This window comes from Antechinus flavipes, chromosome 3 (genome assembly GCF_016432865.1).
Source record: "Antechinus flavipes isolate AdamAnt ecotype Samford, QLD, Australia chromosome 3, AdamAnt_v2, whole genome shotgun sequence".
Classification (NCBI taxonomy): domain Eukaryota; kingdom Metazoa; phylum Chordata; class Mammalia; order Dasyuromorphia; family Dasyuridae; genus Antechinus; species Antechinus flavipes.
Window position 1 is genome coordinate 559740907 of NC_067400.1, and position 144179 is coordinate 559885085.

At 38.8% G+C, this 144179-nt stretch overlaps 1 protein-coding gene and 1 long non-coding RNA gene across 5 annotated transcripts; one reads left to right on the top strand and one right to left on the bottom strand.

Annotated features, from left to right (window-relative positions):
- Positions 1-7635: 7635 nt before the first annotated feature.
- Positions 7636-13419, bottom strand: LOC127555386 (uncharacterized). Its single transcript, XR_007952207.1, has 3 exons — positions 13324-13419; positions 10643-10755; positions 7636-7787 (listed from the first exon to the last, which is right to left on the bottom strand). It is a non-coding gene; the product is annotated as an uncharacterized LOC127555386 (long non-coding RNA).
- A 409-nt stretch (positions 13420-13828) lies between these two features.
- On the top strand, positions 13829-79673 carry C3H1orf94 (chromosome 3 C1orf94 homolog). 4 transcript variants are annotated; one of them, XM_051987633.1, is made up of 8 exons: positions 13829-13900; positions 14298-14480; positions 40445-41169; positions 46616-46882; positions 49690-49865; positions 65881-65955; positions 70892-71088; positions 79427-79673. In XM_051987633.1, the coding sequence occupies exons 2-8, from the start codon at positions 14410-14412 to the stop codon at positions 79500-79502; spliced, it is 1587 nt and encodes a 528-aa protein (XP_051843593.1). In that variant the 5' UTR covers positions 13829-13900; positions 14298-14409; the 3' UTR covers positions 79503-79673. The 4 variants fall into 4 exon arrangements, with proteins under 4 accessions (XP_051843593.1, XP_051843591.1, XP_051843592.1 ...); XM_051987631.1 differs by lacking the exon at positions 13829-13900 and having other exon boundaries at positions 13923-14480; XM_051987632.1 differs by lacking the exons at positions 13829-13900; positions 65881-65955 and having other exon boundaries at positions 13923-14480.
- The last annotated feature ends 64506 nt before the right edge of the window (positions 79674-144179 follow it).

Below are 144179 nucleotides of genomic sequence, written 5' to 3' on the forward strand. Positions count from 1 at the left end.
TAGATCATCTGAGAAGGTCTTTTCAGTTCTTGAATTCTGTGATTCTATGACCTATTCTTTCTAATCCCTTCTGATATATGCTGTTCTGTGTCATTCTTAATGTTTTATCTTGCACTTGTGTTTTAATCCTTTTGTAAATACCGGAAAGAGCTATGGTTTCATTTGACTCTTAAATATGGGAACTTTTTCCTCCAAAGCATTTGAGGTAACCTACCCATAGCCTATTAAATAAATCCTAGAATTGTCTGAGTCACCAAGAGATTAAGTTACTTGCTCTGGGTTCCACTGATAAAGAGGATCAAAAATGGGATGAATCTAGTCTTCTGGACTCCAAGCAGAGCACCCTAACCATTATACTATATTACCTTTAATTGATAATTTGATAAAAATTCTGTCTAAAGCAAATGGGGGTAGGGCAAATCTTAGATCAATTCATATTCGTTTCTATATTGTTATCATCCATCTGATGGGGCAGCTAGATAGCACAGTGGATAGAATACCAAGCCAGAAGTGAGAAAGACCTGAGTTCAGATCCAGCCTCAGAAACTGATTAGCTGTTAATCCTGAGCAAATCACCTAATCCTGTTTACTTCAGTCCCTCATCTGGAAAATGAGCTGGAGAAGGAAATGGCAAACCACTTCAGTGCCAAGAAAACCCCCCAAAAGGTCATGAAGAGTCAGATATGACTGGAAGCAACTAAAATAACAATGATCATCTATATGATATAACGCTTAAAAAGGCATGGAAAGATCCTATCTGCATAAGCTACTTTGATGCCATGGACATTAAATAAATGTCTCAGAACAAAGTAGTTTATAGGTGACTAATGTAAATGAAGTTTGGAGTAAAAGACATGGGTTCTAGTCTCAAGTCTAACACTTACCATCTCTGAATTTCAATTTCCACCTGCCAAATGGGGATAATAATCACTGCCCTAGCTGCTTCCCTAGAGAGGGGGTGTTTCGAGGATCACAGGAGATAATGGATATAAAAGCATTTTGAAAAGTTAAACATGTCATAAAAATGCAAGGGATTATTACAGCTATCATCAGACAAGAGACATGACAGATATTCAAAGGTTTAAAAAACAAAAACAAAGCCACTCTCTCTATATTCTGCTTCCTTCCTCTATTTCCAATCCTCTCCCCCCAAAAAGTACCCAACATTGGAACTTTCAAGTACTGGAAACTATTGAAGCTCCACAGCCCCTAAAAAGTATCTGTTCAAAACAACTTCATCTCTGGGCTGATATGATACCTCTAGGAAAAGCTCTCCCTGAGAGAGATGTTTATGGTTTTATCACTTTGCTGGTTTATCATTTAAGAAAGTGTTTACAAGGGAGTCAGATCTGGGCTGCTTCAGATTCCCAGTGATCCTCATCCCCCACCTATCTCTTTGTAAGGGTTCCATCTCCCCCTCCCCTTTCTAGATTTCCTGTATCTTCAAGATGAAAAAACCGCTGAGAAAAGGAGAAAGGGAAGGCAGCAGCCAATCAAGTGGAGGTGAATAGAGGACAATTCTAGATTCCTCTCATTGGACAAGCCCGAAAAAAGAGTAAGATAAGCCTGAGTAAAGGCTACCATGTTTCACTGGTTGGCTAATCTTGACTATCATTATCCATAATTATGAAACAAGTAGTATAATAATGATATGATTAATAAGAAGATATGGTAGAATGTATAGAACAATGGATCCAAAGTCAGAGAACCTGGATTCAAATTCTAGTCCTGATATTTGTTCTCTAAGTCACTTTGGAGAGGTCATTTAACTTTCTTTGTGGGCTTCAACATCCTCATCTGTAAAAGAATTAAAATAGATGACCTTGGTAGTGTCTTCCCGACCTAAACTTATGATCCCATACGAGATTGCTCTATAATCTAGGAGACCTAGGTTCAAGTTCTGCCTAATTAGTTATTGAGACTGAGCAAAGTGGTGCCATGGAAGGAATTAGAGGTTCAAGGTGGATTCAGGTCCCACTTGACATTACTCATGTGACTTGGGGCAAGATAGTTAATCTGCATCGGTCTCCCATCTGGGCTAGACTCAATGGTTTCTGAGATTCCTTCTAACTACAAATCCGTGATCTGCTAATATGAAGTCTCTCAGGTGGCAATGGTAGAGAGAATACCTGTTTGGAGTCAGTCACCTGGGCTTGAATCTTAGCTCTGTGACTTGTCTATGTGATTTCAGGCATATTACCTCCCTCTGAGTTTATCAATAAAATCAGGAGCTACACTAGAGGCCCTCTAAAGTATTTCCCATCTCTGAAATCTGTGACATTAGGCTACTTTGTCCACCAGAGCCGAAATCGAACTTCTACAATATGTCTAAGAGTAGTCATCCAATTTCTTCCTGAGCACCAAAGGCATTCACTATTACCTGGGTGAATGCAGCCAACTGGACAGCTCTACTGATTAAAAATGCCTTTATAGAGATAAAATTTGCCCCTATGCCACTTTTAAACATGGCTCCTGGTTCTGCCTTCTGGGACCAAGCAGCACAAATCTTTTTAAAAAAATTAAGTATATTTCTAGTTCTAAATGTAACAGAAGAAAAATAAAACTATTTAAGCTTTTTAAAGAAACTTTAAAATATATCTATATATTTCTATTTCTTTAAATATTTCCAATATATTTATTTTAAAAATTAACATTCACTTTAGAAAATTGAGTTCCAAATTCTGTTTTTCCCTTCTGACCCTTTTTTATCTGTTGAAAAGGCAAACAATATATCAATTATACATGTGAAGCCATGTTGCAAAAGAAAACACACACATAAGAAATATAAAGTGAAAAAAGGTGCTTCAATCTGCATTCAGAGTTCATCAGTACTCTAAGGAGGTGGATGGCAGTTTTCTTTGGAACTGTGTTGATTAGAGGAGCTAAGTCCTCCCAATTGATCATCCATACAATATTGTTGTTACTGTACATTGTTCTCCTGGTTCTGCTCACTTCACTTCGCATGAGTTCATATAAGATTTTCCAGGTTTTTCTGAAACCATCCTGCTTGTCATTTATTATAACACAAGAGTATTCCATTTCAAATCATATACTACAACTCACTCAGTCATTCCTTAATTGATCAGCATCTTCTCAATTTTCATTCTTTGTCACCATAAAAAGAGCTGCTACATTTTCATACAAACAATTGCTTTTTCCTTTTCTCTGGTTTCTTTGGGATACTTATCTAGTAGTGGTATTCAAATAGTACAAATCAAAACCTTTCCCATATCAAGAATATTTCTTCTCCCCAAATCTTCTCTTCTCCAAATATATCCCAAGCCAAGGACATAGTGATCTCTGCTTCTGTTAACGTACTTTATAAAGCAGAGAAGTGTGATAAAAATGAGCTTTCTCTTATTGTGAGTAGAAATGGACTATATTATTAAATGACTATGTATAATTTGGGGAGATTGTAAGGTTTGGATCTGAACTGGCACTTCTCTGGTACAAGTGACTAGTTTTAGTATCCAGAAAACAAAATTAGGTGAATCATGTTAAATATTGATTGGATCCCACAGATGTCAGTCTTACCTATCCTGTAAAAGGGACAGAGCTGAGGTCCAAGGAAAGTTACCAGCAGTAGGATTGTAGAGGGAACTGCCAGGTGCATGGAAAAAAATCTGAATTGGGAAGAATGTCCCTACTCAAGACTTTTAGAAGGGCCGAGTGGAATAGCTAGGTTTGGTGATCCTCTCTGGAATTCAATGGAATAACAGATAAACTTTTCACCAAGAGTCACCAGCCTAATCTCTGGCTCAAGGAACAGGGAAGCAGACAGAGAAGTAAGGACCATTTATTGTCTATTTTATTCTGAGCACTGTGCTAATCCCTTTATAGTATCTCATTTGTCTCATAACCCTGGTAGGTGGTTATCTCTATTTTACAGTTGAAGAAACTGAGATAGGATTTAAGTGATTTGTTTAGGGTCTTATGTTAGTGTCTGGAGTGTCATTTGAACTAACATCTTCCTGACTCCAGACCCAGCGCTTTATGCATGAGTTAAGGTAAGGGGGCAAATCAATGAAGCAGTTAGATGGAGAACATCCTTACAACATTATCATTTTGGATTTTGTACCTTTCCTCTATTCCATTTTGACCTGTAATACCACATGCAACCTTGTTTTGTCTAAATAGACATTAGGAGGGGGCTTCCAAAGGCTCATAATCTTTTTCTATAAAGCTTTTTATTTTTATTTTCAAAACATATGCACACATAATTTGACAACATTGGCCCTTGCATAGCCTTGTGTTTCAGATTTTCTCCTCCTTTTCCCCACTCCCTCCCCTAGATGGCAAGCAATTCAATATATGTTAAACATGTTAAAATATGTTTATCCATGTTAAAATGTGTTATATAAAATGTTAAATTGATTAAATCAAATTAAAATTTTAAATTAAAAACTAAAAAATAAATTAATGTTAAATTAAATTTTAAAATGTTAAATCCAAGATTTAATAAACATATTTATACAATTCTCTTGCTGCACAAGAGAAATCAGATAAAAAAAATTAAGTAAATGAGTAAGAAAATAAAATGCAAGCTAACAAAAAAAAATTGTGAGAATATTATGTTGTGATCCACATTCAGTTCCTACAGTCCTCTCTCTGGATGTAGATGGCTTTCATCATTACAAGATCATTAGAACTGGCATCAATCATCTTTTTGTTGGAAAAAGTCATGTTCATCAGAATTGCTCATTGTATAATATTGATCTTATTGTACACAATGATCTCCTGGCCCTGCTCATTTCACTCAGCATCAGTTCATGTCTCTCCAAGCTTCTCTATCATCCTCCTCCTGATCATTTCTTATAGAATAATAATATTCCATAACATTCATATACCATAACTGATTCAGCCATTCTCTGACTAATGGGCATCCACTCAGTTTCCAGTTTCTAGCCACTGCGAAAAGGGCTGAAAGGCTCATAATTTTGGGGGGGATAGATAAGGGACAGAGATCTTGGACATGAATGATGATCTTGAAGATTCATCAGCTGAAGTCTTAAAGATCCGGTTTCTCACTATCCATGTACTTTTGGACAAGTTCCTTATGTTTACTGGACCTGTGTCCCCTATCTTTAGAATGACAAGTTGGACTAGGTGATATTTAGGTCCTTTCCAGGTCTAAATCTAGGTTTCTATCATTCAGGTATTTCTTCACTGAGAAATGTTATTTTACCTTGGAGGCAGGGATAGGGAAAGATATAAAAGTTGGCCTTGGTATGTTCCTGGGAATCTTCTTGATTTCTCCAGGTATGAACTTGCTACTCTAGTAACACATGTATGCTATGGCTTCATGGGAGCCTAATCTCCCATAAGACATAAACATGTACCTTATTCCATTTATGTGGTCTCTTCAAAGATCACGCCATGTGTGTTGTGTGTGCCAGGAAGCATTTGTGCATTACTTCATGGAAATGTGCTACATGTTCTTGGGAAATCTGCTCAACCATCAGTTCAGCACAAATTGATTCATTGCTCCTGCTGTACCTAAAATCTTTGTCCTTGTTTCTCCATCTCCTCCTGCTTTAGTCTGTCTTCTCTGGATCAGATCTCAAAGCTCACTCCCATCCCATTTCCCATTTCCGGGAGTTCGGGATCTATAGTGTTCTCACCAGTATTCCTAAAATTATATTCTCTCCCCCACCAAAAGAAATTAATGTACACTCCTAATTGTGCAGATTTTGTCTCTGTCATCTTGTTTCCCATATTTAGAAACTTGAAGCTATCTCATTTTCATTTATCTAATAAAGCATTTCTTGACCTGGGGTCCATGAATTTTTTTTAATATTTAAAAATTTGAAAACTAGCTTTTCAATAATGAATAATTTATGTTTTCTTCTTTTCAGCTCCCCTTCCCCACACTGGAAAAAAAAAGGGGAGGGGGAAACCTTATTGTAACACATATGCAAAGTCAAGCAAAACAAATACCTATGTTGGCCATATCAAAAAATGCATCTCATTCTGCATGTCTGTCACCTTTCTTGTCAGAGGTGTTCGCCTTCTTCATCAATGTACTTCTGGAATCACAGCTCATCATTGCATTGATCTGAGCTCTTAAGTTTCTCCTTACAATGTTATTTTTGTGATATAAATCGGAGCTTCTTAAACTATGGGTCAGACTCGATATGGAGCTGCATAACTGAATGTGGGGGTTGCAAAATTATGATCATCAGTTTTGTATACCTATTTTATATAGCTATTTACTAGGAGTTGTATGAACATTTCTCATGTGAAAAGAGATCACAGATGGAAAAAAATTTAAGAAGCTCTGGTATCATTCTCTACATTCTAATCATTTTCCTCTGTCAGTTCATACAAGTTTTCCCAATTTGCTTTGAAATAGCAAATTTCATAATTTCTGATGGATAATATTCCATTATATGCATTTACCCAATTGATAAGAACCCTCAGTTTTCAGACCTTGGAATTACAATAAGTCATACTGTTCAATATAATTTGTTTCTTTTATGATCTTATGTATTTTATTTTATGCATTTGAAAGGGGAAGGGTCCAAAAGCTTCACCATTCTGCCAAAGGAATTCATGACCCATAAAAATTAATAACACCTGCTTTTTATACAAACAGTCTAGCTTTATAATATTCCTTCAGAAACATTTATCACATCCATCCTTTCATTTCTGTTCTCAGAGTCATTGCCCTACAATTACTCATTACTATTACCTTCTTTTCACTTTCATTCTTTCCTCCAACCAACCTGCCCTTCATACAACTGCCAGAATAATATTTATGTTAGATCTCATCATGGCAGTCATTTTCCTCAAAATTCTTTCATAACTCCATTTTGCCAGTGCAATGAACTTCATTTTCCTATGTCTGGTATTTAAGGCTGTCTACAGTGTAGCTCCCTTCTTTACTTTTCCAGCCCTATTTTGTAAACTTACCCTTCCCTACATCCCACCATCCAGCTGAACTAGAGTTTCATCATCCATAAAACATTCTCCAGGCTTTCCTTTCTCTGCTCACATCATTCTATATGCTTGAAATTCATTCCTTGCCTCCCTTTCTCCCACCTCTTAAAATCATGCTCATCCTTCAGTTCAGATGCAAACTGCTTTAGGTAAACGTTTGATTCTTCCAAATTGGTAATGATCTACTCCTCCTGACTCTCACATCAAAATTTTTACATTTCTTATGTACTTACTAGGTATCATTATATCGTAATTATTTCTGTATGGATCCCACCCTTTTGCTAAATTGTAAGCTCCAAAGTTCAGAGCCTGGACCTGTCTTGAAAGGCCTATCCTCAACCGCTATTTTTCTAAGAGCACCAACAATTGTTCCAGGATTTATATCTGCTAGTTCTCTTCATACCCTAGGATTCATCCAAGTGTGGTGACTTGACCCATTGAGATTTTCTGGGTATTCAATGACCAATTCAGCAATGTCTTGGGTTTCTATTCTGTTAAAAATTCTATTTGTTCTTGTCTGAAGATATGAAAAATAGAAGCAAAGTAGAGTTAAATAAGTCCTGGAAAAAAATTGATGAATTAAAAGGGCAGTTTGTAAATATTTAGAAAAAAAGCAGTGATCACAAATATCAATAATAGTTCAATCAATAGTAGCAATCAATATTTAATAGTAATCAATAATCACTCAGACTGCCATTTCTTTTTTAAAATAATATTATTATATTGGAGTCATCAATGGAGTATTGGATATGGTGTCAAAAAAAACGAGTCCTAATCCTGCCTCTGACACTTGTTAGATGTGAAATCTTTTTGCCTCAATGATCTTCAAGCAATCCCCAAGCATGACCCTATAAAGATATTATAATCTGCATTAATAGTAGGAACTTTTATACTGAGGTCCTGCTATATTAACAATAATACAGATAGACAGACAGACAGACACACACACACACACACACCCCTTTATATTATATAAGGCATGATATCCTTGTGGATAACATATAAAGATGTGAGCTGGATGACAGTGTAAGAGAGATATTCAGAAGTGATTAACTCTGTCCAAAGAGGGAAGGATTTTAACAAGGGGAAGAAGGGAAATAAGGAAAAAGGGAGGTCATTTCAAAATATAGAACAGTGTGAATAAAGACACAGAGTCAGGAAAGCTTGACATATGTATTGTAGATGGCAAAATTCCACTTTATCTGAATGGATGTTGGACTAGATGACTTTTAAATTGCCTTCCAGCTCTAAAATTATGATTTATTATTCTTGGATACCAATCTGGAAGGCTGTATCTTGGGGAGTGTGCCCTTCTGATCCCTGAAATCAGTCACTGGTCTGGGTCTGTTCAATATGTTTATCAGTGACTTGGAGGAAAGCATTAGTAGCATGTATACTTATCAAGTCTGCAGATGACATATTATAAAGGAGAGCTGCAATATTGGATGATTGAATTATTTTCTGGAAAAATCTTGATAGGCTAGAAGAATGGACCATATCTAGTAAGATTAAATTTAACAGAGGTAAATACAAGTTTCTACACTTGGGTTTTGGGGAAAAAATACAATGTACAAGCAAAAGCAGAATAGATGCAAAAGTGATCTAGAAATTTTAATGGATTGTAAGTTCAAATGTGAATTAACAATATAATATAGCAGAAAAAGCTTATGAAATCTTCACATTAAGAAAGGAATAGTATCCAGAGGGGGGTGCTGCAATGTTCTGGTCACTTGACAACTGGAGTATTATGTCCAGTTCTGGATGTCAAATTTTAGTAAAAGGACATTGACAAGCTGGATTGTGTATAAAGAAAACTAGTCAAAGGCTTGTAGATTAGTCACATAAGAATTCTCTGAAGGGACTGGAAATACTTGGAAATAGTAGAGTTAGGGAATCTATGATAGTTTACTTCAAGTATTTGAAAAGTCGTTACATGGAAAGTGGATTGAACTTGTTTAATTCTGAGGAGCAGAAATGGTAGCAATGAGTATAAATTACAGAGAGCAGATTTCAGTTCTGTATAAGGAAGTACTTCCTAAGCAATTAGTTACAGCAGTCCAAAGATAGAATTGTCTGAAGTGCTGATGAGCTAGCTATTCCTTGTTGGGCTGGTTCCCCTGTTCCCTCACCCTGTTCTTGCACAATGGTTGCTTTCCCAGATGGCGGCCTTGGAGGGGTAAGTTGGACGCAACCTAGTGGTTTAGAATCTGATGATTTAGAAGGAGCATTGTCGGGGCTCTTGTGCCTAACTGCATCCATGAGAAAAATGACATAACATTTCTATAATCCTGTAAGATTCAGGAAATGCCTTACAAATATCTCATTTGATCCTCAATTATTCCTCTTTTACAAATGAGGAAATTGAGATAGAGATCAAGTGATTTGCCCAGGAAAACATAACTAGTTTTCTGAGTTTGAATTTGATGTAAGGTCTTTCTGACTTCAGATCCAGCACTGTATCCATTACCACCTAACTGCCTCTAGTGGGAACGGTAAGACCTGGGTTCAAGTCTCTTACACTACTGAACTGTGTGAGATGGGCCACTCCCTTATTCAGTACAACTTGATAAGCTACACATTAGAGATGATTGAACTACTTATTAAACATGTTATTTGCAAAGCATTTATGTGTGTGCTGAGTGCTGGAGGTAATCCCTGATCTCTGAGAGCTTCCATTCTATATAGAGACACAATGTATATAGAAGGTTTCAGCTGTAAGATTGAAAAGTCCCACATTCTTTACAGTGTAAGGGCAAAACAGATGGTAATGGTTATGATTGTGCAATCATTTCAGTCATGTCCAACTCTTCCTGATCCCATTTAGGGTTTTCTTGGCAAAGTTACTAGAGTGGTTTGTCATTTCCTTTTCCATCTTATTTTACAGATGAGAAAATTGAGGCAAACATGGTTAAGTGACTTGTCTAGCGTCACACAGCTAGGAAGTATATGAGAAAAGATTTGAACTCAGGAAGATAAGTATTCCTAACCTTAGGCACTACTGTGCCCCCTAGCTTCTCCATAATGACAGTCATAGCTCTTCTTTAATGTCTGATAAAATATCAATTTCTGCTGGTGAATTATTTGTTCTGTCAAGAACTTTATTTTCTGGGTCTTAGGTAGCTATGGCTGTAGCACCTGCATGGGCAATTGCTGGATGGCATCTTCACCTGGGTTTCTTCCCAAAATGATGGCTGAGGGAACTGGGCTAGAAGTTTTGTCATTCCCAGAGCACTTGGACTCAGGGTCTTGAGCTGTCTCCATCTAGACCTGAGAGGATGTGATGGTGGTGGTAGTCCAGGATCGGCACATTCTGCCTTCCATCTCTTTCAGGGTATTTTCCTGCTTTAGCTAAGCTTGTCTGTCCTATGTGGTGAAGATGACTGGTCCATAAGCATTGAAGTTATTTCCTCAGATGATGACTTTTAAGACTGAGTTGGAAAGAGGGTTAATGCCTTGGAAGGAACTGTCACTCCTAGGGCTCCTGAGCTAATTGCTTCTTGGTACCCATTGATTGGCAATTGTTGCTGCTGATAAAGTAGATCCCTTTCTTATAATGACCTACCCTCAATGATGCCTGTGGAAGTTGGGCTGGAAGCAGAATTGGAATGTACTGCTATCTTCAAAACTCTTGGGCTTAGAGACCCTAGTCCATCTCCATCAAGATCTGAGGGGAGGTGGTAGTCAAAGTGGTGGTGGAGCTGACCTGATTTTCCTGGCACATGTTGCTTCCCATATCGTCCTCAGGCTACCATACTGCTTCAGCTTGATGTGCTGCTGATCACAAGAGGCATTTTCTACACCAGGAACTTCCCACACCTATAAAATCATAAATACTAGAACAATTATAATTTTTAAAACACCCCTCCCAATATCATGAAAATCTGCCAGAGTGGAATTTGATATACAAATTGTCTATTTTTTCAGACAAGTTTGTCAGAAATACACCTATTCTAACTGGAAGAACTATTAGTTTACTATTTCTTTTGTGTCATTCCCTCCTCCCCTTCCCTTAGCTTCCTCTAGTTTCTCCTGAGAAATAACTAGACCACACAAATACAGCATCTAACGAGCACAGAGACAGTTTGTTTGCAAGTAACTTGTTTTTCCCCTCCTTCAATTTTTAATGACTCTGGCAGCAGTGTTAGGGCCAATGTTAGGAGAACCCAGGAGAGGGGGAGAGATTGATTTATATCTTGCCAAAGTGAAGGGAGGAGAGGTCCTGGCTTCCTCACTAACTTGAAATAAAACTCAGTGGGAGGATGAAGAAATCAAGATGGCCAATGGTTTATAGAGAAGCAAAGATCCATTTTGATTCTTTCCATTTTCTCCTTGCTGCTGCACTTTCTTGTCCTGAAGCATTGTCCATAATTTTTTATTGCCAATCATTTACAAGCTTTTATTATTTACCATGTGTTTAGGTAGAAATTGATGCAAAGACAAAAGTGACAAGGACTCCTGCCCTTGAGAAGCTTATAATCTCAACAGAAATGACATATTCATCTATCTATATGTTTATATATACACACATACAGAATAAATGTGTGAATAATTGAGGGAGGAGGAAAGCCCTAGCAGAGGAAGAATCTGGAAAATTTCATGTTAGAGGTAGCACTTTGACCTGAGCCTTGAAGAAAACCAGGAATTCCAAAAGTGGGGAGAACATATCAGGTATGATGGCCAGCATGGAACATCATGCTTAAGTACTACTAAATAGTCCAATATGGCTGAACTATCAAGTGCATATAAGGAAGTTAAATCTAAGAAGACTGTAAAAATGCAAAAAGGACAGTTTATGAAGAGCTTTAAATGGCATATGAGTTTACATTTGATCTTAAGGAAAATAGGGAGCCATTGGAATTTCTTGAGCAAGGGCATGACATGATAGAACCTGTGTTTTGGATAAATGGATTTGGCATCTATGAGGGAGATGGAATAGAGACTTAAGACAAAGAAAGCAGTTAGAAGATTATTGCAATAGTCCAGGGAAGAAGTCAATGAGGGCCTTCTTGGGCTAGGATAAATGATTTTATGAGTGGAAATCGACTAAGTTACAGGAGAGTTTTTGTGAACATAAAATGACAAAATTTAGCAACTGATTGGGGTAAAGGGAATGAAGTAGAGTGAAGATGGAAATTGGGTGACTAGAAGGATTCTGGGACCCTGGACAGTAATAGGGAAAGACAAGCCTGTCCTTTGAAGGCAGGTTTGAAAGCCAGACTGGCTCACTCTTCACCCTGCATGACTGTGCTACTGTCAGGACCTGCTGGGGGAATGCAAACTCATTTTAAAATAAAAATGAGCCAAACAGAATTAAGCCAATAAATCTGATGGCCTGCATCACATAAAGCGTTGCCAAGCCAAACAGGACCTTTGAGGGTTGTCGGGGCTGCTGGGCTCCTGCATCTTTAGCAGAAATAATCTAGTAGAATAGAAGGTTGGCCCAAAGGGACCGGCTGTCAGGGGCCCTCAGCTTTGTTTGTCGTGAACTGGTTGTGGTGGGAAGACCCGTGGGCCTAGGGACACTGAGTTGGGCCAGGGGCAGTTAGGGATCAGGGCGTATCAACCACCGGGATATGCCCGGGACACCAACCCATAGATTATAGGAAGTGGAAGCAGGGCAGAGGTAAAGTCCCCAAGGCTCTCCCTCACTCTGTCATCAGTCACAGAGCTTCTGATACTGGAAGAGAGGGGAAGAACCCTAGCAGCTGGGGTTGGGAAGAAGGGGCATGGCCAGACCCTGGCTGGCCAGACAAAAACGGGTATCAGCGGCCTTGTTGCCTTAGGCTCTCCCCCAGCGGTTTGGCCGCCCTAGAGTCTCTTCGGGTTCCCTTCCTCTTTGACTGCACTGTCTCCAAAGCGGCTGCCTCCAGCCCCGGGTTAGTTCTCCCGGGAGGCTCTGGCTCCGCCTCCGCCTCCCCGGTCCTGAGCAGGCAGAGGCCGCAGGGTCTAGGAGATGCGGACTTCGAAAAACTTAAGCCAGAATTCCACTGCTGACCACGGGTGGGGGAAAATGCAGGCGCTGAAGGGCGTCCGGAGGAGCGGCCGCAGCACCGCGGGAGGGGAGCGGAGTGCAGCGGTGCGGAGCGCAGGGCGTCCCTGTTCTTTCCTGCGCTCTTGTGTCCCTGAAACCCAAGCGTACCAGCGCTGAGCCCCCGGGGACCGGGCGGGAAAGGCCGGGGATTGGGGAGACAGTTAAGAACTGTCGGGTTTTCATTCGTGGCAGCCCGAGAGGAGTGTAACTGCAAGGGAGGTTTGGCGGAAGAGGCTGAGGAGAGCGCGAGATTTGTCTTCCCCTCAAAATACAGGGGGATTATGAATTGCCATAGAAAAAGCACTAGCTTGGGCGTCAGAAGACGTGGGTGCGAAAACACTACTCTTACTTACCTGTGTGCCCTAGAACTAGACATCTCCATCTGGCCCTCGTTTGCCTCATCTGTAAAAATGGAAAGGATCGACTAGAGCGTCTTTCAGATCCCTGAGCTATGGACCTTTCCTGATGCCCTTCCACTCCCAGGTCCCTTATCTCATCCCCAGGATGGGGCTTCGGAGGCTGGAGGAAGATGTGCACTGGGGTGATGGGTGGCTCGGAAGAGCGGTTGGCTCGAGAGTCAGGAAAGGCAGATGAGGATGGGGGAGGGTCTGAGACCTTTCTCCCACCCCCACCCCCTTCCTGAAGGGGTCTCGTGCCTAGACTGCCCAGTTGTGAACGCCTCTGGCCAGGAGAGGATCGGAGAGGGGAGAGGGGTGGTGTTCCATTAGTGAACTAGCGTGGGGGAGTGGGGGGAGTTGAGGGCGGGTTATCCGGGCTGCGGCTGCCTTATTTCCTTGCTGTGGCAGCCTCGGGAGGAAGGGGCCCTGCCGGCCCCTGGCTCCCCCTCTCAGCTTGTCTCCAGTTGTTATTCTGCCGGCCCAGTTGCCAGGATCCTGAGCTCCGGGGATTCCACGGTTACTAAGCTACTAGGTTTGTTGTCTTTTATTTTAAAATATTTTCTTCTGGGGGAGGGGGGAGGGGGGCAAAAGAAAAGGAAAGCAAATAAAAAAAATCTAAACAACCCCTCCCCCAGAACACACACACACACACTCATACACCCATACAAACAGACACACACACACTTCACACACAAACATTCATAGCCTTGTAAAACAATTGTCCTTGGAGGAGAGGAAAATCTGACCCCCTATACTCCTGTATCCCCAACTCGATTTCTGGTGAATGAGGGGTTGTGGATGGTCTGTCTTCGAGCCCTGGGCAGGCAAGGGCCCTTCTGCAAAGAGAGGAGGATGATGGCCAGTGGGAACGGGCTCCCTTCTCCCACGGTGGCCACCAAGCGCCCCTCACCCCTGGGCCCGTTCCCCAGGCATATCTGGATCCACCAGGACACACCTCAAGACAGCCTGGACAAGACCTGCCATGAAATATGGAAGAGGGCCCAGGGCCTTCCAGAAGCTTTCCAGCCTAGGACAGGGGCAATGATACCAACACAGCCCACTTCTGCCCCACCTGGTGCCCTCAGAGACCAGGACAGCACTTTCCAGGATGAGTGAGTGTTTTTCCCCTGCCATGATAGAAACTTGGGCTGGGGGACTCTGAGCATCAAAAAAGTCTTATTCCCTGGGAGGCAGTTGTTTGTGGAGAATATATCCCTTGGCTCCTTAACCACAGCCACTCTATGGTGGCTGACCTTGTATTCTCCCTACTTCATATCTCACATTTCCCTCTAGGTTTTCCAATACCAACAAATCAGCATATCGGGCTCCCAAGCCTCAGGGGCTGCAAGGAATAAAGCCTTGGGAACAGTTGTACCCTATGATGATTGGGACACCTTCTGGGACTATCCCGGGATGAAGGGGCAATTTTTCTCCCTTGCCTGCTGATATCATTTCTCCACTCAAAACCTTGAATATGAGAGGCAAGAAAGTTGCATTAATTAGAGCTAGAATGATCTGCCAGCCCCAGAGATCTATCTGCCTCCAGGGTTCCCAGGATTCTCCTCAGAGATAGTTTTGAGATGGGGATTTCTTGGGAGATGTTTTTCAGAGATACTCACTTTCCTTTTCATTACATAAACTGATGATCTTGGTGTGGAGCCACATCTGGAATCCCCCAGCTTGGGAAGCAGCTGTCCCATTCAGCCGCTACAGAAACCTCTCCAAAAGCACACATCAAAATATTTACTGGGAAAGCCCTGACATAGTCAAAGACCATAATAGAAAATTAACACATTCTAGAAGATGGTTGTAAATATGCCTATTTCCTGCTGGGAAACCCTGTATCTGGGAGTGTCGAGTGTCTATACTGGGGCAAAGGTAGGGGGTAGGGGGAAGCAGGGGAACAAGAGCTGGGGAATAGGGAGGAGAGACAGGAGAGGAAGTGAAAGGCAATGATTCATTCCCTTATTTAGTCCTTCCTAAGTTTCCTATCTTCAAAGGGTGTTGCAAACTTGAATTAATTACTCCTCACAGCATCCCTGCCAGGCAGATAGTGCTGTCCCCATTTTACAGATGGATTAAGTGTTAATAATTAAGTGCTAATTAGAGGCTAAGTGATAATTAAGTGTTGTAGGCCCCAGTGTATGGTTCTGCACAGTGGAGAATAGCATTGGGGAGTTGGTAGAATCTTTGCTTGCTAATCTAAGCAGCACCCAGGCAATGGCCAGCTGTTAGCAGCTGTTTATAGGCTGTTGCAAAGCTTACCTTTGGATCCCAGAGAATAGAAAGTCCTAAGCACATCAGTGCTTGAAGATGCAAACAGCTCGGCTGCTTCCTTTCCCATCTCTCCTGTTCTGCAGTCTTTGTCAGAGAAAAAGGAAGTTAAAGGCACTTTGTTCTGTCTGCTTCAGCTGCATTAAGAGAAACAAATATCCCAAGCTTGGTACAGCTGAATAGTACAGAGCTGCAGGCAAATCTGCCTGAATACTGAGCTGATCCTTGGCAGAATATCCGGGTCCTTCATTTTACAGAGATAGAAACAGAGAGGGCAGGTGATTTGCCTAAGACCACACAAGTGTGCAGCATAGCCTAAATCCAAACTCTAGCTCTCTCACATCAGGGCTTTTTTTTTCTTCCATTGAACTACATTGCTTCTGGATAACTAAGTCTTCCCACTTCAAATTAGGCAGTTGTAACAAGCAGTAATGAATCTGCAGACAATTCTTCAAATCTAAGTTTGACTTATCCACTTGGTGGATTGGTCATGAGTAGTTTTTTTTTTTTCATTTAATTGTCCTTTAAAAAAAAGCTTTTTATTTTCAAAATATATGCAAAGATAGTTTTCAACATTTATCCTTGCAAAACCTTGTGTTCCAAATTTCTTCCCTCCCTTCCCCTGCCCCCTCCCTTAGACAGCAAATTATCCTATATGTGTTAAATATGTGCAATTCTTCTATACATATTTTCATAATTATCATACTGCACAAAAAAAAATCATACCAAAAAGGAAAAAAATAAGAAAGAAAACAAAAAACAAGTGAACAACATAAAAAGTGAAAATATTATGTTGTAATCCACATTCACTTCCTATAGTTCTCTTTCTGGATGCAGATGGCTCTCTCCATCACAAGTCTATTGGAACTGGCCTGAATCACCTCACTGTTGAAAAGAGATACATCCATCAGAATTGAGGATTGCATAATCTTTTTATTACTGTGCACAATGTTCTTTTGGTTCTACTCACTTCACTTAGCATCAGTTCATATAAGTCTCTCCAGGCCTTTCTGAAATCATGCTGCTGGTCATTTCTTATAGAACAATAATATTCCATAACATTCATATACCATAACTTATTCAGCCATTCTCCAACCAATGGGTTTCCACTTAGTTTCCAGTTCTTTGCCACTACAAAAGGGCTGCTATAAGTATTTTTGCACATATGGCTCCTTTTCCCTTTTTTATGATCTCTTTGGGATACAGCCCTTGTAATGACACTGCTGGATCAAAGAGTATGCGCATTTTGGATATAATTTCATTTTACTCACCAGAATAGTTGGATCAGTTCACAACTTTATGGGTAATTTTAACATGGGATTTGGTTTCCCCAAATATCCTTGGCTTCTTTTAGGCCTTTCTACTCTCCTATCCTCCTCTTTGTATGTGAACCCTGAAACTAGGCTGGAGTGCAAATGTATGAGTTTCAGGAGATCTGACATTTCACTTTGGTTTGAGTGGATTTACCGTGGAGCAAACTGATTTAACTCTTTGTTTCCCCTTCTTTAAACTGAGTGATGAACAGTGGTCCTGTTTATCTTCTGGATTGTGGTGAGAATGATAAGAGATGATAGATTTTAGAAATGTTAAATAAAAATTTTTATAAAGTACAAGTATACTTTTAATTGCCCAGATATGTCTGATATAATGTCATTATAACTGTTCAAGTAACAATCAAGTATATCACTATATATATTTAGGAATCTACTTATGAAGTAGAAGCACCATCTTTTGAAGCTTATTTGAAACTATGACAAATCAGCCAATTGCTCAAGTTATCTGGCCTCTAAATGGGAGCTGAATTGTTTCTGTTTATGAATCCCAGCTATGGAAACATGTTGGCTTGTGTGAATGAGCCTTGGATCTGGGTGTCTCACCCCTGTCCATGAAGTTCAATCAGGAAACTTATCTGGCCCCAAAACATATAACATTCATTCATTCATCTAAACACCTATCCATTCATTTATTCTATAAAAAATTTATTCCCTAGCTCCAGGTACAGAAGCTAATGAGTTCCTTAGTTTTGAGGAATCCTACTCTGGAAGCTACATAGCTTATATATGAGCCATATATGTGGAAGATGCCTGGCCTATATAATCATATTGAGCCTGGGAATTTCACTCATTCATTTATTTATTCATTCTTTCTTTCGACAAATGTTATCTAACTCCAGATGTAGGAGCAGATAAAGCTGAATATATGTCTGGAAAACATCTAGCCTGTAAGCATGAGTCTCATTCATTCATTTACTCATTCTTCAGGTGTAGGAGCAGGTCTGGCGGTTGTGTATGAGTCCTAATCTGTGATCTATTTAATTTTTGGTTGTGATCATCGGTTGAAGATTTTTGACATGTATACAAGTTTCATTCATGCATGCATTCATATACATTCAGTGATACGTATTATCCAGCTGCAAATCTAGATAATCAATTGATATGTTTCAATAAATTCCAGTCTTTAAGCTATCCCAGCTGTGTGCATGATCTATGATCTGAGAGTAAGTTGTGTGACCTATGTGCATGACATTCATTCAATCATTCAATCAATGAACATCCAACTTCCAAGTCAAGCAACTGATCAGGTGCTTCTTCAAGGAAATGCCTTCTGGGAGCTGTCCAGCCTTTAAGCATTATCCCAGGTCAGGGAATTGTTGGACTATGTGTATAAGCCCAGGCTTGGGTACTCTCTGCTCTGTGAGCATAAGTCTCATTCATTTCCTCATTCATTTGTTCAACATACATGTGTTATTCAACTCGTTATCAGGACAATTCTTAAGCTATGTCTGAGAGTTTTCTAATCTTTATAAATGACTCTCTCACTCTCTGAGCTATTGACATATTAGAGCAAAATGGAATTTAGTAAGAGGAGGTATGGTGTATTTTTTTTTAAATGATGGGAACTGACAGTATTAAGGAGCCAACTGAGTATAGTATTAAGCAACTGAGCTCAGAATTAAGCAGTGTCCAGTCAGGGGATGTTAATCCTATCACAGTGTTCCATAGTTAGGTCACACTTGGAGTAACATGTTCAAGCCTGGGTAAGAAATTTTAAGGACACTGATAAACTGGAGAATTCCACTAATGGGTAACCATTTAGTGAGGAGAGTAGAGGCTATGAGATTCAAGCATCAATTTGAGTACCACCATCACTTGAAGGATTAAAGATTAGAGATGACCTTCTTGTACTTGAAGAGCTGACATATGAAAAAGGGACTCAACATATCCTGCTTGGTTCCAGAGAAAAGAAGTAGGAATGATGAGTAAAAGTGGCAAAGGGGCAAATTTAGGTTTTGATGTAACGATGAGCACTGCCCAAGAGTGGGGCTGCCTCAAGAGGCAGCAGGTCAGATGTTCAGGGTGGCTCATTTTCAAACAAAGACTGGATGATTCCTCTTCAGGGATGTTGTATAGGAGATTCTAGGTCAGCTATGCTTATGGCAACTGAGGTCCTTTTTCTGAGATTCCATGATTCAATTCAGCAAACATTTAAGGGCTTTCTATGAACAAGACTCCCTCCAATCAGGAAATTCTTTCACATCTATCAAAATTCCTTCTACTACCAAGGATGTATTTTCTGTGGTCCCCAGCCCTGTGTTTGTCTGTTGCTAAGCATACAGAAACAAAACAAAACTTCTACAATTAGGAAAGTGTTTTGTAGACTTTAATAACATCATAGAAATGTTACTCTGGTGACTTTTACACTAATTCCTCTGGCAATGCCCAACGGGATTCTGGGAACCTGTGTTGAGGAGTCCTAGTTTTGTAAGAAGTCTCAAAATGGAGCATCAGGACATCTGTGTTTGTATCCAGGCTCTGAATGTGGTCTAACTGTGTGATCCCAGGGAAGGTATTTCACCTTTTTCCTGTAGTTTCCTCACTTACAAAATCAAGATAATAATGGAGATAATGCTTGCAGTGCCTAAGACACGGAGTTCTTACAAGAATCAAAGGAGATGATGTATGAGAAGGGCAAGCACTAAGAAAATGAAGGCTATTTATTCAATAAGCTAATCAGATCATGTGCTTCAATGAACCCCAGTCTATTGGGCCAATTATTACATGAGCTATCTGGTCCTGGGAGCTTTCCAGCCTGCACGCATGAATCTCAGCTCTGGAAGCTGCCCCCATTGTCTGAGTGAACTGTGGCTTCTGTCTAAGTAAATCCTGGGAGCTATTCCAAATATGGGTGTGTATATGTGATGAACTCTGATCACTCCCCAACTTTGGGAGCCCTGAGATCTCTGTAGATGAAACTGCTGCTCCCTGGGATATCACGAGGAACATGGGTTGACCTTGATATTCCTCAGTTTCAATGACAGCTTTACCATCTCCCACTGAGGGACAGGCTTTGTCTTGGTGTCACACCTGGGAATATTTCTCTTAGGCAGGGCGTCTAGATCAATAAGTTCATTGATCTTGCTCATGTGACCAGGATTGGCCAGGCTGTTATTATGGCTCTGCCTTAGTACATTTTGTGCTCTAGCTTAAAAAAATCAAGTTCTATCCTGCCTAACTTTGTTAATTGGCTCTGTGAAAACACATTAGGTGAAATGCCATCATAGGGGGCAGCTGATTCCCATCGAAACCATTTTGCAAATGGGCCATCAGTCCAAGAGCATTACTGTAGGGTTTCTTCGCTTTACAGGAAGACATGTTATGTTAAAAATCTCATTGTGAAATGATATTGGCAGGGCACTCTGATGAGGGAGCATACCAGTAGTCTGAAATGGGTGATTCTGATTTGAATGACTGCATTTCATAGCTCTTGCTTGTGAGGTAATCTCTTTCCTTTTTCCACCATTAGTATAGGTCCTCAGTAGCAGTTAGCCCCCCATCAGCCATGGTGGGTGCTATATATTCATTGCTCCTGGGAGCTGCCAGGTCTCAGCTGTACCCATCCCCCAGTCACAATTCCCCCATCTTGTCACTGTGGCAACTGCTTGCTTTATCCTTAATCAGCACCACTAACCCTTCAGCCTCTGGGAGCTTTATCATTATCCAAACCTAAGCATGGGTCTTTCTACTTTATTTACATCAGTATTTGTTATCCTCTGTCAAAACCTAATTAGAAAGGTAAATTGGAAGTTCTGCAACCTTTCCAAAAGGTATTTCATATTTTAAAATTACAACATAAATGATCTTTCAGTTAGATATGGATTATTAAGATGTTTGCATTCTACCAATTACCACCAATGTTGTAAATACAAGAAAATTCCCTGGAATGTTGGGACCCAGGAATGGTGCTTGGAGAAATGTAACATAGAGGACTTCGGACTCTGTAAAAGCAAGAAATGTATACTCACCTGAAGCCTAGAAAATGTTAGAGATTGATGACTTAAGAGACAGAGATCAATTCTCTCATTTTACCATGGGGACACTGAGTTCTTAAAGTCATTGCGTAGGACCTATTTTTGTTATTGCTAATCATTAGATTTGATTCAGTTAAATTCTTTGTGGCCTCATCAGTTTTACTTAACAATACTATGCCTTTCCCCTCATCTGGCCCAAAGTTGCTACCTTCATAATAATCTCATCTCCAAACATTTTCCTCCAACTCACTGGAATTTAAAGACCTTGAATCTTTTCCTTCCAAATGTCCTCTTGAGAGTATCTTTGCATCTCAAGACAACATATGGATTTGTGGTAAAAAGACTTTTATGTGAGTCTGGACAAGTATTTCCTGGGTCAAAATCTTGAGCAACTGATTTTTCTTGCTTGTGTCTGAACTGCCTCATCTACAAAATGTGGATAAGTAGATAACCACTGGAATCTCCTCAGAATCAAAATCTACTATCTAGAAGCAAAATATAACCTATTACTCAAAAAGGTCTGCTGATATACTCTTCAATCTTTCTATAAATAACACTGAATGAAGTCTTATTAGCCCAGGAAGTCTAGATGAAAGATTCTAAATGTTAGTTGAATGAATGGATGAATAAATGAAGCATGGAATCTGAAAATTGAAAGAGATCATAGAAGCAATGTCTGGTACAAGTCCTTATTCCAATGCTAAGAGCTGCTTTGTGGCTTCCTTAATGTGGTCATCCATACCCTTCTTTAACGTTTCTAGTGATTCTGATGATCAGCTCACCATCTGAAACATCTAGCCCACTGCAAAGAGTTCTGACTATTAGAAATCAATTTCCCTTCTCTTTCTACCCCAAATCCTGATTTGTCTACTTTATACTGAGAACATGAAGATCTTTTTCCAGTCACATAGGAAAAGTGATTTCCCCGGCCATCAATGTTTCCCATCCTTGTTAGAGCTGGGTTGAGATTTAGTTAATGAAGAAGTCACTGAGCAGGAAGGAGCAAGAGTCAAGATCAAGACTGTGACCTCAGCCAGAAGGGGAAGCCTAGGGAAAAGAAAATAGGAAACCAGTAGTTACTCCAAATATCGCCGTCTTTCCTTAAACCCTCTCACTCAGCTGATGATTCTTCTCTCCATTTACTTAGCAAACATTGACTAGTTACTGTGTGCAGATCAGAGTTCTTGGTTCTGAGAGAGTTTTAAAGTGTAGATAAGATGTGGGCCCTGCCTTCATGAAGCCTACAGTAAAATGTGGTTATATATGTATGTGGAAGGAGGAGATTGCCAACAGAGATAACTACACTATACCACAATACAGGAAAAGTTTCAGAGAGATACCAACAAAACCCTAGATGAGGTATAAGAGAGATGATGAAAAGCTTCCTAGTGGAGGTGCCATTCAAATTGAGTTTCAAAGGGTGAGTAGCAATTCAACAAGTAAAGAGGAAGCAAGAAGAATTCCAGGCATAAAGAATATAGATTTTTTTAAAAGATCGAGAGAGGAGGGTGGGACATGGAGGAGTTAGGTGGCCATGGAGTGGATTTGGCTAGAGCATTTGGAGATGTATGATAGGGAATAGTGCTGAACAGATGGAAAAGGACAGAGTATGGAGGGGTTTGAAAGTCAGCAAAGGAGTTTTCACTTATTAGTAAGTAGGATAACACTAAAAAGAAGAATCACATCAGATCAGGAGACAATCAGATCTGTGTGTGAGGAAGTTTATTCTAGAAATGGTATGATGGATAAATTAGAGAGGGAGAAAGCAGAGGTAGAAATACCCAATATAGAAATAAAGTGGTAGACACAGGGACCTTGTCTAAGGTTTAAAGTCAAAAGCTTGAGGGGTTAGTCCTGACAACTACTTCCCAGGGTCAGGATCTGGGATCAGATAATAGTTTTTCTTGTTAGGTATGAGCTGCCTCATCTGCAAAATATGGGATAAGTAGATGACCTCTGAGATCCCCTCAAGATCTCAAGTTATTCTTGTTCTGGAAGCAAAAAAAAAAAATGCACAAAGAATCTTTTCAAGAGAGGAGTCAATTAATTTGAAATTTGGAAATTTCAAATTTGAAGAATCAATGAATCAAAAAAATTATTTTTTAAGCTCTCAGTATATTCCAGGTACTGTTAGCTACTGGAGATGTAAATAAAGAAGTGAGACAGTGATTACCCCAGTGAGCTTGTTCTCTGCTAGTGGAATACAACATGTTTACAAAATATGAAACACATACAAAGGGATTTTGAGGGGTGGGACAATAACAACTGAGAAAGTCAGGAAAGGTCTCAAAGGAATAGACTTGAAATAAAGTGAGAATCAATCAGGCAGGGAGTACGTGGGTGGTAGAATGTCCTAAATCAGGGAAATGGGAAATAAAGAGGCTTTCATGGGACCAGTATGGAAACCAGTTTCTAATCTGACTGGGTCTAAGGAGTGTATTATACAATCAACCCAGAAAGATTTGAACTGTCATTTAGACTAGAGGGGTTTATACTTGATCCTAAAGGCAATAGGGAGCCACTGCGGCTTCTTCAGCAGAGAGCTGGTATTATCAGACTGGTACTTTAAGAATAGTCCTTTAGCAGCTGCCTGAAGGATGAACTGGAGAGGGAATATTATGGATATAGGGAGACTAATTTGGGAGCTATTGTAATAAAACAGAGGAGATGTCTGAGGTTCTGAATGATGGAGACTGTGAAGAGGAAGAATAGACAAGATGTTTGCCACTGATTGATTATGTAAGGAGAGAAAGTGAAGAGGTGCAGGTGACTCAGATTTACAATTGGTTGAGTGGAAGGATGGTGATATAGTCAACAGAATTAGGAAGTTAAGAGAAGTGGGTTAAGGGGAAAGATGAATTTTGTTTTGGATATATTGAATTATGTCCAAAAGGCAACTGAAGGTGTTAGATTCAGGAGAAAGAGATGAAATTGGGATGTGTAAATTTGGAAGTTGTCTGCATAGAGATCAAATCCAGAGGTGATTAGCTTACAACTGTTGAGATCAATAAGGGAGAGATTGTAGAATGAGAAAGGTTGAATGGACCCTTGGCTGGAATGCCAGGCCCCACACACAAGAAGCAGGATGTCATAAGTCCATCAGGGAAGGCTGAAATAGATTAGCCAGACATGTAGGGAAAGAATCCCAACAAAATAATTTCACAAAATCCTTGGAAAGTTAAATGATATGGGATAAGAAAGAAGGAAGGGTTCTTGTCAAGCTTATCAAGAGATAAAAGTGCTTCCACCAAGAGGAATAGTAAGGTTAGAAGGAGAAGTAGAACAACAGGAATGCTGTGATGCAGACCATGTTCTGTTGTGGGCACCATGTTTTAGAAAAGATGGGAAGTATTGGATAGAAGTGGAGAACCAGAGTGATTAGCTTTAAGTCTAAGTACAGGAGGGTTACCTGAACACATGGGAAATGCTCATCTTGAAGGAGGGACCCTGAGGAAAGAATTGATATTTCTCTTCCAAGTATTCCAAAGACTTTCCTTGCAATAATGTGACACTGAATCATTTTAAGGCTCTGTTCTCAGTGAGAGATTGGTTTATGCCATCTTACTTGGTTAATTAGGAATGGAAAAGCAGGTTTGTATATCACTCACTTGAATTCTTCTCCCAAACTTCAAATCTAAATGTAGAATCTAAGCACCTGAGACAAGCATCTGTCTTCCTCTCCTCCCAATCCAGCTTCTTCTTATTGACTATTTCTCTCTCTCTCTCTCTCTCTCTCTCTCTCTCTCTCTCTCTCTCTCTCTCTCTCTCTCTCTCTCTCTCTCTCTCTCTCTCTCTCTCTCTCTCTCTGTTTCTCTCTTTTTGTTTGTCTATATATCTTTCTCTCTATCTCTCTATGTGTGACTATTTGTGTATCTGTCTCTGGTTCTCTCTCTCTCTTCTCTCTCTCTCTTCTCTCTCTGTATATATTTCTCTCTGTCTCTCTCTGTGTCTATTTGTGTCTCTGTCTCTGTTTCTTTCTCTTCCATTTTTCTTCTCTCCCTCTCTCATCTTTCAATCCCTAATATCTTTCTAGTGCTCCAGTTCTGCATTTTCAGTTGTTTACTCAACATCTCTTCCTGGATGCTCCAAAGATAGAGAACTCAAAATCTAAGCTTTATTATCTTCTCCTAAATTTGACCTTTCTTTCTGTTTTTTTTCTATTAATGCTACAATCAGGCTTAAAGCTGCAGTAATTTCTGGCTGAACCATGAGCCCCACACCCCATCCACTCAGTTGCCTTCATATATTTGGTTAGTCCACAGTCATTTATTAAATGTCTACTATGTGCCAGAAATTGTATACAAAAAGATAAAAGAAATGGTCCTCATTCTCAGGGAGCTCACAGTTTAATGGGGAGAGACAACACACAAACAACTAGATACAAACAAGATATGTGCAGGATAAATTGGGAATAATCTCAAAGGGAAGACACTAAGATTAAAGAGGAATGGAAAAGGCTTCTTGCAGAATGAAGGCACTTAGCTGAGATTTAAAGGAAACTAAGAGGTAGAAATGAGAACTAGGGGACAGGTCAGTCAAAATATTTAGAATCAGGAGCTTGTTATGTTTTAAGGAACAGCAAGGAGGGCCAGTTCCTTAGATCACAGAGCATATGGGAGTAAAGCATAGAAAGGGAGGATTTATGGAGGGCTTTAATAGCCAGAGGATTTTCTATTTGATCCTGGAGGCAGTAAGGATCCACAGTCTTTATCATTTTAAAAAGTGACACTATCAAATATGTGCTTTAGGAATATTAACTTGAAAGCAGAATGCATTGGGATAGGGAGAGACTTGTGCCAGAAAGACCAATCAGCACCTATTGGAATAGTCCTCTGTAGTGATGAAGGCCTGAACCAGGATGGTACCAGGGTCAGAAAGGAGAAGGGGGCATATGTGAGAGATTTTGTGAAGGTTAAAATCAACAGACCTTGGCAATTGATTTCATATGAGAGGTGAGAAAGATTAACAAGTTGAGGAGGATGCCTAGCTTTCAACCTGAGGGTGCCCTCAACAGCAATAGGGAATTTAGGAATAGAAGAGGGTTCAGGGGAAAGAATAAGTTTTGCCTTGGGCACATAGAGTTTGATATGTCCTTTTTGATATGTGCAATTAGAAATGAGAGACTGGAAGCTGGGGCTGGACAAATAGATCCTAAAATAATCTTCAAAGAAATTTTTGAATTGATGGCAGCTAATGAGATAACTGAGTAAAACAGTGTTGAGGGAGAAGAGGATCTGGGACAGACAGTACTGGGAGATATTCATGTTTAATAGACATACAAAACCTTGATGAAGATCCACAATAGAAATTGAGAAATAGATAGGAAGAGAACCAGGAGAGAGAATTGTTTAAAGACCCAGAAAGAAGAGAATACCAAAGTGATGAAGGTGATGAACAGTATCAAAGTCTTCAGAGTGGTCAAGAAGGTGAAATATTAGTGGGGAACTATTAGAATTTAAATTTGATAACTTGAGAAAGCCCAGTTTCAATTGAATGATATAACTACAGAGAGTTGAATGAAGAGAATGGAAAAAAAAAAGGAAGCCAAAGCACCAATTGATCTTCTCAAGTAGTTTAGCCAAAAGTTGGAGGAGATATTTAAATAGATACATAATTGGTATGAACAAATCAATGAAAGTTGTTGAGGCTGGGAGAAGCCTAGACATATTTCTAGGTAGTAGGGAAACCGACTATAGACAGAGAAAGGCTGAAGATTAGTGAGGGGATAGGCTGATAGAGGGGATAACTTTCTGGAGAATATATCTCACACCCATCCTTTTTTTTCACTCCTAACATATGGTAAAGATGGAGAAGGTATTGGTTTCAAATTCTGGTTAAACTATTTACTACTTAAATAACCTGGGTAAATTTCTCAGCTGCTCTGGACCAACTTCTGAGAAATGAGAAGTTTATATCACTCGATCTCTAGGGTCTCTTCCAGCTCCGAATTTAAAAAACCCGTACATCATATGGGTTCTCATTATCCTCTACTTTATCTGTTTTGATAGTATCCTAACTGATTTCCCTCCATTCTCTCCCCATCACCTATCTATCCCTAACCCATCCCTACCCTATTAATTCTCCTAAAAAGTGTCAAGAATGTTATTCCCCTCTTCAAAGCACTTTAGTGTTTCCCCATTGACTACTAAAGAAAGCTCAGACTCCTTATCCTGTCATTCAAAGTCCTCTTAAATTTGACCCCAATGCATTTTTCCCAGCTTTATCACATACTATTCCCTTAACTATCCTCCACATTCTACCCAAATTGGGCTACTCAGCATCCTCCCTCCCAGATTTTTGCTCCAGTTTTTTGTTGTTTCATTTGACTGAACTATCTTCCTCAGGGTCAGCCTGTTAAAATCATGCTCCACTCATATGTCACCCTTTCTGAGAAGTTTTCCATAATTCTTTAGCCAAGAATGTTGTTTCATTCTTGATTTTGTCTGTCTCTCCCTCCTACTCCTTATATATAAAGACACTCACTACCAGAACTCTGGGGAGTGCTGCATCCAGGAGGCGATGTCATGTTTACTATCCTGAGAATAATAAAATTCCATTCCAGGCTGGGATACTTCAAACTCCTTAGTCCCTTAGGGATCATAGGTCCACGCTATATTCAGGTATTTCTTCCTAATTTCCTCCTTTCCTAACAAAACAAGGAAAAACTTTTACTATCTTGGTTAAATTCAAATCCATCACTGTCTACTCTCTTTTCAATTTACCAGCCTGAAGTCCTATTTCAATTTTAAGCAATAAGAATTATTATATTATAATTATAATTATAAGAATCATTCTCAAATTTTGGTCTCAAGTCTAAAGAATATTACTAGTAAATATCTGAGGCCAGATTTGAATTCAGGAGATGAGTCTTCCTGACTCCAGGCCTGGCATTCTATCAATTTTAACCCCTAATTGTCTCATTAAGGACCTCAAAGAACTTTTATTTATTTGAGTTATGGCAATATTTACTGTATTGGAGATTAAAACATTTTTCCATTATTATGAAAATGGTTTTGACCTTGATGACTGCCTGAAAGGGTCTCCGATATCCCCAGGATCCCATTTTGAGAACTGCTGATTTACAGGAAGATGTAACTTGTGAGTAATGCAAAAAGTGGGAGAGATCTTAGGAAGGCACATAATCTCATTGCTACAGGGTTGGCCAGCTTTAAGCTTGCTGATTGAATCTATTTTCCACAGTCTGAGGTTGAAGGTCAGAGAGTCACTACCTTCAGGCAGGAGAACAACAGCCCTTCCTGATTTATGATTTCTCCCATCAAATACCTGTCTAGGAAAAAATAAACCTTCTTTCCAGAATCCTCTGGGCTGAGCTGGCTCAGCCAGTACTCAGCCTCCTGAGTAAAACTGTTTAACTACTTGCTTAGTCCAACTAATTCCTCAGCCCAAATGTGAGCCCTTTTCAACTGCTTGCACATAGCAACTTTCATCTCAACCCAGCTTAACCATTTAGCCTGTTTCCTCAATATAACTCTAGCCAGTCCAAATGTTTGCCCAGCCAACTATCTACTGAGCCTGTTTTCTCAGCCTACTCGTGTGCTAGTTCATCTGCTTGCTCAGTCTATCATCGCCTCCTTAGCCCATCTACCTTCACAGATTGCCTCTTCATCCCAACCATCTCCCCCAGTCTGCTACCTCTTCTTTAGCTTAGTGGTTTAAAATTTCATGTGATTCTATTCATAGCCAAATAGAAAGTCTGACTTCTGGTGACCTTGCCTAAAGTGGGTATATTTTCACTTTAATATTTATTGGCTCTCTTCTTCTCTCAAAGGACTTCTTCACCATTGGGTAGACCCATTGCAACTTCTGTATGTCTCCTCTCCCATATCATTTTCCACATATTGCTTACAACCATAGTTGCTCATCTGACAGACAAAATAATCTGCTCCCTACCACCTACCCAGAAAACATGAAGACACTATTTCTTTTCCTGTGACATGGTGCTTATCCCTGGAACGATGTATATATGTGTCCTTCACACATTACAGAATTGCGGATTCTCAGAGCCAGGGGCCCCTGAAGTTGTGTCACCCATTTCACTCCTAAGCTGGAAACTTTCCTGTGAATCTGAGGTTCCAGCACAATTCCCCAAAGGTACTAACTTATCAGGTGTTAGTTGAATGAATGAATTGGCCAGCACCCTATAAACAACAGGATAGGCTCAAAAGTAAGATCAACTAGGACCTAATACAAAAAAAAATCACAATATCCTTGTTTGTCCTTTGTTCTTGAAGAGGTCCGTGGCATCTGGGCGGCGACACCATGACACACAGGTGAATTAGATTTAAGTGAGGGAGGGCTGTGCAAGGTTATCTGCCTCACTTTCCTTTCAGAGCCACCTGGGTCCAGTGACCAGATAGAGATTAGGATGACTGGAGATGGCCCTGGATGAAATGGGAGATCTTGGGCTTTTTAAGCTAAAATCTTCAACCCATTCAGTGATTAAGACTAGAAGGAAATTGAGGTAAATAAATCTCCTCTTTCACCTAGGCCAAAAAATCTAAACAAATAGAATCCCAGAGCCAGCAGACTCCTCAGAGCTTCATCATCTCCTTTCATCACCACCATCTGATATAAAATTCCCTCTGCAACATTCCCAAGAAAAATCATGGACATAACCACAAAATAACAGAACCTCAGGGCCCATCTAGCCCAATTCATACTTGTACATAAGTATAAGCCTTTGAAATACAAGGAATACAAGGGGAATTCACTACCTTCTACAGCAACCCATACTATTCTTGAAACAGCTCTAATGATCAACGATTGCTTGTTTGTTTTTCTGTACATGAAGTATAAATCTAGCTCTTAGCACTTCTCTCCCCTCCTTGTTTAGTTCCATCCTGTGGTAAGACCAAGGAAGGTTAATGTTCTATATTCTGTATTCTATAGCATTCAGACCATGAGCCACCTGGGGGAAGGAGGCTCAGGAACCTGTGGCTGTAGAAGAAAACGCAAAACACTTGTCACCATCTGTTTTTGATGGTCCCTATTCATGGACTCATGTATGGCTACTGAGGAGCCAGTCCCAAGGAACTGGTCCAGATTCATTGGGCTGTACACAAGCAGAGAAGAGAAGGGAACATCAGGCCCTGCAGTCTGGAAGCAGGAATCACCAATTAGATCAGAAGATACAACATGAGGTCACTTTAAATCGGATAGATAAATTCATATATTATTTTGCTCAGATATGGATTCATATTTTCTTTTCCCTAACAAGTAGTGAGTGATATGAGTAAAGTTTTAGTTGCTTAGTAGCAGGTGTTATATCAACTCTGGGGGTGACATGGAGCTGGAAACAGAATGTATCCTCAATGCTGTGAGTTTGAAGGACCAGAGCTCATTTATGCAGGAAACAACTTTTCCTTCAAATAATCAGTCAATAAGCATTTATAGACACCTACCAAGCACTCAGCCCTGGGTTTGACACTATGGGGACACCAGTGTTCAAGACCTTCCCATTTTCAGTGCTTATCTCTAAAGTTCTTTTTGGTGCTGGCATCCCATGATTCTACCATTCTAAAACTTGATCTTTGCCTAAAAGGAACAGGAGCCTGGTTTGAGGATACAAGACTTAAACATGCATGAAGTAGCAGGAAAATGGTTATATAATAAGCAAATTCTGATGTCCAAGAAGGGATCAGATGTGAGCCAGATCAGTCAGAAAAGTCCATCCTGTATTAGGAACCTTCATAGGCAGTCCCTAATACTTTATATTTTATGTTCTTCTGGAAGCTCCCCATTCAGTGATCTGTTCAAGAGATTATGCACAGTCTTCCACCATACAAATGGTTGAATGGAACTGGGATTGTGGTGGACCTTCAAGGAAGTTTCAATTAGATTGCATGGTCACTAAGGAGCCACCATGGGTCTTAATTAAGAGAGTGGTATGATGATGTCCATAGAGTCAGATCTCAAAGAATAAGTAGGATTTGGAGAAGCTAGTAGAGAAGGAAATGTCAGGGAAATGGCCAAAACAAAGACACAGAGGTAAGAAGAGGTCTGTTTTGTTTGCAAAATAATGTTTTGCCTCCAGGAAATGAGTAAAATATATTTGTAGCACTGAGCTGCAATGGATCTGATCAGAGTATAGTATAAGTGGGAGAGTCATTCATTCATATTTATATCTGTTGTCATGACTTACAGATTTACTGAATTCCCATATTGATGATTCCATCTTATATTTTTGTCCAAATTGAGATTGGAGTCAGGAAACTTGGGTCAGGAAACCTAGACACTCACTTAAAATCTGTAAGTGTATTGGCAAATCACTTAACCTCTGAATTACTTCATTTGCAAAATGAAAATAATAATATGACCTGCCTCACAAGATTTTTGTGAGGATCAAATAAGATAATAAATGTAAAGTGCTTTGCACACCTAAAAGCACTATATAAATATGAATGAATATTATTTCATTTGTTTTTCTTTCCCATCTGGCATTGGAGACTTGGTGGCATTCAGTATACTCAGAGGTGATCCATCAATTCTTTTACTTCTTTGATTTCCCACTAGCCCACATATGCAGCCTCTAATACAGGTGACAATATTTTTATGTCCTTCTGGAAGCTCCCCATCCAGTGGTCTGTTCAAGAGGTTATGCACAGTCTTCCTCCCACTGTGCAAATGGTTGATTGGAGCTGGATTGTGGTTGGCCTTGAGGGAAGTTTAAATTATATTGTATGGTCATTAGGGAGTCACCATGTGTTCTCGAGTAAGAGAGTAGTATGAGGAAATAGAATACTTTAGGAAAATCAGTTTGTCAATGGTGTGTGAGATGTATGAGATGATGGTAAGGGAGAAAAATAAGGATAATAACTGACAGTAACATAACACTTTACAAAGAATCGTTCTTCTATTTCTTCCCCATAACCACCTGGTAAGGTAGTTAATATACATTTTATTATAGGGAAATTGTCATTCACAGAGGTCAGTTGATCCTTACGGTCAGACAGCTCAAGGGTGTTGGATCTGGAGCTTGAATCCAGCTGGTCTTCTCCCGGAGCTCTTCAACTAGTGTGTCCTGTAATTAAGAGGCCATTGTGATCATTTTGATGTAAAATCAGAAGAGCCCATGATCAGCTAAATGGGGCTAAACATCCTATATGACACTGCAAAGGAAAAGGTGACAGAGCTCAGTGACAAATGAAGTGTATGGGGATAGAGGAGAAGGGGGAATTAAGGAAGACCCTTCCTTGTCTTAGCTTTAGAGATACCAGGTAAAACTGCTGTTGAGTGTTTGCTGTTTGAGTTCCTTTGAAGAAGATGAAGCCAGTCCCAGCATGAATCCTAGCCACCCTTTCCCAAACTTATTCCCCACCGCAGTCCAGGAAGCACCATTGGAGGATCAGCTATTGAGCATGTAGCCCATGTGAACATGTCCCTTGTTTGAAAGATGCTAATCTCAATAACACATACCCAATACTCTTTTACGATGATGATGTTCAGTATTTCCAGTGCTTCAAGAAGGGAGCTCAACCAGGATTTATGGCCCACTTTTGGCAGCTCTTTTTTCATGAACATTATGGGGTTTAAGTGTCTCCATCCTAGGTTCCTGGGAGCTCATAGAGTAGTGCACTAGTGGTTTGATTTAATCCCCTTTTTAATATCTTTGTTACAATGTTCTTTCCAATTCAACTCCCCAGTCACATTAAAAAAATACTTCTTCCTCTGGGTAAGCCTTTTCTTATTAAACAGATTCAAATGAAAAGTTTTAAAGATAATTTGAACAAAAAGAATCACTTTGACTCCCAGCTGAAGCTCCATTTATTGCTGTACTTATTTCATACCATTTTTTTCATCTCTTTCCTTAACTCAGGGCATTCCTGACTGGTTGCCTCTTCCAGCCTCTGGGCCATATTTGGGCCCCTGGGTCTTTCTTGCTTCTACTATGCATTTCCCTTGCCCAGTATTTCCTCTCTACCCTCTCTGGACCATGGCATAAAGCCACAGAGGGGAATAGAGCTGAGAATCATTGAATTTAAAGTCTGATGGCTGGAGAACAAATTCTGTCTTATTCTCTGTGACAATTTGGGAAAGTCATTTACCAAATTTCTCTGATCCTCAATTCTTTCATATGGAAAATGAGAGGTTGGACTAAATTACTTCTCAGGTCCCTAGAGTCTATTGTCTTAGTGGGTTCATCTATTTTAAAGCGACCTTTTCCACTGTGGCATTCTATGAAAGGTCTGCCCCCTCCCTTCTAGAAGAAAGATTTGGGAGAAGTTATGCTTTTTCTCATCACAGTGATATCACTTCCTTCCTTTAGAAGACAATTTATCTTCATGAAGTGAGTCATCAGAAACTGAGCAATAGGTTAACATAAAGACCAGTTCCAGATGGGATTTTCTCCCTGCTGCCATCAGAAATAACCATCTTGGAGCCCTCTCCTGAGCTAAGAGTGCCAAATGACTTGTTTAGAACTCTGCCTGAAAAGATTTTCCTGAACATCACCCACACTAACCAGAGAGCAACAAGATCAGTCACTCCTCTCTCCATAATCATGTCCATCCTTTGAATTATTGCCACACCAAGAGTACTTGCTTAAAATTCCCTTGCCAAGAATAAAGCTCAAAGGCTCATAGACTTTACCTTAAAAAGGGATTATTGATATCGTTTGCTGTACTTTTTCTTTTTTCCATTTTACAGTTAAAAAACTGAGGCCTAGAATGCAAAATATGTTTAATACTGAACTGATCATAACTTTCTTTCACATGAACCAGTTTTTTTCAAGGGTCCTGTTTCCTTCAGAAAAACTCAGCATTCAAATCCAGAGTCACAGAGCTACAAACTCAAACATATGGGAAAGCAACTGTGAGATCCTTCTAACCGGTCACTGACATCTTTGCTTTATACCCAGGTCTAAATGTGCCTAGATTTTAGAAAAGTATCTAATAGAACCTCTCCTGCTATTATTTAGAAACTAGAGATAGATAAAAGTTACATCATAATACAAGTAGATAGATTTGGAAATGGACAAAAGGCTGTATCCAAAGACTAGCCACTGATAGTTTAATATTAATTTGAGAGGCAGTTTCTATTTGAGAACCTAGGCAATTTCTGCTTGGTCCTGTATGGTTTTATGCTTATCCTTGACTTGAATAAAGGTATGGGGTGCCCTGCTTATCCAAATGGCAGATGACACAAAACTGGGGCCAACAGCTCATTCACTAGGTGGTAGAATCAGGATTCTAAATAATCTCAACAGACTGGAACATTAGACTCAATATAATAGGATAAAATTGAATAGGAATAAATATACATTTTTGTACAGGATTAAAAAATCAACTTCATCAATATAATATGGTAGATGTGTAGTTAGACTAAAATCTATGATCTAAAACAGAATCTGGTAAGTCTTAGTAGAATACAAGTGTCACATGATACATAGTGTGATTTGACTAAGAAAGCTGACTCAAATTTAAGTTGTATTGAGAAGTATAATGACCAGGGTTAGGGATGTAGTGGTACTACTGTGCTCACCATGTTCAGACTACATCTTGAATCTGGAATAATGACTTTAATTCTGAGTGACACATGTTAATGAGGAAGAACATCGCTAAAATGAACTATCTAGAAGAAGGTAACCATTTTGGAGAAGGACCTGGAGATGGATCATGATGTATATGTTACAGACTGAAGGAACAGAATGTTCAGCATGGAGAAGAAAAGACTTGGGAGGAGATAATAATTGTCTTTGACTATTTGAAGAACTATCATTTTGAAGGATACTAGAATTTACTTTTTTGACTTCAGAGATTGAGACTAGAAGCAATGAGACTAGAAGAATTCTTTGCAAAAGTTGCAAAGAATAAAATCTCAATAAAATCTAATTGTATAATTAAAATCTCCTCTAAGTGGAATGCACTTTCCTTTGAAGGTAGTGAGTCCCCCTGACTGGAAGTCTCAATGTAGGGATTGAGTGATCTCTTATTGGGTGTGATATAGAGGTCATTCTTGTTCAGCTAAGGATTGGAAGTTTCTTCCAATCCTAAGATTCTGTCACATGGAAAAAAAAAAAATATATATATATATATATATATATATACAAGGATTGTGTGAAATTTCTGTGAAATGCAAACAGCTTTTGTGAAATCAAAATATCGCTCACAGTCCAATGCAAAGGACACTGGCGTCAGAAGATTTGAGTCCTATCTACATCATTTATCTTTTTTATGATTATTGTCAAGTGACTTCTTTTCTCAGGGTCTCAGTTTCCTCTTCTGTAAAAGAAAGAAGATAACCTAGAATGTTTTTTAAAAGACCCTTCCAAGCCTAAATATTTTGTGCCCATTTCTAGCTCATAAGACTCAATAGTTCATCCTTGTTTGTGTTCCGGCTTCTCCCCTTTCTCCTCCTCCATTTTCATCGCTGTATTCATCACCACTACCACCATAATTATCACCAGCATCATCACTATTCCTTCTATTACTACTACTACCACGATCATCATCATTTCTACCTTATATTCAAACAGAAAAATGAAAACCCCTTTGACCTCACAGTACAACTGCAGTCTCAGTGGAACTGTGAGACTTAGCCATGGAAATAGGAGAATATTAACAATATATTTGCAGCAGACTTGAAATGCCTCTGCTGGATAGAAATATTTATTTTGATGTCCTCTTCTAACACTAACTATTTTCTGTCTGCTTTTTTTTTTCGCTTTGGCTTCAGATGGATAGCAGTTTTCATCTTTCTTCTATGTTATACAGTACATTGAACTGCTGTTTGGGAAATGAACAGCATACTATCTTAGTCATTATTCTGGAGGGGGATGCCAACTAGTCAATATCTTTTATTTTTACATTGTCCTTTATGTCATGGATCCAGGAATAATGCACAATGTCTGAGCAAATAGCTGACACTGGACAGCTATCCTTTCTGGAAATGGGTGAAGCTACTGAGGAGACAAAAAGGAGACTCAAGGAAGCCACCTCACTAATTCTGATTCACTCTTGTTCTCGCAGACAGGGAGTTTGGTTTAGCTTCTTTGAATGATTCATTATTTCTCTCTTTGACAGCCTTTGAATTTTTGCTAACTCAAAAAAAAAATCATGGATAATGGAAAAGGTTGCAGAAGACTTGGAATAGGCAAGGTGGTTATGATTTAGAACAAGCAGAGGAAGGGTGGATTCTGGAAAGAATGGACAAATAATCTTGATACTCAACTCCAAAAAAATTCTAGAATGGATTCCTAAATAGGAGGATTATGAATATTTATAAAAGAATCGACTCAGTGGGCCATAGCAAAATAACTTCATTCTTTTCATTTGGGGGGGAAGTACTAGTAAAACAGGGAAATTACATAGAATTCAATTTTATCTAAGCATTGCTTATATACTTGTAAACAACAGAGAAGCAAAATGGGTTTATTGATAATATGATTACATGGATTATTGAATGATTATACTTGGAAATAGTGGATAAATGTATCCTTTTCAACCATAAGAGAAGTCTCTATTAGTGAGATTTGTGGAGCTGGCATAAGGATCATAGGAGCATAGAATTAGAGTTAGAAGATACCCTAGATAGCATTTGGTTCAATCCTTTCATTTTAAAGGTGAAGCAACCAAAGTCTAGGAAGGTCATTCAACTTTTAAAAGGTCAGAGTCAGGACTTGAACCTTAAAGCTCCTTCCAAGACTCTCTTCAATATTTTCTTGTTTAGTATTACTGTTCATGTTCAATATGTGTATATGTGTATATACATATTCATGAGTCTTAAACATAGAAGTTAAACAAATCAACAGCAACAAAACCCAACCATACAAACTCAGGAGATATGGCTTGAAATGGATAGTTCATATTTTTGAAGGTTGAATCAAGCTCCTAAATGATTTGGATTGACTGAAAAATAGGTAAAAACTAACAAGATGCAATTGAATAGAAGTAAATGTAAATCTCTGGATTTAGGTGGAAAACCATCAGTTGTGCAAATAAAAACTAGGGGAAACATGGCTTTATAGATAATCATGTGAAAAACTACTTGGAGCAGAGGAAGGAAATAGTGATTATAAGCCCAACATAAACCAAAGAGATGGTGTAGCTGCTAAAACAAAAACAAAAGTAAGACCCTAATGTGATCTTAGACTATGTTAATAGAAGATTCCAGTTCAGATCAAACTGTTTGGGAGAGGTGGAGAGGGAGCATTCCTACCTCAAATCATATCCAAAATACTCTCTGGAAACTATCCCTGGTAAGTGTGGAAGATTGTACAGGTGTCAGCTGGTGAAGGTGACACAGACAGCAGTTTAGTAAGGATGGACTATAGGCCATGAAATTCTGGATGTGAAAATTAGGCTACTTACTATGTCCTGAATCCCCCTGAAAGCATACATCTTTGCTTTGCCTTTTTGTCTCTGGTTTCTGATCAGCTACACTGACCCAGTGTCCATCCCACCCCCATGCCCTGTGTTCCACTGTAATAACTTCTTGCCTAGATTCCTGATTCTAGTTATTGCTCTTCCATTTTAAATTTCTCAAACCAGATCTATGGCTTTATTCTTCTCAGGCCCTTCCAGTTCTGGACAGACATCCTGACATGATATTGTTCTAAATAAAGATCACCTTTCTACCTGATTGGCCAGTGTCCTGCAAACCCTCTCATGATTGCATGCTCACATCTCTTATTTTACTGGTCTGCAACATAGTATATTCATTTGGATATCACATATTGCAAAGGACAATGATAAACTATAATTCCTCCTAATGAAAACAGTCAGGATAGTGAGGGTACTCAAAACCATCTTATATGAGTAAAGAACTGGGAATATTTGCCTCGAAGGGAAAAAAAGATGGGGGTAGGGGAGACAATAGCTGTCTCCAAGCATTTGAAGGCTGTCATGTGGAAGAAAGACCAGCCTTTTTCAGTGCAGATGCAGAAGGGCAGAACTAGGACGAATTGGTGGTAGTTATAGGAAGGCAGATTCCAAGTCTATAGGAGAATGAATTGCCTTAAAATTAATTAGAGATGTCCCAAAATAGGATGACTTGCCTCAGGAGGTAGTGAGTTCCTCACGAAGTCTAAAAATGGAGCCTCTTAAGAGTGCTGCTTTAGAGAGTATAGCTATCCCTTCCACATCAGGACTTGCCCCACCACTTAATTTAAAAAATTAAATGGGAATTTTGGGAGCCTTTTGCAAAAGCCACAAATGATGAGGGCAGGCCAGCAGATGACACAGAAAAGTTTAGAAACTCACAAATGCATAAAATATATGTATAGTATTGTATAATATCAACAAATATTATGTTTATATACTATAATCATGAAGGTAGGGCCAAAAAATTTCTAGATTGTGGAGACACTGTACCCTTAATCCCTACAACGTGGAAGGGATAACTATATATTCTTTAAAGAAATGTGCTAAACTACTTTTGAGCCTACAAGATTCTGTGGCCTTCTCTTTAACAGCCAAAACAGTCCTAGTTCTCAAAAAGATTTAACTATATAGTGGTAGAAACTTGGGCAAACCAATATTTTGAGGAATCCAGAACAAGGTTCCCTCTCCTTGAAAGAAGCACTTAATAAATATTTGTTGAACAGAATTGAATTGAGTGAACTGATTCAAGTTCAATTCCAAACTCCATACAGATTTCATGGAGTGCTTGACAGGCTCTTTCCTAGGACAGTCCCTGAGATCCTCCTGGTAATGAAGAGAAAATAGAAGGCAGATGGAAATATTTGAATTTTCAATGTCCATCAGCTCTATGACCATGATTTCAAGCCCTAGATTATCATGTTAAACAGTATCTTTCCACAGCTTCCTTCTCAGGGACATCAGATCTTTGATTTAGAGTTGGAATAGATCTCAAAAATCATCTAGTCTTAAAAATTTTACATGTAAGTAAGCTAAGACCCAAGGAGGTTACCCAAGGTTACTTCAATGATATGTATCAGAGGTTTATTGTTTAAGCTTGCATCCAGCACTGAGTCTTTCAAGTGCCTCTTATGTCTTTGTGCACTATGTTTTTTTGTTTGTTTTTGGAAGCAATTGGGATTAAGTGACTTGCCTAGTCACACAGTCAGCAAGTGTCTAAGGTCAAATTTGTATTCAGGTGTTCCCTATTCCAGAGTCAATGCTCTACCCACTGAACCAACTCATTTCCCCTTCATAATTGCTTTTTATTATTATTATTATTATCCCTAAGAACCTACTTCACAGTAGGATTCTGCTCTAATATTACAGACTGGACAGTGACATCCCCCAGAGACAGGATAGTGAATTCATTGCTACCACTGAAAGGGATGATGTTCAGCACTTGAGTTCAGAACCTGCCTCTCACTATCTCTTTGAGAAGGAAGAGAGACTAGCTTGACCAATAGTAGAAGGAAGAATCTGCTGATCCCAGACTTCCTATGAAAGCAGCTACTAGAGACCTTCTTTGTACCTATTCAAACCCAACCCCGAAACACTGGGAGCTGGAAACCTTAAGCGAAGCACCATCCTTTCTGATGGAAGAGTGATTTGTCGATTTTACTGGCACAGTGAGCCCCTGGTAGCCAGCTCCTCCTACAAAGCAGAGAACAATCTCTTGGCAACCTAGTTTATGCCGGTAGCATGAGAGGTAAAGTGAGTTGCCCAGTCTCTCTCAGCCAGTATGCGTCAGCACAGGAGGTGAATCCAGATCTTTTCGACATACTCTTCCTTTCTTTAAATCTTTTTCCAATGCAAAGAATCCATTGTAAAGCAACTAGATGATCAGCAATGTACCTTGTGGGTTGAACGCCCATCAAATAATGGGATGAATGTCTATGTGTGTACATGCATGCTTGAGTGGAGTACTTTGGAGGGTTGTACCCTCATGTCCATCTTAGCTAAGCTGAGTGAGTTATAGATTTGGAATGGAAAGAGATCTCAGAGGGAAGGAAGTTCAATTCTCATTCTAGATATGAAGAAACCCTGAGAAGTCAAATGACCTACCCATTATAACATAGTAGTAAGTGATAAAGCTGTCTGACCTCAGTAAGTGTTTTGTCTTCTTGGACCCTCAGTTTCCTCCTCAAAATTCATTTAGTAAAACCCACTACCCATTTCACAGAATTCTAATCACCAGGAAATCACTTTTTATTCTGAAAAAATATGTTATTATTATTATTATTCTCTTATGTAATTCTCACGGGGAAGTGGGTGGGATATAATAGCTCCATTTTATAGTGGGAAACAAAAGCTTAGATGAAGGGAAGTGACTTCTCTAAGGTGATAAGAAATTAGGGGCAGAGGCAGGACTGGGGTCCCAGCTTCCTGCTCCCCATCCAGCTCAGGCTCAGGTGTATTCAGAGTCTCACAGGTAAGCTTATGTGGGATGGGAATTCTCTTAACACTCTCCTCTCAAGGACAAAATGGATTTTGGATGGTTTGTTTGGTTGTTTGTGTTTGCTTCCAAATCGCTCATTTCCCAGCCAGCATTGGAATCTCTCCATAGCTGCCTCTGGACGAATGGCCCATAAACTCATCTTTCTCTATCCCCACACAGAGCTTTGGAGCAGAGTTGCAGCAAGGATGAGATCTCCCTCCTGGTGGAGCAGGAGTACTTGAACCTCACGAAAGAAAACTTGAGCCTGGCCAGAGACAGCCCTGGGGAGCTGGACACAGCAGGTGACACCCCTGAGCTGAGCAGGCCGGCCACTCCGCCTTTCCCTCCGCATGCCCTGGCCCAGGCTGGCAGCCTCCCCTCAGCCCTCGCCTTTGGGGGGGACCAATTGCTGGGCCAAAAAAAGGCTGTGGGGCAGGCCATCCAGCCCATGCTCAGTGGGCCGGGGGACAAGGAGCTGCCTGGCCGCTCTGACTGTGACTCAGTCAAGTCCACAGTCACAGGGATCCTGCGCTCCGCCAAGGGCAAAGGCACCAAGGGTGGGGAGGAGGGCATTGCCAGTCTTGCAGCCTCCAATTCAGAAATCAGCAAGCTCCTGGCCCAGTTCCCCCTGAAGCACATTGAGTCATCCAAGGCCCCCGACAACAAAATGGTGCTGGAGGAGACTAGGGTGATCAAGGACTTCCTTCAGAATAGCATGTTCAGTGGCCCGGGCCCCAAAGAGCCATCAGGGCCTGCACCCCTGCTTCCTCTGCCACCGCCACCACTGCCAGCACTGCCAGAGAAGGCCTCCGAGCTCCCTGGGCAGAAGAGACAGCTCCCAGTGTTTGCCAAGATCTGCTCCAAACCGGAGGCCGACCCCTCAGTGGAGGGGCTCCTTGCAATGGGTGAGAGATGATAGATGAGTAGAAAGATGCTTGGGTGGGGAAGGGTTTGGAAGGGTATCCTAGGGGAGGATGGTGGACTGAGGCAGTGAGTGACTAACTTTTTGGTTCTAGTAGATCCACAGGTATCTCAAAAAATTGTCTAGTCAACAAGTAATTTTTTTTCATTTAATAACATTCTATTTTTTCAAATTACATGTAAAGATAGCTTTGAACATTCATTTTTGCAAGATTTTGAGTTCCAAATTTTTCTTCATCTTTTTCCTCCCTTTCTCTAAGACAGCAAGCAATCTGATAGAGGTTATACATATACAATCATTTTAAACACATTTCCATATTAGTCAGCAACAAGCATTTATTAAGTACTTATTTATGAGTTGGGCACTAAGCTAAACATTGAAGATACAGAAGCAAAATATAGCACAGAGTGGGAGAATACTGGATTTGAAGTCAGGGTTCTGAGAGTTCAAATCCAGCTCTGACATTTACCTGTGTAATCTTGCACAATACTAATAATCATTATGTAGGTAATAATTTATGTGTCAATTTAAGATCCACGGAGTACTTTTTTGAATTAACTCATTTTATTCTCACACCAACTTTTCATTTTATAGATGAAGAAACTGAGAGTGAGAAACAATGGGAGACTTAGTGTCACGCAATTAAGCGATCATTCTGGGGCAGGATTAGACTTCAGGTGTTCCTTACTCCCAGTCCAACTTCACACACACATTGTCACCTGAATGTCTCTAGCACAAGTGACAGACTCTTTCGATCTCAGATTCTTCATTTATAAAATGGGAGAGTTGGATTAGATGGCCTCTGAGTCCTATGCAACTTTAAATCTGCGATCCTATGATCTAATGAATCTGCCATAGGAAGATTTGGGAAAAGTGTCATTATCAACCAAAAGCTGATGGAAAGGAAAAATTTAAGTTTTGCCTTTGGAGTCTTCAGATCTTCTCCATTAGGGTTGGGATCGACATGGTCTGGTCTCAAGACAGGAGATGGATGAGATGATTTCTTTGGATCCTATCCAGTCTATTGAGATACAAGAATGTTCTCAGTATTGCTGCCAGGGACCTTTGACAATAGAAACATTCATGTAAAATGCAGGTCCATCCATGTCTTTCTCCTGCTCTAGAAGTTCCTGTGGCTCCCTATTTCCTCCAGTTAAAGACACTCTTCTTTGTCATTTAAAGCTCTTCATAGTCTGGCTCCAACATTTCCTTCCAGGTAGTAGTATATACACTTGGTCGGTTGGTTGTTATCCTTTGTGCTCAGAGAGGAACGAAATTACATCATTATGTTAGGGTCAAGGTACATTATGTCTGATTGTGACCAATAAACCAGTATGAGCTCAGAAGACTCTCCTAAGGGTAGAGCACCCCATGCTCCCATCAAACAAGCATACCAGGTACATGTCCTGTACCTGGCATTCCACCTCCTGCTCTTGTGTGTTTTCACACTTTGTCCTTCCTCCTCACTTTGATTCTTGGGGTCCTAGATCATTTGAAGGTTCATTTCAAGTTCCCCTTTACTGTAAGTAACCTTCATGGTTCCCCAAATTGTTAGTGTCCCCTCCAAAAATTAATTATTGATTTACTTGTGTGTACATATCACTTTCCCAAATAGAATGTAAACCCCTTGAAGGTAGAAACCGTATTCCTTATATTCTTTGCATCCCCAGGGCTTACAAGACTACCTGGAACATGGAAAAAAATTAAGTGAATGTTTGTTAAATGTTTACCCAAATCTAATCCAATATAGCACTTGGTTATGGCAGTCTTTTGTAAGCTTCATATTTCTGGGTAGTTTTTCCTTTATTTTTCTGCCATCCCTAGGAACCGGAGAAAATAAAGATAGTAGAAGCAAATTGTCTAGCCCATTCAATAGAAAGGCCTAAAGTCTTTCAATGTCCTATTTTGAGGAAACATTTTGAAGGAGAGTTGTCTGCTTTGTGAAAAAGAAGTAAATCCTAGTCTTCCAAGATTTTGGTTCAAATCAGAAGGGTTTACTGACATTTCAACTGAGGGGCTCTTTGCTAGGATTAGGTGACTCTGGAAGTTGAGGGAAACCAACACCAGAAGATGGTACTTCTGAGATCCAAGTGGGGAGGAAGATATGCTGCTCATTTCTAGGGAGAAGACCCACCCTCATATTTTCCACTGATCAGCATCCTGATAGCTTTCTTTTAAAGCAAGTGGCTCTCCTAAAATCTCCTCCTCATTATTGTGACATTAGGACAGCCTTAGACAACTACCTTTACATTAAATGTCCCAGGGAAATCCCCTACCTCTTACCCCATTTTTCTGCTTTCTCTGGCATCTAGAGATTCATCTGCTCTATGCTTGGCCCTGGGTTGGGATGTGAGAGAGGAAGAAGAGAAGGAGAAGGAAAGGAGGAAGAAAAGGGAAAATGAGGGAGGGAAGGAAGAAAGGAGGGGAAAAAAAAGAAAGGAGGGAGGGAGGAAGAGAGAAAAAGGGAGGGGAGAGAGACAGAGAGACACAGAGACAGAGACAGAAAGGAGATACAGAGAAAGTGTGTGTGTGTGTGTGTGTGTGTGTGTGTGTGCGTGTGCACGCACGTGCTGCAGTCCCAAAGCAAATTTCATCTTCATATTGAAGCTATATCAGCTATCATTAGAAAAAGTCTTCTGCCTAGGATTTAGAAATGGAACAAATTTTAGAGACCAATTACTCCAATATCTTTTTTTTTTTTGGCAAGGTAATTAGAGTTAAGTGACTTGCCAAGGTCACACAATTGGGAAGTCTAAAGTGTTTGAATTCAGATCCTTCTGACTCCAGGGTCAGTACTCTATACACTGCCCATCCAGTTCCCCCTCCAATGTCTTTTAGATGGAAAACTGAGATTCAGAATAGGGAAAAACACTTGAGTAAGCTCAAGCATCAAGACTCCTGCTTCCTTGCATATTGCACCATACTATCTCTTGAATATATATTTTAAGAGATTAAAATAGATTACTAGATACAGAAATATAAGTTACTTGAACTGGAAGAGACAGAAGAGATCACCTAGTTCAACTCTTTCATTTTGCAGATGAAGAATTCAGGCTCAGAAAGAAAGCATTTGACTGTGGTTCCAGAGCAAATCAGTGGAAGACTTAAATCCAAGTCCCCTGGTCCCTAGCCGGACCACAAGGCTGTGTCTCATATGTGGCATTTCAAATTTTAAAAAAATTCCTTTTGCTTGACCTAAGATTATGGATTAACATAGAAGAGGGGAAGAGGCACTGGATTTGGAGTTAGGACAAATTTGGGATCAAATCATAGCTGTGTTATTGTGTGACTAGGGATGAGTAACTTTTTAGGAGGAGGCAAACTAGGTTAGTAATAATATCTGCGATATCTAACTCAGAAGAATGTTGTATCAGATAAAGAAGTGTGTGTGAAGTGCTTTGCAAAACATAAAAAGCTTTAAATATCAATTAGTATTATTCTTCACTTTTCTTTGTCATCTCTGAGGATAATGAATGTCTCTGTACTGTACTTCTGTGGGTTCAGATCTATTCTTTTCTAACATCAAAAGGAGAAATTTTCCAAAGGTAGTCTGTATTTCAGGTTCACAGGATTAACTAGAGTTTAGAGACTAGGGTGGGGACATATCAGAAACCTGGGTCCTAATTATCCTAAAGCCCAGCAAAGGGTTTGGTGCATAATGGAATCTTCATTCATTCATTTATTCATTCATTCATCATGGGTTTACTACACGTAAGGCACTATGGGAGGGACCAGGGAGATACAAAGATTGAATAAGACCCAGTTTCTGCCTTCAAGAAGCTTAACAGATCAATAAAGGAAGAAAAGACATCTACAAAGATGACTTAAATGGAAATTTTTAAATGATGATCTTCTAATAATTGAATTATCCAGTGGATTCCTAATTCCAATGATGTGGGATTTTCTCCAAAGACAGATTCATGCCTGTTTATCCTATGTTTCTCTCAGCCATGTCCTCTCATAAATTCTCCATAGGAGGGATAGAATGTACTTTTGCTTAATTAATGTTAGCTGGATGATTGAATGACTCCATTCTAGTCAGGAAGGTTCTTCTGGGATTGACCTGTTCTGTCTGAGAATGGAGTACCAAGAGGGGAGTTTGGGATCCTGGCTGGGGATGAGATGGGCAAGGCATTTTCTTTTTTTTTTTTTTTTTTTGCTGAGGCAATTGGGGTTAAATGACTTGCCGGGAATCACACAACTAAGAAGTGTTAAGTGTCTGAGTCCGGATTTGAACTCAGGTCCTCCTGACTTCAGGGCGGGTGCTCTATCCACAACAAGGCATTTTCTAGAGTAGCCTCAGCCCAAGTCAGGCTGTCCTTCTCATCCTCCCTCTGCATGTCAGCCTCTCCCACCTCCCTCAGTGTGTAGGAAAAGAGATGCTGCTATTATTAGTGGGCATTGTTACTGCAGCTCATTGGCTCCGGGCAAAACTCAGCAAACGCAGAATCATTTGGAAGAGACTCTAGGGACATGTTTAGCTAAAAATGTCTTTCCCCCCTCAAAACTAAGTTGTAATCGGAACAGTTTTGTCCTGAGTTGGGGCAGAGCTGAGACGTCTCATCCTTTGCACTAACCCATTTCCTCCTGTCCCTCTTCACTGTCCAGTGTGCTTCATTGGAGCCAAGGGATTCCATCAGTCCCAACAATTGTGTGACCATGAACAAGTCAGTTAACTATTCTGAGAGAAGAGGATGGGGTAGGGCTGTTAAGGGGCAATTTACTCTCCAGGAACATAATCTACCAATCAATCTAACAATCAGTCACTGGTGCAGTCAATTAGTGGTATTAGAGGACGGACAGATCAATATGAGCTGAGTTAGGGAAGGCTATAGAGAAAAGTTGAGTATCAAGCTGAGTCAGAAGAAATCAGGAGCTTAAAGAAGTCAAAGAAGGTCTTGTAGAACCCCTAGGATAGATGAAGTAAGAAAAGATAGTTGAGTAGAATTAATAACTAGGTCATGACAAATAGGTACTTGTCCCAGGGCCCAGACACTGGTAGCATTTGTGGAAAAGTGGATTCTTTGAAGGCCTTTTGTGCTTCTCTTAGTCACTAGGATGGCCTGTCCACTAGCAGCCTCAGTGTTCAGAGATCTTTTGTCCCCTACTGGTTCTCTTCAACCAATAAATGACTGAATGAAAAAGTATTTATTAAGTGCTTACTATATATACAAAGCATGGAGTTAAGCCCTGAGGATACAAATAGAAAAGTAAAACACTCCCAGCTTTGAATGAGCTGATATTCTAATGGAGGAAGCTATATATATATGCAGATGATAAGGCTGGAGGATCAGAGGTCAGTATGTATGTGTGTGGGGGAAGGGGGGGGGGGTGTTGTGGATCTTGTTGAAAAGTCATCCTCCCATAGAGTAGGGAGGAAGTTCTCCCAGGCTCCAGCTGGTCCTGACTCAACTTCCCTTTCCCCACAGAGAGGACTCCAAGCTCTAAGGAACTGGTCAAGGCCCCCCGAGATGCCCTGGTTCCCAGCCAGTGGCCCCAGAGCCGGAAGGACATGTGTAGTGAGGAGGGCCCTGGCAGCGGCAAGGCCAGCAGCATGTTTGTGTCCCTGCCCTCCAAAAAGCCTTCGTGGCCCACGGAAAAGAACCTGCTTTATGAGTTCCTCGGGGCAGCAAAGAATCCCGATGGACAGCTGAGATTACGAAGCAAAACAGAAGTGGATGGGCTAGAGCTGAAGTGTAAGCTGTGAGGAAGGGGAGGGTCAAGAGAACACTAGAGGGAAGGGCTTCATTGAGCATCCTTGTGGGAAAGAACTCAAGCAACTGCTTCTAGGCAGGAAATCCCAAGAGACACTCCTAGAGGTATGAGTCTTGGGACAGAAATACCATTGCAATCTAGGCTTCTTAAATAGAATAATTATGTGACTCTGGGCAAGCCACTTTACCTCTGTGAGACCCACTTTTTGACTCTGTAAATCAGGCAGCCTGATGTAGTGAAGAGAACATTGACTTAGAAATCACAAAAATCTATGCAATGATTTTATATAATTTTTATGTAATTTCAATTTTTAGGATGTAGATGTTTTATTTCAGTGTGTAGATTTTTTTCTCTCCAAAGAGATTTCATTTTCAAGTTCTATAAACTAAAATCATACCAGTATGGTGCTGTGATTCTGTCTGAAAAGATATTTAAGATAGTAACAGAAGGTTTCCCTTTACTTTAAAGTAATGGATGCTGGCATTCAAGGCCCTTCCAAACCTCTCTGCAACCATCTTTTCCATCTTTATCTCCTCCTACTCCTCTGACTCCAGGCTCACACCAAACAGAATAATTTTCTAGTCTTTATTCTCATTTTATCCTTTCCTATTTCTGTGCCATTGTTTGTATTGTCTCACCATGTCTAGAATTCGCAACCTCTCCTTAAATGTACTGGTTGTTGAAATTGCTGTCTACCTTTAGGGCCAAGTCACATCATCTTTTTGGAAGACATTCTTGATTTTTTTACTCGTAAAACAAAACAGAACAAAGCCAGTCTCCTCCCTCTTCTCAATTATTTCCCATAACATAGTGCTCTACACCTTTATAATTCTTTTTATAGCTTTCTTCTATGTGCAAATGCCTCTTCTCCCATTAGATTGTAAACTACTTGAGGTCAGGCCCTTTTTCTTTATATTTCCACTGCCAAGCACATAGCCTTGAATACAATACTCTTGCTAAATTTTATTTATTGAACTGTTGGATCTGTGGTTTGGAATTTTCTAATCTTAGCACTGTTAGTCAGAATCTGGCTCCAGTATTACTAATATTTTAAATCTCTCTGACAAGTGGCCACTCCTTTCAACAAACCAGTTATTATTCTCAACAAAGAAGCTAGTCGACCCTCCAATTAGTCCAATTAATATTGAGGTTCAGATAAATAATACTGTAAAAATTTCACTGAATCAGGCTAATTTGGGGCAAGTCTAGGCTATATTCTAGAATATTTTAGGAAAAAATGCTTAGATACTTCTCAGCACAAACAACACAGTTCTCTGACCCCTTCCAGCTCTAACATTCTATGAAGAGAGGAATTGCCAAAAGAACAAATCTCCTACCTTCCTATAGAAGTTAAAACCATTCATAGGATCACAGTACAAACATTTAGAGCAGAACCTTAGGGATCATCTAGTCCAACCTCTTTGTTACAGATGAGAAAACTGAGACCCAGAGAGGCTAAGCAACTTTATGGAATCAAAGAATCTCAGTGTACAAAGGGACCTTCCTTCTACAACATACCCAGAAAATGGCTCACCAGCCTTTGTTTGGAAGCCTCTACTAAGGCACACTCTGCCAAGGCAACCATTCATTTTGTGGCCAGTGCCTCTTGATGAGAAGTTCTGACTTACAATAAAACCTTTTTCTGTCTTTCTTCACCTTCTAACAATGCTGCTCCTCTTGTCTTCTGAGTGCAGGTAGAATTAGTCTAATTTCTCAAGCTCAGGACAACCCTTCAAACACTTGCAGACTATGGCCACTTGAAGTCTTTTCTTTTCCAGGTCCTAGTTCCAAACAATCTCCTTAAAACATGCTTTTGAGGGAAGAAAGGAAATATTATATATTTAGTGTCTAGTATGTGAAGGGCATTGTGCTAACCTGCACTTAATAAATATTATTTTATCAACAATTACAGGAGGTAGGTATCATTATCCTCATTTCATGGTTTAGGAAACTGAGGCTAGGTTAAGTGACTTGTGCAGGGTCATTCAATATCTGTAGCTGGATTTGAACTAACATAGTGCCTGACACATAGCAAACCTTTAGCCAAATGTTTATTGATTGATGTCTACTGCATCACCTAGCTGTCTAGGTCTTTCAGAATCTTTTTCTCCTTCCTTTGGATACCCTATAGCTTATCAATGTCCATCCTCAAATGTGGCAAGCAGAACTGAACATCACACTGCCGATGTGATTTTATAAAAGCAAAGTACAATAAAACAAGTACCCATCTTTGTCCTGAACATGAGTCTCTCTAAAGGTAGCCTGAGAAGATACAGTTTTTCAGTTGCCATTATCCTTGCACTGAGTTTGTTGTCTACTTTCCCATGGCTATACAGCTACAAAGTAGCAGGACAGGGTTTCAAATTCAAATCTTGAAGTTAACTCTAATTCATGCATCTTTATTCTCAGGAACAAATAGAAGTCCTTAGAGGTATGTTTTAATGGATAGATGAAAATGGCAACTATATTCAATAAAAATATTAAAACAAGTGCTTCTTGATTATTTAAAGCAGTTTGATGAACTTGCTTAGCTGATTTTGTTGTTGCTGCTGTTTGTTTTTGAGAAAAGGAAGAGATGGTTTGTTTCTTGCTTGGTTTTGTCAGCCGGAGGCAAACTCTTGTCTAAGCCAGGTCAGAATTCTCCCACGCCGATGCTGTTGGTATATTCACCTGGATTGCTGAGGAGTGCTCCTCTGAGAGCTGTAACTTCTGTGCTGAGTGTTGAGCTGGAGGGTGGTGGGATTCCTAGCCCCCTTTCTGAGCGAAGCCCTTGCCCTCTGTCCTACAGTCAATGCACCAATGACGATTGCGGACAAGAACAATCTTAAGTACACCGGAAATGTGTTCACCCCACGCTTCGCCACAGCCTTGACCTCGACGGCACTGAACCAGCCTCTCTGGCTCAACCTGAATTATCCTCCACCTCCTGTGTTCACAAACCACTCCACCTTCCCACAATACCAGGTAACTGTGACTTGCCCCCTGGGCCCTGGGCCACAGAGTCACGCATAGATTGGGCCCTAGATGGGCAAGGTGGCCTTAGATGGCCACGCCTCTCCAAGGTCCTATGGGAAAAGGGTATAGATCTCCTGGGTCTCTAACTTGATATTCCTGCACCTAGGCTATTGCCTGCATGGCACACAGGGAGCCAAGGAGGCCAAGAGCTCAACAAATCAGGTCCCTAAGTAGGTCGTTGTGCTACCGATGAATGCTCTGGTTGGCCCTTCTACCTAGATGTAATAAAGTGTTTCGCTGTCTGGTTTCCAGTTCACACTGTGATGTCTAGACACGGCAGGGCTCCCTTGAGTAGGTCTAGTGCCTCCAAACAGGCTCTTTTCTAGTTTCAGGGCAGAGTACCAGGAGGCCTGGCTGAAACATCCATTGAAAGCTCATTCCAACATCCTCCTGGTTTTCCAGGTCATGCCAACTACTTGAGGAAAGACACCCATACTTGGTTGGTAACAAGGTTGTTATTGATTGGGAGTATCAGAGAAGGGTCCCTGCAAGGGCTGACCTTAAACTTGATTTTTAACCTCTGTAGGGATTTTACAGGACATTCAAGAGGTACAGAAGGAATAGCTATCAACCAAAGGTGTAAAAGGGTGTGGATGACAGACTCCTTGCAAGGGGAAAGCAAAATTCTCCTGATAAATGTGCTTCTTGGAAACCGAAACAAATCAGATAATGCATATTTAACAAAGCCCCTTGTATTGCCACTGTACTCAATTTGTGGAAGGATGGGACTCAGTCTGTGCAAATTGCAACATGACTCAAAATTCACTCAAGAAATCTACTTTTTAAAGGAATTCTATAGTGAATTTTTCTGTAAAAACTGAATAGTGCTGTTGTAATGTGAATGCATATCTTTACTTTGTCTAGTTTATCATTTCTGAATTGGGAAGATCAGGGTTTCTGAATACAAGGTTCACCCATCTTTAGAAACATCTGTTCTCTCTCCTGGCTTTTTCTCAGTTGTTCCTAGTGCAACTAATGAAACTCCTTTGTACCTGTATTCAGAGATCTTGGTTAGTTGGGCTCACTCATTTTCTATATAGTCATTCAATTCATACTAGAAAAGCCACCCACTAACTGTCTTCTGTATTGGCTGTAAGGAGCTAGAAGTAGCAGGGATTACTTCCTTTGCTTCTTCCATGTTTGATGTGGATATTGCCATTTTGATTCAATTCAGCTCAACAAGCATTTGTTCAATATATGTTATCCAAGGAGCATGGTAGAAGGAGCTGAAGAAAATAGAAATTTTAGATCAGGCCCTGCCTTCTTGGATCTTACAGTTTGGGAAGGGATAAGGCACATACACACAAAAAAAAAGCATAACACACAATACCATAGGCTTCACAATACTATAGTTAAGTGCATAAAATAATAAAAAACAAAGTGCTTCTTGAGTCTGAAGGGGGGGAAATTGTTATTGACTGAGAGGATCAAGGAAGGGTCCCTGGAAGACATGACATTTAAACTTGATTTTAAATGATTGGTAGGAATTTAACAGGCAATTCAAGGGGAGGAAAGTTATTCTACCTCTAGGGCATGATATGAGCAAAAGCACAAAGAAGAGAATGTGTAGGGCTTCTGTGGAATTTGGGAAGCCAAATTGGGGCAGAAGGGGTGGGGAATGTAAGATGAAATAAATTGGAAAGGTAGGTAGTGTCAATAGGGGAGAGCCTTGAAATTCAGCCAAAGAATTTAGTTTTTCTTTCACTTGGGAAGCTGTAGAAAGACTTTAAAGAGAGGCTTGAAATAATCAAATCTATTCAATTCAGCTTGAAAGATATTTATTAAGCAGTTACTGTGCACAATGCACTGTGCCAAGTACAGGAGACGAAGAAATAAAATACTAAAATTGTCCCTGCCCTCATTGACCTTAAAAAAGTAATTGGAGGCAGGGGCAGGAAGGAGTTTATTAAATATATGCAAACAAGCGAGATAAGATTGATAAGGGTAAAGAAGGGAACATGAGTGAAGACCAAGAGAGGTTTTGAGTTACATACATGGAAAGATGGCAGTATGGACAACAGATGATTCCAGTCTTCCCAAACATCTGCTGGGGTCGGGGGGCGGGGGGAGCAGGGAGAGGAGGAGATAAGGTGGGATGAGTGGGATGAAGTTTTAGATTTTTTAAATTGGTCCCTTTGGGGAGTGTGAAAGAGAATCAATCAGAGAGAGAAAGCAATTTTCATTTGATAGGAGGGAAATCTTGCTAAAAGTTAGAATTACTCAAAAGTAAGGTGAACTGTCCTGAAATTCCCTTGCTCTAGAAGTTTTCAAGAAGCGAGTGAATAACCACTTTTGGGGGAATACTATTGAGGAGATTCCTGTTCCAGGTAGAGGTTAGACCAAGTGACCTCAAAGGACTCTTCCAACTCAGAGGTTTTTGAATCAGAGCAAAAATAGTGTTACCATGTGGAAATGAAACTTGATTTTAAATTCAATAGCATGAATTTATAATGGGTACAGTCAGCAATTTTATGACTTCCTTCAGCAGTGCTTGGCAGTCTGGGACTAAGAGTAGAGAAGGTTGATGGTTAGGATGACCCCAGGTTAAGATAATGAGAACCATGATTTCAAAGGTTTGAACCCTGGAAAAATGTGGAACTGACAGAAATGGTGAAGTCAGAAGGAAGAACAGATTTTGGGAGAAAGATAATACATTCATTTGAGACCAAGATCTTAAGTTTGTTTTGTGACATAATTGAGTTTGAAGGGTCAATAGGATGTCCATGTAATGATGTCTTATAGACAGTGGGAGATACGGGTTTAGAGCTCAGAAGACATCAACTGGAGATAGTCATTTACATAAAGGTAATAGAGGAAATTATTTAAATGAATGAGATTATTGTCCAGGGTGAGTGTGAAGAGAGGGAAGAGGGCAAAAGCAGAATTTTGGGGAACTTCTAACTGTTGGGAAGAAGAGGAAAAGGCAGCAGATGAGACAAAGAGTCAACAAGCATTTATTAAGTGCCTGAGTTGTGCCAGGTATTTGCTAGGAGTTAGAAGTACAAAGACAAATAAAACTGTTCCTGATGCCAAGGAGCTTAGAAGCAAGAGAAAAAGCAATATCCTGATGGTAGCATGTTCTGGATATTGGAGAAAAGTAAATTCAAGGACACATATGAATGGGAACTATCAAAAAGGAGGGCACAAGAGGGGAAAGAATAGCCACAGGAGGCATGCAATTGAAATAAGTCCTAATCAGTCAATTTTTTTAAACCACCTATTTTTATCCAAGTCAAGTTGTTGTTCAAATACAATTTCATTGCGACAGTGTTCATAGGTCTATGTGAAGCAAGGGCTTCTCTTCCTTAGTGCTACAATTCTCTCCTCTATTGTTCAATTATTTGAGTAGTTTGTCTCCCTTGGGTCTTTGTCTTGGGAACAATGTGTTATCTCTGTGGTTCTTGTGAGAATAAAGGTCCGTGATAGGTGTCCTAATTGTCTGTTTCAAAGGAACTAACAGAGCTAGCCTAAACTAGTCAAATTAATAAGGAGCATCTATATACCTTTAATGAGAATGGTTTCCAACTTAGATTTATTCACTTCTTATCTCAGAATGTTACTCTGAATGTCCGACATCTTTAATTTTGATTAACACTGTGCTTTTAAAAGAAATAAATACCTTCACAGTGCCTCTCTGAGCTCCAAATTCTTCTGGACCTGACAATCATCCAGTCCCATGCTGAAAATTCCAAGTACCAAGGTGAAAGAAAAAGAGGTTGAGAAAGGGAGAGAAGCAAAGATGAAAGGGTGTCAAATTAAACTAAGACTATGCAAAAACTGGTGAATTTATGAAGCCCTTTAGTCAAAGAAATATGACATTTAAGTTTTGAATATCAACTTAGATTGGCTTTGGAGGGATCCAGCTTTGTCTTACTCTTCTGAAAATTAAAACCAACTTCATATAGTGAGTATGTAGGGAATGTTCCAGTGTAATTCAATAATTTTATTTTGTTTTGTGTTTCTTAGGGTTTTTTAAATCTTTTGGATTCACATAATCATGTGCTTAGGTTCTTTTTTTTAAAAGTGGAATTTTTACACCAGTAAAGCAACCTGCCATTTTAAAAGGTCTGCTGCTCTTTCGCTTGTTTACTGATACAGAGTACAAAGTATATTCTGGAAACAAGGATTGGATAACTGTAGGCAGAGCAACTCTACTTTCAAATATTACTCATAAGCTATTGAATATATTTACCACTCAGAACCTTAAAGTGACCACTGCTTAAAATAACTTCCCAGGTTATGTTGAAGAGTTTCAAGTCAGTTATCTTACCAACTAGAGTTCCTATGAAAATAAACTATGCTGATTTCTTGAAGGAAACAAAAAAGAAGACCCTGAATTAGGAGATTTTTATGCTTTTAACAATTGACAAAATCATTATACCATGAGATTTCCTCACTTTCCTTTCTTCCTTAAGACTAAAATACATAATCAAATTATGGGATTATTAGAACTCACATCTCATTAGTATCAACAGATGATCCCTAAACTCAAAGTCCTTTTATCAATCATTCTCCAAAGATTTAAAATTTAATAAACAGAATCAACCTCTCAGCAAGAGCATGGTTGTTTATAATGCAAAGGTATTATGCCTTTGGTCTCAATACTACAATTCTAGGGATTTCCTAAATGACAGAGGATCATAGATTTAGAACTGTATGGAAATTTAGAGATCCAAACCTCTTATTTAACAGGTAAAGAGGTTTGTCAGTGTAGAGGAGGGAAGATGTTGGGGAACTCTAAGAAAAGTATACTTGAAGCAAAGATACTTACAGCAGGGTGTTAACTCAGTGTGATTGATGAGATGATGGTTCTCTAGTTCACATATAATCACACTTAGTATGGTGATGTAATGGTTCTCTAGTTCACACATACTTAGTGTGCTGTAATGATAATCATACTGAGGTAAGTAAGGGCCGAGAGGACTGGAAATAGAGACATTCCATCTTTGACCAGCCTCCTGGTGGCTTTCTTGCCTCCTTCACTTCTCCAATAAGATCAAGGCTGGTCCTGAGATCCGCCGGAGAGCTAGCTGGGACATTACATGTCAGGGTTAAAGAATTTGCTCAAGGTCACGCATATAGTAAGTGAAAGAAGTAGGATTTGAACCCACATCCTCTACACTCTAAAGCCAATACTGTTTTTGCTCTATTCCATTGCCTGTTATCATACTGCCACAGGTTACACAAGCATCTTGAATATAGAAATCATAGTGAAGACTTTCAGTAGAACCCTTTTTGAACTTAATTTTAAAATGCTATTGGCTATAAATAAAGACATAGCTAATATGAATGAATAACTACATGTCATGGAAATGAAAAGTGTATTTTCTAATTTAACACTGTCCATAACATGTTGGCAACTGAACTCTTGCAAATATTGCTAACAGAACACAGAAAAGACACACTCTGTAATACCTGCAAATCAATTCAGATATAGCAACCCTTTTTCAGGCTGCAAAACATTACAAAGACACTCTGTTTGCAAATTCAAGAATGCACATTCTGTAAGAGATGGGGTCACCTTGAGAAAGTAGCACATTCACAATCCATCAGAAGAAAGCCCAGGAACTGTCATCGCAGCTCCTATCACCCATCTTGATTATTCACATGAGAGTAAAGCTCTGTAGTTTTCAGGATCATTTTCAGAGGCTCCATTGTCTCAAGATGCTGCACTATTTGCCATAGTATTTAAAATGACTTGGAGTACAAGATAGAAATTGACTCCTATTGTAGTGTGTTGCATTAATAATTGATATAGATACCGTCTGCATTTTTTGTTATTTGACCTGTTACTCAGGTTCTAGAAACTACTCGTGCATTCAGGATGACAAGGTCACCAACTGGAGGCTGCTGCATTGTGAATGAGCCAGGATGGATTCTTCATTAAGAAGTTTCCAATTCTTCACCCCAAAGAGAAGCAGAAAAGTCTTATGGAAAGGAACTTGTGTTTATTATCAGAAGCTAGCGTCCAAATGTATACACCTCACTAGATCAGCTGATCATTGCATGGGTCTGGATTACAAAGTGCAAAAAGTAACTACACAAGAGAGGATTGTGATATTTACTGAAATATACATAGATAGGAGCAGGTAGAAATCAAATATGTTCTATGACCAATTCTCATTAGCCCTGAAAGAGCAGTTCAATTTAACATAACCATCCCTGAACCCTGGCTTCTGGATTTTGGGGCATGTGACAAGCTTCACTGATAGCAATCATCATGGTCATTGACAGCTGACTGTCACAATACTTAGTCCAAAGCCTTCAGGGACAAGAAGACTTATATGTCTCAGGAGCTATGTGAAAAAGTATTAACATAGTTAGACTTTTCCATTGAAGCTCATTCCCAGAGAGTGGAGGTGTACATTGAAGCTTGTGATCCTGTTAGCAACTCTTTCACTGTTTCCAAGTAGAAACCTCCCTAACTTGGCCTTGGAGATGGCATTAGCAAAAAAGGGGGAGAGATTAGTGAGATGAAAAAAGGAAGCTAAAGCTAAGAATAGGTGATTCAGAGCCTCATAGATTTAAAGCTAGAAAGCACCTCAAAGGTGAGGCAACCCTTCTTATGGTTGCTCAGGATTAGAAAGATTCAGTGTCTTGCCTCAAATCATGGAAATAGTAAGTAGTGAAGCCAGGTTTCAAACTGAGGTATCTTAGCTCCAAACACCATGTTCTTTGCATTTTACCCCAATGTCTTTCCTATGGAATCAGAAACATAAGCTGAAAAATAAAATTTAAGTCATATCCTATATCTGTCTTGTGGAAGGAATGTAGAGTATAGGCTTTTGGCTTTTCTAGTTGGATCAGAGGCCAATAATGTAGCTTGTGCTCCCCCACATCTGAGACAATCATTATCAATATTTTCTTTTTTACTAGTTTTCTGTGGAATTAGACTTTTACATATCATTCTACCTGGATCCAGCTAGCCCATAGATTCATCTAAAAACTGAGAATCTGCCCTTTCACCTGAGGGTAAAAATTGAAAATGATATTGAGCATTTAATTCAATTTATTTCAGTTCAACTCAATTTCACAATCCTTTATTGGGCATCTTTATTAGGTATATTCCAAAGAAGACATCCTCAAGCCAAGGCAAGTCAACACATATTAAGTGTTTATAGGAGCTGTGTACAAATACACCATGCTATAAGTAGAAATACCAACAGAAAGAGACAGTCTATGTCCTCAGGAAACTTAAATTCTAATGGCAGAAGACAACACGCAAAAGGAAACTGAAAAGGGTGGAGGTTTGTTAGAGAATATCTAAAAGATCAAGAGTGCAGTCTAAAGTAGATGTCATGGCTGGTGTGAAAGATCTTAAAACTTAAAAGTTCAGGGAGAAATCAGTCAATCAGAGCAAGAGGTCACTGGGTAAAAAATACTTCCAGCATGAAAAGTCCAGTGATTCAGTGAACTTCTAGAATATAGATTTCTGTGGCATGCATGATAGACAAAGTCCAGAGAGTTAGGAGTATAGCCTGGAGACAAATGAATAGCAGCCACACATCCATGAACTACATTGATTGTGTGGGTGCCTAAACCTGGAAGCCTTGGGTAGATGACAAATGCATTGTAAACAAGGCTCTTCAGCAGTTCCCATGTTCAGTGCCTGCCATAAGCCAATTTCTTGCTGTTTTTGATGGAGGGGAAGATGCTAACAAAATGTGACCTGGCCCAAGCTTATCAAAAGCTGATTGATGGTGGCACTGCTGCAGACTACTAGGCAGGCACTAGTCACTGAGCGGCATTTCTGCTCTAAGTTAAATGCCTCCAGTGTGGAATTTCCACTGTCTGAAGATTTCTCAAGGCGTCTTCGAAACCTCACTTTCTAGGATCCCAAATGTGAGACTGGATTTTAATCATTTGATCATGGGAGCAACAGTGGATGATTTTTGTAGAAAGTCTCCAAGAAAGCCTATGCTGTTTCAATAAGTCAGTAAATGAAGGCAGTTAGTACAGGATACAATTAGAATGCCCAGTATCAGTTTTGTGAGCAACACACCAATGCTACTAGTCTTTATACCACTCTAGATAAGGGAGGGTATGATCTACATTGTATCCAATCCAAACCTTCCCAGGGTATCCTTTCTCCATGAGATTACTCAACTTTGCCTTTAAGATGGAGCCATTATAAAGATACTTCTTCCCTGACCAGAACAAAAAGGTTCCTGTGGCATGTAGTGCTTTTCAGAATGCCAGTTATTGACTTCTGAGTCTGGTTAGGTGTATCAAAATGAATAGGAGCTCTTGCTTCTTACCATATCTCTTGTGTGGGAGCCATGCCCAACCCCCAAGTCGCCAGAAGATTTCAAGGACCCTAGAGGCTTAGTACTCTTAAGTGTTCTGATAAACCCAAGAAGATGTAAAAGTCAAAAGTTTCAGAGCCATAAGCATACCTAAACAATTTGTACTGGCCATGGGCCTCTGAAAATCTCTTGTCAGCAACTTGGTGCATACTTTGGGGTCAGGATGACCTGAATTCAAATTCTGTCTCAGATATTTATTAGCTATGTGACCCTGGGCAAATCAATCAGTCCTTCTCAACTTCAGTTTCCTCATCTGTAAAATGGGAATAATAGCACCTATTTCCCAGTGAGATCATGAGGATCCATTGAGTTAATATAAACAAAGCACTTGACAAACCTAAAAATACTATGTAAATGCTATCTATTATTATTATACTCTTAATTATGCCAGTACATATATATGGCGATACAGCTTTTAAATGACTACTAGAAGCATGTACACAAGCCTAGTTGTTTGGTATCTAATGATATCTTGAGCTGTCTACCATGTCAAATCCTAAAGTTTGCTGTTCCAACTCCAATGAAAGTTTTGACATTAGAAGATCTCTATGACTTATTTTACCAGATAAATAAAAGGAGAATTACCATAATTAATATCTATTTAACAGGTTACAGAGAGAGTGGTCATCTATTGATGGCAGGGCTTTAAGCCATTCACAAGTTGGCCACAAGAATTGTGTTTCTTTAGAGGATGTATCTATGGCATCATTTGCTATATTACTTTGTGACTTCAAAAAACTGTCCTCTGGACCATACTAACCATTCTGAAATGTTTTGAATGAAATCTGGCTTGCAATGAAAGCTTGAAATCTTGCAGCAAAACAATAATTTTATAGTCATATCTTATTGCCTAGAATGATTTTTGATAGTGAAAATATTATAAGGAGATTATATGTCAAATAAATTCACATAACCCACAGAATGCTACCTGTCTCACTTTGAAAAGTGACTAGAAAGCCTTAGTCAAAGCTTTGATTGATTTTTCATATTGATTTTATTGATTTTTCAGCCTCATTCCAAAAGAAGAAATTGTTGATTGTGGTAGGCTCCTTCCCAAAATGGCTGACAATGCTCCTATTTCTACCTGAAACTTATTTCTGAGAATAGGTTTCCTATAAACCTTAGTTAAATTTGAGAAATTCATGGGCAGCAATTTTATCCAAGTTCTCTTTGTTTGCCTGATAACCCCCAACTAGATTGTTAAAGGATGCTACAAATTACTTAGAATTTTCTAAAAGAGATTTTGGCAGAGCATTAACCACCAAGACTTGCCAGGTTTCTTGTCACTAAATGTATCATTCCATGATCAAGAATAGGTATTGGTTTTGTTAAATTACTGATTGGATGATATTTCGAGATTTATCTTGACCATCAAGACTTAATTGGATCTTGCCAGATAAACATAGTCATAGTTGTAGCCATAAACAATAAAATCAAGTACCTACTATTTGCCACACACTGTGTTTAGTGCCAGGGATATAAGTGCAAATAAAAAGAAAAATAGCTGCCATTTCCCTAGAGAAGCTTACAATCTAATGGAGAAAGACAATATAAAATAGAAAACTGAAAATCATGGGAGAGGGAGTGTGGGGAGGTAAAATAAAGTACCTGAAATGAAGAACTCCAAAGAAGTCCAAAAGTAATGTATCCATTGGAAAATATGAAGAAGACTATTGGGATAGTCTTGGAGGTTTTGAAATTCTTGGCTCTGCCTTTAGTTAGAGGATCTTATAGACACTATTCCATGCATAGACACTCTTCATTTATTTTAATGGGAGGTCTAAGCATTATGGACCTGGGCCAACATTCCTGTCACTATAATTGAGATCATGGGGCTTGAGTCATAGGAAATCCAGAAAGCAGATGGACTGATGTGGTGTCCCCATCTTGATCAATTGCAAAAACATTCTTCCCAGAGTGAATGGACCACAAGAGGTTATAAGTGTCCCCTCTGAAAGACGAACATCAGGCTTTCAGCTACATTTCCTGGGGGTTCTCCAAAGCCATAAATGAAGGTAGAATTAAGTCTTCTCTGTTGACTTCAACCAGTGAAGTGGATGCATCTCACATTTGTTTCCACTGCTCTTAACCTCTGCACTGGGTGAAAGGTTATGTTAGTTCAGGTAATGATGTATTATGTTTGCATATTAGCTGGGATGCAGGATATTAATTTTATTTCCTTGGTGTTATTTTAGAGTTTTATACCCTTAGAGTTTTGATGGTTGTACACTGCAGTGATTTCTGGAATTATTTTTGTAGCAATCATGCTCAATCATGTTGAAGGCCTGATGGTCCCTTGCCTGTTTACTGATAACCTCCTCTACTTTTTTTTCAAGGCTCCCTTATACATCTCTCTGCTCCTTCCCTGGGCTGAATGTTCTGGAGTGTGACAACTGGCAGCAATGGAAATTATTGTTATTTCCATGTGTTCTAGACATGGACAGTGGACTGGCTAGTGTGGGTGAACCCATTGCCCACATATTCAATGAAGTCTCTTCCTCTTCCTTCTTCAGCTAAAATTTCTCCTCCAATTAGTCCCTGTTCCTTATAAGCTAGAACACTTTTCTAAAGTTTTTGATAGACCCACTATCTAAATCAGTGTGACTTTGGATGGACAAGGAATTCTTGTTAAAATTATGGAGGCCTTCTCAAGGTTGTAGCTGGGAATTGGGCTGAAGAGAGAATTTCAGAGATCATAGTTGCTCCAGCCATTCAGGGACCATTTGCTTGCAATGCAGTCAAAGCAGGCCTGGCTGTGATGAGTGTGATAAAATGTGGCCACCACCTCTGAGCCCCAGGATAGGGAACTAGCCAACTCCATAAATCACACTCTGGAGACAACAGCTCTGCTCCCTCTCTTTATGCACCGATTTTAATCATCGCAGCCAGCATCTTGTGGCATGCAGGGTTTGGCTCATTCAGCCCTCAAAATCCTGCTGTCACCAGAGTGTCCTTACCATGTCATTGCCCTTTTCTCTTAATAAGTCCAAACCCTAAATGGGTTTTTAGCAAGGCTTTACGAATGCCAAGGGGAAAAGTACAGGCATGCAAGAAATTCAATTTAGAAAGGACACAGAAATATAGAATCTTGATCATTTCTCAGATTCGCTTTTAACAGTAGGCCTTTATTAAGCTCTTGCTGTGTTCAAGGCCTTTGTTAGATTCAAGGTATCCTGAGATAAAATATGAAGCCATCTCTTCTCTGAAGGAGCTTACATTACATGGTATCATCATCATCATCATCATCATCATCATCCTCATTGCTTTCATTTCAATTGCTAAGTGCTTTAAAATTCACAATGTACTTTTACATATATTACTGTTGTTCCCTGCTGTCTTAAAATGTGCCTGGACCTCTTCATCCCTAAAAAAAAAAAACCCTTCATTCAATCCTGCCCATCCCTCAAACTATCGCCCTGTGTCTCTCCTCCCTTTCAAGGTTACACTCCCAGGAAAAACAATAGCCATCCATGCTAGCCTCCCACTTCCCAACACTTTTCTAAAGCTGTTGTCTCTAACCACTAATGAGTAATTTTCATTGCTAATTCCAATAGTTTTTTTCCCATTCTTCTTGACCTCTGTGTTATTTGCTGCTATTGACCATTTTTCTCCTCATAGATACTATCTAGGTTTTTTGTGATACTGCTCTCTCTGCATTCTAGTCCTGCCTTTCTGATTGATCCATCTCAGTCACCTTTGCTGAATTTCCATCTATGTCACCAACACTAACCGTGACTTCACCCCAGGACTCTGCCCTAAGTTCTCTTCTCATTTTACTCTATATTTTATCTCTTGGGGATTTCACTAGCTCTCATGGGTTAAAATAACCATTTTTTGTAGATGACGTCCATGTCTATTCAGCTTTTAGGGTTTTTTTCTTTTTCCCTAAGCTCTGGTCCCACATTAGTAATTCTTTACTATATATCACCATCTTTGTAGTATAGACATTCAATACATCCCTTTCATTTAATACATCCCTCCCTAACTTCTCTATTCTGTCAAGGGAACCAATATCCTTCCTAGGAATTCATGTTCATTTTAGTGTCTTCCTCCATTCTTCCCTTGTTCTCTTTGTTCAAGCAAATATGATCAACTTAATTTCCACCGAATCCCTCATTTACTTCTCTGAACTGCTGTAACCATCACCTTCATTAAGACTTCCATGCTTCTTTTCCATCTGGTCTACCGCAAGAAATTGCTAGAGGGTCTCCATTATTCTAGCCTCTCTGCATGCTTCCTTTACTCAGCATCAGTTCATATAATATTTTCAGGCTTTTCTGAAACCAGCCTGTTCATCATTTTTATAAACATAGTATTCCATTATTTTCATATCAGATTCACATTCTTTCAGCTGTATCTTCTACTTCTTATGAATGCAAATGCTCCACCGCCTCCTCACCCCCATTCTACCCCCAAACTTTCTCTCCTCAGTTTGGCTGGAATGCAGAATATGTGAAAAATATTAGTGAGATTATAGCCAAATTATGAAAAATCTTTAGTGACTTGCTGTTGACTTTGTATTTTATTCTCTAGGCCATAGGGAGTTACTTAAGATTTTGGAACAGGAGGTAGGTGAGAGTAGACTTGTGTCTTAGGAATATGATTTGGCATTGTCACTATGTGGATCATAACTTAGAAAAGGGAGAGACTGGAAGCAGGGAAACCAGTTGGGAGCCTATTGTAATATTATATAACCAAGAGGTTATGAGGACATGATCTAGGTGGTGACCACAGGCAAGGGAAAAACGGCTATCATTGCTGATTTATTTTCCTTCTTGGAAGTCTGAACCACATTCATATGGCAAGCCAATATGAGTCCTCAGATTTTCCTATCGCACTCTTGATGCTCCCTTGCCTCTTACTGCATCAAATTTATATCTAGCTGTCATATCCTTTTAATAGATTATTAGCTCTTTGTGGGCAGGGAACTGTCTTACTTTTCATCTTTGTAAATTCTAGAATTTGGTAGCAATCTAAAGTCAGGCTCATCCTACCTAGAATTGGCAGACTATTCTTTTCTCTTTTTTGAAAATTGGAAATGGATTCTTTGTCTAGCTCTGCATGGTCATTCCACAATTCCCAAAAGAAATTCAACAATTTGCTCTAGTAGCTCTTTCCATGCTAGAGGATGATCATCTGGGCTCAGTGACTTGATCTTATAAAGCACAATAAGATGCTCTTTTCTATCTCATCCCAACTTTCTGTTAATAATTTCTGTTCTATTTCCTGGTCAGGAGGTTTCTTGGCTGAGATAAGAAGAGTCAAATCTGAGTTAGGGAGTTCCCTTCTTCTCTATCCTGCATTATCTTCCCATCCTTTCTGAGTATTGGTCCTGTTCCTTCTCTGATCATCTTTTTGTCCTTCGTCTTCCTTGGCATTTGTCCCTTCAGCTTGCTCTGAGTTGTTCCTGCTTTTGACAGCCTTCAGGGTTGGAGTCTTGAGCCTTTAGGTTTCAGGCAGGTCCATGCAACTCTTCAAAACCCTTTGAGCTAACTGGGAAATATTCAGGGCAGCTTACTCACAGAATGTGATGGAAATTAAAATGTTAAACCTGAAAACAACATCAGATCCCAATGGCTCTGCTCCTGGAGTCACTGAGAACTGGCAAGGCCAGGTCCGTAGGCACCCTAGGTTAAGAGCCAAGAGATTAGGATTGAAGCCCTGACTCTGCCATTAACTCACTGAATTGCCCTAAACAAGTTATCTCCCAGCTCTGAGCCTTAGTTTCCCTATGTGTAAAATTAGAGTAATGATATGTTTTGACATATATTTCATGACAATATACTTTGACAGTATCTCCTTCACCCCAGAATAGACTCTTGCCTAAATTAGCAGCTTATTGAGTGTTTTTTAAATGAATGAATTTGAACTCTTTCTTAGTTTACAGAGGTTATAAGGGAACAAATAAGATGACTGAAGTGAATATGTTCCTGAGAGAAAAGTTGTCATAAATTTTCATGTCATAATCAACTAATTAATCAAATAATTAATTGAGCACCTATTTATAAACCTGAAAAAGCAACATGGATGTTAATTCACCTAGAAGGAAATGGTTTACACCCATTTCCTATTGTACTCTTAATTCTCTGACATATATATATATATATTTAGGACCCAAACAGACATAGACATTGGGTTTGGGTAAGTACCTACTGCATGCAGAGAGGAGCACATGAGGTTCTGGTCAGAAATGAGTGACCAATTCCAGTAAATTGTGAGAGGATTGGGAAGATAAGTGCTATACCTGAAGTGACAATACATTTTTTTTGTTTTTTGCTGAGACAATTGGGGTTAAGTGACTTGCCCAGGGTCACACAGCTAAGAAGTGTTAAGTGTTGAGGACAGATTTGAACCCCAGTCCTCTTGATTTCAGGGCTGGTGCTCTATCCATTGCACTACTTAGCTGCCCCGAGCAAATGTTTTGTAATAATATGCACCCTAATGCATAAGCAGAGGTGGGGTCAGTAAGGAAAGCTACTTGGGAGAGGGAATTTTTAAGGTAGGTTTTAAATCAACAAACATTTATTAATCTTCTACTTTGGGACAAGTATTGTGCTTGGCTCTGAAGATAAAAAGAGCAAAAATCAAATATTTCGTATGGTCTGTGGGTATGAGAGGAGGATAATTGTGCAGATAAAAGAATAGGACAAAATAGATACAAAATAAAACAAGATTATTTAGTGGAAACTCTCTAGTAGGTGAGGTCGTTAAGAAAGCCTGATATAGAAGGAAGCACTTATACTTAGCTCAGAAGGAAATTAGGGATTCTGGGTGTAGCACTGGGGAGAGAGAGAGCATTCTAGGCTTTGAGGAATAAACGTGGAAATAAGAATTTAGACTACTAGAGATGGAAAGAGTAAGAAGTAACATGGATTTAGGGATTAGTGGGAATGAGGAAGGATAGTCAGAGAGGTCTGAGGGACAGTCCTTGGCTTTGAAGTAATCATCCAGAAAGAGGGCCAAGCCATTCCACCAACCACCTTCCTGCCTCAAGGTCTCTGTCTGAAGCTTTGGGCGTCTGTGACCTGAGTTGGTACTTGGGGGTGGAGCTGGGGGAAAGGAGCAGAAGTCAGCATTCAAACCTGCTTGAAGAAAAGGAAGAGATTGAAGGCACAAAACTAGTGGAAACCACCCACAGGAGAGAGAGAATGAGAAGAAGGATGTGTGGCAATGAGGGAAGGGCTCTCCATATGGAGTTAATGGAGCTAGTCAGAGCCCACCTCTGCCACACTTAATAACTATCCCTTTTAAGCCTTAGTTTTTCCAAAGTAAAATTAGGGATCTTTTTGGCTTTCCCATCTCCAGGTCTGATAGGTGGGGCTGGAGGGCTTCCTGGTACTCAAGAAAAATCTACAGACAGGGGATGATGATGATGCTGGGATTACAGGGCCAGTCTGGAGAGTTTGCATTGAGGCACTAGATAATGGGGAGCCAGAGTAGGCTCTTGAGCAGGTGGTGGTGCAATGTCATAGGCCCATTACTTGCCAGAGTCCCAGGTTTGGATCCTCTCTGCCATATTGGAGGCCCGGTGCCTACACACACCACAGTCAAGCCCTTGGCAGTACAGAACCAGCCCCTTTGTCTCCTCTTCATTCCCCTCTCCCATCCCCCTCCCCAGCAGATCTAGTGCTGAGTCTCTTCTCCCCTCTCTCCCCCAGGGCCTGTATCAGCAGAGAGCACGGATGCCCTATCCCCAGGCGCTGCACCCCCAGCTGGGATGCTACTCCAGACAGGTGTGCTCAGTCACTGCTTCCAGGCAGCCCTTCAGATCCACCTTCCACTTGTGTGTCTATCCTTTCCTGGTGCTTTTCTCCTGTCCCTCTGCTCGTCCTCTTTCCATCCCCTTCTCTTCTCCACCCTTGAACTCTATAGACAGTCACACTAATAATTTCAGAAACACTGACATGAAAAGATAGGCAGACAGACTGACAGACAGGCAGACAAAAAGGCACAAATCTTCAGATATAGATAGACCTGGAAAGGCAATCAGGCCCAGTGTTGTGCTGAGACAGAGCAGTCAGTCTCTGGTGTAGAAAAATTTGAGAGGCTTGAGAATCTGTTGATCACAAATCTGTTTCTGTGAGCTATGTAATATAATTACACAGATGGAGAGCAGGTTTCCAAAGCAATTTTCCTATTCACTAATTAATTTGATTCTTATTGTAGCCCTGTGACATCATTAGGTCAGGAACCATTATCCTCATTTTATGGGTGAAGACACATAATCTAGACTCTAGGAGTGAGATGCTTTGACTGAAGTCACAGAGCTAATGAGTGAAATGGGTCTATGAACCAAGTCTCTTGATTCCAAGACCATTCTGTCATACTTTTAGGAATCAAAAAATCTGAGGCTGAGTCCTAGTTCAGAAAAGTCCCTCCATTTCTCCCTCTGTAAAATAAGGGGATTGAACTCTTTAATCTCCCAGATCCTTCCAGCCTAAACATTCAGTGTTCTAAGATTTCTTCCAGCTCTAATATTTTATGTTCTGTATTCTAAGAGCCTTTTCAACACTGATCTTCTATGGTCCTATGATTTTTTTTATTCCTATGTTGAAGTTAAGACATTAGTCTTTCCAAGTTTCTCTTTAAAAATTTTTCCTTCCTCCCTTTCTATCTCCCTTTCTTCTGTGTTCAGTGATTACATTCACTTTATCAGAAAATTCTGATCCCCGGATGGGTTGTGGTGTAGTTGTTGGACGCAAGACAGAATGTTGGGTGAGGGGAAGGAGATGAAGAAAGTTACCCGAAAAGAAAAGCAGAAGGAATTAAAGAAAACAACTGAGTTCACAATTTACCCCAGATCATTCTAGGAACATATACCATACATATCCCAGATATTTAGACACTGGGAACTGATACAAATACAAATACAGACATATAGATATAGACATAGACACATAGCTACAGTTACAGACATCCACCCATGGATACAAACACAATCATAAACGTAGAGACAGACACAGATTTGGATATAGATATGGACACATACACCCTGATATTTAGATACCCAGAAACTTAAACAGATACAGATACAGACATAGATATAGACATAGACACATATAGCCACACTTACAGACATCCACCCATGGATACAAACACAGTCAAAGATACATAGACACAAACTTGGATATAGACATGGACACATATATCAGATATTTAGATACTTAGAAACTGACACAGATGAAGACACAGATATAGACATAGACATATACAGCCATACTTACAGACATCCACACAAGAATACAACACAATCATAGACACAGACATAGACTTGGATATAGACATGGACACATAAACCCAGATGTTTAGATACCCAGAAACTGACACAGATACAAATATAGACACAGATATGGGCATAGACATATACAGCCACACCTACAGACATCCATACATGGACACAAACACAGTCAAAGAGATAGAGACAGACAAAATTTGGATATAGACACAGACAACAATACAGACATAGAAATAGACACAGATGTAGCTTTGACACATCCACAGAAACACACAAAACTAGAACTGTTGACATTTAGAGATGTATATTGATACTGACATAGCCACAGACACAAACACAGCTCTTCCTTTCTTCTCCCTTCCTTCCTCCCCCCCACCCCCAGCCACATACATTTTTCCCTTTTCCCTTCTCTGGTCACTCATGGGCAAATGGTAGGGAAGAATCTGAGGTCTTCATGGAATATCAAGGGAATTTCAGGTGCCACAAAGCTGTAGTCCATTGCTTCTTTACAAGATAAAGTTCAGAAATTCATACGGATCATCTAGGACATGATGTACCATTGGGCAGCCCACCAAAAACCCAGGCTGCCCCTTGGATGGTTTCTGTCATAAGTGAGGATTGTGTCATCCTCACCAGAGCATCCAGACAGAATTGATTACTTCTGACTTTTCATGTTGACTTCAGGGCTTATTCTGCCTCTCACCTCACTCTCTTTGGCTTCTAGTAGTTTTGTCTAATATTGGACTACTAGCCCCAGGTGGGGCTTAGGGGTTGCTTGGCTATCCATGGTGCAGTACCAAGAGCTCCATGCTTGGAGTCAGAATCCCTGGAGTGATAATTATTAGTTGTATGACCTTAAGCAAGTCACTGCCACTCATTTTCCTCATCAGTCACATGGATACTTGCCCTATCCATTTCAGAAGGTTGCTATGAGCAGATTGTTTTGAAATTGTAAAGCACTTTAGGAATTTGAATTATTATATTATTGTCATTATTATTATTGTTCTGGATTGTCTGTGATCCCCTAGTGTTTTTATATTGCTGCATACAGATAGGTATAGCAGATGGTAGAAGGGGAATGGGGGCCCAGAAATCCTTAGGGACAGTGAAATCCCTAGTTTTCAGAAGGAAACACAGCGTGCCGTGGAGGAAAGGCAGATGGGACTGTATCTATTTTCCCCATATTGAAGCATCCTCTAAGGAGGTCTTAATCACGCCAAGATGCTAAGAACAGCTGGGATGCAGTGCAAAATAATTGCATCCACACTTCTGCTTGGCCTTGCAGTTCAGGTCAAGGAAATTTAAAGGAAGTAGACAGAGAGGCTGGAACTGGTATGTCTTAGGTTATACCAGCATCTTGTTGACTCTAGGCAGACAGAGGCTAGGTTGAACTTGATGGAATGGCGCAATGGCAAACCCTGGGGTATGAAGGGTCTCAAATTGTATCTCCTTATATTTTCTTATGATGAAAGTGGGGCATTTCTCAAGTATCAGCCATGCATCCAGGACCATAGTATATGCTGCTCCCAAGTCCAAGGTTGTTACATGTGGCTATGGGGGATACCATGTGGACCTGGCTTCATGTCCTGCCTCTGTCTCTTATAAGATCTGTATGATCTTGACTAAGTGAATCCACTTTATTTCTAGGCCTCAGTTTCCCTATTTATAAGCTGTAGAGGTTAAAGTAGATGGATCCCAGAGGCCATCTCTGGGATCCCTTCTAGCTTCAGTTCTGTGATCCGTTGTTTCTATGAAGATGGAGTAAAGATCAAGTCAAGGTCTATGGATCTGATTGTCTCAAAAGAGCTCACTCCCTAGTCTTACCCAAAGGAGGTTTCTGGGAGTGAGTACAAATCCTGGGACACTAGTAACAGACAAAACTACTTTGCCCAATTGCCCTGACAGATTGAACAAGGCATTCTGAGGGGTTATTGTGTGTTGAAATCAGAACATGAAATCTATCCACTAGGAAGACCGGGCCTTGTAGGCTACCAAAGCTCTTGGGGCATCCTTCACAGACCATATTGGACAGGAACTTTAGCCCTTCCAAAATCCAAGAAGCTACACTCATATCAGGAACATTCTTCCTTGTACTTTTATACCTTTAATAGCAAATATGTCTTAAATATATACAGTATACAGAAAACTGTGCTAAGCCCTGTCCTCATAGGAGTCATTATCTAGGGTATAAGACTCCAATATAGATAACTCTATTACAACATATGTTACATAATATGGGCATTAGAGAGACACAAAGACCTGAGGGTGAAGACTAACACAGATAGGGGAAGCAGCAAAGGCTTCAGGAAAATATTTGGGGGAAGCTTTAAAGATGACAGGAATTTAACAGGTCAAAAGGTACTGGGTACCTATGTCAGGGAAAATAGCCTAAGCAAAAGCAAGGAGGCAATAGTGGAACAGAGCATTAGGAGATAGGACTAACAAGGCAGATGGCGTCAGATTGCAGAATGCCATGTATATCATCTAAGGAACTTGAACTTTTAACTCACTCATCAATCTCTGCCTTGTATAAATTTACATGCTTTTTCAGGACATCATATCTTTAAATACTTGGAAATGTATATGTTCAGGGTAGAGAGGGAAATTTGGAAGGGAGAGGAAAGGGCAGTAGAATGTTTGACTCAGAGCTGTAACTAGGGTAGGATGATCAGTACTTTGTCCTAGAGCATTAAAATTTAGAGGGTGATTAATAGCACTTATGTTCCTTTCACAAGTAGGATCATCTGAGTATAGCAGCTAGTTAGCAAGAGTAATTAGTTATTTATCAAATATTTCCTCCCCTTCTCATCTTAGGTAAGTTCCTCCCCAGTTCAGCCCTATCATCCTCTATGTTCCTACTGGTGACCTACCCAGCTATAAGTAGCCTCATAATGTACTGGATGCTCCATCTTCAGAGTCTGTGTCCTCTTCCCCACAAGAAAACTTTTTAAGAAATTGATTTGGGAGCTTTCTTTATGAAGCTTATTCCAACTCTTGTGTGTCCGAGGTGCAAGAGAGACTCCTTTTCTGGGTAATGAGAAAATATATGTCATCGGGGTAACCTCCTCCTTACCCCACCTTTGGCCCTAAGCCTCTCCACTTTTCTATATAAAATGTGATGGCCTTTGTCCATGAGGACAGTTCTAAAATTGAGATGGGATTCTAAGTTGAATGAAATAAATCTAGTATGACTCCATTTTTTTTTTACCATGTCCGTTTTTTACCATGAGGACACAGAGACTGAGATACAGCAAATCAAGCCTGGCATCTTTGGTGATGAAAAAACTAAAGAATGAACTAGGGTCTTTGGTGGGTTTGGAGATATAGTTTATGGGACACATGGATATGGCCTGTGGAAGGGAAGGGAACTGGAGGATGGTAATGGGAATGGAAATTGTTAATGTAGGGAATCTTCTCTCTTCTCTGAATAACAGGTGACACCCTACAATCCGCAGCAGATGGGACAACAGATTTTCAGATCATCATATACCCCTTTGCTGAGTTACATCCCTTTTGTCCAGCCTGGCTACTCTTACCCACAGAGGACACCTCCCAAGCTGTCCACCAGCCCCCGTGACCCTTCCCCCATGGCAGGAGATGGGCCACAGTACCTCTTCCCCCAAGCTTATGGGTATGTTCCTAAATCTCACCCTCATTCAACATGGCATTTATTGGGGAGAAGGTGAACATTGGGTAGAGGTGAGGATACTATAAAAATAGCAGAGTTCTTCTAAAGCCAGACAATTCTGAATAAGGATACCAAATGGTTTCCCCAAGATTGTAACTAGCCAACAGGCAGCCTTCCCTGGAAGATTTTTATATTGTTTTATATTATTTACTTTATATATTATATTATTTTATATTTACATAAATGCAGTAAAATGGTGTCTGAAGCCAAAATCTTTATTGGGTGCTATAGAGAGACAGAAGGATAGAATATGTCCCATGCCCTTAGGAGCTCTTAGCCCAGTTATTGAAGTTTAACAAATAAGCTATAATGTAAAGTTTTACATAGAATATCACCAAATATAAAATTCTAAGTACAGATTGTGAGTGTAATGAGAGCGCAGGAAAGAAAGATTGCTATGGGCTAGACAAAGAGACCATAGAATTTTAGAGCTGGAAGGAGCCATAAACATCAGCCATGCCCAACCCTACATTTTGCAATGTCAAGAAAGCTTCTCAGGGGTCATTAGAACTAGGCCTTTATCAAACTATTCCCAGAGTGACACAGTAACATATTGTTTGGTCTCCTTAGCTCTGTTCTTTCCCTTTTTAATTCTTTTCTACACATCGCTTCTAGAGAAATCTTACTTGTGTTACTCTTGCTCCAAAGAAACTGCAATAATTCTCCTTGTTCAGTCTTGTCCAAATTCATAGCTTTTAAACAACTTGACCTCACGCCTTTGGGGCAGCCAGGTAACACAGTGCACCAGACCCACAATCATCAAGAGCTGAGTTTGAGTCTAAGGCTATGGAAGCCTTGGGGAAGGGGAGACATCTGAGTCTCACATACTTACTACCTGTATAACCCTGGACAAGTCACAATATCAATTTGAGGGACAGCTAGATAGAACAGTGGATAGAATACCACCTCTGAATTTAGGACCTGAGTTCAAATCTGGTCTCAGACACTTGACACCCCTAGCTGTGTGATCCTGGGCAAATCACTTAACCCCAATTGCCTCAAAACAAAAAAGAAATTTACATATATCAAACTTAGTTTCCTCTTCTATAAAATAGGACTGATGCTATTATATAACTCCCAAGACAGGATCAAATGAAGTAATATTTATTTATAAAGCACTTGGCAAGCCTTAAGGCATTTTATATAAATGTCAGCTATTATTACTTGTCTATGTTTTTTTTTTCCTTTTCGATATGTTATCTTCATTGCAGCAATGAGAAATTTCAATTCATTCAAAAGATTTCTTAAGCATCTTCTTTGTGCCCACCATTATCTTAGACCCTGCAGAAGATAGAAATATGAATATGACATAGTACTGAAAAAACTTACAATTTAATGCTTGGTTGTGTTGATGGATCTGTGAACTCACCGATGTAGTTACTTCCTTTTGTAATACATATCATAGACTGTTCATGTCATCTTAGCCTGAGTCTTGTTCATATCATGCTCTCAGTCCTTCACAGGAACTCTACCCAACATTTTGGAATGTCCCATAGAAATCTTGACTGTGTAGGTGCCAATAGAACATACATTCTAAGAAAGAAAATAAAATAAGGAGAAAACCTCAAATGCAAGGCAGTATTGCAAAATTCCTGTGGTTAGATACAACAAGAAGCTATAAGAGATTAGAGAAGGGAGAGGTCACTTCTGATCAGAATGATCAGAGAAAACCTCATGAAGAAAGCAGCATTTAAGCTAGACTTTGATGAATGGGCAAGATTTCTATAGAGATGAAGTAGAAGGTCTTGGGAGGTGAAGGGAATGGTATCACAAAGCAACAGAGGTGAGAAAACACAAGGTATGTTCAGAAGATGTCAAATAATCCGATTTGGCTGTAGCACAGGGTTCAGCTAAAGGAGAGGTAGAAGACCTGAATGCCAGCCTGAGATATGGTTCTAAAAGCAATTATAGAGTATTTTTGAGTAGGAGAATAAGATGTCAGATCTGTTCCTTAGAAATATGATTTCAGCAAGGAAGGCTTGGGGAGAAAATACCAGAGGCAAAGAGACCAGCTAAAAGACTGCAAAGCAATCCAGGAAAGTGAAAAGGAGTACCCTAGAATGGTCATATTGTCCGAAGAGAGGTAGGGAAGATTTGGAAGGAATGGGGAAGAAGAATCCATAGGACTTGGGGACTAATTGGAGATGGGAGGATAGAATAAAGTAATGCTAAGAATCAAAAATGGAAGAAGATTTGAGCTTGGGAGACTAGGGTGATGATATTTATCTCTATCCCATCAGTAAGTATAGAGAAATCAAGAGCAGACACTTGTCTGAGAGGTGTTGGGAGGTACATAGGCAGATGAAAAGTTCTATTTTGAATGTGCTAAATTTGAAGTCCTAGTGAAGAAGTCCAGCTAACATTTGGGAATATGGTACTTGACAAATGGGTCATAACTAGTAAAATAAATATGGTGGTTATCTTCTTCGAGATGACATCTGAGATTACAGCTGTTGTTGAAAGTGTCAAGAGAAGGAATACTCTTCATTTACCTATGCACATCCCCTAAACAAGCAAGGAATAAACCCTGTGGAATATACATAATAGTGGAGAAGAAGAAAAGGAATCAGAAATAGAAGCAAAGAGAAAGAATTGAGTTGGGTGAATACCACATAAATCAGGGGAAGAGAGAGAATCCAGAAGGGGATATGTGGGGGCATTGGCTAACAGTGTCAAATGCTGCAGAGATGTTACAGAGATTGAGGAATTTTAAAAGGCCATTGGAAATAGCAATACAAAGTCATTATTGGCATTAGAGCTGTTTCAGGAAAGTAGAATGAATGGAAATCTCACTGCAGGAGTTTGATAGGTGAGTGTATGGCAAGGAAATGGAGGCTGTGAATGTAGTTGATTCTTTCTACAAGTATGGAGAGAATGCCAACAGGAGATAGCATATGAGGGAGAAGTTTCCCTTCTGTTAATGATAGGAGGACTTCAGAGAGAAGAGAAGGCTAAAATGATAAAACATCTGGAGTATTGTATTCACTTCTGGGCATCACAATTTCAGAAAGATGTTCATAATGTCAAGTATGTTCAAAGGAAGATAATCAGAATGGGGAAAGCCTCATCTGGTGTAAATGTCATGTGGAATTGAGGATGCAAAAGAGGAGACTTATTTGCTGGCTTTAGGCAACAAGTAAAATGAGCAGGGACCTAAAGCGAGGAGACAAATTTGATCTCATAGGTATCACAGAAATTTGGGAAGAATCCCAAGTTTGGAATATGGCATTGGATGGGGATACATTGTTTGTTTTAAAAGAGGATAACAATAAAAGGGGAGGGGTAGCATTACTAAGAAGCTACAGCCGTGTGAAAAGATCCAGGAACCATAAGAGAGCACCTGGGTGAAGATAATGGAGAAACTGATATGATTTTGTAATCAGGACATATTACAGACCACCTGTATAGCAAGAATAAACATATGATTTGGGGAAAGAGATTATAAGCTTGGCATAGAAGCATAATATAGCAATAATGAAGCAGTTCAATTATCCAGACATCTACTAGCGTGCTTTCTGCCAAAAGCAGAGCTTATAATAATTTTTTGACTTGTTTCAATGAAAATTTTATCTTTTGAAAGGTGGAGGAACTAATGAAGGAATTCTATCCTGGATCTGATTCTAACAGAGGGGAATTAGTTGCTGGGGTAGGAAGCAATTAGGGGAGCCTTAGGGTAAGTGATTTCTACCTACCTCTTAGAATTTGATAAAGGAAAGGAAAGCTGAGCATATGACATGCACCCTAGACTTAAGGAGAATAGATTTCAAAGGGCTCAGAGGATAAATAGATAAGAGCCCATGGACTAGAATTCTATAACGGAAGTCAATAAAAGAGGGATAGGAAATTTAAGAATGAAATTTGGAAGACACAAAGGGAAACAATAATGAATAGAGAAAATGCGAGTTGTCTGAAAAGATGAGTATGGATGTAATAGAAAACTTACCAACCAATTTAGATTTTTTAAAAAATGTACAGAAGTTGGAAGCAGGGGCAAGTAACAGAAGATAGATACAAAAGCATGGCTCAGCTTTGTAAAAAAAGAGTATCAAATGTGTTAAAACTCAGAATGAACTCAAGCTGGTGAGGAAAACTGAAAACAACAAAAAAAGAATTGGAGGGAGGAGGGCTACTATGGAGAAAAAGGCAGTTTAAAGAAGTGTTGGGACAGTGCTTGGAATGATAACTGACAACAAAGAAAATGAAGGGCTCTTGATTCTTATTTTTCTTTTTTCTCTGCCACTGAAAATGGCCTTTGGAATAGAAAGGACAGAACAAAAATGCCTATTAGGGTGCTGATATACAGGGTAAATATGGAAATAGCACCTAGCTACCCTTTGGAACTTAAAGAAAGGTTGAATATGATTAGTGAGTTACTGTCAGTAATATTTGGAAGATCATGGAGGTATAAAAGAACTGGAGAAGGGTAAATGTCCCAGTGTTCAAAAAAGAAAAGAGTCTGCAAACTACAGACCAATGTGACCAACTGTTTCACAACAAAATTTCAGAGTGCGTTTTTAAAGAGGTAGTTCCTGGATACTGAGGGAGTGAACTCAAAGAACCTGCATGACTCCATCAAGAACAAGTCATGCACTTTTGATTTCCTTTATTTCTCAGGGTAGCTAAGCATGGAGATGAGGCAAGTGCTGTAGGACTATCCTAGACTTAAGCAAAGTGTTTGATAAAGTATCTCATGTTATTCTAGCCGGGAAGAGTATGGGGCTCGTAATGGGATAATTGTTGGATTCAGACCTGGTTGGATAATCATTATTTTTCCATGTCAGTTTGGAAGGAAGCCTCCAGTGGAGTGTCCCAGGGATTTGTGCTCGGCTTGGTGCTGTTTAACAGATTTTTCAATAATTTGAATAAAAGTATAGATGACATACTTAAGCAGACACAAAGCTGAGAGGGAGAGCTAACATTTTAAATGATGGTCAGAACCTAAAAGATCTTGACAATTCAGAGCTTTGGACTGAAACTATGATGGTGGAATCAAATATAAAAAGATATAAAATCATTGTTATTGTGGTTCAGTTGTGTTGGATTCTTTGTGACCTCATGGACCATAGCACACCAGTACTGTCTGTGAGATTTTCTTGGGAAAGGTATTAGATTGGTTTGCCATATTCTACCTTAGCAGATTAAGGCAAACAGAAGATAAGTGACTCATCTAGTTAGGAAGTGTCTGAGGCTAGATTTGAATTCAGGTTTTCCTGATCAGTGAGCCATCAGCTGCCTCATCTATTTGGATTTAAAAAATCAAATTCACAAGAAAAGGAAAGAGTAGACAAGTTTGTTTTTTTTTTCCTGCAAAAGATCAGATACCTTTAGTATATTACAAGTTCATTAAAGATCAATGAAAATGGAAAATATATGGCAACCAAAAATTTGATTTTAATCTTGAGCTTCATCACAAGAAGTATAATTGGTAGAATAAGGAGGAAGTGATGCTTCTTTATTCTGCCCTCCTAGGACCATACTGAAATATTGTGTTCTTTTCTTGGAAGCTTAATGTAAGGATATTGACACAATAGAGACTGTCTGGAGGAGGAAAACAGGTAAGTTGTGAAGTTGTGAGTTATGAATCACGTAGTAAAGACTGAGTTTATCCTATATGAGGAGGAAGTAAGGATGTTTAATCTAGGGAAAAAAGGATATAAGTGGATATGATGGTTGTTTTCAAGATTTAGAGGATGGTCTGGTGGATTAGCTTTGTTCTAGGTAGATAGATAGATAGATACAGATAGAGATATAGATATATCTATCTATCTAGATATATATATGTTTATATATATCTACAGAAAAAGAACTAAAAGTAATTGATAGAAATTAGGATTTAGAAGAATTTAGGTTTGCTTTTGGAAAACTCTGTATTCAAGAATGGAATGGACTGCTTTGATTAGTAATGGGTTCCTCTTTATTGAAGGTCTTCAAATCTAAAGTTGGGATGCTCCCTTGTCTGATTTCTTGTAATGGGAATTTTTTCAGGTATGGTTTGGATTTGGTGACTTGTTTCTGCTCTTTTAACTCTAAACTTCTGGGTGATTCTATTACTTGACCAGCTAGAATAGACCAGATAGAAGTGCTCTGCTTAACCCAAAAAGGCAGGAATGGAAGGAAATTACAAAAAGGAAAATTTGAGATTATTAGAAGGAAAAACTTAAATAGTTATGGAAGGTATGGTGGTTGCCTCAGAAAATTGTAAATTTATCTCTCCAAAGGTCTTCAATCAAATGCTGAATGACTATTTATTGGATGTGCTGCAAAAAGGGTTTTTATTCTGACAAAAGATGAAGGAAGGGTAATGGTATGGCTGCCCTTTAAATTAGAAAGACCTGAGTTCAAGTTTCATGTCTAACACATTCCAGCTGTGTGACCCGGGACAGGTTATACCCTTTCAGGGCCCCAGAAAGCTCTCCAAGACTACCTATTGCAGAGAAGATGCTGATCTGCATTATAGAGGGATTTTACTCATCATGAGGAAACTCCAATACCAATGAAATCTGGTAATAAAAATCTGTTTTGTGGTGGGTTTTTTTTTTTTATCACATCTGGGTTGAACCAGTTGGTTTCAGGTCTTCTCTATCCCAACTTTGGGATTCAATGATAAGAAGTAGGAGGGACTACCAGAGGAAAAGTCCCAGAGGAAAAGAGTGGGGATGGGATTAAGAAAGCAGGAAAAGGAAAGTCTTTTCTTTTTGCTTTTTCTTAACTTTTAGAAAAGATAAGGATGAAAGAGTGAGTAAAACAAATATGTTGAAATGTAGAAAAGGCAAAAGCAAGAAAATGAAGGCGCTTAAACCAGAAATTCTTAATTTTCTCAGGGCATAAGAAAGTGACCACAGTAAACTTATTCTTGTCTTTTTCTTTGCTTAAGATTTTCCCCTTCCTGGAATACGCTTCTTCTCCTTTCCATCCAATCCAACATCCTTCAAAGCACCTGCCATATCCTGCCTCCTCTAGGAAGACTTTGTTAGCCACTTGAGCTAAATACCATTCCCTCTCCTCCTTAACTCCTCAATGCTTCACACCTGCTTAATGTCTAGTATATAATTTAACAAAGATCTAAACCTTGTCATAGTGTCTAAGTGTTTTCTATGTATAAGTCATACCAACCCTAGGAACTCTCTAAGAGCAGGGAATACCTCTTTCCTTCTCTTGTCGTCTCCATAGCACCCAGGGCTTGGCACACCACAGGCATTTAGTACATACTTATTGCACTGGAAATGAAATATAGGATTAGGTTTTGTAAAAAGAAAGGGAAGGAAATAGAAGGGTCAGGGAATCTTACTGTGCCCTCAGATTCATCTCAAGAAGATAACCCTTCTATTTTTATCTTCTGAATCCAATTCTCCCTGTGCAACAAGAGAACTGTTAGGTTCTGCAAACATATATTGTATCTAAGATATACTGCAACATATGTAACATATATAGGACTGCTTGTCATCTAGGGGAAGGAGTAGAGGGAGGGAGGGGAAAAATTGGAACAGAAGCGAGTGCAAGGGATAATGTTGTAAAAAAAATTACTCTGGCATGGCTTCTGTCAATAAAAAGTTATTATAAAATTAAAAAAAAAAAGGAGGTAACCCTTCATCTGAGTTTGACCCTGAGATTTCCTTTGATTTGGGATTCCATGAATGAGAACACTATTCTTAGAGATAGCAGCAACACAAGAATTCTCTAGCCTACCCAATCAGCAGCCTCCCAGGGATGGTGGAAGATCCAGGAGGTTCAGGAACATAACCTAGAGCTACGGTCTTTTCTAGCCTAGTTATGCTACCTAAATATTGTGGGACCCATCCACAAGGTCCTGGTTATGGAGAAGGGAACATGAAGGATAGTGTGAAGAACATTGAGCTGAGGGCCAAGAGAACCATGTTTTAGTTCTCTTTTCTGTGTCCCCTGGGGAATAATTCCCCTCCCTAGGTCTCAGTTTATTCACCAATAAAACAAGGGGGTGAATGAAAGAATGGCCAAGGTTCCTTCCAGCTCTTCATGGGCAGAGCCTGCGATTCTCTGATGGCTCAAGCCCACCAGATGGACATGGGAATTTCCAGGTTGGGGATGGGAGTAGTCTCTGTCCAGCAAAGGTTTAATTGTTTTGCTTTGATCAGAATACAGTCTTGGGCTCTTGCTGGAGCTCAGATGTGAGTCTGTCCTGAGGATTCCCACCTCCTTGCCTATCACAGGACTCTGACAATCACCCAATTCAGACGAGAATCTCAGTAAGCCCTGGGCTGATGGCAGGGAGAGATCTCATCAGATCCACTGTTCTTTCTTGCAGGTTTAGCTCAACATCCAGTGGACCGCTGGTGAACAGCCCCTACTTTTCTTCCAGTGGCAACGGCATCAATTTTTAGCCGCCCTTCTCCCTTTCTTCTCTGCCACCTCTCATCCCATAGGGCCAGAGTGAAGTGTTCCGCAACCCTGGCCTCCAAGATCGTCTGGTTTCAGGTTTGGAAAACCAATGTTCTGGCCAGGCAGACCCTCTCCCCCCATCCAGACATGCACACACACACACACACACACACACACACACACTCACACACATACAAACATACATGCACACACACACACATACTCCACACAGACACACACACCTACCCACAAAAATGCACATACAGAGTTGTATTTAGCTGACATGAATGGTTTTTGTTGTTGTTGTTGGTAAAATAGGAGTAAGGCGTATAATAAGAAAAAAGTTTGTATTTATAATAAAACTCTGAACTACTTGAAATGAATTCATCTCTCTTCCTGGCTGCTTGATTTGAAGTGTCCCATCTCCCTGTCCGGGTCTCCCTCTGTTTATTAAAGTTACCCAATTTCAGTGCATGTGTTGGGGATGGGGTGGGCTGGGAAGAAAGCAGAAAGAATGGAGTCCCTTCTGAGCTTCAATTGAGGCGCGCCCTTTTATCATCAGAACCCTGATGGTTAGTTTCCTTCTGGCTTTGTTCACACTGACTCTAGGGTCAGAAAACCTGATTTCAAGTCCTGTCTGTGTCACTTACCAACTGTGTGACCTTGAAATGTCATGGAACTCCTCTGGTCTCTGTTGTAAAATGTCTACACGCCAACACTTCCTGCTCCCAGATTCATCTGGGGAATGGAACTTCCCATCCAGGAGTTTGACAATCACCAAATGCAAACTAGAAAACAATCCCTAAAAAGGGCGAGATAACAATGTGCATTAACTCCCTTCCTTAAGAGCTTGAGCACTTGGACCAGACCAAGGTAGGTGCTACAGAAAGGGATCTGAGGATCTAGGAGGGAATAGACCTGATCTTGAAAGATTTAATTCAATTCAGCAAACATTTATTAAGCATCTATTATTTAAGGGATTCACAAAAGTCCATAACTCATCATAGTTTTTTGAGACTACACCAATTACCTACAAATACTGACAAACTAAAAAAGTCACGGAGTCTATAATGGCTCATGGCCATTGCTCCATAGCTCAGTCTCACTAAGGCTCATCTCCACTGGTTGGCTACATAGTGAGGAATTCTTAAATAATGCACATCTTGAAGCAGGCCACAGTACACAGTAGACAACAATCCCCCACCCCATCTTCCATCCAATTATGAATGGCAGAGGGGATAAGAAAAAGACAGTTTATAGACTGCCTACAAAAGCTGCCACGAACATTTTAACTGCAAATTCTCTGTGTCTGCCCTTTGATTATTAGAAGGCTGAATGAGTTAGAAACATCTAACTCTTATATCTAGTCCCAAAGCATGTGTCACATCCCACCTGGACATCTACCAGGACTTCAAGGCCCACATGCTGTGACCATACTGCCATCTGCCCTAGTATCATTCACATCAAACCTCTTCCCTCTCACTCTCCCATATTTTGCTCTTGCTCTGGGGAAGAAGAAAAAATTCAAATTATTACTCTCAGTGCAACCAAAGAAGGACTGGAAATCCATTGTCCTGTGATTTCACTCCAATCCTGTCTCTTCCTGTGACTTCCCTGAACAAGACTCCATTTTGAATGTTGAAATCTTGTATTAGAATGTAAGCTCTGAGGGTGGGATCAGTGAACATTCGTCCTTATACCTCTCTTGCTTAGCATAATGACAGACACATAGTAGGTATTTAAAAAGTGCTTCTTTGATGTAATTAGTGATTAAAAAGTAGATGTAATAGATGAATTGAACCACATGCATATTGACATTCTCACTATGAATAAAGATGATGATGTTGATAACTAGATTTAGATATCACTTTAAGACGCACACAACACTTGACAAATATTGGATCTTTACAACAACAATAGTTGCTATTATAACACTTGGATAAAGTTCCGGGCTTGTGTTCAAATCTAATCTCCAAATTTTTTTTTCCAATTTTTTAATTTTTTTATTAAAGTTTTTTTATTTTTCAAAACATGTGTGCACAATTTTTTAACATTAGTCCTTGCAAAACTTTGTGTTCCAACTTTCCCTCCCTTCCCCCATGCCCTCCCCTAGATGGCAAGTAGTCCAATATATGTTAAATCCAATACATGCATATATATTTATGTAATTATAAGAAAAATCAAATCAAACCAGTGAAAAAAAAAGAAGAAGCAGAATAAAATGCAAGCAAGCAACAATGAAGAAAGTGAAAGTGTATGTTGTGGTCCACACTCAGTTCCCACAATCCTCCCTCTGGGTGTAGATGGTTTTCTTTATCACTGAACAATTGGAACTGGCCTCAATCATCTCATTGTTGGAAGGAGTTATATTCGTCAGAATTGATTCTCATATAGTATTGTTGTTAAAGTATATAATGATCTCCTGGTTCTGCTCACTTCACTCAGCATCAGTTCATGTAAGTCTCTCCAGGCCTCTCTGAAATCATCCTTCGAATTGTTTCTTACAGAACAATAATATTCCATAACATTCATATATCATAATTTATTCAGCCATTCTCCAACTGATGGGCATCCACTCAGTTTCCAGTTTCTTGCCACAAGAGCTGTCACGAACATTTTTGCACATGTGGGTTCTTTCCCTTCTTTAAGATCTCTTTGAGATACAGGCCCAGTAGAGACACTGCTGGGTCAAAGGGTTTGCACAGTTTGATAACCCTTTGGGCATAATTCCAGATTGCTCTCCAGAGTGTCTGGATCCGTTCACAACTCCAGCAACAATGTCTCAGTGTCCCAGTTTTCCCATATCCCCTCTAACATTTGTCATTATCTTTTCCTGTCATTTTAGCCAATCTGAGAGGTACATCAAAGTTGTTTTAATTTGCATTTCTCTGATCAAGATTTAGAGCACCTTTTCACATGGCTAGAAATACTTTGCTTTTCTTCATCTGAAAATTGTTCATATCCTTTGACCATTTATCAATTGGAGAATTAGCCTCTGAAACTTAACAGCCATGTGATCCTGGATAAACCACTTAACGCTGTTTGCCTCTATTTCTTCAATTATAAAATAGGATAATCATGAGACCTGCTTGCCAGTGTGCTCATGAGAATCAAATAAGATATTTGTAAAGCATTTAGTACAGCGTCTGACACATAGTAAGTGTTTAATAATTTTTTGTTGTTGTTCAGTCATGTTTGACTCTTTGTGTTTCCATATGGAATTTTCTTAGCAAAGATATTGGAATGGTTTGCTATTTACTTCTGTGGTGGATTAAGGCAAACATAGATTAAGTGATTTTCCCAAGTTTACACAGCTGGTGAGTGGCTGAGGTCAGATTTGAACTCAGGTTCTGACTCTAGGCCCAATGCTCTATCCATGAGCAAACTAGCTAACTCTAATAAATGTTTATTTCATTCCTTATCCTTGTTTCATGGATGAATAAATTGAGGCAGAAAGAAAATAAGTAACTTTCTGAGGGCCATACAATGTCTAAATCTGGATTTGTATTCAGGTTTTCCTGATTCCAGATCTTATACTCTGCTGAAATGATTGTAAAAAATATTTCACGATAAAGTAAAAAAATGAGTTGGTATCTTTGATTTCATCAGCATGGAGAGATAAGAAGAAACATCTCATACAACAATTGATTACCTGGCCTTTCATTGTTCATAAAGAGTCAGGAAGCTACTTTAAGCTACATTCCCATCATATTTTTTCTTCTTGTTTGTCATTTGTCTCAGAGGACCAATCACGTCACAGAATGATGTCTTCACGTGTGTGTGAATTGGATTTAAATAAGGTAGAGTTGTCAGCCTTACCCTGTCTTCTAGAGTAATCAAAGTCCAGTGGTAAGACAAAAATCAGGATGACTGGTGATCGCTCTTGGACGCGTTGGATGACCTTGGTGACTTCTATGTCTGATCAAGCTCTTAAGCACTGCATAATACCTGCTTCAGCCACCTTCATGGCCATGGGAACAAATTGTTCTCATCTGTCCATTCCACTGAGGGAAGTCTTCACATACTTGGGTGAGACATCCCCCTGATTCATCAATGGGTTTGAGACCTATCAGTTACTCTCAAATTGATTTAACCTGTCTGCCAAGACATTTTTGCCAGGGTGGAGCCACTGTGAATGCTACAACTTCTTGGAGTCACAGGTGAGAGTTGGATGACAGGTGGACATCAAAGTTAAATGAAAAGCCCTGAAAAAGGCTCAGCAAACCCCCCCACCAAAAGTTCTTGTTCTCCTGAACAACACAATACTTTGTAAAGGATGAAGTAAAAGCATCTTAGGAAAAATTGGACAAAGTGTTCCAAATCAAGTCAATATAGACCTTGACACATGGCAAGCTTAATATGAAGGTGAACACAGGAAAGCATAGTGAAAAGTGTTGGAAAATATGATTTTGGAATAAGAATTGAAAGGGCCAGAGGTTTATAGATTACTCAAAAGCTTCGCTCATATATCATGAATTCTTTCTTCAAGGAAAAAACAGGTGAAAGGCACTGGATATGACTAAGACCAAATAAATTACAGAAAGCAATAACAATAATAGCATATCTTAATGGAGGGAAATCACTGGTTACTAAAGTCATTTCAAAGTGATTTGATTGCATGTAGTCAAATCACTGATCAGAGCAAAGGTTGAAGTAAACATCAAGTTAGAAGAAAGGATTAAGATGAGAAGATAATAGGGATAATTTTAATAGCTCTTATTTATCCTATTCAGACAAACTGCTGACTGAAAAAATGAGAAAAGTATATCAATTCAGACTAATATAGAGAGAGGACTTGATAGAAAAATCCCCACAAAAGTCCAGAATATAGAAACTATTTCAACAGACACATAATTTCTTTGCTAAACTATGTTTATTAAGCATTTTTTCTGTGTCAGGTACTGTCTAAGCACCAATGCTACAAAGAAAGAGGAAGATATGTACCTAAATTCAAGGAGGTTAAATTCTAAGGAAAGAGAAAATGTACAAAGAATGTTCATTCAGTGTTAATGGGAGATAATCATAGAAGGAAGGCATTAGTGGAGGGAGCAGGAAGCACCTACTCCAGAAAAAGGGATTTGAACTAAGTCTGACAATGAGGAAACCAGAAGGGAGAAATGAGAAATTCAGTCCTGAGGGAAAACCTGTGAAAATGCAAGAAGTTGGGAAATGGAGTCTCTATGCTAGATATGGGACAGAGTATTTGGACTGTAGGATGAATGGAAGGAATTAATATGTAAGAAGACTGGAAAGGTGGAATGAGTCAGGTTGTGAACGGGTTTAAGTATGAACTAGAAGATTTTTGATACTAGCCTGGAGTTTATTGAATGACATGATATAGTGAGACCTGCACTTGAGAACATAACTTTGGCAGCCAAGTATGGAACGAGTGGGAAGGGACTTGAAGCAGCAAGACCAGTCAGAAGATGATTACATCAGTCAAGGTGTGACACTATGAAGGCTGCACCATGGTAATGGCTGTGTGAGAGAAGGGAAGTGGACAAATACGAGACATGTAAGGGCAATGCTGGCTCACAAAGTCATTTGTGAGAACATTACTGAGCTCAATTCTGAAAGATTACAAGCAGAATTGCCATCTAAAATAACACAAAAGTAGTGGAAGGAAAATGGCAGCTAGGTGATATAGTGGATAGAATATTGAGGCTAGAGTTAGGAAGATCTGAATTCAAATATGATCTCAGACATATGTTATGTTGAATTCAGATCTTGTGTCTTGTGATCATGGACAAACCCTATCTAACTCAATTTCCTCAGCTGTAAAATAAGTTGGAGAAGGAAAGGCAACTGCTCCAGAATATTTGCCAAGAAATCCCGAATGGAGGTCACAAAGAGTCAGACACAGATGAAACAACTGAATAGTGAAAAGAAAAATGAGCCTATAAAAATGTTGGTACAGAACCCCACTGAAACAAGTCATTCAGACAGTCTTTATAGATTGAGCTCTTAGGAAGAAATACGACAAATTGATTTAAAAGCAAATTTGCCAACTTGCCTATAGCATTCTCCTCTTATCATCAATGATAACAAAATCATTTACCAGATTTTGATTGGTTACCTTAGTACATGGAAGCTAGATAGTACAATAGATAAAAATGTCAAATTTGGAATCAAGAAGACCTGAGTTCAAATCTAGCCTCAGATACTTATTAGCTGTGTAATCTTGGGTCAGTCACTAACCCTGTTTGCCTCAATTTGCTCATCTGTATCTTTGTGAAGAAAATCCCAAATGGAGCCATGAAGAGTTAGACATGACTAAAATGACTGCACAACAAAAAGAAACTTTAATACATAATATACTTTATGCAAAAGTTAGAAGAAATTAGAAATTGAGAAAATAGACAGTTAAGGTAGGAAGAGCACTTGATAAGCAAAGAAGCAATTTATGCTGAAGGTAACACAATTTTAAAGGTATCAAAGGATTGAACCTCAAAGAGGAGAATAATCCTTTCCAAATGGAAAAAATAGTGGGCCATTTATTACCTAAAAAAGTTGATTTTAAAAAGACATAAGAAGTGACCAACCCCATGCCTGCTTTCTAACTCTAGAAATAATTTATGAGACTAAATGTACATAAAGTCAATGTACTAAAAGGGGGCATCCCTAGTGACAACATGAGAAGGGAACATGATTCTTTCATAAATAATTTTTTTATAACTGACCATATCTCTAGTCACCATGACTGAAAGGTGAAGAGAATTCAACATCCTGCTAGTTCTTTTCATTTATTGATTATTTTAAAAATCACATTTACTAGATAGAATACAACATAGGTGTCTTCATTGCAAATGTAGAAATTATATAAGATTCTTCAAAGATGCAATCATAAAGATGGCTTTGTTTAGTACTCTCCTGAGTACTGAATCCAGCAAAGCATAAAACAGTAAGACATGTCTGTCAAAAGTGATTTTTTTTTAATTTTCACAATGTCTTATAGGAAGCCCATATATAGGAAATAAGCACAGTATTTCTTCAGATGTCTGTTTATAGAAGATGTGTTGATTATATATCAAGCCCCCAAATACTATAAAATCTCCTTAAATGGGATCCATGGTCACTGAAGAGTTAAGCCTAACCATCCACACAGAAAAAGAAACAGCATTTGGAGAAAGACTGTATTGTGTATATTGTCCAACTGATGACATTCAATTATACAGAAAGTTCAATGACAATGTATCCCTGATAGTTGGTAAGTTGTAGAGAGTAGATTTGCAGTTTCATGTACAATAATCCTTTTTTGTTGTACTATGTTGTGGAAATGTTTGCTTTGTTCCCTGAATTGAAAATAAGTTTAAAAAACAAAAGCAAAAATTTAAAAAGCCCATAGACTGGACTCAGAACTGAATAAGAGCAGACATGATCAACATGTTTCTTAAGCACTTTCTGTGTCCCAAGCACTATGTTTTGCATAGCGTGTCTAATATATACTTCATTCATCTATTCCATTTGCCCAATAGGGTCTTGCATATGGTAAGCCTTTAATAAAATTGTGTTAAATTAAATTGTTTAAATGAACTTGGGAAATTATACAGTGTTTTCTATGATCCTAAGCTGCTCTCTGCCACAAGAACCTGTCTTTTTAATGCTGGTATTCTTCAGCATGTGCCTGCAAATTGTGGAAGGCCATGATCTCAAAAGAAGCAAAACTGAAGGTTCCCCAGAGGGCAATGGTGGCTAGACGTATGGTGTGTGAGTGGATCCACGCATATTACTGTGTCTGGATTGTATTTGAGAAATGATGCAAAAGACATTGTTAAGGAAAGGACAAGAATGACAGGAAAGGTCATTTAGCAGGAGTGAGGGATAATAGATGGGCAGTTTGAGCATCACGGGTATCAGCAAAATGCTAAAAAGAATTAAAAGAATGTGTCTGTCATATTGAGCAGATCCTCCATGGAGGATTGGTGGATAGATCTTGATATGCACCAGGGAATACAGTGGTTACATGTGTGAAATCATTCACTGAAAAACTAAAGGAAATATGCAGAGCACCGAGCTAGGAGCCAGGTAAATATGCAAAGGTAAGATGAGGTATGTACCTGCCCTCGTGGGACCATTATCTTGCTTTATAATGTTCATGATAATTATAAGAAACTCACAGGAAGGTAGAGAAATAAGGCATACACAGAACATACAACGTTTCATAAGTTTATTAGAGAGGTATAAGTTTACCTACTGAGAAGATCCAGAAAGTCGTGATATTTTAGTTGGACTTTAAAGGAAGGGTGGAAATTCATCCTTTTATTGAAGAGAAAAGCTATTCTAGGTATAGAGGGGAAGCTGAAAAAAAGGTATACAGATGGGATTGTGTATTGTATTGTATGTATAAAGGACAAGGAATAATCAGTTTGTGGGGAATACAGGGAAAGAAATAATTTCAGATAAAGCTGGAAGTGAAAGGTGATTCGTGGTACAGTGGACAAAATTTATTTACATTATTTAATTTATTTATTATTAATTAATTAAATTTAATTTATAGCTATGAATTTATGACAACCTGAGTTCAAGTCCCATCTCTGACATCTTTTGGCTATATGATTCCAGGGGAAGTCTTGGTTCTTTAAATAAATCTCTACATTTAGAGAGCTCAAAGCTATCAATATGAGCCACTTCGTTTTCCTTACTTTGTATCTTTAAACTTCTCAGTAATTTTTTTGCAGTGACAATTGTCCTCTCCTTGGGTCACAGAAGGTCTCAGCATCCCTTCTCCTCTCTGACGTGGATCTCTCTATCTATTCTTGGGCTACTCCCCCCAGTTTTCTAAAAGTCATTGACCAAACAATAATCCCCTGGGATGTCTCCTAAGTATCTTCTTTTCCATTGTCCTTCCCCTCTGTCTACGAACACTCAAAATGCCACTAATATCTTGTCAGACTTAACGCAATTATAGTAATGACAGTAGACTATTCCTTTAATCACATTATATGGGTGGCAGTGAATAGCATGGTAGTAAAGAATTAGGATTAAGGTCAGAGTTCTCTTGACATTTCTATACCCATCCATCTTTTCTAACCTCTTTCACTGTTAAACTTTACGGTATAAACTTTTTTGTTCTTCCTTACTATCTGCCATCTCCTCAACGTCTTGTAAATTACCTTTTGTCCTCAAACTGAGCTTATTATCTTTCCTTCAAAAACTGTTCCCCTTTCTGATTTTTCCATTACTGTCAGTAGCGCCATAATTCACTCATGTTCCTAATCTCATTATTATATTTGTCTCTTTCTTTCTCACCTCCATCATCTAATTGGGTGACTTAATTCTGACATATTTCTTCTATCCATTCTCCTATTTAATATTTTCAGTGCCACCTTTCAAATTCAGGAAGGTTGATGATGCAGTGGATCTGGAGTCAGAAGATCTGAGTTCAAATTCTGCCTCTGCCATTAATAAGCTATGTGGTCCTGGGCAAGTCACTTAACCCCATTTGCCTCAGCAAATAAATAAATAAATCTCTCAGCACTTTTTATTAGAGAACATCCTTTCAAGATCAGCTCAGATGACCAACTGTTGTATTCCACACACATCCCAGCAATGACCTCTGGATTAATTTTCCTCTCCTCTCCTTTCCCCCTCCAGTATATCCTTTACACTTCTGTCAAATAAATCTGATTATGTTCACACATGGCCACATGACTCCACAAAACCCTTCTGTGCCTCTTCAGTAATGGCCAAACTCCTTAGTATGGTCCTCCAAAATCTGAAGTTACCCAGGCTCTTTAGCATTATCTCTCAACTTTATTATTTTTATACTTCCATGCTTTAGTCAGAATGGATAATTCTCTGCTTACCCACATGCTTGATGATTTCAAGCCTCTTCACCTTTGCTTTGCCCAAGATGTACAATACCCTTTTCTACCATTATTAAATGAAAATTAAAATGGAATTTTATTAAAATGAAATTTAGACCTAGGTCTTCTGCCTCTAAATCCAATGTTCCTCCCATGTTACTATGAAAACTTCTAAAAATTATAGCTGGAAAAGAGTGTGTGGAATATATCTTCCAACTCATACCTGAGCAAAAACACTTCCTTCATCTTTGATAGATGGTCATTTAGTCTGATCTTCAGCATTGCCATTGATGGAAAATTCAATACTTCATTAAACAGCCTATTCTGGGACAGGTGTAATTATAACAAGTAATTTCTTATGCTAGCTCACCATAACTTTTAGCCATTGGTCCTCATTTTGCCCTCTGGAATCTTTACAAATCTAAAGTTTTTATCACATATATTTCAAATATTTCTCAGTCTCTTCAGAAATCCATTGTTCTTTGGAAATCACTTTAGGAAGGAGGGGATATTTGGGGTGGGAGTTGGACGACGATGAATCAACAGACAAGTTTTCTTCTTACAGCATCATAAAGTCTCGAAGTCTAGCTTCAGCAGTTTATTAAATTACCAGGACGCCAAGAAAAATAGATGGCTTTAATAACACGTTTCTGCCTATCTATTATTTTTTTATAACCTAGAGTGGAGAATTAAAAGGCTCCCTACCATTTAAAATTGCATTTTTAAAATTAAAATGAACATGTTGGATTTTTTTTTAATTCAGAAGAGGAGCCATTGATCTAGAGTGATTACTCTGGGTCAGAAAGCATGTGTCTGAACGTTAGCACATGGGAAGGAAGGAAAAGAAAGGATTTCGATGAAAGATTTTTGAAGTTTTTTTCCACCAATTTCTTATCAGTCTAACACAGTTATAGTAGTGACTGTAGTATATTCCTTTGGTCACATCAGGTGAAGAGTAGTGAATAACATGGTAGCAAATCAAGTTTCCCCCACTTCATTGCTCTATTGGCTTATATTATCATTCAGTTCAATTTAATAAACATTCATTAATCACCTACTATATGCAAGGCTCTGCACTAGGATCTGGGGATGCATATTTTAAAAAAAGGAAATTTTGCCTTCCAGGAGGTTACATTATACTGAAAGATAAAATAGGCACAGAGCTAAGGAAATAAAAAAATATGTAAAATAATACAAAAGTAATTTCAAGAAGGCAGGAATCCTAATGAGTAGGGAAGGATGGAAGGAGGAGAAATCATAAAATGCTTCATGTCATGAAGGAGGTGGCTGAACTGTACTTTGAAGAAAGCTGAGGATTCTATATGATGGAAATAAGGCAAGAGTATATTCCAGATATAAGAGACCAATCTCAAAGACATGGAAGTAGGAGTTAGAATAGCTAATACAGAGAACAGCCAGCAGGCCAGTCTGCTTAGAACAGTGAATGAGTAAAAAGGAAAAATATAAATTACAAAGGAACTGAAAGTGGGTGCCAGATTTTGGAGGAAGTCAAATATCAAGACAAGAATTGTTATATTTTATTCTTCATGTAATAGGGAGTCACTGAATATTTTTAGAGTGTGTATATGAGAGGAGAGATACAGACAGAAAAAAAGGAAGACAGAGACAGAGAGAGGTATGTGTATATATGAGCCTATGTGTATGTGTGTGTGTGTGTGTTTTAGGAATAATAATTTGGCAGCTGTGTGAGAATAGTTTAGAGAAGGAGAGAAAAAAGAGAATAAATTAGAGTCGAAATTAATACTCTTGCGATAGTTCAGTTGAGAGGTGATAAAGGTCAGCACTAGATACAGCTAAATGAGTGCAAAGAAAGGGATCGAGACTTTATGCAAGTAAAATTGGCAAGATTTAGTCATTGACTACATATGGGAATTGAGGAAAAACATATGTAAAATAATACAAAAGTAATTTCAAGAAGGCAGGAATCCTAATGAGTAGGGAAGATGGAAGGAGGTGAAATAAAAAGCTTCGTGCCATGAAGGAAGTGATTGAACTGTACTTTGAAGGAAGCTGCAGGATAGAAAAAGGAAAAGAAAGAAAGAAATAGGAAGACTCCAAGATTGTTAACGTGGGTGACTAGAAAATTGATGGTACCCTCAGCAGAAATAAAGGAGTTTGGGGGAAGAATGGGCTTTGGAGAAAATATCACTTCTGTTTTGGGTCCACTGAATTTGAAATGTCAGTGGGACATCCATGCAGAGATGTCCAGAAGGGAGTTGATAACGAAGGATGAGTTTTCAGGAGAATGATCTGGATACTAATCTCCCTCCACATCAGTACAATGAGAAAAATAACCCTTGCCCTTTCTTAAAAAGTAAGGGAAATACTCACCTTGTATTGGAACAGTTCAGAATAATATTGCTAGCATATAAGGAGACATTCTTTTAATATCTGGAATGAATTCAAGGCAAGGGGAAGTACCAGATGGCCTTGGCTATCTTCCCAGGATGGTCCTTCCAGTGTTAGACACAGTGGGTCCTCAGAAACACTCTTAGGTGTGGGTCTACAGCATATTCAAAAGTCAAAGCTTCATCAACAGCTACTGACCCTCTAGTAAATTGATCTGCTTATGGCCCACTTCAGAATCCCTTCAGCTCCACCTGGATATATTATAAATAGACTGACATTATACATATAACTCCAATCTCTCTAGGAAATGAAAGACCCATTCTCCAGGTCCTGAAAATAGGCTGGGGAGGGTTTGGTTTCTGTAGATCCTACAGAAAGTTTTTTGCTATTGGTTTTTATAGTTCCTGTGACCCAACTATTTCTGGGTGTCAGGTGTGAGGAAATATACACTTAAGGTGTGTCTAGCTGGGAAATGTTTAGAAACTTGTAAAGCATCCCCAAATCTTTCTCGTGCCTCTGAGGATTGTTTGTATCTTACCTTCATTTCACAAGCCACCAATGTACCTAAAAAGGGACAAGAATGTGTCCAGCATAATTATCTACCAGCAATTAAGAGTTGCCTTTCCTAATCCTGGAATATGCTTGCTATCTTTGCCTCTGAATTCCACAATGTTTGGCAGTTGCTTACAGCATTTTTTTTCTCACCCAGTCTGTCCCTCTTGGCAGGACTTCCCTAATTATAGGCTAGTACCTCTGCACCTGGGTTTCTGGGATACCCACACTGCCAGCACCATCATAGTGCCACGATCAGCATCGCTGCTACCATCACTTTGAAAAGTGCTTTGAGGCAGTTTGAACATCAGTGGAATGATTCTGAATATTTATATTGGAAATTTTTAAAGAGAAAATTGGTACATTGGGGGAGGGACAAATATTAGTTTGGAGTTCAAATCCTGGCTTGACAACTTAACTACATATCTATGTGATTTTCAGCAAATTGCTCTGGACCTCTATTGGGAAATTGGACTTCTGTTATCTTTTGTAATTGAAGAGGATAAAAATGGTATCACAATGTAAGGGTCAGGTGCAGAGTGTCCGACTATGGCTGATTAAACCAACAGAAGCTTGAAAGGTTCTACCACAGGTCAGGCACAAATAGTGAGTATGAACATTTCAGAAGCTTAATCATCGTCCTTTGTAAGAAAATTCAGACATCTTGAGACATTTTTTTCTTCAAATAAATCTGGATTATATAAATTGATCCCCAAAAGCCCTTTTAAATTCTAAGAAGGGAAACAAAATTGTTACTTTAACAAATAATCAACATTTATGATGGCAGACATAGCTGTTTACAAACATTAGCAATGAGTGCCAAGTGTACATATGAATAATAGTTCAATTCAATGCATTGTGGCAAGCATTTATTTGGTACCTACAAGGTGCCAGGCACTGGGGCTTCAAAGACAGAAATTAAATGGTGATTGCCCTTTGACAAGAAGGGTTTTACATTCTTTTTTTATTTTATTAAAGCTTTTTATTTTCAAAACATATGCATGAATAATTTTTCAACATTAATTCTTGTAAAACTTTGTGTTCCAATTTTCCCCCCTTTCCCACCCCCTCAACTAGATGGCAAATAATCCAATATATGTTAAACATGGTAGAAATATGTTAAATGCAATATATGCATAATATTTATACAATTATCTTGCTGCAGAAGAAAAATCAAATCAAAAAGGAAAAAATGATAAAAAAAAATAACGTGCAAGGAAACAACAACAAAAAGAGTGAGAATGCTATGTTGTGATCCACACTCAGTTCCCACCATCCTCTCTCTGAGTGTAGATGGCTCTCTTCATCACTGAACAAGTGGAACTGGCTTCAATCATCTCATTGATGGAAGGAGTCATATTCATCAGAATTGATCATCTTATAATTTTGTTGTTGAAGTGTATAATGATCTCCTGTCCTGCTCATTTCACTCAGCGTCAGTTCATGTAAGTCTCTCCAGGTCTCTCTAAAATCATCCTGTTGGTCATTTCTTACAGAACAATAATATTCCATAACATTCATACACCACAACTTTATTCAGCCATTCTCCAGTTGATGGGCATCCATTCAAAAAGGGCCACAAACATTCTTGCACATGTGGGTCCCTTTCCCTTCTTTAGTATTTCTTTGGGGTATAAGCCCAGTAGAAACACTGCTGGATCAAAGGGTATGCACAGTTTGATAATTTTTGGGGCATAATTCCAGATTGCTCTCCAGAATGGCTGGATGTATTCACAATCCCACCAACAATGCATCAGTGTCCCAGTTTTCCCGCATCCCCTCCAACATTCATCATTACTGTTTCCTATCATCTTGGCCAGTCTGACAGGTATGTAATGGTATCTCAGAGTTGTTTTAATTTGCATTTCTCTGATCAATAGTGATTTAGAGCAAGGGACTTAATTCGTTAGGAATAAACCTTATGTGCACAAATAAGAAACTATATACAGTGCATATAAAGTAATCTCAAAATGAGGAGGATATAACCACAACTAGGCAAACAGAAGTCCTCCCATAAGGAGCACAACCTGAAGCAAGGAATTCTTAAATGGGAAATGAAGGAGAGCCTTCTGAGGATGGAGAAAAATCTGTGCAAAGTAGAGAGGCAAGAGATGAAACTGTGAATAAGACTAAGCAAGGATTATGGTAGGATGATAGGAAGGTAGAATTTATGAGTGAGAAAAAGGCAAGTTAGATCCAGATTGCAAATGGCTTCAAATGATGATGTATGATATATGTATACTTTAAATTTCATTGGGATCCCTTGCACGACCAATGAATATCCCTCTACTTTTGAAGATGTGAGCCCTGATGTTAAATGATTTGGTGGCTCATGGCTAGTGTGTACCACCATAACAATACATCACTGGGAGCCTCTATGATGTATATGTGACTTTAAACCCCTGGCCTGTAGCACACAGCTCAGCAACGATATTGTGCTTCTGAGGATAGTCATCTGCTTTATGATGTGGTTTATTGGAACACAGATTTTTGAAAAATGGGAGATTCCCTGTATGTGTATCACAGACACCTCTCTCCATTATCTCCTTATGTCTTTTTTTGCCCACTGTCCCGCTGCTGCTGTTTGGAAATCGAGCTTCTTGGAATTCCCAAAGCGCCTCATTTTTACCTCTTGTTTGGAAGTCGTTTTATACCTTGGATTATGGAATCCTACAGCAGGGAGAAACCTCAGATGGCATTTAATTCAACCACTACCAGAAATGGAAAACCCTTCAATGGCACAATAATTCCTGGTTGGAAAATCCTCACCTAACGATCATTCAGCTTTTGCTTGAACTCCTTTTGATAGAACCAGAGGCAGCATAGGCTCTGTATCATGAAAGACCCACATCATTGTCCTTGCACCTTCCCTACTTTATCCCTCCTTCATAATTCCTGGTTATGCCCTCTGGAATCAAATAAAATGACCATATTCCCTTTGAACTATTTAAGTATCTTGGGATTGCTGGCTACATTTATTTCTTAAGAAGTGTGCCTTAACAAACTGGGAAAATATCTTCACAGTTAAAGGTTCTGACAAAGGCCTTATTTCCAAAATATATAGAGAACTGACTCAAATTTATAAGAAATCAAGCCATTCTCCAATTGATAAATGGTCAAAGGATATGAACAGACAATTTTCAGATGATGAAATTGAAACTATTACCACTCATATGAAAGAGTGTTCCAAATCATTATTGATCAGAGAAATGCAAATTAAGACAACTCTGAGATACCACTACACACCTGTCAGATTGGCTAAGATGACAGGAAAAAATAATGATGATTGTTGGAGGGGATGCGGGAAAACTGGGACACTAATGCATTGTTGGTGGAGTTGTGAACGAATCCAACCATTCTGGAGAGCAATCTGGAACTATGCCCAAAAAGTTACCAAATTGTGCATACCCTTTGATCCAGCAGTGTTTCTATTGGGCTTATACCCCAAAGAAATACTAAAGAAGGGAAAGGGACCTGTATGTGCCAAAATGTTTGTGGCAGCCCTGTTTGTAGTGGCTAGAAACTGGAAAATGAATGGATGCCCATCAATTGGAGAATGGCTGGGTAAATTGTGGTATATGAATGTTATGGAATATTATTGTTCTGTAAGAAATGACCAGCAGGGTGAATACAGAGAGGACTGGCGAGACTTACATGAACTGATGCTAAGTGAAATGAGCAGAACCAGGAGATCATTATACACTTCGACAACGATATTGTATGAGGACGTATTCTGATGGAAGTGGATTTCTTTGACAAAGAGACCTGAGTTTCAACTGATAAATGATGGACAGAAGCAGCTACACCCAAGAAAGAACACTGCGAAACGAATGTGAACTATTTGCATTTTTGTTTTTCTTCCCGGGTTATTTTTACCTTCTGAATCCAATTCTCCCTGTGCAACAAGAGAACTGTTCGGTTCTGCAAACATATATTGTATCTAGGATATACTGCAACATATCTAACATATATAGGACTGCTTGCCATCTAGGGGAGGGGGTGGAGGGAGGGAGGGGGAAAATCGGAACAGAAGTGAGTGCAAGGGATAATGTTGTAAAAAAATTACCCTGGCATGTGTTCTGTCAATATAAAGTTATTATTAAATAAAATAAAATAAAATATTAAAAAAAAAAGAAGAGTGCCTTAAACCAAACCAATCTAATTCTCATTGGTCACTAATAGGTCCTAAGCTAAGCTCCATTTGGTCATTGTTTTTGTCCTGATTGACTTGTTGTTTATCCTTCATTCTTGAAGAGGACCATGACATGAGGGAGGGGATGCCATGACATGCAAATGAATTGGATTTAGGTGAGAGAGGGCTGTGCAAAGTCACCTGCCTCACTTTCCCTCCAGAGCCACCTGGGTCCAGTGGCCTGATAAAGATTGGGACAACTGGAGATGGTCCTGGATGAAATGGGAAACCTTGGCATTTTAGTGTCAATGTAAATAACAATCATTTTTGCTTTGGCAGAACCCATGAGGGTCTTCCCCTCCCAGATTTATTTAGTTTTTGGTTTGGTTTTGTTTTGTTTTTTGGGTTTTTTTTAACTAAACTAAAAAGATTCTTTGCCTCAATTATTACCTAGCCTTAATCACTATATGGGTATGATCTCAAACTGAGACCTTTTGAAGACCTTAGTTTAAAAAGGCCATGAGAATGAAAGACAAACAACAACAACAATTTGGAGGCAGCTATCATGTCCATCATTGTTGTTGATCTTGTTTAGTCAATGAGTAGTGTTTGACTCTTTGTGACCCCATTTGGGGTTTTCCTGGCAAGGAAACTTGAGTATTTCATTATTTCCTTCTGTACACATGAGGAAACTGAGGCAAACAGAATTAGGTGACTTGCCCACGGTCACACAGTTGGGAAGTACCTGTGACTTGATTTTAACTCAGATGGGCTGGCTCTCTACTGAGTTATCTAGCATAGCCATCCTAAGTCTTCACCACACTAAACTTTCTTTTCTTCAAATGATCCTTGTATGTCATGATTGGGGCTTCCCTCACTATTGTGGTTAGTTATTCTTTTCTCAGCATTCTCCAATTGAGCATCCTTCCTAAGATGTAATGGCCAGAGCCAGCTACAATAGGAAAAATTTCTTTTGTCCAGGTCACTGAATACTGTGCATTTCGTACTGCGTACCATGTCTCTTTTAATGTGGCCTAAGCTAAAATCATTTTTGTGTGGGCTGCCATGTTGACTCACATGGAGCTTTCAGCCTACTAAAAGAGAGGAAATGCTGGGGAAAAGCTAATAAGCTGGATATGGAGTGAGGAAGTGAACCTTGTCTCTGATTATTTTTAAATTAAATTTTTTCAATTAAAAAACATTTATTCTTTCTCTCTCTTATGTGTCTCCTCCCTAGGGGGAAAAAGAAAAAAATCCTCATAACAAATATATATATAGTTAAGGAAAACAAATTCCCACATTGGCCCTGTCCAATACTGTGCGTTTCATCCTGTATATCCAATCCATCACCTCAGAAGATGTCAGAAGATGGAATTGTAGTTGGGTCATTCACTCTACTTTGCATCTGCCAGTCTGTCTGGTTTCAGTTCCATAGGATTAGATACCCTTCGGTGTGCCCCCCACCCCGTCCTGACTCTTTTTGCTTGTGTTGTTTCCATTAGATTTAAGCTCCTGGAGAACAGAGACTATCTTTCTTTTCTATTAACTGTATGTTCAGCACTTAGCACAGTACTTGGCACATAATAGATAGTTAATAAATATTTGGATTGGATTGAATTTCATTGGTCAGAGTCCATCCATTTTTCTAGTAAAGTCATTTTTACATTGTTGTGCCACAAGAAAGATGAAGAAGACTGTTTCAGAGAAACCTAGAAGACTTGTATGAACTGATAAAGAATGAAGTGAGAAGATCCTCAGTCTCTTACTAGTTATATGATCTTTTGTGACTAATCCAATCTCTTCTAGTTCATTTCCTCATCTGTAAAATGGGAGTAACAGTACCTATCTCTCAACCCTTAACCTTCTATATAGATGTCAATTATTTAAACCCTTCCAGATTTTTTTCAGATGAACTTCTATCAAAGCCACATCCTCCCTATCTTGTATTAATGTAGCTGATTTTTTGAACTTAAATGTATGCTCAGGTCTCTTCTTCCACATAAGAATGAACTCCTAAAAGACCAAGTCCTCAGTCTTAAAGGCTCAATTCAGCATAAGTGTTCTATAAATATTTGGTGAATGAATGATTTCATTAGAGTCAGCAGGTCAAAGAAAAAATGAAAGTATATATATATATATATATATATATATATATGCATATTTGTATGTATGTATATATATAAAATATATAAATAGATTTTATTATTAAATATATATCATATAAAATATGTAAAATAAAATATACATAATATAAAGTTATATATAATATAAAACTATATATTATATATAATATATATTGTTATATATAATATATATTGTTATATATATATTGCATATATATATAAAATTTGAATCATCTATACTGGGCTTATGTCTCCATACTAGACTGTGAGGTGGCCAGGAAAAATAACTCTTTTCTAGACTCTTCTCTCACTATCCCTGACAAAGTGCCTCAAGTTCCCAAATTCCTCTGGGTTCAATTCCACAAGTATGTATTGAGCTGCAGTAACTACTTAAGTCACTCTCCCTGCAGTGACCACTTTGGAACTAATGCATTTGTCACATCAGCCAATTGTCTAGTAGGATTTGAGGAGGAGGGCAGGTTTGCTGGGAGAGAGGAAAATGGGGAAATTCTAGGGATGGCTCTATCTATGCCAGGTGGGACCCGAAGTGGAGGGATGGATGAGGAGAGCAACGTGTCTTTTAGTCTAAGAGGGGCACATGACTCAAAGTGTGTTGAGACCAATGAGGGCCTATGGCTAGCTGGTTGTCGGGTGGTGGGGAAGGGAAGGGCTGCTCATTAGGCCACAGGTTCCACGTAGACATGTGTTGAATTGACTTGGACTAAAGGAGCCCGGGGCAAGGGGTTCGTGGGTGCCCCCTGCAGGCAGAGGCCCAGGCCCGGACGGGGAGGATCTTGGCAGGGGTTTCCAGAGTCCCATCACTTCCCTGTCTGATGCCGATTTTTCCATCGCCTCCTGTCTGTCGCCTCAGCTGCCTCAGACAGGGCCATACATCTTCCTCTCGAGCAGCTCATTTATTTATGTTGATAATTCAGAAGCCTGTTTCCCTTGTCTTTAATTCCTTCGGTCTCTGAAGCGGCTGTTTTTGCATTAACCTCCGCACGCTCCCTAATGCTATGTGAGCTGGCAGCAGTCAGCCCTCGGTGATGGACGGGTGCTGGAGGGGAGACTGCCAGGAGGGGAGGGGTTTATCAATCTCGACATGTACCTGCTGCAAGGCCCCATGCACAGAAGGCTGCCTGAAATCCATCTCCCTGCCAGGAGCACCAGGTTGACTGTCACTGTGGATTAGTGAAGGGTAGAAAGAGAGGAAGGCTTGGATGGGATTGATGTCACCTCCTTCAGAAGGAAAGGCTTATATATCTACCGAGGCATTTTTTGCCCTGTCCCCAAATGCTTCTCTGCAGCCCCCAGCCCTTTGAGGCTGGGTAGCCAGCTCCACGGACTGCCATGCAAGTGGCTGCCTGAGGAAACCATCGTCATCCGCCCCTGGCTTGTGTCTCCATACAATTACAGACTTGGAGAATTCCAGAGCTGGAAGAGTACTTTGGGGTCAGCCAGCCTGAACTTCACTTTACAGATAGAGAAACTGAGGATGAGGGAAATTAAAGTTAAACAATTTGCAGTCACATGAGACCAAGCCAGAAAAGATAACTGAGATCAAGGTCTCAGAACCCAACTCTAGAACCTTCTCCAATGATACTCTTCCAAGTCTTTTTTTTCTGTGCCAGAGTTAGCTAACCCTCTCCTATCACTAAAAAGAAGGTGATAAAAACTCATGCATTTGCTCTTCCTCCCAATTTTTACTGAAGGCACTTCAGCCCCATCACCAAGTTTGTAACCCAACAACAAAGGCCTCCTCATTTCTTCTCCTTCCAGTGCTCTAATATCTAAATGCTGCTAAATCATGTGGATCCTACTTCCCTAATACCTTCCATTCAGTCCCTTTTCTCCATTCACAGAGCAAGGATCCTGGTTTAAGTCCTCATCACTTCCTGCCTAGATGTTGTAAAAGTCTCCTCATCAGGCTCTTTACTTCCATCTTTTCTATCTCTTTGATTCATTCTTCCTATACTTGTCAAATTAATCTGCTTAAAGAATAAAAAAGCAGCCATGTCATTTCCCTGATCAAAAACCTTCAGTGACTCTATTATTTCTGAGACAAAATACTACCTCTTTTACTTGTTATTAAGGTTCCCAACTAATTTATCAGTCTCATTTCATACCACTTCCCTTTATAACTCTAGTCTAATCCATATGGACTCTGGACTATTCTTCAAACACAATGTTCCTCCCACTTCTGGGCATTTGCACGAGTTAGTCCCCATATCTAAAGTGCATTCCCTCAACCCCTGGTCTAGAAAACTTGTCTTTCAAGGCTCAGCTCATGTACCATAAAGCCTCTCCTTATCTTCCACATGGCAGTTAATGCTCTCTCTCTTCTCCCTCTCTCTCTCTCTCTCCCCCCTCCCTTTCTCTCTCTTTCTCTCTCTCTCTCTCTCTCTCTCTCTCTCTCTCTCTCTCTCTCTCTCTCTCTCCCCTCTCTCTTTCTCTCTCTCTCTCTCTCTCTTTCTCTCTCTCTCTCTCTCTCTTTCTCTCTCTCTCTCTCTCAAGATAGCTAGATACGTAGATATAAAATTGTTTCAGAATGTCATCAATGTACAATACACAAAAAAGATGGACAATCCTGTATCAGAAGTGAAAGATAACAAATATACAGAATCATAGCTCCACGATTTAGCTATGAAATGTCAAGAGCGTCTGAGGAATATCCTCAGCACACTGGGTAGAACTCCCATACTAGACTGATGAGAGGCCATGGACAATAACCACACAGGATGGGTATTATGAATGCATTTTTGTCCGTGTTGCCCTGCATCCCTGGTATCACAGATCCAACAGTCCAGGACCAGGGCTTCAGTTCCTCCCTCCAGCCACCCCTTTCCCCCAACACACCCCCTCACACACACATATTTTTTCAGCCCAAGGTGATCTAGTTTCCCTTAGGAGCTACTTCCCTGCTCCAGCCACCACCAAGGACACCCTTCACAACGTTCATTTACATACCAGAGAAATCTCCTGATTCTTAGATCTAATATCCCTTCATTTACAAGAGAAAGTAGTCAGTTTATTCACTGATATGTAGCACTGGTAAAAGTCCCTCAGGAAGAACAATGGTCTCAGGGGAAGAATTAAAACAGCCTTCTTCCAACTCCAGTGCCCTCAGATGTTTTCAGGAGGCCTTGTGGATCCTGGTATTGTCCCAACCTGGGGTCAACAGCAGCCAAAAATACAACAAATTCATTCCTGATTACCCCCGCTCCATTTCTCCCAACCATAACTATTATTTTCCCTCACTGGCACTAGGCTGGTCAACCTCTGGGGCTTTCTGCTTCCCACATCTGGTTCCTCAGGGCAGAAGAGGCAGCCGTTAGAAATCCATCTGTTGAATAGTAAGTGAGCTTATTAGATTATGCCCAGGTCCCTTTACGTTTTGCTGCCCACCAGCCCACCCATAGGTATATTTCTAGCTTGTGCCCCCGGAGGATTCCAGATTGAAAAGTTCCAGTAGCCATATGGGGAAGAAAATTTTGTTTTCTGGACAGAATTGGGAATCTTTTCAGACTGTATCTTGACAGCTTAGCCCAGTTACAAGCCAGAGAAAATAATTTGGTATATATAGTTAGGTGGCAAAGTGAATAGAGCATTGGATCTAGAATTAGAAAGAACTGAATTTGAATTCTGGATCAGATACTTACTAGCTATGTGACCTTGAACAAGTCACTTAATCTCTGTTTCAATTTTTTTTTTTTAATCTGCAAAATGGAGATAATAATGGCATTCACCACACTGGGTTGTTTTAAGACTATAATAATAACTAGCATTAACATAATGCTTACTGTATTACAGGCAATGTGCTAATCACTTTACAAATATTATCTCATTTGATCAAATGAAACAACATACATTATGTGAAACACTGAAACTTACATCTTCTCTATACCTGTTGCTCAAAGGGTCCTTCCCTCACTCTGATTGGAAAGAGCGGACAATGTTGAGTTTCTCCCAGATTCTCCATTTAAAGAAGTTATCTTGAAAAGCTATCTCATAATTTCCTATCTGGCTGAACCTCTGGGCTTTATTAGAATCTCATTATCTTGTAAATTTGCATCAACCCTGCCACTTGTACCTCTTCCGTACCCTCCCCTTTTCCTTCCCTCCTCTTTAACTTCTTTTTATGTTTTGTCTCTTCCATTAGATTTGTGAGCTCCTTGGGGAAATGACTGGGTTTTTTTGCTTTTCTTTGTATTTCCAGCACTTAGCACAGTGCCTGGTACATAATAATCTCTAAATAAATTTTTGTTGATTGGCACTAATTTGCTTTGCAAACTCCAAAGGGTTAAGTATAAATGCTAGCTACTATTATTGCCCAAAGTAACACAAAGTAAATAGCAGAACCTCAGGAGGTGAATTCAGAACCTCTGACTTTAAATCCAGTAGCCTTTTCACTTCCACCTTTCTGAGATCTGCCAGAACCAAAAGGACTGTTATGAGAATTAAACCTATGTAAAGCTCTTTGTAAACCAGAGAGCACTCTATTACCATTTCATCAGAAACAGAGCAAGCTTTCTGTCCCAATTATTCATCTGTCCTCACCTTGGACAGGAAGGTCCCGTGCATGGGGTTGGAACTGAACAAAGGAAACCCAGATTTACCCATTTGCCTCTTTCATCTTGCAAACCTCTGCTGCTTCTTTTGGGGGCAGATTCACAGCAGACCTTTTGGCCTTCTCCCCTGGGTATGTCTTAGATGATGCTCATTAGAATCTCCCAACACACTATACAGTGTGGTCCAAAGAGTCTGTGAGTTCTTGTTTCAAGGATGTCATGACAAAAAAGATGAGAAATCCTGCATCAGGACTGAGAGATAGCTGGTGGATAGACTGCATGTTTCAGAATTATCTATGACATGTCAAGGGAATATAAGGAATGCTCTCAGCACATTGGTAGAGCCCCATACTAGACTGATGAGAGGTTGTGAGATCTGATTCTGGGTGAGATCTGATTCTGCCATTAAATCATCCTGGACAAATCCCTTCTCTGTGTGTCTCATTTTCATCATTGGCACCATAAGAGTCTCAACTAGAAACTCTCTAAGCTTCCTTTCAGTTCTGAAATTCTCCATTTTAAAGTTCTTTCTGATTCTGGAATTCTTCCTTCTATGTTCTGGATACTTTTATATTTTAGGTTCCTTCCAGATTTGACATTCTGTTCTAAGGTTTCTTCCAGCTCTGATATTTTGTATTTCAAGGACTTTCTCAGCCCTGACATATGTTCTAATAGTTCTTCCAGATCTAGCAATACTTTTTCCAAGGTGCCTCCAAGCTCTGACATTCTAAGACTCCTTATAGCTCTAATGCTTTACATGCTAAGATTCCTTCTAATTACAGCATTCTTTTGTTGCTAACTGTGTAATCTTGGGCATGTCCTATATTTCTGGTCTTCAGTTTCCTCATCTATCAAAAGAAAAGTTGGAAGGAACTGAGATATTTAGCCTGGAGAACTGAACCTAGGATCTGTCAAACCCATTTCTACCCATTTCTACCCATTTGCCTTTTCCAGCCTGTAAGCCAGTATTCCTTCCACTGGGGGAGGGGGTTGGTGAAGAAGGCCATATGATAGTGTCTTAATGTATTTGAAGATCTGACAGATGATTGAGACATTAACATGCTCCTTTTGACTTCTTCCTATTTTGAAATAAAAGCAGTGGGTAGAAATTATGAGACAAATTCTGACTTAATAGCAAGGTCCTGGACTAATTCCTTAATCCACAGGTGTGTCAACAGGTATATCCCAGGATATACCTAGCTACATCTCCCTCTCAGAGTCTAGGGTTACTCTGAGCTATAGTGAGATTCTTCTAAGTCCCAGCTCCATATATTGTCCCAATGTCCATTGTCAGTTATGAGACTTCAGTGGAACTCACCTAGCCAATGAACATCAATAATCTTTTTTAAAAGATACTTACTGACAAGATACAGCAAGAATCAGAGTACAAAAACATCCTCCCAAAGTGGGGCATACTGTCTGATTGGTCCCTGGGGAGAATGGGCTCCCACTTAAACTGGTTGCTACAAAGCACTTGAGCTCATTTCTGAATGTGGCAAAGTTGATGAGTAGCATTGCTCCCTTGCTTACAGAATAGAGCATTTCAGCTGCCTGGTTGATGCACTAGAGGACTGGATGAGGCGTATTGCTCCTCAGGGCTGCACTGGATTATGAGACTCAGCTGCTGACAAATTTTAGTATGATTCCAGGACTTCTGATGACTCTTCTGACCTTTTCAGGCTCACAGGATTATTTCATGTTCAATACTCCTTCACCTAATGACAGAAAAGGATGAATTACCACAGAGGATGGAAACAGAAAAGAAAAGAAAACCAGCACTATATATTCTAGCTTCATGATAATGAGTAGGAAAGGGAATGAGATCCTTCCTCCACCTGAAGGATCATTGTAGTTTATTCCTCTCTCAATTGTCCCCAGGAAAAGGGAAACATTTCACCCTTGAAGCCTTTTATATGCATACTCAGCTCTTGCTTCATATCCAATTAAAAGGCTTCTCATCATCATAAAATAAGTGGATAGGAAACAATTACACAGAACCTATACGGGCTCTGAAGTGATGGGGAGGGCACACCATTATGCATACCAAGATGCTGGCTCCCCAAGCAACTGCATGGAGAATCATCAGACAGAACAGATTATGCATACTCCAATGACTGGGCTCTCATTGGCTACTCCCCTATTACATAAAGAATAATTTTCTAACAATCTGAGCTGTGCAAAAGTGGAGTGGGTTACCCAAGGAGGTAATGAATGCTCACTCAATGTAGGTCTCTAAAAGAGGCTGGATGACCATTTGTCAATTATGTTGGAGCAGAGATCCTTTTCATCAGTCTGAATTGGTCTAAATGGTTTCTGAAAGTCCCTTCCAGCTCTCAAATTCTGTGACCTTTCCTCTCTCAACTAAGGTTTTTTCCTCCTCCAAACCCTCTAATCCTATGAAAGCAGGAAGCTTGACTAGCAATTTGATAATCCTTTCAACCTAGATCCAAGTCATATTTCTTGGAGGAGGCAGGGAAATATCCCTTCATTGTTGTTCAATTGTTTCAGGCATATCCGAGTCTTCGAGACCCCATTTGGGGTTTTATTGGCAAAGACACTGGAGTGATTTGTTGTTTGAATCTTCAGCTCTTTTACAGACAAAGAAACCAAGGCAAACAGGATTAAATGCATTGCTAGTAAATGTCTGAAGCTGGATTTGAACTTCTTGACTCTAAAGCCAACACTCTATCCACTGTGCCACCTAGCTGACCCTTTCTGAAACTCAAACAATTAAGTTAGAGTTATCTGGTGCCTTTTTACCAAAAGGCAACAGAAATATACCAGAAATATTCTCATTCCCAGCACAGGCTAAGAAGGTCCAGGGGAGAAATTTACCACAGTTGAAAACAAAAGGAAAAATTGAGCATCATAACCAGAAGGCAGAGATCACATAGTGAAAGCTCTAAACTTCTGAGAGCATCAGTGAATAAGAAGGTTGGAAAGTTTAAGATGAGAGAGAGGGTATCCACATTTTGCCACTAATTCATTGCCATAAATGTCTTCCCCTGTCTAAGTCTGTTTCTTCCTCTATAAATAAGAAAAACTGACCAGAAGAACTTGAATGTCTCCTTCAGCCCTAAATCTCATGATCCAAATATGATTCTTGTAGCTCTAAAAATTAGTCTGGACATATTTGCCCACTCTGCTATCTGTGGAACTGGGATAGACTGCTTCTCTATTCACCTGTCACTTTCACCTTCACAGGCTAAAAGATCTAAAAACCTAGGAGATGGAGGCAGGTGAGGTGGAGACAAAAGCTCGCCTCTCTTTTTTCCGGACTCATGAGGATGGAGTGAGCAAATTGCTTCACTTTTCTGAAGTGAAAAAGATTTGTTTTGAGGAAAGTGCTTTATATAAACTTTAAAGTGTTTTATACATCTATACATTTGCATGTATAAGTGCACATAAATTTATATGTTTAAGACACAAACCTATAATATACTTTAATAGTGGTTCAAGCAAAGTGCTTTGAGAGGTTGGAGGAGGAAGGTCCTTCCTGGCAGGGGAAATATAGGAAAGCTTGAATCTAGGCTTTGTGGAGGTGGTATTTGAGTTGAACTTAAAAAAAAGTTAGGAATTTAGAAGGGTAAGAGGGAGAAGAGGGACCACAGGATTGAAACTGAAAGGAGCCATAGGGGTCTAAAACTACCTCATTTTATATGTGAGCGAACTTAGCCTCTGAGTAATGAAATGCCTTGTCCCAGATCGTATGGTTAGGAAGTGAAGAATCTCTACTGTAAATCCAGGCACTGGAAATAGGAAGAATGAGAAATGGGGAATTTAGAGAGCAGTTCAGTTTAACTAGAACATAGAATACCTGGAGTTTTATAATGCCTTTCCAGCATTAGTTGCACTTTTACTTATACCCTCCAACTCATTGGTGGAGGAGACAGATATCACTCAGTAACCCTTCCTCCTTTGTGGTTCATTCAATCCATATGCATCATTCAATCAAGATGCTGGTAGTTTTATCACCCTATTTTGCCTGTGCCCTCCCATCATGCTCCAGGTAAGCACTGAATTCCACAGGGCTTGATTTGCTTGTACCCTTCCATTGTGCTCTAAGAAGGCACCATCTGGGGCTACCTACAGTTCTACAAGTCTTGCCTTTTCTCAGCTCATGTACCTTCCATGATCCTTCATCCCTCCTCTTCCAACCACAGATAGCTTCCTGAAGCCCCGGCACAACTCTACCCAAGAATGAACTCTTGTAGGTAATAATTAACATTCTCCCATCCTGTCATATACACCTCCCACTGAATCTTAAACCCCTGGTTGCCATTGTTTAAAACCTGTTTTTCATCCTCCAATGACTGCTCTCTTATTCCTGCCCCCTCAATACAGCCTCCCACTTTAAACTACCCAAACTTTACACTGTACTTTCTTGAATGCTTAGTCCATAGATAACAATTTTATCTTAAACCTTTTCTATACTCCCTCCCTCCACCTTCTTGTACTTATTGAGACCTGACTCCCTTGACTCCCTGACTCCCTGACTGCCCACAGCTTCCCTAGTTACCTTTCCAGCATTATTGACACTTTTACCTGTATCTTCCAACTCACTGGTCATGGGCAGATGGATTACTCTTTGATCCCCATTGCCACTTCCAGCCTTTCTCTCTACCATTATCACTCAGTGACCCCTCCTCCTTCGAGTTTCATTCAATCCATATTTATTTATCCAAAAAAGATACTGGTAGTTTAACTATCTTCTCTTTTCCATTCAACTCCTCACTGCCTTACTCTCTTGAGTAACTTGCCCTTTAACCTATTGAAGAGCTTGCTCTTCCAAATCCCAGGTTTGGATTCCTTCCTCCATTCTCTCTTTTCAGTCCTATTCACATGTTGCTAAATAAAATAAGAGGAACTCATGCTAAATGAATCCACTCAAGTTTATATTACATCATCATCTCAGTGGGGCCCTCATTATAACAAGGCAATCTTGCCTGATTCATTATAATGCTCACCATAGACACTTTTTCTTTTCATTCTTCCTCAAACCTCCCACATCTCCCTTTCTAATCCTCTGAGAACTTTGCCTTTTTTTAAGTGTTGTTTTTCCTTTTCTTGTATCACAAGGGCTTAGGATAATATCAAACCTTTAGTAGGCACTTAATAAATACTAGTTGACTGATGGATTGATTGTTTGAAATTAGGTCTCAAGGATCAAATGAAAAAATATCCTGATGCCGAATTGTAGAAAGTGGAGTTCAATAATATTTAACATTAATTATGTTCTGGGAACTGGAAAAGAATAAAAAGTTAGTAAAATCCCATCCTTTCCCTCACAGGGCACACAGTCCAGTGAATGGCCACACATTAACTTTTTAAGTTGTCTCTTCTCCCTTGTTTCTCCTCACTCCTATTCCCAAATCTGGTAAAACTCTCATTTTCTGCTGCTTATGAGAATGCCCTGAAAAAGCAATATCCTACAGTGAACTGCCCACCCCCAACATCCCTCTAACCTTGGCAGCTGTGTCCACTTTATCCCCACCTGCAGCCTCAGCCCTGACCCAGACCAAGGGACCAATCCTGGCTCTGCCTCCAGTCTTCCTTCGGCAATCCATCCTTCACACAGTTGTCAAGATGATTTTGCTCAAAAATGTCCAATTGCTTCTTAGTGCCAATAGGAAAAAATACAAATTCTTCAAGCCAGCCATTTGAGTGCTCCTACAATCTGGCTGCAATTCATTTTCCTTTCCCTTTTTTCTCAGTACTTTCCTTCAGGCTCTCTACATTTCAGCCAAACTGGCCTAGAAGCTGTTCCCCAAATATGAAATTCCATCTCCCAATTCGCTGTTGTAGCCCAGTCTTCCATGTTAGAAATGCATTCCCTTCACATCTCCACTATTCAGAACCTTTATCTTTATTTGGAACCTCAGTCAGGTACCACCCACTCCCTGAATTCTTCCCAGAACTCCTAGCTAATCCTGCCTAGCTGGCACATAATAGTTCTCTTCATATTTTTCCAACGTGTTTTGTCTGGATCTTTCTTTTGCCCCACCACACTCCACCTTGCATTATAATTACTTGGTTACAATGAGATGGAACCAAAACAGAGAGCATTCGACTCAGCCATTGCCATCACAACCATTTTCATCTATTGCTACTCTATTTGTACTCTTCCCCTTACACTAGCAAACTCATGGTTTCTCTTACTCCCTCGTTCTCCATGCATGTTGAATCCTCAGCTACCTAAAGTAAATCTGTGGCCTAGAAAAGACTTAGAGGGGACAGTATAGCTATTTTAAATATTTGAAGAATTATCACACATAAAAGGGATTAGTCTTGATCCTTGGTAGAATGCAAAATGAGAAGGAATGAGCAAAAGCTGTAGAGAGGTAATGGAAATGGTGGGAAAAACTTCCTACCTATTAGATCAGTATATATAAGTAGAATGAGATGCCTTGGAAAATTGTGGCTTTTCCTTTTTATCCTTAGATCTTCCATCTTAAGGAGAAGTATGTGGAATAGAGGAGATTCGCAATTAGAAAACTGGATTCAAATCTTACCTGTCATTGGTCACTTATTCAGTCCACTGACCCTCAGTCTCCTCATCCCTAAAATGAGGTTGTTAAATTAGATCAAAGCTTCTTCAACTGTGGTCCATGATCCTACATAAGGTCATGAAATTGAATATGGGGGTTGCAAATTTATTATTAGCTAAAAATATTTAATTTGTATACCTATTATATATATACATATATACATATATATATATTTTTATGTGACCCTGGGTATATAGATAAATAATATATAATATAATAATATAAAATTTCCATCAGTGAAAAGGGTCATGAATGGAAAAAGTTTCAGAAGCTCTGAATTAGATGACCTCTAAGGTAACTTCCAGATGTAAGTCCATACTCCTATGCTCTTAAGATCAAATGATCATCTAGTATATTGCAGAGAAGATTCCTATCTAGGTTTAAATCAGATTAGATGATCTCTCAGGTCAGAGTAACATAGATCCAGGACTATACAAGGGAACTCATAGACAATCTAGTTTAAAGTTCTTTTATACATAAGTAAACTGAGGCCCAGAAGGCTCTAAGTACTCGAGATAAGAGTTGAACCTTGATTCCAGTGTCAGTCTTCTTTCCACTACACAATCCCATCCAACTCTGAGACTGTTGATTCTGAAATCAAGAATTGTCAATTATCAGGCAGACAAAGGTGAGTTCTCAGTTTATTCACAATAAATTAAATTCATTTGGCATTCTGGCCCCAACTTATGAATACCAATGAAGCACATTAGAGGTTTCTATACTGATCAGTAAATTGTCCCACTGAGAGGTCAAGTGCTTTACAAAAAGGCACATAACATATTGTTCAGACTAGAAAGGATATCAGACTTCAGTTGCTCCTTGATCCAGCTTCCCTGTCTTCTGGTGCCTGATAAAGCCATTTAGTAGTACTTCCTGGCCTTTTCTGGTCAGTAATGTGCAATGTGAAATATATTGGTGTGAATACAGGTATGAATGCTCAAATACTACATGAGAGGCCATGTGCCGTACACTTGGGATCAGATGACCCACATTCAAATCACCTATTGTCTCAGATTCTTCTAGCCATATTATTATCATGGACAAGTGCTTCAAGCTCCTCATCTGTAAAATAGGTATATTAGTGCTTCTATAACCTATATCTTCTTACAAAATTGTAAGGAAAGTTTTGTGCAAAGTGTCAAGTACCATAGAAAAGGAAGTCCTTGTCTGAGGGATCTATGTGGGCATTCCTGACAGAGGTACCCACTCATCTGGTTGATATTTGTCCATTTTGATGCCACAGCTATGATTTGAACTTGAATTCTGTGATTCCACATCCAACATTCTTTCCAATGAATAAAATAGTCCCTGCCTTCAGGGTCTTGTAACCTTTGAGGGGAAAAGAAGATGACACTTAAATTAATACAGAATTTGTAACCAGGGAAATATAAAATAATTGAGGGGAGGGTATTAACAACTAGAAAAAAATATACTTTCTTTCCCCCTATCTTATGAATTTTACTATCACCCTCCCAAGTTCCCAGCCTCCTTTAATTCTAGTGCCTTCCCTCTGAGATTATTTCCAATTTATTCTATATATACAGCTTGTTTCTATTCAGCTGTTTGTATGTTGCATCTTCCATTAGACTATGAGCTTTTTGAGAACAAGGACTGTCTTTTCCTCTATATCCCAAGTGATTAGCACAGAGCCAGTTCTCTAGTGGCTTCTACATTCAGAGGTCAAGCATCCTTCTCCACGCAGCACCTGTAACAAATACTGGTAGAGCAAAAAGCCCTGATGATGAACAACAGGCAATTTTCAATCAATGGAAGAGGTCAGAAACACTAATTGCATGTGATTTGACCAATATCACATAGTATCCTAGCCTTTTCCTGCTTTGATTCTCATTACTAATGTCTCTGAGAACACTTAGGGAGTATGAAATGTCAGCTACAAAATCAACAAAGCAACCCTTTATTCCTGCCCTATCTGAATCATCTTCAGAAAAAAAAAAAAGAAAAAAGCTCTTATTTTGTTTAATTTTTTCTCAATATCTTATTTTTCCAAATACATGTAAAGGTAGTTTTCAACATTCATTTTTGTAATATTTTAATTTCCAAGTTTTTCTCCCTTCCTCCCTTACCTTCCCCCTCCCCAAGACAACAAGCAATATGATATAGGTTATAAATGTACAATAATTTTAAATGTATTTCCATATTTGTCATGTTGTGCAAGAAAATCAGATCAAAAGAAAAAAAACCTGTATAGGACTGGAACTCTGGACAAGTATTCGTGAAACAAGGTTTTAATTCAGTGGAATTGATGATGTTCTCTAGTTCACATATACACTTAGTATTTGGTATGGTGATGTAATAGTTCTCTAAGTTCACACATAATCAGTATGTTGTAATGATGCAATTACAATAAGGTAAATAAAGGTTAAGAAGGACTGGAAGATACACATTCTATCTTTGACCAGCCTTGTGATGGCTCTCATGCCTCCTGCACTAAGATCATGACTAGGCCAGAATAAAGAATCTACACTCTATTCTTGATCATTCTTGTGGTGTCTATCTTGCTGAGACCAAGGCCTGTCCAAAGAACCTCCAGAAAGCTAGCCCAAACATTACAAAAACCCACACGAAAAAACAAGCAAACAAACCAAAAAGGTAAAAATCCTTTCTACATTCAGTCTCCATTGTACTTTCTCTGGATACAGATGGCATTTTCCATCCCAAGACTATTGGAATTGTCTTAGATCTCCACATTATTGAGAAGAGAAAAGTCTATGACAGTTAATCATCATATAATATTGTTATTGTGTATAATATTCTCCTGGTTCTGCTTACTTCACTCAGCATCAGTTCATATAAGTCATTCCAGGCTTTTCTGAAATCAGCCTGCTCAACATTTCTCAGAACAATAATATTTCATTACATTCATATCCTATAATTTATTCAACTATTCCACAATTGATGGGCATCCACTCAATTTCCTCTACAATTCTTTGCCACTACAGAAAGAGCTGCTATATTTTTGCACATATGACTTCTTTTCTTTCTTTTATGATCTCTTTGGGATACAGACCCACACTGCTAGATCAAAGGATATACCCAATTTTATAGTCTTTTGGGCATAGTGCCACAATTCCACCAACAATGCATTAGTGTCCCAATTTTCCCATATCCTCTCCAAAATTTATCTTTTCCTACCAATATGATAAGTGTGAATTTTTCATTTCTTTCATCAATAGTGATTTAGAGCATTTTTTCATGACTACAAATGGCTTTATTTTCTTCATTTTAAAATTGTTCATATCATTTGATCATTTCTCCATTGAGGAATGACTTATGCTCTTATAAATTTGAAAGAACTTTGAAAGTAACATGGGATACTTTGCTAGTCCCAGTACAAAGCATTACATGGATGGGGACCCTGGCCTTAGGAAGCTTGCAATCTCCTGCCACACTTTACACATCTGGGATGTGCAACCACGCTATGGACTTGTCCTCATTGACCTGGATGGTGTGTGTGTGTCTGTGTATCCTTTGGAACTTTATGTTGGAAAGATCCAAAGAATCATAGGATGATGGTATTCTAGAGGTTTAAATAAATCTCTCTTCCCTCTTGAAAATTTATTGTGTATAACTGTACAAAACCCCTCAGACGTGATCTTAGCATCTCAGAAGACAGCAGAATAATAACCTCATTTTTTTCTCTGACAGCATTTCTCTTAATGCAGATTCAGATTATGCTTGCTTTTCAAGTTAAACCTATAGTCAGCTGAGTGACCCAGGTTTCCCTTTCAGAGGTATCTGTTCCAACTTACTTTGGAACAAAAATCTTCTCTGCAACGTCCTGAACGATTGCTCTTTTACCCTCCACTTGAATATTTTTGGTGAAAGTTTTCAAGGCAACCTATTCCATTTTAGGACAGCTCCAATCATTGAGAAATGTCACCTTCCATGAGACCAGTGGCTACTTCTCTGGAACTTCTGCTAGATAATCCTAGTACTGCCCTCTGGGCCAAACAAATAAGGCTAATCACTCTTTCACAGGCCTTTAAAATACTTGAGGGAAGCTATCACACCCCTATTAAGTCTTTTCTTCAATTGATATTCCTAAGGCATAGATTTGCGTTCCCTCACCATACTGGAAGATAGACATTCTATCTTTTGTACACCCTCCAACTGGCCAAATTACTTCTTCAAATGTAATACCCTTGTGGAACACAATGCTCCAGATATAGACTGATCAGGGCAAAAGAGGATAGGATTATCGTTTGTCTTATTCCAGATACTAAATTTCTATTATTGCAACCTAAAATTTCATTAGCTCTTTTGGTTGTCATGTTGTACTATTGACTAATTGAGCTTGCAATCTATTCAATCACTATATCTTTTATATAAAATGTTTTTCAGCCCCATCTCATGTATCCTGTATTTGTGAATTTTGATTCCTGTATTTTTATTTTTAAAAGTGCCAGTAGAGGACTTTACATGATCCAGCAACATTTTAAAATAAAACTCCCTCATTAAAACTTTATAAACAAAGTAAAGAAGTCCAAGTTAGATAATAATAATACAATTAAGTAAAATTTGAAAGGCTTCTGGAAGAGCTATTAGCCTAGTTCATTTGGCCCAGAGGGCAGTACTAGGATTAACTGGCAGAAATTCCAGACAAGTAGACATTGGTGTCCAGCAAGGTTTTAAGATAAAACTCTCCCTTATAACCTTATAAACAAAGGAAAGAAATGCAAGCTAGATAATAATGATACAACTAATAAAATTTGAAAAACTTGTGGAAGAGTGATTAGCCTTGTTCATTTGGCCCAGAGGGCAATGCTAGGATTATCTGGCAGAAGTTCCAGACAAGTAGACATTGGTCTGATGGAAGGAAACATTTCTCAAGTTCAGCAATCAGATCCAAAGAAAGTGGATTAATTGATCAATTTCAAACTAGAGGGAGGTTTCTGATGGTAGTTGTGGGATCCTAGGTTTAGCCCTGTCCAGTTCAATATCTTTGCCAATATCTTTTGGTAAAGGTATGGATGTCTTATCAAATTTGTAGATAAAATGGCGTATGTAGGGGGAGAATAGCCAACATGAAGGACAAAGAAATCTCAACAGATTAAAGTGATTAGATATAATACGATGAAATTGAATTGGGATAAATATTATCAGTCTATGGGATGTAGTTTTTAATATAAACACTGTTTCTTGATTGGGAAGGAAGATCTCAAGTTTTATAACCAAGGCTTGACTCCCTCCCACTAAAGTCCAGTTCCATAATGAACACACATAGGAGGTAATAAAGAAACTCATTTATCCAAGTCAACAGAAAAACAGAAATAAGAGGGAAAATCTGGTTGTTCAACCACTTTCAAATTCTCTTACATGTTTTATTATCTAACTTGCATTTCTCTATAAATACTAGGACATACAGAATAAAAAAAACTCTCCCATTGAAAGTGAGATATTTCAACTTAACTAAGAGGGAGAAAAAGAAGTTCCTAGCTCACACCCAGAGGGAATTTCTCCAAGTTTCTAAAGTAACAAGCTGGAGATAGGAACATGATGAAGAGTAAATATCTTTTCATGTCAGCTTCTTGCCAGAGTCTTATATCCATTTCAGCAATCTGACAGCAATCTTGACATTGTCCATCTTTTCTCTCCAAACTGAAAACTTGACCCACCCAAAATAATTGCTAAACCTAAAGAGATCCAATAGCATAAAAAGACCTGAAGAAATAAACAGCTCTCTCTCCCTCTCTCCCACTTTTGCCAACTCTTTCCTGTTCCTCACAGAAATGGGCATTGCATTCCACCAATGAGAAGGGTGTTCCATGCCAATAGGCTTTGAGACTCAAATTGGGTTACAAATAAAATGAAATTCCTTGCTCAATTCCAGGTATACTGCTGCATATCATTTCCTTGATGTACCAGTTTTATAACCTTGTCAAAAGAAATGAGATTAGTTGATTCAACTTTAGTGAACATTTGCTTGCTTGGGGTAATTACTGTTTCTCCTTCTAAGAGCTCAAAAAATCATCATTTCAAAAACTAGGAGGATTTTTCCATGAGTGAATATAAAGCTCATTTCACTGAATATAATGTGTAGAATCCAATTTCTTCTCTCTTTCGGCCAGTGAGGCATTTGCCTCTCCCTAATTCTGTGACTTGAGTTCTCAAGTCCTCAAAAGTTATCTACTTAAATCAGCAACTTTAGTAATTTGTACTGGAACAGACCCAGAGGGCATCAAGTCCAATTTCCTCACTTTGTAGATGAGGAAGCAGAAGCAGAGAGAGGTTAGGTAACTTGCCCAGAATTACAGAGCTAGTAAGGGCATGGTGGGGGAAGGATTTTAACTTGAATTTTCTTGACTCCAAGTACAATGCTCTTTCCAATATTCAAATAAACCTTAAATCTACAAGATCTACAAGATGGTACTTATTTTGCCTTGCTGACCTGGAACTCATAACGTATATTTTATCATTTATCTTTCTTTACTTTTTAGCTATAACTTGTCAATTTGAAGATCATTCTCCTTGATTTAAAATACACACAGCAACAATGAAGAAGAAATTGAATACCTTGGCTTTCTTTCATTCATTATCTTTGTTCATATATCTGAAGAAATAACCAAAATTATACATATTCTTCTAGTTGCTAGTTCTAGATGTCTCTTAAAATTACTTTGTATTCTGTGTTAGGAATTTTAGAGAAGCAATATAGTATTGTGGATAAAGTTAAAGCACTGGAGTCAGGCAGTCTGAATGTAATTCCTACCCTGACACCTGGTAGTTATGAGATCCTAGAAAAGCCAGTCACCCATCTCATGCCCTGAACAATTCTCTGTGACACCGAGTTTGTAAGAATAAAAGATGTTTCCACACTGGAAGCAGTGAAATCACATGATTTCACTGAGTGAAATGAGTGAAATCACAGGTTTAGTTGCACACCCTCACCCCAGAGGGGGGGAAAGAAGTATGTTCTCTATCCCCTCAGTTGCAGAAAAATGTAAGCTCTCTGAAGGAAAATTATTATTTTATTGTTTGTCTTTGTATGTGTAGTATTTAATATAGTGCTTTGTACTAGTAAGCATTTAATTCATGGTATTTAATTAGAAATAAATGAACTTATATTTTAAAATGTTTAACATATATTAGATTACCTGCCATCTAGTAGAGGCGGTAGGGAAAAGAAGGGGAAATTTGGAACACAAGGTTTTGCAAAGGTCAATGTTGAAAAAGTATCCATGCATATATTTTAAAAATAAAAAAGCTTTAATAATAAACAAATAAATGAAATGAAAAAAATTACTAGGTACCTACTATATGCCAGTCTCTGGGCTAAGCATTTGAGCTACAAATACAAAAGCAAAAAGTCCATGTCCACACAAAGGGGTGGTGATGGTCAGGAAAAACAGACCTTTGGGAAAAATATAGGGATAGTGAGTGAAACTGTAGGAAAATAAACATGCTCATCCAGGAATATTCGAAGAGATCTGATTATGGTTCAGGGTTCCATTGGAGGACTGGTGTGTGTGTGTGTGTGTGGTAGTGCATCAATGGAGACAAATCATCAAGACCAAGGAAGATATGGTCAAAGAATTGGCAGGGAAGCAGATTATGGCTGGGGGTTTTCCCCAATCACCAATCAGGACATTAGAATTGGAGGACTATCAATTTGAGACAATTAAAATAACTTATCTTAGCTCTTTAAGATTTGCAAAACATTTTACAAATGTTAACTCATTTGATCCTCCTACAAGCTTAGAAGATAATTGCTGCTGATAGTCCCATTTTGCAGCTGAGAAAACCGAGATGGGAAGGGGTTAAACACCTTGCCCAGCTAAGTCTAGAGGTCACATTAGAACTTGGGTCTTCTCATTTCCAGGCCAGCCCTCAATCCACTGCACCACCTAGCTGGCTCTGGCATTAAGGTACTTTTAAAGTTCATTTAGTGCAAATCCATCATTTTACAAATAAAGAAATTGAAAGCCAGAAGGCTTTCCTCAAGTCACATAGGTAGCTTTAAGTAGAAGAGCCAGAATTCAAATCCAGATCTTGACTTCAAAGCCGTTATTTTTCGCACTGTACCATGGCAAACCCTCCTCCTCCTTGATCCTATTAGCTTGGAAGAATCTTAGGTGTTCTGGGCTTTCATCAAGTCTCTGCTAATTCTAGGTTTTTGCCTTTCTTGACACTGTTCTTTCCGGTTCCTGCCACTCATGCATTCGAGTGCATCTTGCCTCACAGGTGGGCAGAGCTCAGAAATTAACTTTTAATTCACAAGGGCGATGACCAGAGCAAGATGTTGCCAGTGACATACCTAGCAAAAGAAATGAATAAACATGAGCCCATCAGCCCAGGAGGGAGCGTTAGCTGTTCTGGGGAGAGGCAGCGATGGCCAATTGCCTAGCTGAAATGGATGTCAGTCTCTGGAACCCGTGTTTTCAAGGAAAAAATGAAATCAAAGGGCAGACAGCTGTAATTCTGGGATGGCACAGCCCTCAATACAATCATGCCCAGGGGCAGAGAATGTCATTCATCATTCATTCTGCCATTCATCATCTTTGATCTGTCTGCTGCATCCCCAGCAAGCCTACCCCTTCCCCATGTTTCACTGTTTTAGATACTTTTTTAAAATTTGTATCATATTGAATATACTTTGTCAAAGGCGTCTTGGTATAGTGGAGTCTTAGAGTGAGGATGATATGTGTTCAAATTCTGCCTCTGACAGGTTTGGTCTGTCCTGAAGGATTAAGAAATTTTTGTACCCTGAGTTAGTGACATTAAATGTCTGAATTTAATGTCTTCTCTCCTCCTTACTCTTATTCAGTCATTGGGGGAAAGAAATGGAAACATCCCTATTCCTCATTCTTGAACCATCCCAACCCCCAGTTTCTCACTTACCTTGAGCTCATTAATGGAGAGATGAGAGGATTCCAGAGGCAGGCTGGGGAGGCGTTTACTTGGAATAAACACAGCCCCCCTTGAGTGAGAAAAGAAGCCACAGGTGAATGACTGGGAAGAAGCCATCTGGTAACTTCCTATTTTAACTAATTAGTCTTAAGAGATCCAAGGCTCAGTAGTTCTCTGCTATGAAAGAAATAGAAGCGCTAAGTTTCTGTGCCCTGGGACAAAGCCTCCCTTGTCTCACCCTAGTCATCTTGCCCAGAATCAGAGATTCTGTTCGGGAATCTCATTCCTGAAACAGCCACTCTCTGGGGAAGTTAATTTAGGAGGCCTACCCATCTGCGAGGTAGATACCGTCTGCCTGACCAACTGTAGAGCTAGAAATAGATGACTTTCTAGAGGGAAAGGAGAGAGGATCACCAGGTAATGGATTGAATATGGTACGAAAAGGTCAAAGATTAACACCTTCTCAGAGAGACATCAGATCTATTTGAAATTTGAATTAAAAAGTCACCTGGAACTCAGGCATTATAAATTTTTTCAGAACTCCCTTTTGTTTTATCTTTTTTTCCTGTGATCAGAGAAAGGAATATTGTCAGTTGCCCCCACCCTGTCACAGTCACACAACAGGGGAAAGGAAAAAGGAAGCTGAGACATTAAAATCCTCTGCTTCAATGAAACCATTAGAGAATGAGAAGCCCCAGCTGGGCTCAGCTCAAGCACTCTTACTCAGGTTCAAAGACAGAGCCCTCACGACACCAAATGAGAAACCACAGGGAGAAATGTGGATGACTTTGGAGCAATGGAGGGTTTTTTTTTTCTCCCACAACCACCCCCTCCCATCAACCATGGCCTCTAGGGGGCTGCAATCAAAAGACAAAGAGGTATTCCGTAACGCAATGGTCCTGCAGAGACCAAGCAGCCAGAAAGTCCTAGGAAGAACAAATTCTGACCCAAGAGGAAAATTAACCCTTTGGAAACCCTGCTACGGCACTTAAAATTCTAGCCCATGTAATCGACTCAGCATGGGTTTTTCAGAGGCTCATTGAGGAGGTAGAAAGATATTGGACAACTTGCCCGCACGTACAAGACTCTATTTATAGTTGGATAGAGTCATGGAACAGACTTTTTCTCCCTATAAACAATCTGTTTTCGGTTCTAAATATTCAACAACTTCTCCCTCAGGAAAGATATTCTTTCCAGATTTTCCCATGCCTTTGTCCACCAATGCACATGGACTTGGATTGTAACCATTATCTTAAAATGTCCAATTTACCCACTGGGGTAGTTACCAAAAAACAGAGATACTAAGAAACAGATTCTTAAACTCATTCTAGACCAACTATAAGGTTTATTGAATAATACATGAACCCCACAGATATACAGAGAGGCTACAAGAAGACATGCACACAAATGCTTCATTGCCAGTTCACAGGGTTCCCATCTTTGTCTGGACTTGGGAAATGAAATTGTATGAAAATGACCGGAAGACAGGCTATCTAGACATAACCCAATTAGTAACTGGCTCCAGAGTCTGGAAGCTGTGTAATTTTATAATGAAAGAGGCAATGGGAGCTGGAGGAAGGAACTACAGGAATCAACTTGCATCATCTGAACTTGCAGGCTTTCCAGCCCTACAGGATCTCCATATCATCATAATCCTTAAAGGGTAGTGGAATATTTTGGGAAATCACAGATTTCCTAAATTTCTTTACTCTTCTTTGCTGTTGTTTAACCATTAGGAGGAGGATGGAAGGTAGAGGGTGAAGGGTGAAAAGTGGACATAAAGTGGGTTTATAGATGGATAGTATGGACAGGGGGATAGCTGAGTAAATTCATGTAGGGCAAATAAAGCCATCATCCTTAGCAAGCTCATTGATTTAAATGATGGTGATGACAAATGAAAACCATAATAATGACAACAGCTAAGATTTTTATGATGTTTTAATAATAATGATAGTAATAAAAATAATAATAGCATTTATATAGCACTTTAAGTCTTGCAAAGCACTTTGCATATATTTATCTCATTTAGTCCTCCTCACAAAACTCTGTCTTGCAAGTACTATTGTTACCCCATTTTATAAATGAGAACACTGAGGAAGGAAGAAGTTAAGTGAGTTAAGTGACTGGACCAGATTTACATGCTACTGTCTGAAGTTGTATTTGACCTCAATTCTTTATCCTAGGCCCATTGTTTTATCCATATCATCAAAGTGATTTATATATCATTTTATTTGATTCTCACAACTTTGCCAGATAAGATAGGGATAGTTTATCCTAGGCCCATTGTTTTATCCATATCATCAAAATGATTTATATATATCATTTTATTTGATTCTTACAACTTTGCCAAGTAAATGAGACAGGGATCATTATCTCTTTTTTACAGTTCAGAAAGTACAGGCATAGAGGCAAATAATTTGTCTGTCTATGGCCACATTACCATTCTAAATCCACCTTCCTTTGTTATTGTCCAGTCTATATTTCTGCAGGTCTTTTACAAGAATACATGAGAGACTTCACTAAATCCCTTGTCAAAAATCTAAGCTTCTAGGGCAGCTAGATGGCACAATACATGGAAGAATACTCCTGGAGTCAGGAGAACCTGAGTTCAAATCCAGTTTCAGACATTTAAGATTTCCTAGCTGTGTGACCCTGGACAAGTGTCTTAATCCCAAGTGCCTCCCAAACTTTAAGTGTTGGGGATGGGTGTTGAAACCAGACAGACCTCTGAAAAAAAATTAAATTTTAGTTTTGAAAAATAAATGTTTTTAATATTAAGTTAAATTCAAATTAAAGATTTATTTAAATATCTTAAATAAAGTCTTTAAAAATAAAAATTTAAAGAATCATTCCTAGCTATTAAATAATAAATAGGATTCACCTTGGCATTAGGATTTGAATTTATTTTATGTGTTTGTTTTAATCGGTGCTCAAAGCAAAAGAGCTGAAGGTCCAGAATGCATGAGACTAGCAAGTGGCAAACAAACTCATGTGCTCGTGTAGATAAAGAAGTAGCCATTATTCAATTTTAGTTATCGAAGGCACTTGTCAAAGGGCAAAGACCAAGAGGAGGTGAGGGCAGAGATGTGTGACAAGGAGAGGACAGCCATGTAGGTCACATAGCTTGGGGCTGCATTCTTATCAGCAGTGACTTTTGCTTAAGGCTGTTGGCCAATCGTCCAGTTTTAGGGCTTCCTCTGATTCTGGTTATCTGCCAGATTCTTTTTCCCAGCTTGCTGAGAGAGATCATTACCTCAGAAGTTGTAAGGCATTTGATAGACATGCCATATTCACAGTCATGTTAGATACATGCCATGACTAAATTGATACAGAAGGAGGCAAGAAATGAACAAAGGACAGAGCCCTATGGCACTCTACTAGACCTTCCCCTAAATTGTCATCAATATATTTATCATCTCTCTTTTTATCTACCATTCTAAATCCACCTCCCTTTGTTATTGTCCAGTCTATATTTCTGCAGATCGTTTACAAGACTACATGAGAGACTTCACTAAATCCCTTGTCAAAAATCTAAGCTTCTAGGGTAGCTAGATGGCACAATACATGGAAGAATACTCCTGGAGTCAGGAGAACCTGAGTTCAAATCCAGTTTCAGACATTTAAGATTTCCTAGTTGTGTGACCCTGGACAAGTGTCTTAATCCCAAGTGCCTCACAAAACAGCAAAAAACCCTAAGCTTCTATACCTATACTATTCCTCGGAAATGATAGTCTTGTGAACCTGTCCAAAAAAAAAAAGAAAGGTAAATCTGGAAACTGATCCTCATCCCATGCTGGCAGATAATTTACTAGTTACTTAACCTTGGCCAACACACTCCTTAACTTCCAATTTAAAAAAAATTGTCCATCACTTTCTTTCATTTTCCTCTTCAGTATAATGAAAATTGTGATATTTCCTCAAACTACTTCACAGAATTGTTGTGGAAAAAATGCTTTGGAAACTCTAATATGATATACAAGTGTGTTATATAAATGTAAATTCAAGTTAATATTTCTCAGAAGAAAAAGGGTTTGAACACTTTAAGAAACTAGTTAGCAAAACTAAAAAAAGGAATCATTTGCCCAAACGACTGCCTGAGTGAGTTAGGAGATATGTGTTGCTAGCTATATTGAGAAGGGTAGTTTAAAGTCACCTGGAAAAGAGAAAGCACTGAGCTTAGAGCTCCAGATGATAGGCTGAGAGCTTCCGTGTATATAAAAAACAGAGCTACTCATGTTCACAGACTGACAGGGAAGTATTAAGGATGCAATTAATAATCTTGCTTTGACAAAAAGTTGAAAAAAATCCTGGTGGACCACAGATAACAGAATGATAACAACCTTCCTCCAGGTAGCTAAAGAAGTAAATGTTTAAATCAGTCAGAGAGCATAAAATATAATTAATAAGAGAGGTACTCAGAAGCTGCTTAGAAGAAGAAAGTATTTTATATTTATATGCACACAGCCATACACAAACACATATATAAATATATATGTACATATGAAACATTTTCTGTTTTCCCACAGCCAAGAATATTTATATCTTTATTTGGAATAAAATTAATTCCTATTGTGGAAAATGAAATGACTTTTCTTTCTAAAAAATTTTATCAATATCTTTTGTTCTTACATCACTTTCAATTCTAAATATACTTCTGCCTACCTCCTCCCCTACCCAGAGAGCCATCTTGGTGACAAAGAATAAAATAAAGAGGAAATATAAGCAATTCAACAAAACCAACCAACCCATAAACCAACTCTAGCAGTATATGCAATGTCTCATACCCATCATCCCCCACCTTTCCAGTAAAGAGAGGAAAGTACATTTTCTTATCTTTTATGGGAGAATAAGCTTGGTCATTATAAGTGCACAGTATTCAGTTTCATTATATCTTTTCTTCTTTACAAATAATATTTTTTGTAGGAGAAGCATAGGTAAATAGGTTGAATATTCATTACAAAGGTAATTGGATGATAAGAGCACAGTCCCTGGAGTCAAAGAACCTGGACTCCATTCCTTTCAATGATACTCACCACCTCCAAGGCTAGGCACAAGCGACTTCATTGTTATGTGTCTAATTTTTATCTCCTGTAAAATTGGGGTAATTGTATTTGTTGTTTTTTTTCAGACATTTTTAGTAATGTCCTACTCTTTGTGACCCCATTTGGGATTTTCTTGGCAATTTCTTGCTCCCAGTTAATTTTACAGATGAGGAAACTGAGGCAAAAAGGGTTAAGTGACTTGCCCAAGGTCACACAGATAATAGGTGTCTTAAAGCCAGATTTGAACTCAGGAAAATGAGTCTTCATAACTTCAGATCTGGTATTCTATCTACTAATAATACCTCATAACTTTACTTACAGATAAGGAAACATACATGATTTGTCCAAGTTCATTGTTGTTGCTGCTGTTCATGATAGTGGTCCTTTATTCAAGAAGAGAATCAATGATATCACAAGGCTGAAGTCTTAATTTGCTCATCAATTGGATTTAAGTGAAGCAGAGCTAAGCAATGTCTTCAGTCTCAGGCTCTCTTCTAGATTCACTGAAGCTCAGGAGCAGGATGAAAGTCAGGATGACTGTCCACGGCCAGGGATTTCTGCCCAAAGTCACTTGCCTAATAAATATTGGAAATGGAAGTTAGACCTAGTTCCTCCTGTTTGGAACTCTATCTACTACCCAGCTCTTTTTCTCTAAAAAAGAGAGTCTAGAAGGAAGAAAAGACATTTAATTGTCATATACCATATAGTTTGCATTTATATAGTACTTTTAAGATTTGCAAAGCACTTTACATGTGTCAATATATTTGAGTTTCACAACCACCCTATAAAGTAGATGCCATCCTTATCCCATTTTAATTGAAGCTGGGAAGTAAAGTGATGGATGCAGGATTACACAGCTAGCAAATGGCCAAGGAGGAATTTAATTCAGATCTCTTGACTTGAAGTTTAACACTTTATTGACTGAGTTACTTCACTGTAATTCATTAAATATTATTTTATGATATATTCATTAATAATGATAACACTAATAGAAATTTAAAATTTCTTTGTGCATTGAATTAATTCCTATTGTGGAAAATGAAATGACTTTTCTTTCTAAAAAATTTTATCAATATCTTTTGTTCTTACATCACTTTCAATTCTAAATATACTTCTGCCTACCTCCTCCCCTACCCAGAGAGCCATCTTGGTGACAAAGAATAAAATAAAGAGGAAATATAAGCAATTCAACAAAACCAACCAACCCATAAACCAACTCTAGCAGTATATGCAATGTCTCATACCCATCATCCCCCACCTTTCCAGTAAAGAGAGGAAAGTACATTTTCTTATCTTTTATGGGAGAATAAGCTTGGTCATTATAAGTGCACAGTATTCAGTTTCATTATATCTTTTCTTCTTTACAAATAATATTTTTTGTAGGAGAAGCATAGGTAAATAGGTTGAATATTCATTACAAAGGTAATTGGATGATAAGAGCACAGTCCCTGGAGTCAAAGAACCTGGACTCCATTCCTTTCAATGATACTCACCACCTCCAAGGCTAGGCACAAGCGACTTCATTGTTATGTGTCTAATTTTTATCTCCTGTAAAATTGGGGTAATTGTATTTGTTGTTTTTTTCAGACATTTTTAGTAATTTCCTACTCTTTGTGACCCCATTTGGGATTTTCTTGGCAATTTCTTGCTCCCAGTTAATTTTACAGATGAGGAAACTGAGGCAAAAAGGGTTAAGTGACTTGCCCAAGGTCACACAGATAATAGGTGTCTTAAAGCCAGATTTGAACTCAGGAAAATGAGTCTTCATAACTTCAGATCTGGTATTCTATCTACTAATAATACCTCATAACTTTACTTACAGATAAGGAAACATACATGATTTGTCCAAGATCATTGTTGTTGCTGCTGTTCATGATAGTGGTCCTTTATTCAAGAAGAAAATCAATGATATCACAAGGCTGAAGTCTTAATTTGCTCATCAATTGGATTTAAGTGAAGCAGAGCTAAGCAATGTCTTCAGTCTCAGGCTCTCTTCTAGATTCACTGAAGCTCAGGAGCAGGATGAAAGTCAGGATGACTGTCCACGGCCAGGGATTTCTGCCTAAAGTCACTTGCCTAATAAATATTGGAAATGGAAGTTAGACCTAGTTCCTCCTGTTTGGAACTCTATCTACTACCCAGCTCTTTTTCTCTAAAAAAGAGAGTCTAGAAGGAAGAAAAGACATTTAATTGTCATATACCATATAGTTTGCATTTATATAGTACTTTTAAGATTTGCAAAGCACTTTACATGTGTCAATATATTTGAGTTTCACAACCACCCTATAAAGTAGATGCCATCCTTATCCCATTTTAATTGAAGCTTGGAAGTAAAGTGATGGATGCAGGATTACACAGCTAGCAAATGGCCAAGGAGGAATTTAATTCAGATCTCTTGACTTGAAGTTTAACACTTTATTGACTGAGTTACTTCACTGTAATTCATTAAATATTATTTTATGATATATTCATTAATAATGATAACACTAATAGAAATTTAAAATTTCTTTGTGCATTGACTTGATCCCTACTGAAGCTCAGAATTTCTGAATTCAAGCAATCCAAGAATCTGAGCTTCTGCAGAAGGAGAAATTGCAGAATTATGCCACCATGTCTCACTGAATTTGACAATCTCAAGGATATTGGTGCCCTTGGAGAGGGTTGTTACAATACAGTAGTGAAAACAGAAACCAAAATGTAAGGGATCAAAGAGAAAGTGGAGAAATAGAAAAGATAAGCCAACAACAGAGAGAAGAAGGATTGCTATGTGGGAAGAAAGGTTAAGGGAAAATTGTTGTTGTTGTTGTTTTTTAAATAAGGTTTAAGGGATCCTTAGCATAATTGTAGATAGAAGAGGAGAAAATGAAGATGCATAAGAGAGAAGGCATATTGAGTGACTGATGAACCAAAGTCCTGGAGCAGGAAGAAGTGATCCTTAAAAGGGCTCAAAGGCATAGTTACAGAGAGCCTTAGTGAACAGTGAGAACACCTCTTTTGTGACCAGGCTGAATGAAAAAAAAGATTGGTGATAATGCTGAAATCTTTGAAGAATAGAGAAGAAAGGAAAGAAGGTAGTATAAGGGCTGGAGTATGGTTATCCAAAGTGTAAGAGAGAAGAAAAGATTGTAAATAGATGGATGAAATAGGGATTTAATAATGGTAAAAGAGAAAGATCATGGAGTAAGTAGACTGAGGGTCTGACTGAGGCTGTTACATAAATTCGTAGTGGGTAAAAGTAGTGGATGAAAGCTTAAGTTTCATTATTTTCTCCAACAGTAATCAGTGCTCTGGAGGAGAAACTAAGAACTCAGATGGTGGGAGCTACCTACAAATGAGGAGTTACAGGATGGAGACTAAGAGAAGCAGCTGACCAAAGCTTCATATGCTTTATCCCTGATGCTCTGAAGAACAAAAATAGTTAAAGCCTGGTTTTTGAACCTTAATCATTCTAAATAAATACAATAATAACAACTAGCATTTATATATTGTTTTTACCATTTCCAAAGCATTTTTCTACATTATTTCATTTGATATTCATTTTTCTAAAATTGGTGCCATTATTTTTCCTATTTTAAAGATGCTTAAACTCAATCTCAGAGAGATTTGGTAATTTACTCAGGGTCACAGAGCTAGTAATGTCTAAAGTGGCATTTGAACATCAGGTTTTCCTGATGCTGAGTCCAATACACTGTTCACTATGCCCCACTGAATGGCAATTTACCTGAAGGTACTTATCTGAAATTCAGCCATGGTGAGTAGATGGTTCTGATTTTTCTCACTTAATCTTGCATCATTTAACTTAGAGTAGCACTAAATTTTTCCTAATTGTTGTGACTGATTGTATGATCCTCAAAAGTTGGGATTTTGTGCCTTTCTTTGTATCTTGGACCCTTAGTATAGCACTAACCACATAGTAGATATATAATAAATGCTAGGTGAGTTGAGTTGAGATTAGTCAACTCAGAGATCTCATTATCTTGCACAGAGATCCAAAACAGGAAGAAACAGCCCACATGAACAGTTGCTAATATTTATAGCCATATTTTTATTTTGTGAGAGTAAAAATGGGAAATGAAGTACCCATTGAGTGAGAAATTGTTGAACAAATTGTGATACATTAATTGAATAATGTGATATAAGAAACAATGACTATGAAAAATTCAGAGAATTCTGGGAAGACTTATATGAACTGATATACAATAAAGAAAGCAGAATTAGAAAAATCAGATGCTCAATGACTGCAATAATATGAACAAAAAGATTACAAAGTGATTAATGATGAATAATAACAACTATTCTTTTAATTAATTAATTTTGTTTTCTAATTTTTACATTTTTATTTAAAGCTATTTTTACTTAATAGTATTTTTCCAATTACATGTTGAGATAGTTTTCTATACTCATTTTTGTAAGATTTTGAGCTCCAAATTTTTCCTTCCTTCCCTTTTCTCCTACCTCCCCAAACAATTGGATGTAGGCTACAGAGATACCATCATGTTAAACATATTTCCATATTAGTATAATGACCCACTGTCCCAAAGAAAATATTCCTCCTTTGTTTGGAGAGATGGGAAACTATGGGGTAAATAATGTGGCAAACACACTATAATATAAAATGTCTGATCTTTGCTTAGACAGCTTTCTTTGTCAAAAGGGAAGATTCCTTCTTTTTTTAATAGCTTTTTATTTACAAATTATATGTATGCATAATTTTACAGCATTGACAATTGTCAAACCTTTTGTTCCAATGGGAAGATTCCTTCTAAGGTGATTCTGGATATATCCTGAAATTAATGTGATATTAAATACAAAAGGCATCAATAAAATATTTTAAGCTAACAAACTTATTTACTATAGTAACAGACACATCAGTAGGATTCTCAAAAATTTGTATAATGACTTCATGGTAGTATCCTTAAAATTCAGTTCATCAGATAATACAATTCAATGAGCTTTTATTATTTGCCTCCTATGCTTAGGGTCTTGTGCTAGGTGTTAGGGATAAAAAGATGAAAAACAACACCATTCTTGTACTCAAGAGCTTCTGGCCTATTTGTGGGATAGAAGTAGTAGTAATAATACTAGTAGTAGTGATAGTAGTAGTGGTAGTGGTTCTAGCAGCAGTAGTTATAGTAGCAGTATTAACAGTAGTAGCAGTAGTGCAATAGAAGAAGCATTAATAGTAGTAACAGGAGTGATGGTAGTAGTAATAGTAGTGATAGTAGCAGTAGTAGCAGTAGTAATGATAGTAGTAGCAGTAGTAGTAATAGTAGCAGCAGCAATAGTGATAATAGTAATAGTAGTAGCAGTATTAAAAGTAGAAAGAGTAGGAGCAGTAGCAATACTGCAATAGTAGGTGTATTTAATAGCATAAAAACAGTGATAAAAGTGGTGGTGGTGGTAATAGTAGTAGTAGTAGTAATAGTAGTAGTAGTAATGTGATAATAACAGCATTTATACAGCACTTTGGGGTTTGTGAAGTTCTTTATTACATATTACTGGATATTTAATAGCTATTACTATATTAGTCAATTAATCAACATTTACTAGAAACCTAATATGTGCCAGGCATTGTCAGTCCCTAGGAATACAAAGAAAAGCAAAAAACAGTCTCTGCTTTCAAGGAGTTCTCATTATAATGAAGGAGATAACATGCAAACAGCTATGTACAAACAAGATTCATATTGGAAATGACATCAGAGAGAAGGCACTTGAATTAAGGAGGAACCAGAAAAGGTGTCTTGCAAATATCTCATTTTATGCCAGCAACAACCTTAGGAAGTGTATGCTATTATCATTCCCATTTTATATAGGCAAAAACTGAGGAAGATGGAAGTGAAATGATACATCCAGGCTCATGGGTAGACTCAGATTTTCCTGACTTTAGACCTTGCCTTCCATCTACTGTACTACCTAACTGCCTAAAATGAGTACTCCATCTAGAATCACAGGTTCTGCGTTTGGACCCCAGATCTACCAATTAATTACTACTTGTATGACTTTGGGTAATAACTTCACAATTCGTGGCCTCATTTTCCTGATCTGTAAAACTCTTCTGGTTCTAAATCTATGCTCTTATCATAAAGAATCTTTATGTGCCCATTTAAGGAGTTTTATTTTATCATAGCAGCAACAGGGAGCCATGGAAAGTTTTTGAATAATGGAATGGTCTACAATTAGACTTATATATTCAGAAGATTGCTTTGGTGGCACCTACAGGAAGAATGGATTGGAGCAGAGACAGCAGGCAGAGTGATCAGTTATAATAGTCTAGGCAAGAGATAATGAGGTTCCGGATCCTAGGGGATCCTCTTTGAATGGAGAAGAAGGCATAGATGCAAGAGATTTGGCTTTGAATAACTCATCCTGGGTCCTGAACTGCAAGAAGCCAACGTTGGCATTTTGAGGCATCACAGCTACCATATTCCTAGGTGTCCATATGTCCCACACCTGAGGAAGAGCCAGATCTATATGAGCACATTTATAGGTGGTCATATATTCCAACAGGACCTGGGGAAGAGCCAAATATACACAGGTATCTTCCTAAGTATGCTTATGTCTCAATAAGACTTGAGGAAGAACCAGATTTATATAGCTAAAGAAAATGGATCGGGAAGCAGGAATGGTCTAGAACCAAAGCTGCAATATATTCATGTTGCTTCACCCAATACCCATAGCTTTCCTGCCATAAGCATACATCTGTATAAATTGCTCAGGTTATTCAGGTTTCTCTGAGCACCACACCAAATGACCAGATGAAGAGGGAAATATTCCATCATCTGGACATTTAAGATGATCCATCTGTTTTGTGTGATAGCACAGCCATCCCACTCACTGATGGCATATTCTACCTACTATCCAGTTGTGTGAGATCTTACAGAAGGCAATAATGGTGAAAAAAAAGGCTATTTCACTGCTCATAGTTTGGTTGACAATGCCATAGTCTCCACTTTCCAGTTGGCCCTCTCTTCTACGGCAGGTTTTTCAAGAAGTCATAGACCTGGATACTGTCAGGGGGTTAACAAGAGGACTTCTGCAGATCCCTCCTGATCTCTGCATTCTGATTCTCTTCTAAACTAATATCCTATTATAGACAGGATATCTACAAAAATCACTTCTCCTAAGAAGCAGAGATATGTCTGGTCAGACATATCATAGCTATTCATTGTTGTTGCTGTTGCCGTTGTTGTTGTTGAGCTGTCCAACCTTTTATAACCTCATGGACCAGAATACTTCAGGCCCATCTATCGTCCACTATCTTGCAAAGTCTATTGGAGTTTATGTTCTTTATTTCCATGTCATTCTCTATTCATTTCATCCTCTGCATTCCCTTTTCCTTTTGCCTTCAATCTTTCCAAGCTTCAGAATCTATGACTATTCTGAGGGTTTGAGAAACCTATTAAACAACACCAGCAGGGCATTCATTCTGTGGCAATAGCCCTCCACTGAAATGATGCTCATTCATCAGCTTCTCCTCCTCCATTACCATGTATCAGTGTGATTCTTAGTCGTAATCCCTTTATCCAGTTTCTCTGAGAGGTGTACAACCAACTACACAATTTCCCATGACATCTGTAAATCCCAGAAGAGGAAAGAAACTTTCTGATGCTCTCAAGCCCATTTGATTCAGCACTAGATGAAGGAGAGGGAGTAGGGGTTAGGGTAGGTAATAAGCCAGGAAATGCAGAGTGAAAAGCCAGCCTGCCTAAATTGCTCAGGATGAAAAAGCTTTCTTCAAGCCCCCAGAGTGAAACTCACCTGTCGCTCAATTATCCAGATAATCTGGGGACCAAGAAGAACATTTGTTGCCTGGTATTATCCAGTTAATTGCAGCCAAGCAGACACGATGTAGGAAGAGTGTGGATGAATTTGATCCCCTTCACCCAAGACCAAAAGAGGTTTTTGATCAGGCTGATCTGACAGATAAGAGCAAACCTTCAGACTGAGCATAACCAGTTTGATTCACCACAGATTGATTAAAACAACTAACCACTGCAAAGCTTTGTTGTAAAGTATTGGAAACTACAAAGAGGGGAAACACCTTACATTCATACAGCATTTTAAAAGCACTTTAAACACATTTTCTCATTTTATTTTCATGAAAATCTCATGAGGATTTAACAGTTCCTGGATGCTAATGGTTGTCCAAATACTCTGAGATCCAATTAAATGGGCTTCTAAGAAATGGAGGTGAGGCAGGAGAACGTTACAGATATGGAATACTTCCTATGCAAAAGATAAGTATACAAAAACAAAAATCAATCAGTCAATAATGTGGCACCTACCAGGTATGAGAAACTATCCAAGATGCTTGGGATGCAGAGATCAAACAGTCTCTGCTCTCAGGGAATTTATATTCGAACATAGAAGACCATATACACTTTTGAAAGTTACAAGATACCTCTGGTAAAGAAGGAGGCAGCAGTGGCTGGGGGGTGGGGCGTGGGCAGAAAAAGCCACATAAAGAAGGTGATACCTAAGCTGAATTTGGAAAGAAAGAAGATATTGCAAAACATAGGAGAAGAGGTGAGGAAGAAAAGCCTTGCCAATAGGGGAAACAACCAGTACAAAAGAAAAGAAGGAAAAATTGGCATATCTTGTTTGAGGAGCTGTGAGAAGACCAGAGGGTAGCTAGTGCACAGAGCACTGTTCCTGGAGTCAAGAATCTAGTCTCAGCCATTTATTACCTGTGTAAACCTGAACAAGTCACTTAATTCTGTCTGCCTCAATTTCCTCATCTGTAAAATGAGTTGGAGAAGGAAATGGCAAACCATTCTAATATCTTTGCCAAGAAAACCCCAAATGGCTTTACAAAAAATTAAACATAACTGAAACAACTGAGCAATAACAAAAGAGGCCAGAATGGTAAAGTGTATAGAAAGAATTAATGTGTAATTAAAGTAGAAAGATAGAATGGGGCCAGACTATGTACAACTTGCAATGCCAAATGAAAAAGTAAATCTTTTTTTCCTAGAGGTAATAGAAGAAGCCACTGGAATTTATTGGTGGTGGTGGAGAACTGTCATGGTAATATCTGTTCTTTAGGTAATATCCTTTGTGGCAAGGATGCCAAATAAGAGGCTATTGTAATGGTCCAGACAAGAAGTGATCAGGCTTTGAATTAGGGTCTTAGCTATATGAGTGGAGAAGAGATGTTGAGACAGAAGAATGCAATTGGGCTAACTAGCCACGAAAATAGAGGTTGACTTAGAGGTTGTGAATCTGGGTGGCCAGGATAACAATGGCACCCTCAACATAGGGTACTTTGGCGGGGGGGGGGGGGGGGAGGGGGAAGATTGAGTTTGAAGTCAGAGCTTTTATTGTTCAATTGTTATTTACTTCTGTCTAACTCTTCATGACCCAATTTGAGATTTGGCAGACATACTGGAGTAGTTTATCATTTCTTTCTCCAGCTTATTTCACAGATGAGAAAACTGAGGCAAACAGGATTAAGTGACTTATCCAAGGTCACATAGCTAGTACTTAAAGGAGCTGAGTTTCAATCTTTTATCTGCCATTGAGTGTGATGATGACTATTCTTGGATAAGTTGCTTAGCCCTTTGGGTCTCGGTACCTATCTATAAAATGAGGAGTGGGATATGTGAGCCAGATGACCTATAAGATCCCACCCAGACCTAAATCAATAATTCAATGAATTCTGTCACCCCTCAATTCAGTTCTTGCAAGGGACGTAGTCACTTTATAAAGAAATAAATATCCCCATATCACAGTTAGAGTCAGAGGATTTAGATCTGGGAGGGACCAGAGAGGTCATCTAGTTCAAAGCCTTCATTTTAGAAATGAGGAATCCAAGGCTTACAATGACACCTAAAGATACACAGGTAGTAAATGCAGGAAACAATATTTGAATCCTTGCCTCTGGGCACTAAAATGAATATTCATAACATGGCCCTATGCTGCATTTAACCCCAACCAAACCATAGGAAATCAGGTGAGAAAGTATGGATGACTATCACATGGTGCAATCAAATGCAATGGTTCAATGGTGCATCAAATGATGAAAACCATCATTGACTAAAGACAAAAAGATAGATTATCCTCCCAGAAGAAGACTAGAATAATTACAATGTCTTTCAAGCTTTTAATATGTAGTCCCATATGTATCTGATCAAAGATTCACCCTCCCTGTCCCCACCTCCATTGCATCCTTCCCCTTTGGAAAGCACTTGTTAACATAGGGTCAGTGTGGTCTTGGATTTACTAATCTGTTCTGTTTCCAGCCACAACTTGATATGATCAGTGAAATTGAAGAATAGATAAATGAGTTAATGAGATATTAGTATGTGAATAGAATATGAAAATAAAAAACATATAATTTTCAATTTAAACACAGTCTCCTTATGAAATATCAAAGTTTCTTTAATGGAATGAAGCAGAGCCTGGGATTGGTTGCTTGAAAATGGATGATAAACTTCATTGGCCTTTACATACCTAATTCTATCAATCTAGAAGTTAGTCTTATCAGTTTAAAGCCATTTAGTTCAGAAGAACTTTGGGGAGTGAAACCCTAGGGCCTACAGGAAAAAATAAGAATCTTAAAAAAAGGGAGATTTCCTCTTCCATTCATTTTACTTAACCTATGGCATCTTAAGATGTTATTGACCCCAAAACTGAAGCAGTTTCAAAGAGAATGACACAGGGAAAAGATAGACCCCCATAGATTCTAAAGAGAATGGAGGAAAAGGGCCAGGGAGCCTCCCCCCACCCCAGAGTCATCTAATAAAGATATGAAACCCTGGGAAAGGGGCACAGAGTTTTCACTTGAGCTGTTATTGTTTTATTACATGTGCTCTCTCTAATGCATCTCTCACTTTCATTCTACTCTGTTTGTGCCCTAAATCTGAAATGAGGAAGGCCAAGATCAAATGTGACCTTAAACAAGGTCCTTTAACTTCTGCTTACCTTAGTTTCCTCATTTATAAAAAGGGAAAAGCCTTTCTTCCCAAGTTGTTGTTAGGATCAAATGAGATCTTATTGGAAAAGCATTTTGCAAAACTTTAAAACAATCTATCCAGTCCATTAAACATTTATCAAGTGTCATATGCACCAGGCAGTGTGCTCAGTACCGGTGATACAATACAAAAGAAAGATAGCCCTTGCCTTCAAAGAGCTTACTACCTAAAGGAGGAGGCAACACACAAAAGAACAGAAAAGAGGATGAATTAGTATGAGAGTACCTTACGTGGGTAGCATCGTGGTCCCTCAAGTTGAAGCCAGGAAGGATAGCAGATGCAAAGTGGAGAGAGCCTAGCAGAATTCAGTCTCTGCACTCCATAAAGGAAGGCATAGGAACGAGTTTTTATTCCGTCCTCCAATCCTCCAAATAGTTAGGCATGTCAATCATGGCTTGAATTAGCTACTTGGTAGTAAGTTTAGAAGTGATGAGCTTATCCTGGGAAGGGCATCTTGGTTCCAGGAGTTGAAATCAGGCAAGGTAGCAGATGGAACACATATATGTGTGTAAATAAATACTGATAGTAGCTGCTGTTTTACAAAATAGCCTTTCAAATGGAATGTTCTCCGGGGCTATAGTAAGAAATATAATATTCAGACCAAGGATGATAATAATTCTTCATTCATTTTTTTAATTGCCATTTTGCACTTTTGACTCCTCTTGAGCTTGTGGTCCCTTGTAATCTTGAGCTCTTTTTCATATGAACTCATGTCTAGTAACAATTCCTTTATTCTAGAGTTGTAAAGTTGATGTTTTAAACCCAACTGTAGTAATTCTCCTTATCACTTCCTCTTCATTTGAAAGACTAAATTATCATTAAAGCAAGCCACAAATTTCTTAACTGTTCCTCTTTTGGCAGAGAGAGCACTGTTGCAAAGGTCTGGATGGATTCATTTCCTCAACTGACACTGGCTGGAATTACCCTTTGTCACTTCTATCTTTTCCCTTTTTGGGGGGTTTCTTCTTGAAAGATTCCCTTCCCCCTTCTCCCTCATTCTTTCAAGAAATATTTCTTTCTTTCTGAGCACCTAGAAAACAAAACAAAACAAAATTCTAAAAGTCTTTTTACCTTCTCCTCTAGGACGCAGAACAACCCTCATTTTGTGCATCTTGGTGTTGGCAGAAATGCAAATATAGAACATTGTGTGTAGGTTAATGAAAATTCTCTGCCCCCTCATACTTTCTGAACCCCAGGTTCTGAGTCCTTTGCATTCTTTTTTTCATCATAACACTTGATTAACTCTTAGCTATCTGTTGGGCTTAACTGTCTGTTGGCCTGATGTATAAGATTTATTGAATCCTATCTCTTTGCCCTTTTGTAACATTGTCTCCTCCACTAGAGGCTTGGTCACTGGGGGCTCATACTAAGAAGTTTAATGTATGGGGGTGGGTTTTTTCACTTTTTCTGGCAATTTGACAATACAATCTATTCAACTGCCTTTGATTAGCAGTTAGTATACTCCTGCCAAGCCCTAAGGGAGACAGAAGCAAAAGATGCCAGTTCAGAGGCAGAAATCTGTTCATTTAATTAGACCTAACCACCTTGTTTCTCCTTGCCACTGATCTCCAGATTTCTCCTTCACTTCCTTGGCCACAGGGCTCTTTAATTTTAAAATTCAAGACACCTTCTAACTCTCAGCAACAACATCAGGCTAACCATCAAGACTATCATTCATAAACATGCATGAAGCTCTCACTACCTGAAGGTTACCTTAAAAGATGCTATGGATACAAAGACATAACCCTATCTTTCCTAATAAAGGTCTTACAATCTGTTTGGAAAAACAGGATACAAGCATAGCAAATTAGTGACTATTAGTGACAATTTGTAACATTCTAAATACAAGACTATTAGAACAGGTAACAAAACCTATAGGGTTCTGAGGAATGAGAGATTGTTGAGGGCAGAGTTGGTCATGGTAGACTTCATGAAGGAAGTGGGTCAACCTAGGTTAGCTGTGTAGGTGTGGAATTCCCAAGATGAGACACAGGCAATGCATCAAACAATGTGGATTTTAGAAATGTCTTTAGAAGGTGGAGGATAGCTAAGTGACACAGTGGACAGAGCAGCAAACATAGAATAAGAAGAACTGCACTCAAATCCAGCCTCAAATACCACTCATTACCTGTGTGTCCTTGGGCAAGTCACTTAATCTTGCTCACCTCAGTTTCCTAATCTTGTTGGATTCTGACTCTTTCATCCAACATCTGAAGAATCATTCCCAGGCTTCTGTCATCTGCAATTTGGAGAAGGGCATGTTTTCAACAGCAGGGAGGATGGTGAAATATTGATGCATAAAGTGAGCCACAACTGGACCTGGAAAGATATAGGGGGAGCACTCACACCGTGGCAACACTTCCCTTTCTCCAATATTTCAGAACTTTTTCAGTTCTCTGTGATCTTTCTTTTTCATGATTACTTTCTTGGATTTTTATAGATTCATTTTGTTTTTATCATCTTCATTTAATAGTTATTTAATATTTTACAGCATTTTGAGGTTTGCAAAATGATTTATAATTATTATCTCATTTGATCCTCACAACCAATTGGGAAGTAGATGCTATTATTATCTTCATTTTTCAAATGAGGAAACTGAGGCTTTTTCCTCCCTATACAAAAAATTTCTACTGCTAAGTTTTTTTATGATGAAAAAAGTCAACAAAACCAACCAATATGTCAATCATATCTGATTGTGCATGTAATAATTTACATCAACAACTCCCTCCTATTAATAATATCTCACATTTCTTTATCAGTTTCAGATTTGTAAGAAACTTTACAAATATTATCTCATTTGACACTCATAACCACCCTGTGCGATAGAAACTGTAATTTCCCCCATTTTATAGATGAGAAAACTGAAATAAAGGTTAAATGACTTGCTCAGTGTCACACAGCTTACTAGTAAATGTCAGAAGCAGGATTTGAAGTCAAGTTTTCCAGACTCCAAGCCCAGCACTCTATCCATTGCATCACCTAGCTGTCTCTTCAGAAAAGTAAGGGTAGTGTATTTTCTCAACTTTTTTCTTGGGCCAAGTTTTATCACAATTTTTCAGTGTTCAGTTTTGTTTTGCTGTTATTTCTGTTTACGTTACTGTAATCCTGGGTATTATTCTCCAGGTTCTGCTTATACCCTTAACATCACTTCATATAATTCTTCCCATGCTACTCTGAATTTTTCATATTCCTTATTTCTTTTAATGCCATTCCATTGGAGTCATGTGCTACAACACCTTTAGCCATTTTCCAGACTGATGGACACCTACTTTGTTTATGGTTCTTTGATATCACAAAAAAAAAAAAAAAGCTGTTATGAAATGTTGACACACATGGGATCTTTATTTCTATCTTTGAATTCCTTGGTGTAGCCTTCCATGACTTTTTCACAATCAGTGGTGGCTCAGCAATCCCATCTATCTCTTCCTTCACATCCTTACAATATCGAGCATGTCATGCATCCAAGCCTGGTGATTCAAACTCATCAGAGGCATCTAGATCCTCTTGTGCTATTTCCCTCTCTCCCTACTTATCTTGGTTATCAACTACCTATTAGCCATTTATGTTCTTTTCTCTCCAGGCCAGCGATCATAGTTCTTGGCAGAGAAAATGAACAAAATGAGAGTCGAACTGCTCTGCTTTCTTTCCATTGTCTGTTATTTTCCCATTTACCTATAGCAGCATTTTTATTCATTCTTGGATGCTACTCTTTCCCCAATATAGCTTTAAAAAAATAAATCTGAAATATCCCTTGTTGTTGTCTTTAGCTTCCCTCACCAACCTCATCTCATTCTAAGCCTTAGTACTCCTGACACTTTTCTTACAGGACCATGCCATGCTTTTCAATTCATCCTGTTTCCTCTCCTGCTTCCAACTTCTGCACATGTCTTTTAAAAATCTAAGCTAGTTGATGAGTTCTCTCTCCACAGGCATCCATCCACATCAGTCTTTTTAGACAACTCCCCCCTTTTCTTCCTCACTGAAAATGTTTTTCTTTGAGTATTCCGAATATTATTCTTGAGTGCTTCCCATCCCCCTCCATAGCTAACTTTTCCCATAAAATTTTAGTCCCTTGGATCCTACCTACTCTTCATATTCTCCCTATATTGTTAGAGATTAGGGGTAATCTGATAGGATTTATTTTATTCCCTTGGGAGCAGGGTGGGGTAAATAAAAAGAACAAGATTCGTAAACACCAGTCCTGTTGCCTGGAGATGAGGTATATACCAGGTCTGGGAAGCCTCTTTCATACTTGGTTTCTGAATGTCCTAATGGGTATTAGATACAGTTTCTCTTTATGGGCGGATGCCCTCTTATTATAACCAATGATCATTTCTAGAGATTCATCTGCATTTAGGAGTTCCTCTGGCTACAGATCAGGAATAGCACCTGTACATCCTCCAGTTTATAAAAGACAGCTAGATGACATAGGGGAGGGAACACGAGGCTCCCAGTGAAGAAGACCTGAGTTTAAATCCTGCCTCTGAGAGACTCACTAACTGTGACCTCAGGTATGTTACTAAATCTCTATTTGCCTCAATTTCTTCATCTGTAAAATGAGGATAACAATAGCACCTAACAACAAGGCTATTATTGTGAGAATCACTGAGAACTCTAGAAACATTGTTACTATTGATTGTCTTCCTGAATTTGAACTTTCCTTTCCATCTTGATGGCATTCTCATCCTCCTAACCACTCAGTCTCTGAATTGTCAGAATCGCTATTGACTCTTCCTTCTCCCTCACCTCCCACATTCAATTAGTTGCCAAGTCCTAGCAATTTTACCTCTGCAGTATCTATCTCTTTCTCTCCACTCCCATGGCCACCACTGTGATTCAGATCCCTATTCTCGCTAGCCTCAATTGGGATAATAACCTCTTCGATGATTTCACTCCTTCCATTTTCTCCTGTTCTCCAATCTTGTTCCTCTTACCAGTACTTCCAAATGCACAGATCTGACTATACTACTTAATTTCTCAGACTCCTTCAACAGCTGCTATTAATGCCTATAAAGCAAAATCTTCCCCACAGAATTTTAGACCTTTCCAATATGTTGGATCTACCTTTCCAAACCTTATTTCATGCAAAGAACATGCTTTGTTATAGCTAAATTGGACTACCAGTCTCTGGGCTTATTCTGCCTTTTGTATTCTGTGTAGTCCACAGTCTACTCCTCATATCAAGGACCTACTTGTTCCATATCATCCATTGAAACCTTTCTCTTCCTTCAAAGCCCAGATCAGATATAACCTCTTGAGAGTCATGGTGGTCTAGTGGTTAGAGAACTGGATTGTGATTCAGGAAAATCTGGATTCAAAGCCTGCTTTAGATCGTTATTAGTATCTTAATAGATGAGAAAATTGAGGCTGAGAAACTTTAAGATACTTATCTAAGGTCATATAATAGGTGCCTTAAGTAGGATTTGATTTTGTATCTTTTTGACTTCAAGTTCAGAACTTTGGTCATTAAATTACAATGTCCTTCATAGAAGATGATCGGGTCATAGATTTAGACCTGGAACAGGGAGAAGGGTTAGAGTTAATCAACTAGTATTTCTTAAATGTCTTCTAAAAGTTCTGGGGATACAAAGAAAAGCAAAAAAACAAAGTACTTATTCCAGGACCTCATAGAGTAATGACTTTTAAAAAACTTTGGTTATTTTTAATATTCTTTTCTTTTTAAATTTTAAGTTCCAAATTCTTTCCCTTCCTCCCAACTTTCCCCCACCTACTGAGAAGGCAAACTAAATGATATCAATTATACATGTGAAATCATGCAAAACATATTTCCATATCAGCAATATAGCAAAAAAAAAAAGGCAAAAAAGAAAGTAAGAAAATTATACTTCAATTTACACTCAAAGTTCATCAATTCTCTCTCTAAAGATAAATAGCATTTCTGAATCCTTTGGAATTATCTTAGATAATTATATTGGTGAGAGTAGCCAGATTTTATCATTATTATAATAATGCTATTACTGTATACAATGATCTCCTGGTTTTTCTCATTCCACTTTGCATCAGTTCCCATATGTCTTGCATTTCCCCCCCGACATTAACCCCCATTTCATTTCCCATAACAAAGAGTACTTCATTATAACTATATACCCCAACTTATTCAGTTATTACTCGGTTGATGGGTAAATTGATTGGTAAACCCTCAATTTCTAATTCATTGCCACATAAAAAGAACTGCTATAAATATTCCTGCACATATAGGTCTTTTTTTTTTCTTTTTCTTTATTCTTTTTATGGTATAGATCCACTTGTGGTATTACTGGATCAGAGAGTATACACAATTTTATATTCCTTTGGGCATAGTTCCAAATACTTCTCTGGAATAATTCAGCCAGTTCACACCTCTACCAGCAGTTCATTAGTGTATTTATTTTTCCTCATTGCCTGAAGTATTTGTTATTTCTGACGGGTGTGAGGTAGTACCTCAAAGTTACTTGAATCTGCACTTCTTTAATCAACAGTGATGTGGAGCATTCTGTCATATGACTATAGATATCTTTGATTTCTTCTTCTGAAAACTATTCTTTCATATTCTATGATCATTTGTCAAGGAATGACTCTTACTTTTCCATCTTTGAGTCATTTCCTTATATATTTGAGAAATGAGATCTTAATCAGAGAGTAAGGCTACAGAGGGGATAGGGCAAAAAAAAAAATTATATTACTTCATTATCTATGGTACATTTTAGCAAAGGATAGTTTCCCTGACTCCTTTTTAACTAAGTCCATATTTTCTTTTGCTTCATCTGAGATCACGATTGCTACCCCTACCCTTTTTTTTAATTTCATCTGATGTATAACAGGTTCATAACAGATTCAAACCCATCGCCACCATCTTTTTAATTCTATGTATGTCTTTCTGTTTCAGGTTTGTATCTTACAAACAACATATTGTTGGATTCTGGTTTCTACTTCATTTTGCTATCTGCTTTAATTTTATGGGTCAGCTCATCCCATTCACATTCATAGTTATGATTACTAACTGTATGTTTACATTCATCCTGTTTTTTTTTTCCTGTTCATCCTTCTCTGAATTTTTTTTTAATTTTGTCTCTCCTTGAAAATCTATTTTGCTTCTGACCACTGGTTTGATTAATCTGTCCTCCCTTTTTTCACCCTGCCTGTATCTCATCTCTTTCTGCTCTTATTTCCCTATTAGGTAAGATAGATTTCTATATCCAACTGAATATGAATATAACCAACATATATAATATATATCATACACAGATATACATGTTCATATATCATACACATCATACATGTATATATCATACACAGATATATATATATATATATATATAATGCCTACACATATATACATGTTCTTTCCTCTTTGAACCAATTCCAATAAGACTGAAGTTCAAGTATTGTTCCCGCTTTTTTCCACTTCACTATAAAAGCTCTTCTTTATGCATCCCTTTTATGAGAGAAAAAATTTCCTGTACTACCTCTACTTTTCCCAGTGCATACCTTTTCTTCCCACCTTAATTTTTTTTTATTATTCCAATATAATCAATTCACATCCATGCCAAGTTCGTAGGAATTACATATGGGAATATAAACAGTTTAACTTCACTAAGTACTTATGATTGCTCTGTCATGTTTCTTTTTTTTTCTTAAATCTTGTGTTTGAATGTCAAATTTTCTATTTATCTCTGGTCTATTAATCATACATGCTTAAATATCTTCTATTTCATTAAATATCCATTTTCCCCTAATTCTCAGTTTTGCTAAGTAGATGATTCTTGGTTGTAATACTAGATTCTATCACATTCCAAGCCTCGGCTTTTTTTAAACATGGAAACTGCTAAAACTTGTGTGATTCCAATTGTGATTTCACAATATTTGAATCTTTTCTTTCTGGTTCTTTGAAATATTTTTTCTTTGAACTGAAACTTATGAAATTTGACTGTGATTTTCCTTGGAGTTTTCATTTTATATCTCTATTAGGAGACGATCAGTGGATTCTTTCTTTTATATCTTTTTGATTTTTAATGTTTATTTTACCCTCTGGATCTTAGATATCAGGATAGTTTTCCTTTACAATTGCTTGAAATATGATGTTAAAGCTTTTTTTAAATCATGGCCTTTAGGTAGTCCAGTAATTCTCAACTTATCTCTTCTTGATCTATTTTCCAAGTCAGCTGTTTTCCCAATAAGATATTTCACATTTTCTTCTTTTTTTCACTTTTTTATTTTGTTTTGATGTTTCTTGATATCTCGTGGTATCATTAGCTTTCATTTTCCCAATTCTCCTTTTTATGGAGTTCTTTTCTTCAGTAAGATTTTGTATTTCTTTTTCAATTTTGCCAATTCTGCTTTTTAAGGTGTTATTTTCTTTAGTATTTCTTTGGCCTCGTCCATCAAGCTGTTAATGCTCTTTTCATAATTTTCTTGTTCTACTCTTATTTCTTTTCTTAATTTTTCTTCTACCACTCATCTCTTTAACACTTTCAGGAATTCTTATTGGGCTTAAATGCAATGGCCATTTTTCTTTGATTCTTTGTAGCTGTTTTCACATTGTTTTCTTCTTCTGAGTTTATGCCTTGATCTTCTCTGCCACCATAGTAGCTTTTTGTGGTTAATCCTCACCTTTTTTGTTTGTTCATTTTCCTAGATTATTTCTTCACTTTGAGCTGTAGATTAAAATTGGACTGTGTTCGGTGGGGAGTAGGGAAGCACTATCTCAAACTTCAGGCTTTTTTGTGCTACTGTTTTCAGAGTTAATCCTGGGTGTCTACAACTTTTCAGTGTTTTCAACGTGGGTATGATCCAGAGAAAGGTGTGGTCACTGCTCTTCTAGTCTCGATTTTGGTCTTTATCCAGGTAAAGTCCTTGCTCATTTCTGCCATGAAACTATACCGCAATCAAATTTCTAGTCAGCCACAAATGCACTCAATGCTAACAAAGGGTCTTCTGTAATCTCATTCTGACCACTTGTCCTACTTCTTTACTGTTTCTGTGCTGTCCCTGAGATACCAAAACTGCTGCTGTTGCTGCTGTTGCAGTTCCTTCCAAGATCTATGGCAGGTGCTGATTCATGGGTATTCTGGGCTACCTCTGTGTCACAGACCTTTCCTGATGACCTTATAAGTTTTCTTAGGCTGGAAAAATGTCTCACTTTGACATTTTGTTGCCTCTGCTATTCCAAACTTTTATTTGAGGAATTACCTTAAGTTTTTGTAGAGGAATGTTGGGAGAATTCAGCTATATTGTTCCTTCTACTCCACCATCTTGGATCTTCTTCTCTAGTAGTCTTTGAAACCACAAAATCCAGTCTTTTGACTTTACAGATGAAGAAATTTAGGCATAGAAAATTTGAGCAAATTTACCAGACTTAGTTTAAGAATTTTAATTCAATAAACATTTGTTAAGTATCAACTATGTACACCACACCATGTTACATTCTAGGAATCAGGAAAAAAAAAGATTTAAAAGAGTCTCAGTCTCTTCTGTCAAGAGTTTCCCAGCAAAATACAATGTACAATCAAGAAAATCAACAAAATAATGTGATCAAAATAAAGGCATGTAAACAAAGGTCAAGAAGAAATATGATGAGGAAAAGATTACTTTCAGCTGAAGAGATTAGGGAGGGAGGCTCTGAGTCTTAAACAACTCTGATATTTCATCAAACACTCAAAATTGACAAAAATGACAAAAACAGAAATAACTGATCTTG

What these genes read in the sequence shown, in the direction of transcription:
- C3H1orf94 (XM_051987631.1), top strand. Translation starts at nt 14,167, where the DNA reads ATGGTCTGTCTTCGAGCCCTGGGCAGGCAAGGGCCCTTCTGCAAAGAG. An exon ending in GACAGCACTTTCCAGGATGA is followed by an intron (nt 14,481 to 40,444) that starts GTGAGTGTTTTT and finishes ATCCCCACACAG; the next exon opens with AGCTTTGGAGCAGAGTTGCA. An exon ending in TGGGATGCTACTCCAGACAG is followed by an intron (nt 65,956 to 70,891) that starts GTGTGCTCAGTC and finishes TCTGAATAACAG; the next exon opens with GTGACACCCTACAATCCGCA.